Source organism: Humulus lupulus, chromosome 2, assembly GCF_963169125.1.
Source record: "Humulus lupulus chromosome 2, drHumLupu1.1, whole genome shotgun sequence".
NCBI classification, from domain to species: domain Eukaryota; kingdom Viridiplantae; phylum Streptophyta; class Magnoliopsida; order Rosales; family Cannabaceae; genus Humulus; species Humulus lupulus.
In genome coordinates this window covers 3,761,526-3,905,704 of record NC_084794.1, presented here as the reverse complement: position 1 = coordinate 3,905,704, position 144,179 = coordinate 3,761,526, and the positions used below count along the sequence as shown (strand labels likewise).

Here is a 144,179-nt window from a genome sequence, read left to right as displayed (position 1 = left end):
TAAACTAATTAATTATGTGCATTACATGAGACATTGATTCTAGTTAATTAGTTAGTTTATTAAAGTATGATGATGTATAGTTTGATGTTAATACAATTTAGAAAGTTAGTAACTCAATTTGGTAAACAAAATAAGAAATTTAGTTGATTAGAAAATATACTCTATTTAAACTATAACAGGCTATTCTAAGTTAATTGAGCACTCTATATATTATGTATGGTTTTATTTGTTTTGGGAATTTTCTTCATCTAAGAGATTTAGTTCAATATATAGAGAAAATTCTGTCGAAATTTAGTTAGAAACGACAATTTATTTATACTATCTATTAGTTTTAGTATTAGATTATTCAATTACTTAATGTATATCTAATTAATACTTATACCGAAATTAACTTTAAGTTCTAACTTTTGAAATTGAATTTGTGTAGTTTTATAGGAGGATGACATATATCATTGAGGAGATCAATGAGACAAGGAATGAATGGTCATAGAAGCTTACTAAGTGAATGTGTTAGCTATAGGGTAACTTTAATCATCTATGTACGCCCTGGATTTCCCACGAGCTGTTTAGCAGGACGATCCTCGGACTAAACATGATTTAGCCCGAGGCTCCCACAGGCCAGAGGCTTTATCTTCAGGACGGGCCCTTTCTAGCTCGAGGGGATGGAGTTTCCTGCTCATCATGCTGTTCCAGGAGCTGGGAACAACATCCGACGACCACTGAAGGATCAGCTCGGGTTATGGATTGCTCCGGTAGCGAGCTTCTCAGGAAGCTCTGACCCTATGGGAAGTCAACACGCAAGATAAACGTGCATAATCCTGCCATCACGTGTCCGATATCCCCCTGACTTCTCGGACACGCCGCAGGAACGTGCGTATTCAGACACCCACGGATGGGTTGGGCCGTGCGGCCCATTATCTCCTTCCATACTGATTAGACCACACTTGTGTGTCAGGTTTAGGAAGTAATCATGAATATCACAGACTTGATATGACAAATGGTAAGGTCACGGGATGACCTCCCTACCAATTTCCAGGTGCCTTCTCCTATAAATATGGAGACCCTGGGAATTGATAGGGGTTGGAAAAAATAGTCTTGTAAGAACTATATATTTTGTAAACCAATTACCCAGAAAAGATCAATAATATTGACTAGTGGAGTAGAAGGATTTTAACCTTCGAACCACTTAAAAAACGTGTTTAGGGTCACCTAGTTCTTCTCACAAAGATTTCATATCTGCGGCGGTTCTACTTTTAAGTACTAATCTCTTTCTCTTCTTCTCTTAATTACCTGTTGCCGAAGAACCGCGTCAACAGTTTGGTGCTTTCATTGAGAGAGAATCCAATTAGTACTACCACAAACATACAACTATGGTGACCACTCGATCCAAACATGGCAACGAGACAGAACAGCATGATGGGCAGGAGGCCCGCCATGCTGCCCTCCCCGAGGAGCAAGTTCCTGAAGTCCAGCAAAGGCCAGGAAAGCAGCCGGCCGGCCAAGACGACACTGGTAGTTCGACGCCCCGGCCACCTAATCCGAATCCAGGTTATTATACTGCGGTGGAGATGGAGAATGCTCAACTGAGGAGCCAGCTAGCAGCAGCTGGACAGCAAATCCAGGATATTCTGAGTCGACTACCCCCTCTCACAACCAACGGTAACGTTGGAAAGAGGCAAGGCGAGGCTCCTAAGTCTCGCCGGAGTAATCGATCCAGGCATAGCCGTTCGGGTAGACTCCCTGCAGCCAACTCCACCCCTTCATCACGCCATCAAGAGGCGAACTTCAGGGAAATGCCTCAGACCGAACTGCAGCAGTACAGCCGTTCGGTTAGGACATCAACCCCTAGCTCTCAGCCTTCCTCGAGGACACCCAGAAGAGATAGGGGAAATTCCCAAAGGAGGGCCGAGGAGATCCGGAGACGTCAGTCCGTCCCCGAAGAGCGTCCAGTTCCTCATCCAGATCGCCCAGCGCGAAACCATCAAGCTGGCAGGGCCGAGAGGCCCCCACCAAATTTAGTCCGTCCAGACGGCACTAGGATCGCCTCTCCGGTCAGACATCCTCCTTCTCCCATCAGATATCCGTCTCCTCAAACCATCCGAGACATCCCGGCCTACATAAATAGTAGGAGAGACCCGCCATCGGCCGGGCCTTCCCGGCGCAGCAGGGTGCCGGGGGAAGGATCAGGTCGGAACCGCCAAAGACGCACATCGAGCCTGTCCAGCAGGAGTCACTGGACCGGTAGTGCACGGAGTGATCTTTCGGGAGGAGACCTGCGACAGCGACTAAGTTCAGCACAAAGTCACCATAATACCCAGGGAGGCGACCTTCGAGATCGCCTCAACTCTCACAGAGAGGATCGAGTTAGGGATGGTAGCCAGGCCCGCTCAGTTGGGGTCCGATCCGAAGTACGTAATGGCGGGAATGTCCCAAATGACCTATCTCCAGATAGGAGGGGCAATAACCCGCCTAATATGTACAACGGGTCCGGAGCTGTTGAACAGCCCCGGAATAACCCAGGATCTCAGGACAAAACCTTAGAGCGCTTAACTCAAATGGAGGAGCTGATGAAGAAGCTCCTGTCAGAGAAAGAAAAAGACGAATATGATTCAGGGGATGAGATGGAGCTCTTCGCCCCCAACATAGCAGCAACGGCATACCCTTCTGGCTTTCGTATGCCTCACTTGTCAAAGTTCAACGGGGATGGAGACCCATCTGACCACTTAGGGATGTTCAACACCCTAATGATGGCTCATAACATCGGGCCAGAGCTTCGTTGCTTGATCTTTCCTTCCACCCTAACTGGACCTGCCAGGCAGTGGTTCAAACAAAGTAAAAGGCAGTCAATCAGCTCCTGGAAGACCTTTTCGGCTGACTTCAAGAGGGCATTCCGCGCCTCTCAGGCCGCCAGGGTCCAGGCCGACTCCCTAGCTAACGTGAGACAGCAACCTGGAGAAACGCTAAAAGCCTACTTGAGCAGATTTGCAAATGTCGCTGCTCGAGCCAGAGATGCCGACGACAGCTCCAAACTCATGGCTATGAGGACTGGGATCCTAGTAGGCGGAGATCTGTGGAAGGATATTCAAAGGAGGGGGGTCAGCTCAGTTAGTGAATTCCTTAACAGAGCCCAAGAATGGATAAACTTGGAGGAAGCTGAAGCTTCAGCCGCGGGGACCAGCCAGGTCCTCGAGAAGCCCGCTGGGGCGGGAACAGAGATCGTAGTAGCGACTCCCGACGTCACGCAGAGCAACCAGCCCGGTGGCGGCAAAAGAAAAGGAAATGGTGAAAACGTCCAGCACGGTCAAAAGAAGAATAAGTCCGTGGATAAATTCAAGCCCGTGTTCACAGCGTATACCGAGCTCACCCAAACCAGAGAGAATATTTTCCTGGCCAACGCTACGCGAGTCCCCTGGAAAAGACCGGAGCCAATAAAGCACCCTAAGGGAAAGAGAGACGCTTCCAAATTCTGCCGTTTTCATAACGACGTCAGGCACAATACCGACGACTGCAGGCACCTCAAAGATGAAATCGAGACTCTCATCCGAGCAGGTCCGTTGGCGCAATACTCGCGGAACAGGGTCCCCACAGGTCGACCCGCTCCGGAGATCCCAGCCAGTCAACCTGGACCTCGAGTAGATCAGGACGTCCCTCCCCCCGTGGTCGAGGGAGAGATTTCCACCATCTCTGGAGGGCCACACATGGCTGGCACGAGCAGAGGCACCCAGAAGAGGTACATAAATGAGTTGAAGGCCCACAATGGAGGGGAGTTCGTCCCGGAACAGCGTCAATCAAAACAACAAAGATTAGAGAAACAACCAGTCACTTTCACGGAGGAGGACGCGGGCCATGTCCAATTCCCTCATAACGATCCCTTGGTCGTAGCAGTCCAGCTCGCCAACCGGAGAGTAAGGAGGGTGTTAGTGGACAATGGGAGCTCGGTGAATCTCCTATTCCGTTCAACCTTAGAAAAAATGGGTCTGACCGTCTCCGAGCTAAAGGCAACCTCGATGATGCTATATGGTTTTTCAGGCGAAGGGTCAGCAGCGATAGGAACGATCGAGCTGGTGATCACCCTGGGCGACGAGTCCCGAACAGTGTCCAAACTGCTCGAATTCGTAGTCATTGACTGCTCCGCTGCCTACAATGCAATTTTGGGCCGACCAACGCTCGTTGCTTTCGAAGCCATCACATCCGTCCGGCACCTCGCCATGAAGTTCCCTACTTCGACAGGGGTCTGCACTATCAAGGGCGATCAGCTCGCTGCCAGGGAATGCTACAGCATTTCCATGAAGGGAAAATCTAAACCCGGGCAGGTGGCGATGGCCATTCAGGATGAAGAGGAATCGCAGGGACCCAAGGCGGCCCCTGAGATTGAAAAACCTCGGGTTTCCGAAGACGAAAAGCTCGCCTTAAGCGAGGACATTGACCCCCGAGTAGGCGAGGACAGGTCCGAGCTCCAAGCTATTGAAGATCTCGAGGAGGTAGGCATCGATGAACAAAACCCTTCACGGACGGTGAAGCTCGGAAAGAACCTCTGCGATAGAAGAAAGGCGGATCTGACCGCGTTTCTGAAAAAGAACCTAGACGTATTCGCATGGTCGCACGAGGACATGATAGGGATCAGTCCGAGCGTAATCATGCACACGCTCCACCTAGACAAAAGCGTCCCTGCAAAGTCTCAAAAGCAGAGGCGTTTAGGGACAACCCGAGCCGAGGCCCTTGAAGAAGAAGTGGCCCGGCTCAAAAAATGTGGCTTTATCCGCGAAGCCAGATTTCCCATTTGGGTTGCCAATCCCGTGTTAGTTCCAAAGCCCAATGGCAAGTGGCGGACCTGTATTGATTTTTCCGACCTGAATAAAGCCTGCCCCAAGGATTGCTTTCCGTTGCCGAGGATCGATCAACTGGTGGATGCCACGGCGGGGCACGAGCTCATGTCCTTCATGGACGCGTACTCGGGCTACAATCAGATCGCGATGAATCCAGCAGACCAGGATCACACCAGCTTCATGACCCCGACTAATGTCTATTGCTATAAGGTCATGCCGTTCGGTCTAAAGAACGCCGGAGCTACCTACCAAAGGCTGGTAAATAGAATGTTCGCGGATCAGATCGGGAAGAACATGGAAGTGTACGTCGATGATATGCTTGTCAAGTCAAAGACTGCCACCAACCACGTTGCCGACCTGGAAGAATGTTTTAACATACTGCGAGAATATGGCATGAGGTTGAATCCTCAGAAATGCACTTTCGGTGTCGCATCGGGGAAGTTCTTGGGTTTCATAGTCAATACCCGAGGAATCGAGGCAAATCCCGACAAGATCAGGTCACTGCTCGAGCTTCCATCCCCCAGGTCGCGGAAAGATGTCCAAGGACTCACAGGAAGGGTGGCGGCACTGAACCGGTTCATTTCCAAATCGACCGACAAGTGCCTGCCTTTCTACAACCTGCTCCGCGGAAACAAGAAGTTCGAATGGACAGTAGAGTGCGAGGGCGCATTCCTCGACCTAAAAACGCACCTGGCTGAGCCACCTGTGCTATCAAAGCCCAGGGTAGGAGAACCTCTTTTCCTCTACATGGCCGTGACTGAGGACGCAGCTAGTGCCGTTTTAGTGCGAGAAGAGGACCGGGCTCAGAAACCGGTTTATTACATCAGCAAGAGACTCCTCGGAGCTGAGTCAAGGTACCCGTTGATGGAAAAGCTGGCGTTCTGCCTAATCACGGCCTCGCGAAAACTCAGGCCATACTTCCAGTCCCACTCTGTACACGTCATGACCGATCAGCCTCTAAGGCAGGTTTTGCAAAAGCCTGAAGCCTCGGGACGCTTGCTAAAGTGGGCGGTCGAACTCAGTCAGTTCGAGATTTTCTATACTCCCCGAACTACCATAAAAAGTCAAGCCTTGGCCGACTTCGTGGCAGAATGCGCAGGATTCCGTGAGATCCCATCGGAAGATTCACAGTAGCTCACATCCTCAGGCTCATCGTGGAGGATCTTCGTTGATGGCTCATCTAACGAGAACGGCTCCGGGGCCGGAATCATTCTGATATCCCCAGAAGGACATAGATTCCATTCGGCGCTGAGGTTCGGGTTCAAGGCGTCCAACAACGAGGCAGAGTACGAGGCCTTGTTAGCCGGACTTAGGATAGCTAGCGAGCTAAAGGCAAGCTCTGTCCAGTGCTTCAGCGACTCCCAGCTCGTGGTGAATCAGGTCTTAGGCGAGTATCAGGCGCGGGGTCCCAAGATGGCCTCTTATTTGGCTAAGGTAAAATCCGAATTGTCTACGTTTGGGCAAGGGTCGATCGAGCAGATACCTCGGGAGCAGAACGCCAATGCAGATGCTCTCGCCAAGCTCGCCACCTCGGGGGAGGCAGAAACCCTGGGGTTGGTGCCAATTGAGTTCTTGGACAAACCAAGCATAGACGGAGATCGAGCGGATATCGAGATGATTGACATCAGGCCGACCTGGATGACTCCCATTGTTGAGTACCTCGTCGAGGGCAAGTTACCCGAAGGGCGCAACGACGTACGGCGAGTCCTTTATCAAGCTCCGAGATATACGCTAGTCGAGGGGGTGTTGTACTGACGTGGGCATTCATTACCTCTCCTCCGGTGTGTTCTTCCAAGTGAGGCGAAGGCCATCCTGCAGGAAGTTCATGACGGATTCTGCGGAGATCACACTGGGAGGCAAAGCCTGGCCTTGAAGATCCTTCGGCAGGGTTTTTACTGGCCGACTCTGTCCAAAGACTCGATCTCATACGTAAAAAAGTGCGACAAATGTCAGCGGTTCGCCGCGGTTGCACGAGCACCCCCGACCGAGCTAAAAATGATATCGTCTCCCTGGCCCTTCGCCATTTGGGGCATAGATCTAATAGGCGCCCTGCCCACCGGAAAGGGCGGGGTCCGTTACGCCGTGGTAGCCATTGACTACTTCACAAAGTGGGCCGAAGCAGAGCCGTTGGCGACAATAACATCGAAAAAGGTGCTAGACTTCGTGGTTAAAAGCATCGTTTGTCGATTCGGCCTACCCAAAAAGATCGTTTCCGACAATGGCACTCAATTTGACAGCGACCTGTTCACCGAATTTTGCGAAAAGAACGGAATTGTGAAAAGTTTCTCATCCGTGGCCTATCCCCAGGCGAACGGCCAGGTCGAAGCTGTCAATAAAACTCTGAAGGCAAGCCTCAAGAAGAGGCTAGATGAGGCAAAGGGGATCTAGCCAGAACAGCTCCCCCAAGTTCTGTGGGCCTATAGGACCTCACATCGGACTCCCACGGGTCACACTCCTTTCTCCCTAACCTTTGGAAGTGAAGCGGTCCTCCCCGTGGAGGTAAAGGTCCTATCGCACAGGGTCCGGTCCTACGAACAGAACAAGAACCACGAGCTCCTATGCCACTCCTTAGACTTGATGGATGAGAGGCGAGAGGATTCACAACTCCAGCTCGCCCATTATCAACAGAAAATCACTCGCTACTTCAACGCTAAGGTCAAAAGACGTGCCTTTAGCGTCGGCGATTTGGTCTTGAGGAGAGTTTTCCTGGCCGGGAAAGATCCCAAAGATGGGGTTCTGGGACCAAGCTGGGAAGGACCATACCAGGTCATCGAAGTCATCAAAGAAGGGACGTATAAATTAGCTCGACTTGGTGGAGGGGCGGTCCCGCGGACTTGGAATGCAATCCACCTAAAGAAATATTATCAATAAACATGTGTAAGACCTAGAAGGTCACCTCCCATGTATAAATAAAATATCCAGGTCTCCTTAACGACTTAGGTGTTAATTTTTATCTATGGATAAGAGTTATCACAAACTAAGTCCTATCCTGGTCTTAACCAGGTCATAAAACTTAGAAGTTAGCTAAAATTTGTTGACCGAGGTTCTTCTGTAAAGAGCCCGGGATACGGATAAAAGTTGACACGAACTAAGTTTTTTGAAAATAAGCTCCTGGTCTTAACCAGGTCATAAAACTTAGAAGTTAGCTAAAATTTGTTGACCGAGGTTCTTCTGTAAAGAGCCCGGGATACGGATAAAAGTTGACACGAACTAAGTTTTTTCAAAATAAGCTCCTGGTCTTAACCAGGTCATAAAACTTAGAAGTTAGCTAAAATTTGTTGACCGAGGTTCTTCTTTAAAGAGCCCGGGATACGGATAAAAGTTGACACGAACTAAGTTTTTTCAAAATAAGCTCCTGGTCTTAACCAGGTCATAAAACTTAGAAGTTAGCTAAAATTTGTTGACCGAGGTTCTTCTTTAAAGAGCCCGGGATACGGATAAAAGTTGACACGAACTAAGTTTTTTCAAAATAAGCTCCTGGTCTTAACCAGGTCATAAAACTTAGAAGTTAGCTAAAATTTGTTGACCGAGGTTCTTCTTTAAAGAGCCCGGGATACGGATAAAAGTTGACACGAACTAAGTTTTTTCAAAATAAGCTCCTGGTCTTAACCAGGTCATAAAACTTAGAAGTTAGCTAAAATTTGTTGACCGAGGTTCTTCTTTAAAGAGCCCGGGATACGGATAAAAGTTGACGCGATCTGAGTTTTTTCAAAATAAGCTCCTGGTCTTAACCAGGTTAGAAAACTTAGGAGTGAACTAGAAAATTGTTGAACGCGGATCTTATTTAAAGAGCCCGGGATACGGATAAAGTTAACTCGAACTACGTTCATAAAAATAAAGAGATAAATTATGACCAAATACATGAAAATATATATGTAAAACTGGTTGAGCAAATTGTCTCGAGGCGGAAACGCCTCACATAAAAAAGAGAATTACAATAAAAAAAAAAAAGAGTTCAAAATACGAAAACAAGAAGCATCCTAAGCCCCATCAGCTGGCCCTTTGGAGGTCGCGGTCTCACCCTGCTCCGCCGCGGCAGAGGCCTCTCCAGTCTCCGATGGAGGAGCCTCCTTATTCAGGCGGGCTTGAAGCCGCGGCAACAGGAATGCCCAGAGGTCCGGCGGCATGAAGGAGAAGTCCGCGTCCGGATTGTGGGACCAGCAGTGATAGAATAGGTCCTGTAAGGACTGCTCCGACACGACCCGCTCGTCTTTCAGGGCGGTCTGGGAGGTCTGGACTTCGGCCTTCGCCACCTCAAGGTCTGCCCGCGATGCGGCCAGGGAGTTTTTAAGCTCTAGGTTCTCGGAGCGAAGCTTCTCTAGCTCGGATGCGGCCAGGGAGCGTTTAAGCTCTTGGTTCTCCGAGCGGACCTTCTCTAGCTCGGCTTTTGAGGCCGCCAAGGCGTCTCTCGCCTCCTGAGACTCCTGGAGGGCAGTCTGGCGATCTGCTTCCAAGCCCTCGAGCTGGGCCTTGGTCCTGACGATGCCTCTATAGGCGGCAGCCATGCCCTGCAAGAAAAGAGTGACAAATTAGCAAGCTGGAAGGAGAAAAGCGGCGTGTGAGTGTCAAAGCCTTAGAAGAAGGGGGCACTTTACCGTTAAAGTCATGTCCATAGCGGACTCTATAACTCGGACCGGGCTCGTTGTTTCGATGGCCCGGAGCTCCTTCTCCCTGATATTGTAATAGTGGCTGACGGCGTAGCTGGCCGACTCGTACACCGTACCCCGGAATGCTTCGGGCATCTTCTCCAGAGCCCGGGGGTCGACCGGGATACGCACGTCCGGGGCTGCCGCGGCCAGATTCCCGACCTCTATTACCCCGTCCTGGGCGGCCAGTGGAGATCGTTGGGGTGGCGGATGCATGAGTCCTGTCCTGGCGACAGGGAGGTTCGCCCCCGCGACCTGGGATGACGGGTCTCTCCCCTTCTCCGTAGCTGGGGATTTGGTGGAGACCCCGGTCGAGCTCTTGGACTCGCGAAGCCTCTTTAACCTCGGCCCCGCTGGGGGATTCCCACCAAACACAACGCCCCGCAGACTATTCCCGGGCTGAGACATCTCTTCTGCCAAAGAGCAAAAAACACGGTTATCAGCAATCATACAGAAATAAAGGCAATAAGAAAGCAAATACTAAGGGAGCCCTACCCCCCGAGCTGGAAGAGCCTAGGACGATTATCTCACGAACTGGCGAAGGTTCTAGGTCCAGTTCTGAATCGGGGCTGGACTCTTCTACGTACTGCCTAATCCCCGGAGCGTAGACGCCCCTCTGGAGCGCAGGCCACGTGCGTAAATTGGTCCCATACTCCTCAAAAATGGCCGACCTAAAGGCTAGGGTATTATCTACTACTACGGTACCCTTGGGCCGACTCTCTTGGTTGTCCAGCACGAGCTGGTCAACGCAGTGGAGCAGAAGCGTGTCCAGGTCCGGATTCCTTGGGTGACGATGGACGAGCTGCCTAGGGTTGAACCTAACCAGCCGGGGGTCTGCAGTGGCCCTATCTACGTTCTTAAATAAGTAAAAGTTACCTTGACCGGAAGGACCCGCGGCTGCTCCGGATTGGGCCCTCTCCTCGATCATCCCCTGGGCGACCTCCAAGCTCCTCTTCCTGTTCCTCACCAGAGGAACTTCCTCACCTTCTTCCTCGCCTTCGTCATCTGCGACCTCCTCCGCGACGATCGGCCTGTTGTCGCGGGCTGGGGGAGGCCCCCGGGGCCTTTTCAAATTCAAAGTCTGATTTGGGAAAATCAGCTTGCAGAATACCATCGTCTCGTCCGTCACGAGCACGCGGTAGTCTTTCTCACTGGGAGGCAGGTTCGTCAGTGTGTCGTATTGACCCCCGAGGGTCACGGACTTTTCGGTCCTCGAGTAGATGGCTGCAAGGTTGGTTGAAATCAGAATTGGAATAAGGGACGAGCTAAAATAAGATAACCGTTAAAAGGCGAGCTAAATGGAGGATTACTTACGAGGGCGGTTGAAATAATGATGATCGCAGTTTCGGAACCCAGTAGACATAAAAAACTGGTCTTTGAAGTCGTTTGGATGGCTCGGCAGCTCGATCACTGCTGCTGTGTTAGGGAAGCGGGTTAAGTAATAGAACTCGTCGCCTCGCCCCCGCTGGTCCGGGCTGGCTTTGAGGCAGAAGAAATACAAGATATCAGCAGGAGTGGGGACCTCCCACTCATGCTTTTGGAACAAATACCTCAGTCCCGCCAGCAGACGGTAGGAATTGGGGGGGAGCTGAAATGGGGCCAACCCCACGTAGTTCAGAAAATCAGCAAAATACTGATCCAGGGGGAGGAAGGCCCCTGCCTTGAAGTGTTCCCCGCTCCAGGCCGCGAACGACTCGTCGAGCGGCGTGCAACTCCTCTCCCCATCCGCAGCAGGTCGGGCGATCACGGAGGTCTTCCCCAGAGGAATGTTGTGGTTAAGGAAGATTTTGGTGATCTTTGCCTGGCTGGTTATCTTCGAGACGATTCTCTCCGCCTCGAAAAACGCGTCAGGAGCCACCTCGGCCTGCTTCTCCACCGCCGGTCCAAAGTGAGGAATTGGTGAGCTGGTCACCACCGCCTTTCCTTTATCCTTCTGGGAGGCCGAACTTCCCACATTCTTCTGTGGCAGATTTCTCTTTGGAGCCATCTGGTCGCCTATCGAACAAAAGAAAACACTTTAGAAAAGGCGACCCAAGCAGGAGAGTGAGGCAAGCATTAAGTACACGAGCTGGGGTAAGCCCAGCCCGTGGAGAGTGGTGCCACGCGTTCCAAGGAACACGCGCCTATGCCCTCAACAGATCCCAGATTACTCGGAATTCGTGTGTCAGATGGCTCAGAGTAAGAAAAAAAAATTTTTGCCTTGGGGGGAAAGTTTCAACAGGCAAGGCGTGGCAAAACCGCTTTTAAGGCGTATTCCCTAAGCTACCCGGTTTTTGCACCCAAAGTTCCTACGGATCCTACCAGAAATTGTTCCTAAGAAAGAATCATGGAACCCATGTTCTAAGGCGATGTCCCATGGCAAATGTGCCCTAATCAAAGAAGGGCCATCACCCTCCATATCCACGCGACCCAGAAAACCTCTGCATGTGGCTACAGTAAAAAAATTTACCTAGGCTACAGTGGCATGCGTTCAAAAATAAACAGGGACAGAAGACTTACAGTATAGGGTTGGATGGTGAGCGGGTTTGCTGCGCTGGTAGGAGCTTCGTTGGCACAGTAGTCTCCAAGGCCTTGAAGGAACTCGCACGCTTAAGCTTCGTGAACGGAGAAGATGAGAGCAATGGAAATGAGGGTTTTGCTCTTCGGAAGGTCAGAGAGAAAAGAAGGAAATTTGAGAGGTTCTGAATGGTAAGGTGGTCCGTGCGTGGGATGACCACCCCCTTTTTATACAAGGGGGGATCACGTGTAAAAGGCTCCTGGGAGACCCTCCACTCGAAATGTGAAACGACGGCTGGACAGTAGGCTAGGCCATTTAATGCGGTTCTCGTAGAATGTACCGTCGCCACCCACGGCGTTCCACGTATCAGACGCATGCGAAAAGCATGGAATGCGAAGGGTTGTGGGAGAAGTCTAAAAGCTCCAACTGTGGTCTCCCATGTCTGACGTCATGGACCACGAGCAGGAGCTTGGGGGGCAGATGTACGCCCTGGATTTCCCACGGGCTGTTTAGCAGGACGATCCTCGGACTAAACATGATTTAGCCCGAGGCTCCCACAGGCCAGAGGCTTTATCTTCAGGACGGGCCCTTTCTAGCTCGAGGGGATGGAGTTTCCTGCTCATCATGCTGTTCCAGGAGCTGGGAACAACATTCGACGACCACTGAAGGATCAGCTCGGGTTATGGATTGCTCCGGTAGCGAGCTTCTCAGGAAGCTCTGACCCTATGGGAAGTCAACACGCAAGATAAACGTGCATAATCCTGCCATCACGTGTCCGATATCCCCCTGACTTCTCGGACACGCCGCAGGAACGTGCGTATTCAGACACCCACGGATGGGTTGGGCCGTGCGGCCCATTATCTCCTTCCATACTGATTAGACCACACTTGTGTGTCAGGTTTAGGAAGTAATCATGAATATCACAGACTTGATATGACAAATGGTAAGGTCACGGGATGACCTCCCTACCAATTTCCAGGTGCCTTCTCCTATAAATATGGAGACCCTGGGAATTGATAGGGGTTGGAAAAAATAGTCTTGTAAGAACTATATATTTTGTAAACCAATTACCCAGAAAAGATCAATAATATTGACTAGTGGAGTAGAAGGATTTTAACCTTCGAACCACTTAAAAAACGTGTTTAGGGTCACCTAGTTCTTCTCACAAAGATTTCATATCTGCGGCGGTTCTACTTTTAAGTACTAATCTCTTTCTCTTCTTCTCTTAATTACCTGTTGCCGAAGAACCGCGTCAACAATCTATATATTTTGAAATTCTCTTATTTGGATTAAATTAATTGATTAATTCAAATAATTAATCCAAGGATGTATGTAAAACCACGTTTTAACAGATTGCGGAAATGCTTAAACAGATGTATGATATGTGTCAACAGAATTACTTAATCAGAAACGTAAAAATAAAGGACACACGAATTTTTACGTTGTATCAACAACCTTAATAAATAAATAGTATAGTTAATTAAAATAAATAAATAGTATCATGTAAATAAATTAATATTCAATAATTATAGTAAATTTTTTTATAAATGATTGTATAAATTTTTAATTTTTAGATATTTATTTATTGATTATGATTAGTTTAGTATTCAAAAATATTAAATAAGTCATGATAATTTAATATTTTTTTTAATATAACTATCAAGAAGATGTAAACATTTAAAAGAGTTCGTATATACTATATAAAATTTTTTTTCAATAATATGTGATTATTTTCAAACCATTTTCATTTCATGATATGTCAATATTTTTATACTAAATATATATTAATAGTAGGAAGAAAAAATTTAAGGTAAAAATAACATGTATTTAATAATATTAAGTCTATGGGGCCTTTGGTTGGAACTCATAAATTATAACAAACACCCCTTCATGCTCTACCAAGTTATATTTTGGATATTGCTTTTTACAATAGTAAATCTCGTCTTAAATATATATGATTGGTTTAAAGGAAATTACATGTCAGTTGCTGTAATATTTTGGTACATAATTTTGATGCACGTATATGTAAAGATCGTCGGACATCATATATTCCCCCATTGGTATGATATTGTCCGCTTTGGGCCTAAGCCCTCACGGATTTGTTTTTGGGCACCTTCCCAAAAGGCCTTATTCCAATGGCTAGTCCATCCTTATATACCCAAGATCCTTCCCATTTCTAGCCAATGTGGGACTTTGGTTGAACACCCAACAATCCTCCCCTCAAACAAATGACCACCTTGCCTCCCCTCAGACGATTACAATCCCTCGATTCCAACACTCAAGATCCCTTTGAGTAAGCTAGATGAATCCCTTCACCAGTTAGATTCGAAATCCCTTCAAATCAGATCTGAACCTTCGATGGCTCTAGCAGCAAGCTTCACCTCCTTTGTTTGGCAATCCGAGGATACATTCACATGGCTAATTTTTGGGAACCTGGTTTTGATACCACTTGTAAAGACCATCGGACACCATCTATTTCCCCATTGGTATGATATTGTCCGCTTTGGGCCTAAGCCCTCATGGATTTTTTTTTTTGGGCACCTTCCCAAAAGGCCTCATTCCAATGGAGATAGTGTCCATCCTTATATACCCAAGATCCTTCCCATTTCTAGCCAATGTGGGACTTTGGTTGAACACCCAACAGTATATATCATTACTTTTTTCGCAAATGCTTCCATTCCTTTTCTTTCAAGTTGTCGGTTGTCAGCTCGTTCAGCTGATTCCTTTGAATTCCAGCTTCCCCAACCTTATTCCAGCTAAATATTGAATAGCCTTTGCTGCATCGTCACTTTCAAGTCCCGAAGAAGCTTAAACCTTTAGTAATAATAATAAATTGTGTATCACACTTCTCTTTATTTTTCTGCCTACTTCATGTACACTAGTGCACCATTTTCTGGTTCGAGTAATGATATATGCACCCAAAATATATACTCGAACATTATACATATTGACGTGACACTGATTTTTAAACCAGTAAGTCACAATTTAAATAAATGTGATTAGTTAGAAAAAACGATCACGTCACTATATGTAATATTCAAATATATATTTTGGCTGCAAATATCATTACTCTTTCTCGTGCATAACAACTTCTTTTATTGTGAAATTCTCCCTTTTATATTTCATTATCCCTAGCAATTATTGCTTCTTTTAATTAATTATATTATTAACATGATGATTATATAATTTAATCTTATGAAAATTTTGAAATATTGTGGGGACCCGTTCATTAATCTATGGAAATAATTACTAAATTATTTTCCATGACATATGGACCACAATATATTTACCAAATATTGGGCCTATTTGGTATTGTTTTCTGTTTTTTGTTTTCAAAATTGTGTTATCAGAAATGAGAACAGAAAATTGTTTTTGTAGTTTTAAAAAAACAAGAGGTGTTTGGTTAATGTTTTCTAAAAACAATTTTTTTGTTTTATTTTTTTTAAATCTTAAATAAAAATTTAACAAATATATTTACAAAGAGAAAAATATTTTAAAAGTTTATAATAAATAATGAGATAAAATAATTTGAAAAAAAAAATGAAAAATAAGACGTGAGAAAGTAAGGAAAGAAAATTTGAAAACAACAGAAAACAACTTTTTGTTGTTCTCAAAATTTTCTATTTTTTGTAACTTTGTTTTTAAAAATTATTTTTTGAAAACAATGCCAAATACCAAAATTTGTTTTCAAAAAACAGTTTTTAGCTTTTAAAAATAAAAAACCGTTTTTTAGTTAAGGTGTCAAACACCTTCATTGCTTTTATAAAGACATGTTATTATTTTTAGAACAGAAATACTAAGTTAACAACGACTTGGCTCTGAAAAGTCAATTTTAGAAATAAATTATCCAACCTTAATTTAATGCAACAATATTTTAAGAAATATAAATAAAGTAACATTAAATTATGAGTAATGATATGCGCACCCAAAATATGCACCCAAATATTACACATAATAACGTGTTTTTTAAAATAGTGAGTCTCAATTTTAATAAATGTGATTGGCTAGACCAAATTGCCACATCAGTGTATATAATGTTTAGGTGTATATTTTGGATGCACATATCATTCCTCTTAAAATATTCACATAAAATCTCCTCACCTAACATGTAGAATAATAATAATAATAATAATCCTTCTACCTAATTAATAATTAATCAGAAAGTCTTAAACTAATGTCTATTTGAAAGCCATCAGTTAAAAGTTTACTTCGTGATAAAATCTATATGCCAAGTAGTACTATAAGTAACATAAAAGAAATAGACAAAAACAAATAGATCATTTGGCATAATTAAATTGAACTTTAACAAGATGATTATTAAAAAAAAAAAAGATTTACAAAAAGTAATTTTGGATAGGATAGTATGGCTATGGCTATAAAAATATAAATAAATAATTAAAAGAAGATTTGGACGGGAGTAAACAACTTTGAGAAATTATAGGAAATTGCTCAAAATAAAGCCATCAAGAAGCTAGTGTCCTCATTTTTAAAATTGTAGATAAATGACCATTTCACATTGTTGATTACCTAAATTACCATTTTTTATAATTTATTTATTTATTTAAGACTGTATGACTTTAATATAGTGGTATATGTATATTAGTTTTGTTTAATTAGTTTTTATTTTAAAGTTATATTGATTTTTTAAGTTTTTTATAGGTTATTGGTATATTATTTTCCAATTAGTGTATATGTTTTTTGTGGTATGGTATATAATTTTTTTTTGTGATATTTAATTTTTATTTTATTATACATAGTTGTAGTATATAATTTTGTATCATGGTATATACATTTTAATGGTAGTATATAATTTTGTTAGCATAGTATATACATTTTTTAGTAATAATTTTGTAAGTTTTGATGGTATATTATTTTTCAACTCAGGATATATATTTTGTGGTATGGTATATCATTCAACAACTCATAAAAAACGAAAAAAATCAAAATAACTTTAAAATAAAAACTAATTAAACAAAACTAATATACATATACCATAATATTAAAATATTTAGAATAACATAGTAATTTGTTAAATGGTATATTTGGTAATATATGATATTAAATAGATAATTAGGTTATTTTACTACAAAATTAAAAACATTGACATTTACTTACTTTCACACAACGTTAAGAGTCATTTTGCTTCATGCTCCAACAACTTTAACTCTCTTTCGGTTTGTTTTAATTCCACTTTTAATACTCTTTTTCCTAAAAATACTCAAATATCACTTTTCTTTTTCAGAATTGTCAGGCCCTTAGTCAATCCTTTTTATTTTTATTTTTATAAATGTATTTTTTTTATTATTTTAAACAAATTCATTTTATTTTTAAATAAATTATAAAATTCAGTAAGGCATAAAGAAGGCCTAGATAAAATATTGAGAGTTTAAATAATGTGAAATTAATGTGGTCCAATCTCCAATTCTAAATATTAATAAAGTTTTTAATATCCAAAGCTTGTGGGAAGCTTTAATTTTTTAACAATAGCAAAAACAAATTTGGAAAGGGAAATCATAGCAATGTTGGGTTTGTATATATAATTAGAGCTTTGTTTTAATGAGGAACATTTAATACAAATAATTTAAGAGCTTTAATTTGAGTTATTATATAAATTAGAGTAATTAGCACAAAACTCTCTTAAGTTTGCTTTTTTATGCACTTAACTCCCTGTTTTTTTTTTGTGGCAATAGTCCCTAAATTGTTAGTCTGTTTGCAAATCTAAGGTGACATCCATTCAAGTTTACTAACTGCCACTGTGAACAGTCCACTTGTACACAAGGGTACATGTGGCTTGCGTACACGTGATTTATTTATTTAAATATTATAAAAATTATAAAAAAGAATTTAAAAATTAATAAAAAATTTAAAATTAAAAAATTTAAAATTTTGTTTTCTTTCTTTTTCTTTTTCTTCTTCTTTTCTTCTTTCTTGATCTCAATCGATCTCCTCTGCCCAGATCTCTCTATCTCTTTTTTTCTTTCTTTTTTCTTTTTCTTCTTCTTCTTCTTATTTTCTTCTCTCTCGATCGATCTCCCCCTCTCACTCTGCCCAGATCTCTCTCTCTCTCTCTCTCTCTCTCTCTCTCTCTCTCTCTCTCTCGATCTCCCTCCTCCCCTCTCTCTCTCTCTCGATCTCCCTCCCTCTTTCTCTCTCGACCTCGGGGCCGGAGGGGTTCATGTTTGTGTTTCTCGAGGCCGGAGGGGAGCGTGATTTGAGTGGGCCGGAGCTGTGTTCGCCGTAGCCGGAGGAGATAGGGAGTTGGACGGGAATAAGAAGAAAAAGAAAAGAAAAAAAAATTATTAATCTTTTAAAAAAATTTAAAAAAATTAGAAGTTTTTATAATTTTAATTTTTATAATATTTAAATAAATAACATGGACCAATAGAAATGTGCCACATGTACCCTTGTGTACACGTGGATTGTCCATGGTGGTAGTTAATGGACTGGAATGGACGACACCTTAGATTTACCAACAAATTGGTACTCTGGGAACTATTGTCACAAAAAAACGGGAGGTTAAGTGTATAAAAATGCAAACTTAAGGGGATTTTGCCGCCAGTTACTCTATAAGCTATAGTCATTTCATACTCATTCTTTTGCCACCATAATTCTTCTTCATTCTCATGCAAGTATGCTTGTTAGCAACACTAAAATAAAAAGGATTTATAAGGTCATAATTCTAGTATTAGCACTGACGGATAGGAATGCATATTTTCTCCATGGGGACGGGCCCCGTGGAGACCTGCCCCTAATAGGGTGGGGAATCCCCATCTAAATGGGGAACGGGGCGAGGATGGAGATAATTTTCAATCCCTAAATGTTAAATGAGGAAAGGGCAGTGATAGCACTCCCCGCTTCGATAGGGTCATGTTTAATTTTTATATATGTTTGTAATATTTTATATGTATTTATATATTTATGTATGTGTTATTGTAGTATAGTAATAATTATTTTAATATTTGAAATTTTATTTGGGATGTTTAGTATTTTAAATCATAAATATTGTATAATATTTTAATTTACATATAAATTACGAATTTTATTTTAAATTTTATTTTTTTAAATAAATGGGCGGGGATTCCCCACCCCACCCCCAATGGGGAATAAGCAGCAACTGGGCTGGAACGGGGATTAAAATTATAAATGGGGACAGAGACGGGAGGAGCACTCTCTGCCAATTTTTTGTCCTGTGTAGGACAGAGCTAAAATTAATATGTAGGAAGGATAAAAAAGATTATACTAATGTATATATAATATGTATAAGAGTAATGATATATGCACCAAAATATTACACCAACTCACGTGACAATTTATTTTAACCAATTACATTCATTTTAGAGGAGATCTATTTTTTAAAAAATAGTGTCACATCAGTTGATTTAATATTTTTGTGCAAATATTATTATTGTATGTATAAAATTATATAAATGCATAAAAAAAATTCAATTTTAAAGGGACTACTATAAATGTATACACATTTTTATTAATAAATAATGTTTTTAAGAAAATATATAGTACACAAATATAGAGAAAAAACAATAGGAGTCATGTCCACTCCTATTCCCCTAGCTCCACCATTCAGCTCCCCTAGCTCCACCATTCAGCATTAGTTACTCACAACAATTAAGACAAAAATAGCTAAAAAATGACTTGTTTTCTTTTTATTATTACTTCAAATAGACTAATGTAGGTATGTCTAGCTCAATATTATTTTATTAACAGCCACATGAATTAAAACGATAAAATTCATTAAATATTTAATGTAGAAAATATAAAAATAAATTATGTTTAACTAAATTACAAAGGTGGTTTAGAGTGAGCCCTACACAAACATTACTAGCTAGTAATAAAGTATATTTTTGGGGATGCTCTAACAATTTTTTGTTTATGTTATATAAATAATATAATTTCATAGAGGTTACAAGTAAGAGTTCTAAGAAGAGAAAACATACATTTTCTTCTATATAGCATTATTTTTTTAAAAGTATATTTAATAGCTTAACACAATTTAAAAAAATAATATAAACATATTGGTAGCGTTAGGTAACAATTAATAAAACAATTTTCTATTTATTTGATTAAAAATATGAAAACAAAATCCAAAATCATGTTTGGTAATATTAATTATATTTTTTATTTTTTTAAATTTTAATTAAAATTTATTAAATTTTGAAAATAGATTTTTTTCACTTTCAAATTTTTTTAAATAGTTTTCAATTTTTCATTTTTTTTTCTTCTCTTCTTCAAATCAACACCTCGTATTGTTAAACAAAAAATAAAAATAAAAGTTATCAAACGAGTTTATTATTTTTTGTTTTTAAAAACAAAAAAACAAAAATGGTTACCAAACATATTTTTATTTTTTTTAAATAAAAAAACAAAAATAAAATAATATTTTCATTTTTATATTTAAAAAATTCAAAAACAAAAATTTTACCAAACAAACCCATTACAAATATCAATCTTTGGAATTGACTAGCCTTCTATAACTTAATACCTAATTACTCTATTATAAATGTCTCACAATGGGAGAGCTTCATCATTAATACCTTAATTACCTTATTTGGAAATTCTTGAAAACTTGATTACCTTACTACAAATTTCATTATCTTGCTAATTCATAACATTAAATTCATTGATTTAATATTCTTCCCATAATTTCTTCCATCACTAACAAAGCTTAACCACAAAATAAGACCAAAAACATAAAAAAAAAAATAGTGTTGTTATTAGACATTTTAAGGTGTCCAACATCACATGAGGTGACTCTTTACAATTGGTTAGCGATGCTCCATATTTATTATTGAACTAAATTGTGTAAGTCTTGATATTGAATTACTCCAATAATAGTGTGCTAATTTCGTATGGTATTGGACACCACTAGTACTCCTTAGCATTTGTACGAAAGAAATAGTCATTGATAGACTTAGCTTAGAAAGCCTACCTTTACCTAACAATTATGATGTATGAAATGACCTATAACCGATATATTTGAAATTTAACCTTGATGCAACTAAATGATCGTTTACTATAATCATTGTATTATAGAAGAAAAAAAATGGGCATTAAAGAACTAAGTCCAAAGCCTAACAAAGTAGGCTCAGCCAAAATTCAATTATAGCTCCAAAAGGCAACCCAAACACAAATTATAATTCCCATACAATAACAACTATGCTTTACAAAATTGAATCTTTATTTTCTCTTCAAAAAAAAAAAAACCATCTTTATTCCATATAAAGATTCAAACTCCAAACCTCTCTTTTGACTAATTTTTGTCAGAAAAATGCAAGCTTCTATCTAGAGTTGGGTGAAGTACAATGATAAAGGTTGTGGTACAAGTCATGCCTTCCTATACTGTGACAGGCTTTAGATTTCCAATATTTGTGTGTATAGAGATGAATAAAGTATAAGAAGATCATTTTCTTGCCCTTAAGTTGTGAGAAGAGTTGTGTGACACCCTAATCAATTGTGATGGAAATGGGCTTAAGAGATTTAAGGGCATGATGAACCAAGCTTTCTTGGTGAAACTTGCTTGGTTTATGATTTGTGACATAAACAGATTAGCATAGGGGTGTCTCTTTTGTTAGGATAGGTAGTTAGAAGTCGGTACTGAAAAATTGCACTTAGACATCGAACACGAGACATCAGTTCTTGTCTCGTGTTAAAAATGAACATCTAACATCAGTTGTCCCATGTAATAAGAGATCGCAGCGATTCTTGTGGCACTAATCTCTCGTTCATCTTTTTATATATATATATATTATTAATACTCTATTAAAATGCCCTATTAACAAATATTTTTATTATTTAAAATTTTATGATGTCTTTATATATTTAATATTTTAAACTAATTAATTATGTGCATTACATGAGACATTGATTCTAGTTAATTAGTTAGTTTATTAAAGTATGATGATGTATAGTTTGATGTTAATAAAATTTAGAAAGTTAGTAACTCAATTTGATAAACAAAATGAGAAATTTAGTTGATTAGAAAATATACTCTATTTAAACTATAACAGGCTATTCTAAGTTAATTGAGCACTCTATATATTATGTATGGTTTTATTTGTTTTGGGAATTTTCTTCATGTAAGAGATTTAGTTCAATATATAGAGAAAATTCTGTCGAAATTTAGTTAGAAACGACAATTTATTTATACTATCTATTAGTTTTAGTATTGGATTATTCAATTACTTAATGTATATCTAATTAATACTTATACCGAAATTAACTTTAAGTTCTAACTTTTGAAATTGAATTTGTGTAGTTTTATAGGAGGATGACATATATCATTGAGGAGATCAATGAGACAAGGAATGAATGGTCATAGAAGCTTACTAAGTGAATGTGTTAGCTATAGGGTAACTTTAATCATCTATATATTTCAAATCAAACTTAGTTTTTAAGTATATATTTTAGTTGTTGCAGGCTATATTTATGTAGTAATAGGTAGATTTATCATCATTGACTTATAAATTAGTTTGAAATTTAGTAACATATTATGATTTAGCTTGATTCCGTATGATTTTGCTGGTTGTCGGTATAATTGTAATTAAACATGAAATTTTTGCAAAAAATACTAATTTAAAAAGAAAAAGGGAAAAAAAATCAGTATTCTATACATGGACATCGGTTTCATAACCAATGCCCTTTCTTAGAAAACCAATGTCCTATGACATGGGACATTGGTTCCCTCACGAGATATCGATTCTATAACTTATGTCTGAGTCACGAGACATCAGCTATAGTATGTTAAACAATTAAATTGTAAATAGCCTCCTCCAAACTAATTTTCTTCTTTCGGCCCTAGGAAGATAGTTCAATAATATTTTTGTAAGGATGGTTGAGATTTTCATTAAATAGTCTAGAACAAAGTCCATTATATGTCTAAATTCCTCATGGAACAAATACAATTCTCTTATCATTAATTACCAATAACGACAAACCAAGACGTTAAGAGGTCAAAAACTCTTTAAAAAAACCAATAATTTTGACAATGTATCATAAATAATGGCAAAGAGCCAAGAACCCTCTAAATGATTTAGGGTAAAACACCATTACTATAACCTAAAACAGGACTAACACTAAAGAAAAACATGGCAACACATTACTTTAGACTCATAAGACAACATCATGAGAGATCCATTCACAAACAAATATCGCCAAAGTCCTCAAAGAACAAAATACAAATCTCTCAGAAGAAATTACTAATTTCGACAAACCAAGACGTTAAAAGGTCAAAATTTCCATAGTTTTTTTCGGCAATGCATCACACACAAATAATGACAAAAAACCAGGAATCCTCCAAATGATTAAGGGTAAAACACCATTATTGTAACGCCCCACGTCACTATGGCTGCTTCCTGGAATGACGACTGACCCTGCAAACCAACGCAAATCTTTCCAGCATTCTCTGTCCTCACTCGCACGCTTCCTAGGAAAACTTCTCATGAGGTTACCTATCATGAGACTACTCCAGGTCAAGCACACTTAACTTTGGAGTTCTCAAGTGATGGGCTACTAAAAATAAGATGCATCTTGTTGGCATAGGTAGTAACCATTAATCCATTTAAACATTCTTCAACTGTGTAGTCACATACCTATACAATCTTAGAGTCATCACACTTGACCTTCCCTAGGCGATGTGGGATTGCACAACTTTTACCCAGTCTTTCCCCATGCAGATCACGGGATTCTGACTGTCACAATCACCCCCCCTTTAGGGGTCCGAAGTCCCCGTCGGCCACACTTCCGGCTGGATCAATGATCTGATACCATTTGTAACGCCCCACGTCACTATGACACCTTCCTAGAATGACGACTAGCCCTGCAAACCAACACAAATATTTCCAGCATTCTTTGTCCTCACTCGTACGCTTCCTAGGAAAACTTCTCAAGAGTTCATCCATCATGAGACTACTCTAGGTCAAGCACGCCTAACTTTGGAGTTCTCAAGGGATGGGCTACCGAAAAGTTAAGCGTGCTTGACCTGGAGTAGTCTCATGATGGGTGACCTCCTGGAAGTTTTTCCAGGAAGCGTGCGAGTGAGGACAAAACACGCTGGAAATACTCATGTTGGTTTATAGGACCAGTCGTCATTCCAGAAAGCAACCATAGTGACGTGGGACGTTACAATTACTATAACCTAAAGAGTGACTAACACTAAAGAAAAACATAGCAATATATAAAAACACACTTGAAACATTATTTCAGACTCATAAGACAACAACACGAGAAACATCCATTCACAAAACATTACCAAAAGTGGATAAACTCAGGAGACGCGACTAAATCAGCCATCGCCAACATCAGCTAATGACAAATCTCCGTCTAGTCGTCTACACCCTGCGACATTGCCACCACTACCATCCCATGGCCAACCAAACAACAACACAAAAACCAATTTCAAAAAAACTCTGGCCACACATCACTATATCATAAGCAACCCCAACACGACGAGACGATTAAAAAATTATGACCAACACTTAGGTTGGCGACGAAAAACTAGAAAAAATAAAGACTTTAAGTTCCTAGTAAAAATGAAAGAGAAAGCGAACGCAGGACATCGTATTAGTTATTTAATTAAAATTTAGCATAAATTATTTGAAATCGAAATTCTCTTCATCTAACAAATTAAATCATGCATTCGATCAAACACAAAAATTATGCATTCATTTAAAAAAAAAATAACCAAATAAAATATTGATTAAGACTTTTTAATTTTTTTTTACATTAATATTATTATACATATTTTAGTACATACTATTATTATTATTATTATCATAATATTTGTTTAAAGTGAAGAATTTTGGCGGGCAGTTGGTATGGTGAAAGAGCTCCCGCCAATTTCCATTTTCCCTCCAAATTAAATTATTTGTCCTCATAATCCACTAATGCACTTGATACGATTCACTGAAAAATTTATATTATCTGACCTGTCCCTCTGCTTGAATCGACCGAGTCTCTGAGTTGACTCGCTGAGTCCATACATATGCATACTTTTATTTCTTTTTTATTTATTTAATTCTTTTTACAAAAGAAAGCATATTGCGTGTGACAATAATAGCCTAGGCCTCGTGATGGGTTATGATTGCATGTGAACGGTGTTATAGTTATTTTGTGTACACATGTTTTTGACTTTTACTTTTTGTTAATGGGTATTTATGTACATTTTTAGATCATGTATTTTGCCTCATTAGTTGTTTAGATCGTGTGTTTTGTAAAATAGTTCAAATAGACCCCTAAACCTGATTTTGATGAACAAAAAATTAAATATAACAATACAGTTATTAGGCAAAATGACTATATTTTTGTTTTGAGTTGTTAGTTTTATGAATTATTTGTAATTTTAGTTAAAAAAAACTTTGATCAATATCGGGTTTAGGGGCCTATTTGAACAATTTTAGAAAACACATGGTCCAAAAAGTGATTTATCAAAACACATGGTCTAAACAGATAATGAGGCAAAACACAAAGTCTAAAAATGTATAAACCCTTATGTATAAAATCATTTTTTAAATGATTAAATGCTCAAATTTGATATACATGATAAATTAAGTTATTTAATTGGTGGTCCTTATTTTTATTATTTATTACATTTAGATTTTAAAAATTATTTTTATAGTCAGGTCTTAACCATGTATATCATGATGATTTGGAGGCTTTAGTTTTTAAGAAGTTTATAGTATTTCACTTAACATAATTACGCATTTCTTTAACTATTTTTATTTTAATCAAAAGTTTTACTATTTGAGATTTTTTTCACTAAATTTTTTATTATTAACATATGTTTTCTTTCAAAATTTATGCTATTTTTTATGATTTAATATTTTTGTTCTTCAAATTTGCAGGCCTCATTATTTGACATAATTTTTTCTTTAATAAGTGGATTTATTTACCATCTTTACTTTTGTAAGATCACATATGAAAATTGTGACTCGTTACATGAAGAAGTTGTGTAGAGTTCATGTAAATATAATTAAAGATAAAGAATGAAACCTAAAATTAAAATAGTCATAATAAATTACCAACAAAAACATGCTTTAAAAAAGTACATCTTTTTAACAATGTCCCCGATATTCAAAGTTCTTTTAGTATAAAATTATAGAAAAAATAAGCAAATTTCATAATTCTATAATTTTGAAAGGGATATTTGCGGTGAAAATATCAAATTTATTATGTTTGTAGTACTTAAGCATCAAAGTTATTTTTTTAGCAGTGAAAGTACATTCTGTCCATGTTTTGGTGCAGTTTAGTACAACCGTTAATGTCGATTGTGACACGTAGGCGAAAGTACCAAATTAAATGGATATTTGCGCAAAAGTAAAAAATTAAAAAGATATTTGTGGCGAAAGTACCAAATTTAAGAGATATATGCGGCAAAAATACAAATGTTATACGTAAATTTCACGCCATGGTGGCATACTTAACAATGAAACAAACAGATGCACTACCAAAATATGGACGGAATGCACTTTCGTTGTAAAAAAAAATTACTTAGGTACTTAAGTGCTACAAATACAACGGAGAAGACTATTTAAAATTTTAATTTTTACCTGTGTATATATAATTTCTAAATATTTATAACACACTATAGTAAAAAAAAATTCATAGTGGATATTTAAATATAGATTCTTGAGCAATTCAACCATTTAAATTATTATAGATTTAAAAAAAATAATTCAAAATTTAGACGGTAAAAACTTATTGGAGGAGAGCATAGAGGACACAGATACTCTATGTGGGTGCGCACATCTTATAAAAAATAAAAATATTTTTTTAATGGGGAAATTTCGTATTAGGAAAGCGAGTGAGATTTGAACTCGACCGAGTTGGACCCGGAAACTCGGACGAGTCGTGGGATGACAACTACGCAAGGCCTTACAATTTTTAACCCGCGTAGAAGAGTGTGGAGAGGCCATTGTTCTCTCTACCTTTAGGGCTTTATCTTTCTTTCTTGTCTTTATTGTTGCCCTAGAAGCTTCGTATGCGTTCTCCAATGGCGGTTCTCCAGTTCTAACAAGGTACGGATTCCTCTTTTCATCATCTTATTATTCCTCAATTTGATTTTTCTGGAAGTGAAAGCATTTTTTCGGATTCCAATCTGGTACTTCTGTGAGTTATTGGATTTCATTATTGCGAATGCGAAAACGGTCAATGCTCGTGGATTTTCTCAGTAATATTGGCGATTTTCTTGCTGATTTTTTAGGATCCATCTCGAACCCTAGATTTTTGCTGCAATTTCAATGAAGCGTTGGATTGTTTTCATTTAGCTATTAACGACTGGAGCTTTGATTTTTTTTTGAATCTTGGGGATTGTTTGGAAGTCGTTTGGGCTAGGATTCAATTCGATTTGGTGAATGGAGCCTCCGGTTGTGAAAAAGAGGGGACGACCGAGGAAACGGAAGAGAGAGGAGGATGAAAACTCGGGTGCGGACGCTAAGAGGCTGGCCGTCGAAACGAAACCAATTGCATTGTTGGGTCGATATATGATGAAAGAGTTTGAGGACAATGGAATTTTTCTTGGGAAAGTTGTGTATTATGCTGATGGTTTGTATAGGGTTCATTACGAAGATGGGGACTGTGAAGATTTAGAAAGCCGTGAGATTCGTGGGAGAATTTTGAATGACAACGATTTTAACAGTAAATTGAACACCAGAAGGAAGAAACTAGATGAGTTGATATTGAGAAGTAGAGTAAAACATGGTGTGGATGTGGAATCAAAAAAAGAGGAGGATAAGGTTGAAGCATCCACAACAATTGATTTGCCTGGTGGAACAGTTACTGAAAACGACGAGGGAGAAGTTGATGGTGATGATGATTCATCAAATGATTCTTCTGAGTACGCCAAAGATAGAGACTTGAGTATTGAAGATGAGGTACCAGCTGTTCCTCCGCCTGAATTGCCACCTTCTTCCGGAACCATAGGTGTGCCGGAGCAGTATGTATCACATCTTTTCTCAGTTTATGGTTTCTTGCGATCGTTTAGCATCTGTCTGTTCCTGAGCCCGTTTACTTTGGATGATTTTGTGGGATCACTTAAATGTCGTGTTCCAAACACTTTGTTGGATGCAATCCATGTTTCTCTAATGCGTGCTTTGAGGCGTCATCTTGATAGACTCTCTGAAGATGGTTCAGAGCTTGCATCAAAATGCTTGAGGTACTTGTGCATAAAACTTATAACTATTTGTGTGCTCTGTTGATTAGGCCATTTAAATAGCATTTCAAAAGAATAATTAAAGAGGCACAGTAAGAATCATTGTTCATGTTAATTATGTAGCTACCAAAGCAATGTCTCGAAAGAATGTTTCCAATTCAATTGAAAAGCTTGTAAGTCCAAATGCAAGTACCCTTTAATATATAGTCACCATATTGACACCATTAGCCTACTCTCTCTCTCTCTCTCTCTCTCTCTCACTTTATTCCTATTATTTTTTTTAAAATTCTGTTATTTAAATGAGATGTTTTTCATCTCATAGGTTATTAATGTCAATATTTGTACAGTGGGTTTGCTGTTGGGGATTGATGCTTAGATGTGAATTAATGATTCCAGTAATTGGATTGCCAACATGTTTTTGGTTAAGTGATTATTTGTAAACTTCACCTTCATAGGTTCCTTAACTTTCTTGTATTAGTGGCTTCTTTTATTGAACTTTAAGATTATTTTACATTTGATCTTCAGGTGCATTGACTGGAGCTTGCTTGATACATTGACTTGGCCTGTTTTCCTGGTCCAGTATTTAACTATTATGGGATACACAAAAGGACCAGAGTGGAAGGGATTTTACGATGAGGTTTTGGGAAGGGAGTATTATTCTTTATCAGTGGGTAGGAAGCTGCTTATTCTGCAAGTGCTTTGTGATGATGTCCTTGATTCAGCAGAACTAAGAGCTGAAATTGACTTACGTGAGGAGTCAGAAGTTGGAATAGATTATGATGCAGAAGCAGTGAATCCTCCTGAAAATAAACCAAAAAGGGTTCATCCCAGGTATTCAAAAACTTCTGCCTATAAGAACAGAGAATCTATTGGGATTTTTGGAGCAACCCAAATGAGTAGCACTCCTAGTAAATTAAATTGTCGGGGTCCCAAAGGTAAAAATGGTGATTTGGATGCTGTTGATATGGATGTGGATCGAAATAGTGATGAATGCCGGCTTTGTGGTATGGATGGAACCTTGCTTTGCTGTGATGGGTGCCCATCTGCATATCACACCAGGTGTATAGGTGTTATGAAATTGTCTATACCAGAAGGGTCATGGTATTGTCCTGAGTGTACAATTAACAAGTTGGGACCGACTATAACATTCGGAACGTCCCTTAGAGGAGCAGAAACTTTTGGCATTGATTCTTATGGGCAAATCTTCTTGGGTACTTGCAACTACTTATTGGTGTATGTTTTCTACAACTTTGTTTTATACTCCTCTGTTTCATTAGTTGCATTATTATTGAATCTATGCTGAAAATTCTTATATGTGCTGGATTGTTTTTGTGATACATCATTTTTTAACTGGTCTTGCAAAAGTATATCTTTTATCATTCATTTAGATTCTTGGACTTTGACCCTTTCTTGCATTTTGTTTTTTTGTGTTGCTTAGCCTGTTTTTTATCATTGCACAATCTACTGACATAGTTTTTTCAGGCTCAAGGCTTCTGTCATTGAAGAACCATGTCTTCGATATTACAATAGGGAGGACATTCCAAAAGTCCTGCAGGTGCTTTGTACCTCTACCCAGCATGAATCTTTGTACTTGGGGGTTTGCCAAGCAGTTCTGCAGTATTGGGATATCCCCTCAAGTATCTTATCTCTTTCAGAGAGGACCATCAGGGATGCAAATTTATCAAATCTAAAAGAAGATTCCAACTGTCCTACTTTATCACTTCCTCCTCCCCACAAGGATATCCGTAGTGATACTGCTAGCTTAGATCAAAGTTGGGTAGATAATGAGACATCTATTATTTACCCAGTGCAAGTTGGCTTTTCTGGAACTCAGATTAGTGGTGACACCAAACAATTGGAGTATCCTCTCATGAATATGAAGCTACCTGAGGGGAATGGGTTGACAAGTTTAGTTAGACAGCGTGCCGATCCATCTGATACTACCAGTCAAAATTTGGTTGAGAGATCACTTTATGCATATTCTTCAGAAAACAGCAATTGCAGTTACACTGAGCATGCAAAAGGAAGTAATTGCCCATTGAATCTATCTTCTCAAAGAAAAGATGGCAGAACTGTAGCTTTAGGAAAGGATTTACACAATTCAAATAACGATTGTGTTTTTATGGGGCACCTTTATAAACCCCAGTCATACTTAAATCACTATATGCATGGGGACTTTGCTGCATCAGCTGCTGCTAAATTGGCTACTCTTTTGCCCGAGGATCCTCGGCATTCTGAAGCTCATGCTTCAGATAATTCCAAAAAAGCTTCATCTGAAAACTATTTGCAAGCTAAAGCATTCTCACTAACAGCCTCACGTTTCTTCTGGCCAACTTCTGAAAAGAAGCTTGTAGAGGTTCCAAGAGAGAGATGTGGTTGGTGCCTTTCCTGTAAGGCTTCTGTTTCAAGCAAGAGAGGGTGCATGTTAAATCATGCAGCCTTGTCTGCCACTAAAGGTGCTATGAAGACCCTAGCCAGCCTCCGTTCCATAAAGAGTGGAGAAGGGATTCTTGCAAGCATTGCAACATACATATTGTATATGGAAGAAAGTTTGTGTGGTCTATTACTTGGCCCCTACTTGAACACAAATTATAGGAGAGAATGGCGGAAACAGGTTGAACAGGCATCAACTTGCAGTGAATTAAAAACCTTATTGCTTCAAGTAAGCTTTATTCTTTGGTGTATTAGTTTTGCTGTACGATTTTCTTTACTTGGTATTATGTGGCCAGTTAAGTTGCATCCTTATCCCTTATAGGTTCAAACTTAAGTTTGATATTTAAAAAAAATATATAAATTCTTTATTATTTTTGAAGGTCTTGTAAAGGCATGTTTTGCTGAAGCAAATATCTGGGCTTTGCTTATAAGAGTCGGTGGATACTTTTATTGCTTTGATGTTTATCATCTGCCATAACTTTTAACATGTACCAACATTTTATTGATTGATAGGATGGAAACTGTAGTAAAGGATTCATCTTAGTGGAACTCTATTCATTTTAGGTTGGAAACTTAGTAAAGGATTTTGTCCAAAGGCACGAGTCATAAATTTTTATATACTTGCATATCATGGTTAAGATTTGCATCGTGCTTGCATGTAGTTTTGAACTCCTGTACTTTTTTGGATTTTTTTTCTCCTCTCTCTCTCTCTTAGTGTAGAAATGTCTACAATACAGATAATATTAAAGTATATCTACAATTTGACTTGAAACGTAGCATGCTTTTGTACTTAGTTGATCATTTACTCTTTGCTATCAAAAAGTTTCCCACCTTTTATGCTAATGCATGTTGGATGCATTACGGATATTTTTCAATTTGGTGGATGCCTGTTTTTTTTTATTATATATATGAAACATAAGTTAATAAAAGAAGACAGTTTATCATCTAAATTACAACCTGGTGGGTGCCTGTTTTATCTGCAGCTTGAGGAAAATATCCGGATCATTGCGCTTTCTAGTGATTGGGATAAGCTTGTTGATGATTGGTTAGTTGAGTATTCTGCAGTACAAAATGCTATGCCCACTGCTGGAGCAACACAAAAACGTGGTCCTGTTGGAAAGCGTAACAAGAAGCAAGCTGCTATGTCTGAATTGACAACCGATGGTAGCCGTGAAAAAAGTTTTGTCTGGTGGCAAGGGGGAAAGCAATCAAAGCTTGTATTCCAGAAAGCAATTTTACCCCTTTCGATGGTTAGAAGAGCAGCTCGTCAAGGTAACTGCTGTACCTTAGTCTTACCCTTCCCACAAAACAAGTCATTAAACCATTCACTGCCTGACATAACCATGATTTAGGTGAAGACATGCATTTTCTTTCTCATCAGTGATACACAATCAATGGGGAAGTTCTGATGAAAAAAAAAATGTGCTTTGTGGTTTTCTAATTATAGGAGGTTCGAGGAAGATCTCTGGAATATGTTATACTGATGGTCCAGAGATTCCTAAAAGAAACAGACAGTTAGTTTGGAGGGCTGCTGTGGAAATGAGTACAAATGCTTCCCAGCTTGCACTTCAGGTTTGTTATATTGTTGCATTGCATTTATACTGTGTTCTTTGCCCCCTTTATCTTTTTGTAATATTCTCTCATATTTGGAAGCATGAAGAATTATGAAGGTCAGTTATTTGAAATAAAAGTTTGATTAAAATTTTGATCAGGTCAGATACCTGGATCTGCATGTAAGATGGAATGATCTCGTTCATCCTGAGCTAAATATCTTGGATGGGAAAAATGTTGAGACCGAAGCTTCTGCTTTTAGAAATGCAGTTATTTGTAGCAAAAAAGTTGTAGAAAGCAAGGTTACTTATGGAGTTGCTTTTGGCCACCAAAAGCATCTTCCTTCTCGTGTAATGAAGAGCATCATTGAAATAGAGAAAAGTCAGGATGGAGAGGACAAGTATTGGTTTTCTGAAATTCGTGTTCCTTTATACTTGATTAAACAGTATGAAGTGAGTGTAAATGAAAGGTCATTGCCATCAGTTCAGGAGCCTTTTAATTTGCTTACCAAGTTAAAGAGACAACAGTTGAAGCGTACTCACAGAGACATATTTTTCTATCTTACATGCAAGAGAGATAATCTGGAGATATACTCTTGTATTTCATGCCATCGAGATGTTGTAGCCCAGTAATGATCATCTCCTTTTTCTCTTGTTTTCATTCTTCTCTTCCCCAGATTTACGTAAGCTCATGAATTGCTTTTTTGCCATTTTCAGGACTGCGGTCAAGTGTAGCATATGCAAAGGTACATTATATTCTTACCAGGATATCAATTTGTCCTTGTAGATGTTTGTGAGGGACTTGGGATATTGGTTATTGTCATATTAGAAATATAACCCCAAACATTCTCAGAAATTTAAACAATACTTGTTTCTGCTTTGTCAAAGCATTCCAAGTTGCATACTTATAAAATAGAATTCCTTATCAAGTGCAAGTTTTCAGATTAAAACAACTTTTTACCTCCAACATAGAGATGCTTGACAATAGAGCCTGGAAAAATGAAAGTAAAGTAACTTAATGAACATAATCATATGACTCTCCCATTGCCCTCAGGTTACTGTTCTAACTTATCCCTTGGCCATTTATGTTTTCAATTTACTAGAAGAGTAAACTAGCCTCTAACTTAGATGATCTTGACCTTAAATGCAAGGGAAGCATAGTTTTTGTGCATTTGTAATTGAACTCAAGCTTAGCTGGATTTATTTTTTCCCTTGAAAAAGGTTAGTTCTAGAAAGGGTCAAATTGGTGTAAAAATACATACAATTGGAAGCTGGGATTGTGAATTTATTTTTATATATATAACTATATCCAAACACATGCAATGAAGACAGAATTGGTTTTTTAAGTAGGGTTATTTTTATTTTATTTTGCTTTATAGTAAACCATTCAATTCTGAATGAGCTAAGGTTGTCATATTTTTTTCCTTTGGCTTTATGGCTACCTTTCTTTTAATATTGCTTGTTTAAAAACTGTATAAATGATGGTTTCTGAAAATATCAAGATGTCACCATGAATATATGCTTTGTTTTTCCGTGGTTATGCAAGCTTTTAAAGTTTTGTATTCTACTCTAATGACTAATTTGTGCCATATTTCTCAGGTTCTTGTCATAGTGACTGTACAATTACTTCATCATTTCATATGAACGAGGACGTTACCTTCTCCACAATGTGCAAGCAGTGCCATGGAAAGAATGCAACTTGCAATGAATCTCCAACTAGTCCTTTTCATTTGGAAGTGGCAGTGTATCAAAAGTTGATGGCTGCCAATAAGGGCTCCAGGGCTCGCGACACACGTACCGAACTTAAACAAGTGGCCTCTGAATCTACTTCAACAGCAAAAAAAGCTTCGAAACTATCATCTGTAGCAAAAAAACCTCCTTCCAAATCCACTTCTGCAGCAAAAAAAACTTCTTCTAAATCTACTTCAGTGGCAAAAAGTCGGCCGAAGTTGGGTTCTTGGGGTATTATATGGAAGAAGGCGAATTCAGATGCATGTGTTGATACCAGTGTTAGTTTCAGGCAAAATAACATTCTTTTAAAGAATGGTTCGGTTTCGCATAGAAAGGAACCTGTGTGCAGTATTTGTCGTAAGCCATATAGGCCAGATCTAACGTATGTTTGTTGTGAAACTTGCCAAAGTAAGTATATATATACACAGTATTACTGCCTTATTCTTTTCCCTTTTATCTTATGTAGTGAAAGTGCCTCCATTTTCTGATTTCATATTTTAACATGGAGAATGTTTGTGTTCTTTTTCAGAATGGTATCATGCCGAAGCTCTTCAATTTGACGAGTCAAGGCTCTTTGATGTGGCGGGCTTCAAATGTTGCAAGTGTAGGAGGATAAAATCGCCAAAATGTCCTTATACTCCTCCTAAAGAAGGAGCTAATTCTGATCCAAGTGAAGCTGCTACACCTACACCTATGACCAGGCCTCGAGTCCCAAAAATACGCTTCACATTGAAGCGAGAAAGTTCTGGAGTGGACTCCGACTCTGGAGCCATTCTTAATTTTAATCAAAGCGAACCTTCTACTCCATTGTTTCCAGTAGAAGAAGTGTCTCAACACAATGATCCCCTTCTTCGTCCTCTCACGACTGATGCTCAGTTAATCACGGAGCCTAAGTTAAAAGTGGATACTGAATGGGATTCGACGGGTAAGGCAGTGCCACATAAATTACCAGTAAGGAGGCAGGTGAAGCATGAAGGGGATTCGGAGGTTTATTCAGACGGTAATTTTTCTGATGCTGAAGCCTTCACACATTATCAAATGGAAAACCCCACGGAAGCCACAGATGGCACGTTATTCCCTTCTACAGAATGGAATGCTTCTGTACAAAGTATTGAGGAGGAAATGATGTTTGATGATGTTTTAGATTATGGGAATCTAGACTTCGAACCCCAAACGTTATTCACTTTCTCAGAGTTGCTGGGAGTTGATGCTTCTGGGGATGATCCAGAAGGTCAGGGAAAAGTTGTTGGCACAAATCCTCCTGATAAGGTCCCTGAACAGTACACAACAACAAACACTTCAAAAGAAGGATCAGAGCCCACACTCCCTCCTGGAAAATGTAATTTTTGTATGCAATCAGAACCATACCCTGATCTTTCTTGTCAGAGTTGTGGGCTTTCGATACACAGGCATTGTTTAACTTCAACCGAGCCATCATCTTGGGATGGCGACTGGAAATTATGCTACTGTCAAGAGTGGCGTTAGTTACTCTTCTTTTTTTTTCATTAATGATTCCCAAATTCCCTCAAAGGTGTTAATCTTGTGTCAAAGAATCTCCAAACGACGACGACGACGGGTTAATGTGAACTCGAGGAAGCATAAGAAAGCTAATTCTGTAGAGCTAAAGCCAACAGAAACTCAAAGGCAAGCTTTTTCTGCATCATTTTGATATCTTGTTGATAGGAATTCCTTCTTGGCAAGCTCATTTTCCAGTACATTCAGATTTATCCTTCCTCCCGGACAGTTTAGGAAATCAAAAAAAGGCCACTGGTAGATCGTTTTGTTGATGCATAAATTGCTTTATATCTAGTTAAGAAGGCCATTATTGTTTTAAAGCTACAAATCAGATATTATGTGATGTTGGAAGATAAGCAAATTTTTTTAATATTGTGCTTATCCGACTAAAACTGCTTGCTTGCAAATGAGAAGATGCTCCACATTTTTTCTCCTCCTTGACTGAAGTTTCAGTCTGGAGTGAGACCATTCCATAGAGCAAGCTTGCTTTTTTTCTCTCTGGGTAGGATTCAATGGAACTGTTTTTTCTTATTTTAAAGGAAAAATGGTCTTTTTTTATTATATTGTTATTTATTGTATATGATGGTTGATTATCACAAAGCGATTGTTGTATAGGGTTTAATGGACTCAAGCACTTTTGGCTGTCTTTGGATATTTTTAAAACGCATATGTATGTATATTTTGGTAATTTCCCTTGCCGATTTAATTTAAATTTCTAGAGAGCTACCCCATTAATTTTTCAAGAGTATCAAAAAGAAAATATCATAGAAAACTAAATTAAAGTTGGATTAAATAAAAAAAAAATGGACAGCCAAGGGCAAATGTCATATTACTACTACCAAAACTGAAATGAAGGGCCATATGAAACATTAATAACAATCAAATGTTCATTCATTTATACGACTCAGAAAAAATACATACAGCTACATATTAGTACAGAGCAGTATAAGAATCTTGAGTTTCTAGCTGGACAACCAATAAGAAAGAAATGTGCTATAATTGCTATATCCCAGCCCAACCATATAATAAAGTCCTCTAATATGTACATCAGAATCTTATGCAAAATCACTAGATCTGATATTTGCATACTGAGCAGAATTTCACTAAAGGTGTGTGTATGCATTCAAAGCCAATGATCCTATGATCAGCTACTCAACTCCACCAAAAAATTCAAGTGTCTTCACTGAATTTATAAATAACCTCGAGGCAACTACTTTGTACCTGGTAGCTCAAGCGAAGGATCTTGTCCAAATTTTTCTGGGCTAGACACTTCAAAAAGCAAGAGCTCTCGGAGAAAAAAAGCACAGCTGATTCCAAAAGGCTAAGAAAAAAGCATCTTTAGTTCCTCTAGTCGAGCACTACGAACTTCTTGATCGGTCAACGCACCAGAAATCATTCTCTGTTTACGTGCTTGAACTGCTTCCATTCTTTCCTCTACCGTACCCTGCCATCAGAGAATATCAACGCAAGCGTGCAAAAAAGAATGGTTGGATCAAAAACTAGGAACAATGACATTTCCATCTCCATGCAGTAAATCAAAGACCAATCAAAATTAACACTTCTGAAGGGTTAGATTTAAAATTTAGTGAAAATGATAATTAGATCTCTTGAGCCAAAAATATTCCTACCCCGCTTTAGATATGCTTAGTTGAAGCCTAAAGATGATAAGAATTCTACTGCTACTCTATCATACCCTTGAGCCTAAACACTAAATCTTTGTTTAGTTTATTCACTTGGAGGGAAAAAATCCAGCAGTAAAATATTTAAAACTCTTTCTAGTAAGAGAAGAAAATATACCTTCACAATGAACCTTTTGATCGTCACCTTTTTTGTTTGGCCGATTCGATGAATACGCATGACTGCTTGCTCCTCCACGGCTGGATTCCACCATGGATCCTATGAACATGCACATAAAATTGGCAATGGCCAAACAAAATCAACAAACTACCCCCTTTACCTCCAGCAAAAAAGCAAAGAATACATAAATAAATCAATGTTATAGATGAAAATAGAGCCATATATATGCAAATACAATAGCTTAAACCACCCCCACACAAACAAGACATCCACGAAATGAAAGTTACAATTCCATCATACTTAAAAGCGGCAGCTCAGCACACGATTTTCATCACTAAGCACAGAAAATCAGAAAGAGAAGACTTTCCAAACTGATCATCTAGTCACAGTAATACCAAATTACAAGGCATAGTAAACTCTTTGTTCGTGAGGAAAGACATATCAGCTATGCTTTTTACAATTGTGAATGGAGCAAGAAAAGCTATATCTCAGTTAAAAGTTAATTAATATGTACACATACCAAGACAAATGCACTAGAAGCTGCTGTTAGATTTATTCCAACTCCCCCAGCCTTAAGCGACATCAGCAACACCTGAGGTAGCAGTAATTAAAGCTTTAAAGAGTACATTCAAATAGCCTAGTTATTACCAACTGTACAGAGCTAAACGTTACAAACCACGATGTTGCTATCTTCCGAAAACTGCTTTAGAACTTTTTCACGTTGCTGTTGATTCAGAGTCCCATCCAGTCGAAGAAATGGAATGTTACTCCTGGAAAGAAAATGATAATTCTTGGAAGTGACATCAGAAATTTTAAAAATGCAATTGATCTCAAAAAAGGCCAATAGAATGTGATGTGTGCAGTATATTTACATATTTAACTATATCAGATCAGTGGACATAACATTAACATGGATATAAAAACAGGGCCAAAACAATCATGCAAGGCACATATTACTTTATAGAAAACAAATACAGCATACTGAAATGCTTTTTCCCTGATTTCCTTGACTACAGATCAAAAGCTACATGGTAGTATTACATACAAAGGGATTTTTTTTTTTAAATATACCATTAATGCATGTCATAATTGGGAAAAAAATAAAAGCATTAAAGTTTATAAAATAATTTTGGTCTCTGAATAATCAGCCTATGCAAATACTGCATGACAGTATTTCTTTCATGGAAAATAAAATAAATTTTAAAGGAAGCAGTTCGATAGGAATTGTTGACAAATTTGAGCAGGACGTACTAAACAATTCATCCATTTATAAAAAAATATTAAGCAGTTAAAAAATTCTCACCGAGATAGAGGAATCTGTAACAAATCCAGAAAAGCAGTCCATTGGCTAAAAACAATGCTCTTGGAGCCTGACAAACGAAGAGCCTCAAGCTCACGCAACAGAACAGCAACTTTTGTTGATTCCACCCAGTTTTTATCAATATCAACCTTGAACCGATTTTCAGTTGGGGCGGTAATAAGATCTTGTCTACTAACAGTCTTCCTATGAAAGGAGCAATGGGTTAAATCATGGAATTTGTAAAATAGTAGATTTCAACATAAAGGCAGAACAAGAATTACATAAATAAATTTGGGAGTTGGGAACATAAAATAAATTGACTTTAAAATCCATATTGAAAGAAGAACATCACTTGAAGATACCTACAAACAGGACATAACCCAGAAGCAGCATTTCGCCAACTTGCCAACAAACATTCACGACATAGGCGATGAGCACAAGGTGTCAAAACTGCATCTTCAAATGCTTCAAGACAAATTGGACACTCTCCCTGTTCCCCGTTACGCAACTCTTCCAAAACCTCTTGTACATAAGCCTTGGAAGGCACATCTTTGTCTTCTCCTTCCACAGAATTCTTACTTCCTTTAAGAAACCGTTTGGCCAGCTTGCTCAAATCAGAAAATTCTTGTGTATCACCTCGACTGGATAAATTAAAGTCCGTCAAAAAAAAAATTACTTTAAAAACAAAATCATCTAAGATGTAAGTAAACAAAATGATTATAAAAGATAAAAGCAAAATCAAATCAATTACAGATTTATGAGCAAAGGGGTTAAGAATATGAATTTTTAAAACTTTACTGAGATTTGACTGAAAACGTAACTTGAAGAGATCTATAACTCAATCTACGCATTTCCTCTACATATGTTAATCAGCTATGAGACAAATCTCTAGTCTTCAGATAGATTTTGAAACAAATTTAACTAGAAAAGGTGTCATCAATTTAATAAATCGCATGATAACTAAAAAATCTGGAACCTGTGAAAAAAGAGAGAAAAGAATAGAACCTCATCACAAGAAAGGGATGATCACAACATTGGCGAAGACGTAAAAGTAACTCCAATATGGAAGCATAGTTATGAAGTACACGTCCTTGCTCAACAAACTGATCAAACTTCACCTAATACATCAAAAAACATAAGTTGTCAAGCATTGAACAATATGCATAATATCCAAAAATGATAATACGTCCAAGGACACATCATTTTTTGATAATTGCAATCTTATAAATAAAGATATACCTTGGATCTTTTAAAAAGGGCCTCGTAGAAATCTTTTTCAGCTTCTGTGAGTTCACAGTAAATCACCTGAATATCAGCTGGAGGTAGGACTAAAATCAGTCTGCAACAAGCAAAAAATCCTTAGTAACACGCACTACACTAAAAGGAAAAATTTGCAAAACATGATCTTCAGCGACTTACCTGCCATTGCGATCTGTGCTAAACTTTGTTCTCCGTAACATGATTCGCTTTAAAATTGATTGAACCAATTTCAACCCTCTTTCATCCCCTTCTTCAAAAGGTTTTTGAATGAGTTTATTCCACCTATATTATAAAAGAATTTGTCAAGAAAAGGTTATTTCTAGTAATTGGGTTTGACTACCAAGACTTAAACACCTGACTCACCATGCCCAGTTACCCCATGGTTCCACCCTCAAGAACCGAAGAAGACTGTACAGATCCTCTAGTTTGTTCTGTGACAACAATAAGTGTCAGTTAGAATAAAAATAGAAAACAAAGAAGCGCCAGATGGATCACAATTTGGTATCCAATAAGTAACACATGACACGCACATTTATAACAATATTAAAAAATATTTGTTATGCACAGAGGCACAAACTTCAAGGACAGGGTAAAAGATGCCACAAGCATACTAAATAATAACTTGACCAACGCATTGGATGCAAAAAGTGTTAAAAAAATTATATTCACACCAATTCATATTTAAGCAAACCCAAACTTTACTTTAAGCAAAAGTAACCACTTTTATCAATTTAAAAGAAATTATGTTCATCACTTCCCACAACTCACCTGGATAGGGGTGCCAGTAAGACACCAGCGACAATCAGCAACTAAAGCAGCAGTAGCGATAGAAATTTGACTCTTGGAGGATTTTATTGTATGCGCCTCATCAAGAACCACTCTAAACCACCGAATTGAATAAAGCCCCCCACTTTCCTCAGTATTCTACCAAAAAAAAAAATGCAGTCATTCATCTTCTGTGCAAGGTATCATATGTGTGTTCAGACAAGAAAAACATCTAAATGATAGAATTACCTCTGTGGAAAATTCTGATGCTAAAACTCCATATGTTGTGATCACGACATCACTTTGAGTTAAGAATGTTGCATCCTTTGGTCTACTTTGTCCATAATGAACATAAACGGTTAAAGATCCAGGTTTTACGTGACTTTCTATCTCTGCCTGACAATAAACGAAAATGGTTAGAATATAGAAAATAGATAACTGCAATTGATGTTTTTCATACTAATAAATGGTTGCACCTACATAATACAATTTGTTACAATCAGAATGAAAAAAGTACCTTCCACTGCCCTAACAGAGTCATAGGACATACAATCAAACTCCCACCATCCATAAGTGTGCCCTTTTGCTTCATCAACTTATCAAAACCTGGAAATTTTGCTGCCCTCTTCGGGAGGTTTGGTGAGTTCGAAATATTGCACGCCTCACTACCTTCACCAGAAGGTTGGCTAACAAATGGTCTGTTTCTTTCTGAGTGAGAAAGGAGGAGACTTATGGTCATAATAGTCTTTCCCAAGCCCATAGCATCTGCCAAAATCTTCAAAATGCAATTTAAATCAGTACACATGAAAGTGATAAAAAAAAAAATCCAATTAGAGTTTTTAGAGTTTCTGTCTGGGTTTTCTTTAAAGACATACTCCTCCTCTAGCCATTTGTAGAGTGCTTGGAAATTGTGTAGTAGCATCACCAGAAAATGCATTCAAATAAAGAACATGTCCTCTCCTGTATTCATAACACCAAGCTAAATATGAAATTTGAAAGGGTTTAAAATATATATATATACGCATATACATATATAATATATAAAAAACTAACTTACTTGTCTGCAAGATGATATGCTTCCCAACAAGGATGAAGAGTTGTTCCTGCTCCATCCGTACATCGTCCCTTTTCTAACCTTTCTAATTGGGTCATCCAATAAAGAGCCTGTTTTTGGTAAGGCCGAAGCTCACACTGAAGTGTACCAGGGGGATCCATTTCCTAAAACCACCAGTTCCTTTAGAAATTTAGAAGCCATAGGTGGAGCAAGCTCCACTAATGTAAAAGATAATTGCCAAATGCCAATACCTCTAACTCCGAACTGTTTCCAACACCAACAATATTCTCCAGATCAGCATCTGAAATAGGTTCCTCATCTTCGCCTTCATTTTCATTTGCAGAAGGATTCCTTAACTTGCGTGTAAGTAAAGTTGAGGCCTGAAGTCAAGAAATTTCCCATTCAAGAAATATTTCTAATCATCTTCCACGTTAATGTTATTAGAGAGATGTATATAATTATTTATGTGTCATTGTACCTTCAAATCTAATGGGCGCTTCCTTGAGTATAAGTCATCAGGGGTGAATTTTGCCTGTTAAAGAGTCATGAAAAAGTTGAACCTATCATTAGAACCTCATAAAAGAAACAACTCAAAGGTATGGCTGCCAACTCAGATGTCTAGGCATTGCAATATAACTAATTCTCATATACAAAGCAAACAACTTTTAAAGAATGACACCATCACCTTCTTAAATGGAGCTAGACCTAGCAAATGAAATAATGTAGGAAGAGGATGAACCACTGATTCCTCAGTGGAACTGCTGACTGCCTTAAGTGAAGTATCGTGTTGCTTATGGAACATGGAACTATTGATGTACACGCTAATCAAACACAAAACATAGATTAGTCAACTAGTAACAAACTTTATGTGAAATACACCATATCAGGAACATTCAACTAAGTAACTTTTGGAGTAAAAGAGAATACCTTATTGACAAATTTATGGTGTCCATAATACTTAACACTTCAGGTGTGTATTTACAAGAACCCTGAACTCTAACCTTCTTATCCCTCACAAGTGGGAAAAGACACCGAGCCCATTCATTAGGTATTCTACCAATCTACAAAAATGAAGACGAAACAAACCCCATAGATTAATATATGTTTATAATCATATAAAGCTAAAACATTAAAAATATCACAATTTCTTTCCAATTACCTCTCCTGAATCCTTAGTTGAAAACCTCACAATCTCTGAACAAGCCCCGGCTGCATTCCGACCCCTACCAAAAGCCTTGCCCGGCGACGGCGTACTAGAGAAGCCCTTCAACGGAAATGTGAAATCCACTTCATCACCAGGCTTTATTCTCCTTCCTTTGCAGGTAGACAACCCCGCCACTTCGCCACAACCCACGAGCCACCATTTGTCATCAACCGAACTCTCAGGCGGGCATACACCTTGGGCTGGTTCCTCCACGTCGGACTCAGTCGGACAGTCCGCACCATTGCCGTCAGTCCTCAAAGAGCAATTCTCGTTCCCGCCACCATTTTCCTTCGAATTCACACTACTAACAGCAACAGGTGGAATTTCTGATCTCGAATTTTGATTGGAAACTTCAGGGATCCTCTGAAGCCCTAAATTTCCTTTGGATTTAAAATTTGGGGTGTCGAAGATAATGTTGATGGCCGCCGTGAGGTCGTTGTTGCCCATGTGGAGGGCTCTGATTACGTCCATGTCGGAGTAATCGGAGCCCACGATTGATCGGACGGTGGATACGAGCTCATCGGTAACCTTGTTGCCCATCAAGATTATATTTTTCTTCCAAAATTAATAAAAAAAAAATTGGAAGTGAAATTGAGAATCTGAAACCCTAAAAATGGCGGGGGACGATGAAGAAAATTTAAAGTGATAATTAAATTATTGGTTCGTGACTTTTTGTGAAAAAGCATGCACGTGACCAGTTTCCCGCCATTTTTATTAGGCACGTGACGTGCATTTCTATTTATTTATAAAATTTAAAACAAATAACTCTCGGACAATAATGCCATTATTTTTTTCTTAGTACAATTTAATTGAATTTAGATTATTAGGAGAATTCTCCGGTAGGAGTTTCATTTTAAGTCTTACTGGTAGGGTTTTCAGTGTTCTCAATTCGTGAACAGTTTTTTGCGTGATTTTTTTTTATAACTGTGTATATTGTAGCTGTTTAGAGCATCCTGCAAATTTTCAGAAAATATGACCTTGTATATTGTTACTTTCCACGCGCATAAAAAAAATTAGTCACGCGTGTAACAACATGTTTGAATCTAATTTTCGGTACTATAAATTATTCGGAAAGAAAATTTACAGGATGCTCTAAACAACTACAATATACACAGTCATAAAAAAAAATCACGCCGAAAACTGTTCACAGATCGAGAATACTGAGAACCCCACCGATAAGCTTTAGAGTGAAGCCCGTATAAGAGAATTCTCCAAAATATATATATAAATTTTGAAACATAGTCGAAAAATATAGGAATATTGCGAATTAAATTATAAAATATATATTTGTTTTTAATTAGTTCGTACCATAGGCTTCAATTACTTTAAGAGTATTCACTTGTTAAAGCGTGTTGTGCTTTATCTTTTTTTTAAAAGGTTTGTCCTATAGTTGCTTTAGATTTGAATCAGATCACATTATGATTCTTTATCAGTGCGAGATTTATTCATTGGATTGGTTAGAAGAACCTTGGCCCCTCCAAAAATTTGTCAAAAAAATTACATAGTAAAAATTTATATAAAAATAAATAAGTGAAAATTATATTTTATATGGGTTTTTTAATAATATGACTTTTTGTTTATAAGTATTATTTTATAGCTTTTTAAAACTTGTATTCCTTTTTATGTGATTTTTTTTCTTATATTTTTGTAAAAAAATCATTAATATGCTATATTTTTGTAAAATATTATTATTATACCATATTTTTTTTTTCATAATTTGATTTTTTTTTATTAAATTTGTCTATACAAACTAAAAAAAGTTTAATTACCATATTTTTGCATATTAAGAGCTAAAAAACCATATTTATGAAAAAATAATGTATGTAGCAATTTTTATGACATAACTAATCTTATTCTCCTCTCAAAAAGAGTCTGCCATTATTTAATTTCTTTTTAGTTAACACCTAATAAAGATAGTTCAAATTGTCAAGCTTGTAGTTTGCCCCAATAAAGTATAGATTCGAAGTCTCTCTGGAACACATATATAACAATGGTTTATATATTTTTAGACTCTGTATTTTGTCTCATTACTTGTTTGAATTCTGTATTTTGACAAATTACTTTTTGGACCTTGTGTTTTATAAAATAGTTCAAATAGACCTCTAAACTAGATTTTGATAAAAGTTTTTTGAACTAAAATCACAAATAATTCATTAAACTAACAACTCAGAACAAAAATACAGTTATTATGCCTAAGAACTGTATTGTTATACTCAATTTTTTATTCATGAAAATCAGATTTAAGGGTCTATTTGAACCATTTTACAAAACACAGGGTCCAAAAAATAATTTGTCAAAATACAGGGTCCAAACAAATAATGAAGCAAAACACAGAGTCTAAAAATGTATAAACCCATATAATAATTGCTATAGTTTTTCGGTTCCCAAAAATATTATTAGGTTAGGCAAGGAATCTAGTTTTATAAAAAAAGGGAGGTAATCATTTGGTAACCTATATTTTTGCAAAATATCGTCTTGGTACCATGTGTTTACAAATAATGCTTATTTGGTACCCTGCATTTTGAAATAGTACATATTTTGTACACTGCATTTTAAAATCGCACATATTTGGTATCCTGTATTTTAAAATTGTACACATTTAGTACCATAAACTCAAATTTAATTAATAAAATTTTACCAATTTAATCAAATTACTCTCAATCATACAAGCTACAAATTATATATAATTGTTGATATTTTGGTCATATTGACAAAATTTTATCAATTAGTATACCAAATATCTATATTTTCAAAATTCGGGATACCGTATGAGTATTATTGAAAACAGAAGATACTATAACGATATTTTGCAAAAATAAAAGGTACCGAATAAATAAATTCCCTATAAAAAAAAATATGTAATCATAGAAACTTGCATAGCATTAATTTATAGTTTATCATTGTGTAAGGATGCTATATATATATATAAAGTGATGATCTTTTATTGGTTTTAGTGGTGTAGATTTCTTCTTGTAACTGAAAAGTAGATGTTAATTATTTTTGTTGTAAATTACTTGGGTAGTTATGTTTTTTAATATATTTGTTAGGTTGAGCATGAAGTATTGCTTGATAAATGAGCAAAAGACAGAAAAAAAGACCTCACAACTACAGATAACAGAATTTCGAATTTTCCATAGTTGGATAAGATTGATTAAAATATATATATATATTAAATAGATTAAAACGCGGTTAAAATACTTAATATTTTATAATTATTGTTATTTACTCCATTAAATAATGGTTTCATTTTTTTAACATACATTGTTTATATCGTTTTGGACTCTTGTTCATTACTCGTTTAGAGTTTATAATTTTTAGAATTTTTTTTGGACCTCGTGTTTTGTAAAATGTTACATTAGGTTAGGACCCTAAAGTCAAAATATTTTTAAATACAAGCAAAATACTCTTACTTATTATAAGAGTTATACTATTTTGGATATTGTACTTTTTGTTTGTTATTCGTTTGGAACTTTTTAGAAATTCTATTCTATTTTAGACTCTAAAACCGACTTTGGTCAAAATATTTTCAAATATGATAAAAATACTCTAAAAATGTAGAGTCCAAACAAATAATAGACAAAAGCACATGGTCCAAAATAGGGTAAGTAACCATTTGGTACCATGTGTTTTTGCAAAGTATCATTTTGGTACCCTTTGTTTTCAATAATGCTCATATGATAACCTGTATTTTAAAATCGTACATATTTGGTACCCTAAACTCAAATTTAATTAATAAAAATTTTCCAATTTAATCAAACTACTGTCAATTATATAAGTTATAAATTTAAATTTAATTACTTAATTACATATAATTGATGACAGTTTGATCATATTGACAAACTTTTATCTATCAAATCTGAGTCTAGGGTATCAAATATATATAATTTTAAAATACAGAGTACCATATGAGTATTATTGAAAACAGAGGTACCAAAATAATACTTTGTAAAAATATAAGATACTAAATAAGTAAATTCCCTCCAAAATAACACTAATTAGTCTTGTCATAGGTGCACGGCTGGAAACTTGTGCTGAATCACTTCACAGAGCCAATGAAAAGGAAAATCATGACAGCAAAGATTGCCATGAAGACATTGATAGTCCCAATAGCCACAAACCATGATTACTTTATCTTATAAAGCCAATACTTAATAAAGCAAGAAAAACATGTCTTTGAACTTCTAAGTATAGGTAAGAGCCATTAGTAACTTTACTAAAAAATGTGAAATTACAACACAAGATATTTGCAACTTTACTAGCATCTAGCAAACTGGAACATATATTACACAAAAGAAATCTAACCATCAAATTATTTATAATTTGAACATGGGGCTGATTTCTTTTTAACAACGGAGAAATTCTCCCATTAGGGGGGAAAATATCAAATCCCGGTTCTACATGTCATGTTCTTTTGTGAAAAGATCATTTGATAGAGTACAAAAGTATTATAGCAGGCCCATGTGTGCTACAGTGTAGGGAATGTTAAAAGTACGAAAACTTTGAACTTCTTCGATTTCACCCATTGAGTGCTTGGAGAGAAGCTTCGAGCTGGGGATGAGTAAGATCCATGGCGGTCATGAGGAAGGTGAGGAGAGGGAATGGAACGTCGGTGGTGGTTTTGGCACCGAGAGGGAGGCCGTCCACGTGAGGCACGTGGATGGGGATGAAGGAGATGATGAGGTCTAGGTGGCTATTTAATTATTTTTAAAATTTTAAAATTAATTAAAATGATTTTTTTTAATAATATATTTATGAGTTGGACCAATCACAGAGTGACATGTGTTGGTCCAGTCACCATATAATGGAGCTCAACTGACGGGAACAGACAGAATTACAATATTAAGATGTTTGTGTACTTTACCCACTAAAAAAAGATTAGGTCCATGCCAGATATTTTCCTCAAATATTGGGTACTTTTGTCGCAAATATCTCTAATATTAATTAATAAAAAAATAAAAGAATGATAAAATAGAAAATAATTGAGCTAAAACTTATAAAAGTATTAAAAGGGACCTAGTTAGAATTAACTTAAAACATTGGCTCTTAGTATATTAGTATACTATATAACCAACAAAATATATATACAAAGTACGACTAAATAATAAATAATATATAATGAAAATATATTTGTACAACACAAATTAATGGGCACAACCTGAAATTGGTTACCAAGTATGAAAAACAAAAGCAGCTTGATGAAGCAATAAAAACTATTAAGTACAAAGTGTAATTAGCCATCGTTTAAACTTTTAAAAACTTGTAACCAGTTATTGTGCTATGTTGTTCACCTGGTTATTATCCTAAAATCTGTAACCAATTACAGTGTCATATTTGTAACTCGTTATGAGTGTGTCATGTTTCTAACTGTCTACTACTCTAAAATTTAGAATCAATTAGTAAAAATTCTAACCAGTTATAGCGTCGTTTGTAACCAGTTACATGTCTAAGTTTGTAGCCAATTATTGTGTCATATTTGTAACTAGCTACTACTCTTAAAATTGGAACTAGTTAATAAAAACTACAACCAATTACAATCTTATGTTTGTAACCAGTTACCACTCTAAAGATTGTAGCCAAGAATTGTCTCATGTTTGTATTATGTTACTAATCTAAAAATTGGAGCCAGTAAATAAAAACTGTATAAACCCTTAAAAAAAATCATAAATAGTGTTTTGGTTTAATTTTTCATTTAATATGTTTATGTCATTCTTTTATATATAATATTATTTATCTATTTGAAATTTATATGACAATGATACAAATTTAATAGATACATTGTAAGTTACTTGTATATGGTATTATTTAAAATTAAGTGATATTGGATTATATCTATTTCAACTTTTTTTAAAAGAATTTAAAATGAAGTATAAAAGAAACAAATGGACAACATTCTTCAAACTATTATTTTTTGTAATGGTAAACGATGATTATATTTTCTTCCTCTTATTTTTTTCTTCTTTCCAATGATTTAACTTCATTAATTACAAGAGAATTTATAACAAATGGCCCAAATTAAGTGCATTTGAAGCCCAATGTCCCCATTCTAAAAATGGTAGAAAAGTGGCCTTTTAGATCATTAATTTACTAAATTACCCCTACTGTATCATTTCTATCATATTTCTCAGTAAAACAACATGAATGAGAGTGATATTACCAAAAAATTTCTCAAAAAAAACAACGAGAACAAGAGGGAGAAGTTGACTGTTTCCTTCTGTGGTCGCCAGCAATTGAATCTCAATTTACTTTCCTCCATTTTTTCCTTTAAAAAGGGAAGGGCACATATGGAATTTCACTATATTAATTTGTTAGAATGTGCCATTTATTGATTATTTTTTAAAGAGAGACATTTATCTAAATAATGTCTAATTTGGTGGCTAATTTGCTTGTTAGCCCTAATTACAATCAATATCAAGCAAAACATTCAAATACAAAAGATCAAATGAATGACTATATTTTCACCCTATGGACTTGGTGGCTCAACATTAAGGTCAATTGGGAAAAAGCTTAAAGCCTACAATTTTTTTATGGAGAAATATGGCCCAAAATAAAAAAAAAGGCCTAAAATTGTATGGTAATAAGATCCAAAGAACAAAAACTCTTCTAAAACTAGGGCCCAAAAAACATTTTCTTTTAAAAATAGGGCTTCAAATTTTTTATAAGCCTAAGGTCACCATCTGTATGGATAAAATTATTAAAAAATCATTTATGTTAAGTTTGAAGCAGATTAATTATGGTCATAGTGTTCACTTAAATTTAAGCTAAAGAGTGAAAACTAATCTAACCATTCTGTTTATTATCAAATTTGGAGGAATGGGTCAAAGTCAATCATCACATATCTCAATTAAATATGTATATAGTCATGAATTGATAATTTTACACAAAATACTTGGTTCGCTAAAAATTACATTTTTACGGTCTAATAAAGTTGTTATTTTTTTATGTTGTTTTCAAGCTATTTTTAAGTTTATCTTGTATTGATGTTTAGTTGTTCATATGCATATTATTTTTTAGTTTATTTTAAGTCAATAAGTAGTTTTCGAGTTGCTTTTGAAATATTTTTGAATTATTTTTTCTGAGACTGTATTTTCGTAATAATAAAAATATAATATTTTGATTTACTAATTAGTTTTACATATATACATGGTAAATATGCTAACAAATTTTCATCATTTCCTTCTTTTTTTTTATTAATTTTATTTTTATGAAATAATTAAAAAAAAATGACTCCTCTCCAATTTATTAACACTCAATTCATGAGAGTAGTAAGAAGTTGATAATATCAATTTACCAAAAAGTCAAACAAAGAGACAATTTGTCAGCATGTTTAGTTGTTTTCTTTGGAAAATTTGTCTTCCACAAACTCAATGTCTTTGTCTCTTAGAAAAGGATTGGATTGAAATATTTTCAACATTTTTTTTCTTCTAAAGAGAACTTAATAATGTGAATTAATTATAATGTATTTGTATAAAACTTTATAATATAATCTCTTATTACAATAAAATTTGAAACATGATAAAAATTACAACCTAATTTATCATTATTCTAATCCAATCCAAAATATATTAATTTTTTTTCCTTTCCTCCAAGAGTAAGCAATCTGTTATAAATTGTGGTCAAGTTGTGATTAATTTTCTTGATGGCAATCTATGAACATGTTTTTAGGGTTAAAATTGAAAATATATATTTTTAATATATATACAAATAGTGGAGCCTACAAATAATAATAGAAGCAGCATATAATTGTGAAAGTATTGAAATTATTATTTATTTGTCACTATAATAATAATAATTATTATTATTATAATAATAATGTCAATATTGTCAATACCTTCTAGAAAGAAGAAAAGGAAAATAAGGCAAAGGACATCACTGCCCCCCCAAAATCTCTATATGTACTCCCCAAAAGAAACAAACAATGGACAAAGCTTATTATTCTATTATTTTTTGCAATGGTAAACGATCATTGTGTCTTTTTTTTTAATAATTTAATTTCATTCATTACAATCAATATTAAGCAAGACTATATATAAAATACAAATATTTATAGATAGGGAGTATTATATGGTAGGCTCTTCAAAAATAGCTTTATTGGTTGGATTCTTTTATATTTTCGATTGATGAACAATTTTTGGTGTAATTTTTTTATGATTGTGTATATTGTAGTTATTTAGAGCATGCTACAAATTTTCAAAAAACTCCGAATAATTTACAGTGACGAAAATTAGGTCCAAATATGCTATTTTCCACTCGCATAAAAAAATTAGTCACGTATGCAACAACCTGTTTTTAAACTTGTTTTCGGCACTGTAAATTATTTAAAATTTTCTGAAAATTTGCAGGATGTTCTAAATAACTACACTATATACGATCACAGAAAAAAATTGCGCCAAAAACTGTTGACGGGTTTATAATACAAAAAAACTCCATAGGTAAAGCTCTTTTTGAAACCCCTACCGTAGAAATTTACGTTAGTTATAAATAATATTTTCACCATATAAATAAAATTATTAAAAAATTCATTCCTGATAAATTTGAAACAAATTAATTTTCATCAAAGGGTTCACTTAATTTTAACTTGCTAATAAAATAGTGACAAACTAACTCAAATAGTGTCTAATAATTGTGTTGTCTTATTCAATTTTTTCTTCATCAAAATTGTGTTTAAGAATCTATTTTAATCATTTTATATTATACAGAGCACAAACAAATAACGAGACAATAAAATAACGAGTCTAAAAAAATATAAACCTAATTTTTTTATAGCTAATATACAAGGAAAGTATGACAAAAATAAAACAATTTTTTTTTTTAAATGTCAATTTTGTTTAGTTGAAGCAATATATGACAGGTTTGTTTTCTAGTCTGCAATAGCTCAGAATCAGATTATATAATAGTGTGTAGTAGAATGTGAATAATATATAGTAATAACGATACAACCGCAGAACCACAGTGTTCTTCTTCATTCAAAATCAAAACACTACAATACAAAATCACTCTCAAACTATACATATTTTTTTTTAGGTAAAATCACTACCGATACATATTTTCAATATTTTAGGTATATGAATAAGTTGTAACTCAATTTTTTTTTTATACGGTAGTGTATAATGTAGTACTGAGTTTTATGCCTTTAATAAAACTATATTTTTTATGTAACACGTTATTGTTATCAATAAAAGAAGTATAAATCATTTTGTTTATTCAATCACATTGTTCGCTTATTTTATTACATAATTATTCAATTAATACAAACATTCATAAAATCCCGAACATATGGATTCTTACAATTATAGTGACTAGATCACAGTGGATTATAGTTATAATCATATGTTCAAAATAACGAGCCCTAAGATTAGATCAGTGCATTGGATTTTCACTAATTAGAAAATCTACGATATGATTTATTTACACATTCGGTGTGTGATGTCTTGTCCAAGGCATTGACCAAGTAGATATGATCAGATGTATTTGGTTACATCGGACTAGGACCGATATTGATTATTGATTGATAGATAAGTATCATTGTTATCGAATCTAATCAATGTCACAACGTTGACCATATGTTAAGTCGATCATAATTCTTAGTGATAATATTCTGCTAATTATATTATTTAAATCTTTTGACTTGTTCGTTACCAGCTGACCCTACGATCTAGCCCATACTTACATCTTGGAGATTTAATAGTATAATTGAGTGGGAATATTATTCATAGATATGAAATCTATAACTTCTGTATGAGAAGTGAAAAGATGATTTCCTTAATTGTTTTGTTTAAAAGGTTAAATGATTGAGATCTCATTTTGGTGATTAAGTTCACGGAAATATCATTTATAATGAATTTAGTGGGAGTAAAGATAAAATACTGATGAGGGGTAAAATGGTAATTTACACACAGCTCGTTAGTAAGTCATCGATAAAAGATTGAGTAACTGTAATGGTTATAACAATGGATAACGCATTTATGGTCTGGAAAATACGTTCTATGAATTCAATTGTTCAATTCCAAGTCTATAGTGGAGTCACGGGGAATTAATGATGTAATGAAATAATTCATAAATAAATTCACGGTAACTTATTGGAGCTTGATTTCATAGATCCGCGGTCCCCGAATCACCTTTGAGTAAATCATCTAAAATGTCTCAAATAATTGATTTAATTATTAATTATGAATTTTTTAAGTTGACTGGGTCAATTTTTGAAAATTTAAGGAGATATGAGAATTGTAGAATAAAAGAACATATTTGAGTAAATTTATTAATATTGATAAATTAGTGTCAATATAAATAAATGAAATTAAATCAAGTTTCAAATTATAATTAATTAATTTGAATAAGGATTTAATTAATTAATTACAATAAATAAATAAAATATTTTGAATTTAGGCCCAATTGAGTTTTAAATTCAAAATAAAGAGATTGAGCCTAATGTCATTTGTGGAATCACAAGACTTTTATATTTTTGTTTATTATTTTAAATAATTTAAATTGAAATTGAAATAAAACCCATTAAGTTGTCTATATAAGAAATATGATATCTAAGATTTTCATAAGTCAGTCTCAATTGATTCATTGGGTAAGTGAAAACCTAGACACTCTAATCCCTTCTTAGCTACTGTCTCTTCTTCTCTCCTAGATCTTTATCTCATGTGTTGAGAACCAACACACACTAATTATAAGTTAATCAAAGGCTTGGTGAGGAAAACTGTGTTGCCAATCTCTTGATAATACTTTGCTACAGAAATGAATCAAGGGTTAGAGAGATTGAAGTAAAGAGTTGTTCGAGTTCTGCTGCGTATTTGTAAGTTTCTACATCTTTGTGTTTATGTTAATTTATGAATCTGATTTTCATATATATGTCATGCTATTCCATGTTTCTATTATGTGTTTGGAAAAATAATAGGAAGTATGCATCAAGATTTAAATTCCAAGATCCTACGTGTAGTTACAGGAGATCTTTCATAAATTTTCAAGAAATTTCAAATAATTTAAGATGTCGAAATCATGATTTAAATAGTCTATTGTACACATGTATATATATATATATATTGAAACAAGCACGCGTGCGCAAGCTGTTTGAATCTTGATTTCGGCATCCTAAATTATTAAGAATTTATTGAAAATTTGTGGGAGGTCTCGTGTAACTACATTATGTAGCGTCATATAAAAAAATTAGAGTTATAACTTATTTATGTACAAAATATATGCATAGGCAGAGATTAAAAATAATCACTACTATTTGTGTCATTACTACTATTTCTATATAAGAGTCACTTGACTCATTTCTAAATTGTGTCATTTTTCCAAAGGTTATTTATATTTTCTCTTTTAGTAAAAATCCCTTTAATTTAGTTATTAGAATTTTAATACACATTTTAAAAAAATGGTGAATTTACTTATTTTGTAATCTTTATTTTTGCAAAGTAACATTTTGTATATTTTTTTTCCTTTTAAATAATGTTCATATGGTACCATGCATTTTAAAATCATACATATTTGGTATCCTAGACTCATATTTGATAAATGAAATTTTGTCAATATGACCAAACTGTCATCAATTATATATAATTAAGTAATTAAATTTAAATTTGGAACTCATATAATTGATAGCAGTTTGATTAAATTAGTAAAATTTTATTAATTAAATTTGAATTTAGAATATAAAATATGTATGATTTTAAAATATAAAGTATCAAATATGTACAATTTAAAATACAAAATACCAAATAAGGATTATGGTAAACCCGATATTTACACCAAATGGTTATCTTTTACTATATATATTATGGACAATTCTTCTATAGGGGTTTCACTTTAAGCCCTACCGGTAGGGCTCTCAGTGTTTCTCGACCCGTGAACAGTTTTCGGCGCGACTTTTTTTTATGACCATGTATATTGTAGCTATTCAGAACATCTGCAAATTTTTAGAAAATTTCGAATAGTTTACAGTACCGAAAACTAGGTTCAAACATATTAATTTGCAGATGCTCTAAATAGCTACAATATACACGGTTATAAAAAAAAGTTGCGCCGAAAACTGTTTACGGGTTGTAAACACTAAGAGCCCTACCGGTAGGACTTGTAGCTATTCAGAGCATCTGCAAATTTTTAGAAAATTTTGAATAGTTTACAGTACCGAAAACTAGGTTCAAACATATTAATTTGCAGATGCTCTAAATAGCTACAATATACACGGTCATAAAAAAAAATTGCGCCGAAAACTGTTTACGGGTTGTAAATACTAGAACCCTACTGGTAGGACTTAAATGAAGCGCCTAGAGAAGAATTCTCCATATATTATATGTAGACTGTGGAGACGTACCTATCTAAATAAACTAATAATAACACCAACAACTCACTGTTATTATTATTTATTTTTAATAAAAAAGATGAAGAAATCGATGCATGGGATGACTTTCTACAGTAATAATTAAAGGCAATTTTTTCGAAAAATGGCAGAACTAGAAGATGAAGAAATGATGATGAGTAGTAATAGCAGAAGAAGAAGTGTTCCAGTGATTGATCTGAGAGAGTTTGAAGATGAAAAAGCTTACACAAAACTGAGAGAAGCTTGTGAAGAATGGGGTTGTTTTAGGATCATCAACCATTCTATACCGTTGGATCTCATGTCGCAGATGAAGACCGTCGTCCGATCACTACTCGATCTTCCGCCGGAGATCAAGGCCAGGAACACCGACGCCATCGCCGGAAGTGGCTACGTGGCTCCTTCTCCGGCCAACCCTCTCTACGAGGCCTTGGGACTCTATGATTTTGGCTCGCCGGAGGCTCTTCGTTGCTTTTGTGATCAATTGGATGTCTCTCCCCACCAAAGGTTAGATTTTTTATTATATTTTACCAAAAAAATTACATACAAAAGAAGCATTTTTGCAATTTTTAGTCCAATAATTCTTAGATAATTTTTTAAAGATTTTTGTTGATTATTATTGCTATTAGTTTATATTTTTACTGTTTTGGAGATTGAATATTGTATTTTTATAATAAAAAAATCTAAAATATGTATTTTTCAATTTCAATCAAGTAATTTTATGTAGAGTGCATATGAGTCCGGTTTTCGGGTGGATCAGGTTCGAGTTTTGCGGGTTTAGAATGGAGGAAAGTGGTAACGAATCCGGTCCAAAATTTTTGAGTTTTGGGTGGGATTGGTAAAAAAAAATAGGCGTTGAACTGAAAATGGGTTTTGGTAAATTTTTTTTTTAAATATCATTTTTATTTTATACTTTTTAATTTTTTTTTTACTTTTCATATATTTTTTTTTAACTTTTGTTGTTAGTTTGGTAACATTGATTTTTTACCAATTGAGTCTTAGTAATTTAAAAAAAAAACATTAACTTTTTCGATTTTTTTTAATTATGTTCGGGTTCGGGTCATGTATCCTTATTTTCAAAACCCGAACTATATCGGATTCGGACTGGATTTCACCCAAATTCGACAGATTTTGAAAAAAATTTGGATTTTTGGGTTGCGGGTTGGACGGTTTGCTGATTTTCAGGTCAAATGTACACTTCTAATTTTATGAACTTTTTACACAAAATTTGTACATAATAACAAATCATTGTATTTTTACAAATAGTGTGTAAAATAAATATGTCTCAATCAAAATACTCTTTTCTCAAATTAACTTTCATAAATTGTAAAAGAAATTTTTATTTTATTTTTAATTTGACTTCAAATTGATGAATGACTAATATATAGTTTATAAGCAGAGAGATAATAGAAAGGTATGGTAGAGCAGTGTATGGATTGGGATTGGAGATTGGGAGAAAAATGGGCAAGAGTTTGGGTTTGGAGAGAGATGTGTTCAAAGGGTGGCCCTCACAGTTCAGAATAAACAAGTATAATTTCAGTGATCTCACATTGGGTTCTTCTGGGGTCCAAATTCATACTGATAATAGCTTCTTGACCATTCTTCAAGAAGATGAAGATGTTGGAGGACTTGAACTCATCACCAAAAATGGTGAGTTTGTGGCTGTGGATCCTTGTCCTGGCACCCTCTTGCTCAATCTTGGTGACATTGCAACGGTAACTAATTTATATATATAAGAAAATTATTAGAAGTCATTGTTTGTTTATAGGTAATTTTAGTATTTTCGGTATAGATATAAGTTGTAATCTTTTTTCTTCAAATAGTTTGTTGTGTGTATAAATATCAAAGCAAACATGTGTCTTTCGGCTTTTATAAATTATTTAAATTTTTTAAATTTTTTTTGAGAAGTCTTTTAAACCTAAATTATAATATAAAAAAAAAAGTATATTGCTGTGGTGAATTCGATTATATTGCACTTGAATAAGTGAAATTTTAGTAGTAAGTTTTCACCTACTAATGATATATATTGTATGTATAAACCCAACTGATAAATTTATATATAACTTAAAAACTATATATTAAACTGATAGTTATATTGATGACGAGTTGGTTGTATAATATATCATATTTATAAGGAAAGTTAGTGAAAATATAAATGTTTAAAATATCACCTAGTAAAGTGACTTATTATTATTATTATTTTATTTGAAAAATAATTTGCCGACACACACTGGACATTTTGTCATGAAATAGTGTGTCGACAGTTGTAGTGTATCGAAAAATCTATTTTGTAAAGAATAATTAATGTGGCTCATTTTGTAAAAAGGATAATTTACAAAACAACCCAATTTATAACATACTTGTCTTGTGTGCCATATATGAAAAATACCAAAATGTATCAAATAAAGTATAAAACAAAACTTTCCAAAGCTTTTATATGTGTTTACACAACTTTTCTCACTTTCCTATTTTATCTTTTATATATTTATAATCTAATAAAATAGGTATGGAGCAATGGGAGGTTCTACAATGTGAAGCATAGAGTAGTTTGCAAAGAAGCTACCATTAGGGTTTCGATAGCTTCATTTATGTTGGGACCAAAGGAGGAAGCTGTGGAAGCACCGGAAGAGTTGGTAGACAGCGAACATCCTCGCCTGTATCTTCCTTTCCATTACGAACATTACAGAAAACTCAGACTTTCCACCAAATTGAGAGCCGGGGAAGCCCTTCAACTTCTACGACCATCACCGCATAATAATACTAATTAATAAGAGTAATTGGTGAAAACAGATTTTTAAAAATTTCAACAATCATTTTAATTTGTCTTTGTTGAGTAATAATTTAATTTTATACATAATGTTACTTTGCAAAATGACTTTCTTTTGACAATTTTTTATAATATAATTTATGATTGAAATTCAAATTCAAGTAAAGTGTTAAGAATTTCTAACAGAGTATCTAGAATTTTTTATTGGGTATCTATGGAATGGTATATGGAAGATTGTTTTTTCCAAAAGTTATGAAAAAAAATTTTATACAAAAAAATTATTTTTCCAAACATCCATGATAAAAACTACACAACTTATTCAATTTAGTAGTTTTGTTTAATTAGACAAAACCACATGTTAGTGTTTAGTTTGTTCATTTAATATTTTTGTAATCTAAAATACTGTATTTTTATTGTATTTTATTTAATATATTGGATAAGATGTAGACATTATTTTAGAGAAAATATCCTCATAGAAAGTATGTGAGTATATTCAACAATTTATAAGAATATGAGTTACTTCACCCATGACCAATTGGTTTTGAGATGGAACCTCATGCTTCTTATTGTTAAGAAAATGAATACTATATTTAGATATTCCTATATTAAGAGTTATTAATATAGCTTTACTAAAATAAGGAAAGGCTTATATTAATTAGTATATATAGGATGACTAAAAAAAATGTGTAGTTTATATGGTTTAGAAAAACCTATAAATTAGTTTTATGTATTCATTCTCATATATCCCAAAACAAAAAGAAGAAAAGCTTAGAGAGAGAAAAGCTTTTGAGAGAATTTTTGTGAGAAAAATTCTTAGGTATAATTGGGGTGTGGGTTGTGAGAAGTGTTGTAAACACTTTGTGTATTTTTTGTTTCTCAATTTCAGTAAAAGAATTGCAGCAGATTTAGACATTTTTGCGTGTGTGTTATTTCCGCTATTATTTTTATTCTCACTAATCTGATTCATAAGAAAATTCGCGTAATTTTTCTCAACAACTGGTATCAGAGCTTTGGTTAGAAATTCTACCAGAAAGTCAGATTTGAGTGGGAGCAATGGCTGCAGACGAAGGAAAGGTGAAACTCGAGAAGTTCGATGGCGCAGATTTTGGATTTTGGAAGATGCAAATCGAAGACTACCTATACCAGAAAAAGCTTTATCAACCTCTCTCAGAAAAGAAGCCAGAGGGTATGAAAGATGAAGATTGGAATCTTCTTGATAGACAAGCCCTCGGAGTTATTCGATTGACGTTGTCTCGCAATGTTGCTTTCAATATAGCAAAGGAAAAGACCACGGCGGGTCTTATGGCAGCACTCTCTAATATGTATGAGAAGCCATCAGCCTCAAACAAAGTTCATTTGATGAGGCGATTATTCAATTTGCGGATGACGGAAGGCTCATCGGTAGCTCAACATCTAAATGAACTCAACACCGTCATAACCCAATTGAGTTCAGTTGGAATTGAGTTTGACGAAGAAGTACGAGCATTAATACTTTTGTCTTCTTTACCAGATAGCTGGAATGCTACAGTCACAGCTGTGAGTAGCTCATCGGGAAGCAATAAGTTAAAATTTGACGATGTTCGTGATCTAGTTCTCAGTGAAGAGATCCGACGGAGAGAGTCGGGTGAATCATCAACCTCTTCAGTATTACATACAGAGTCAAGAGGGAGAAATTCAACTAGAGGGAATGGCCATGGAAGATCGAACTATCGAGGTAAATCCAGAGATAGGAGGTCCAAATCTAGGAATCCCAATAATTCCCAGAGCTCAAAGACCATCGAGTGTTGGAATTGCGGTAAGATTGGACACTACAAAAATCAGTGCAAGAATGCACCGAAAAGCCAAGATGGGAAGGCAGAAGCAAATGTTACTTCTACCTCAGAGGGTGATGATGCGTTGATATGCTCTCTAGAGAGCAAGGAAGAATCTTGGGTGTTAGATTCTGGAGCATCATTCCACGCTACTTCAAAGAAAGAATTCTTTGAGAGGTATGTCCCTGGAAACCTTGGAAAGGTATACCTTGGTGATGACCAACCTTGTGATATTGTTGGTAAAGGTGTGGTGAAGATTAAGTTAAATGGGTCTATTTGGGAGCTGAAGGATGTCAGACATATTCCCGAACTAAGAAAAAACTTGATCTCAGTAGGGCAGTTGGCTAGTGAAGGCTACACTACAAACTTCCAAGGTGATAATTGGAAGATTTCAAAGGGTGCAATGACGGTTGCTCATGGCAAGAAGAGCGGCACACTTTACATGACAGCAGGTGGGTGCTATTCAATTTCAGTTGCAATAGGGAATGAAAATTCTAATATGTGGCACCAGAGACTTGGCCACATGAGTGAGAAAGGGATGAAACTCATGCATTCGAAGGGAAAACTCCCAGGTCTACGATCAATTGAGTTAGATATGTGCGAAGATTGCATACTTGGAAAGCAAAAGAGGGTCAGCTTTCAAACAAGTGGCAGAACCCCAAAGAAGGAAAGGTTAGAGCTGGTTCACTCTGATGTTTGGGGACCAACGACCACTTCATCCATTGGTGGGAAACACTACTTCGTGACTTTTATCGATGATCACTCTCGGAAGGTATGGGTTTACTTTCTGAAGCATAAGTCTGAAGTGTTTGAGGCTTTCAAGAGATGGAAAGCTATGGTTGAAAATGAGACAGGTCTGAAGATTAAAATGCTCAGAACTGACAATGGTGGTGAATATGAAGACAACATATTCAAGAAGTTTTGTTATGAGCACGGAATCAGAATGGAGAGAACCGTGCCAGGCACACCTCAACATAATGGTGTAGCTGAGCGTATGAACCGAACATTGACAGAAAGAGCGAGAAGCATGCGTATACAGTCAGGTTTACCAAAGCAGTTCTGGGCAGAAGCAGTCAACACGGCAGCTTACTTGATTAATCAAGGCCCATCAAGTCCACTAGAGCACAGAATACCAGAGGAGGTATGGAGTGGAAAAGAGATAAACCTATCACATCTAAAAGTTTTCGGTTGTGTAGCTTATGTGCATATTAGTGATCAAGGGAGGAATAAGCTTGATCCCAAATCTAAGAAATGCATATTCATTGGCTATGGCGGGGATGAGTTTGGCTACCGTATTTGGGATGATGAAAACAAAAAGGTCATTCGTAGTAGAGATGTGATTTTCAACGAAAGAGTGATGTACAAGGACAAACACAAAATTGACGCTATTGACTCAGAGCATAGTGGGCCAATATTTGTAGATGGAGATTATGACCCAGATAGTTATGTGACAGAGTCGATTGAGACAAGTCCTCAGCAAAAGGAACTTGTTGGACAAAGCGGTACGCAACAGTCTGACGCAACATTACCTCCTACTCCAGCTCCTGTATTGAGAAGGTCTTCTCGACCTCATGTGCCTAATAGGAGATATATGAACTATTTGTTGTTGACTGATGAAGGAGAGCCTGAATGCTATGATGAAGCATGTCAGACTAGTGATGCAAGCAAGTGGGAGCTTGCCATGAAAGACGAGATGCAGTCTTTGATTTCCAACCAGACATGGGAACTAGTTGAGTTACCCGTGGGTAAGAAGGCACTTCACAACAAATGGGTGTATCGGGTGAAAAAAGAGCATGATGGCTCTAAGAGATATAAAGCCCGATTAGTAGTCAAAGGATTTCAGCAGAAGGAAGGAGTTGACTATACTGAGATTTTTGCTCCTGTTGTAAAGCTCAATACTATTAGATCAGTGTTGAGTATTGTTGCCATTGAAGATCTTCATCTTGAACAGTTAGACGTGAAGACCGCATTTCTTCATGGAGACTTGGATGAGGAGATATACATGCATCAACCAGAAGGTTTTTCAGAGAATGGGAAGAAGAATATGGTATGCAAACTTAAGAAGAGTTTGTATGGCCTAAAACAAGCCCCAAGGCAGTGGTACAAAAAGTTTGACAGTTTTATGCACAAGGAAGGCTTCCAGAAGTGCAACGCTGACCACTGCTGCTATTTCAAAAGATATAGAACTAGCTATATCATTTTGCTACTTTATGTTGATGATATGTTAGTAGCAGATCCAGATATGGATGACATCAGAAGGTTGAAGCAGCAATTGTCAAAAGAGTTTGACATGAAGGACTTAGGTCCAGCAAAGAAGATTCTTGGAATGCAAATCACAAGAGATAAGCATAGAGGGATTTTGCAGTTGTCTCAGTCAGAGTACATCAAACGTGTTTTGCAGAGGTTCAACATAGGCAATGCCAAGCCAGTTAGTACACCGTTGGCAAGTCATTTTCGCCTATCCAAGGGTCAGTCCCCTGAGACAGAGGAAGCCAGAGATTTCATGGCTAAGATTCCTTATGCCTCAGCTATTGGGAGTTTGATGTATGCGATGGTTTGTACAAGACCAGATATTGGACATACAGTGGGAGTTGTTAGCAGGTTTATGTCAAATCTAGGAAAAGCTCACTGGGAAGCAGTGAAGTGGATTTTGAGGTATCTACGAGGCACCACAGATAAGTATTTGTACTTTGGAAAAGGTGAATTAAAAGTACATGGCTATGTAGATACAGACTTCGGAGGTGAAGTCGATCACCGAAAAAGCACCACGGGTTATATATTCACTGTTGGAAATACAGCTGTTAGTTGGATGTCTCAAATGCAAAAGATTGTAGCTTTATCCACTACAGAGGCTGAGTATGTAGCAGTGACTGAAGCCAGTAAAGAGATGATATGGCTTCAAGGTTTGTTGACTGAGCTAGGATTCAAGCAAGAGAATAATGTTTTGCATAGTGATAGTCAGAGTGCGATCCACCTGGCAAAGAATTCAGCATTTCATTCTAGAACCAAGCATATTGGACTTCGTTATCATTTCATCAGATCTTTATTGGAAGATGAAGTGTTAATACTGGAGAAGATCCAAGGAAGTAAGAATTCAGCAGATATGTTGACAAAGACGGTGACGATTGAGAAACTGAAGTTGTGTTCAACTTTAGTTGGCCTGCAAGAGTAATAAGAACGAAAAGCTCTGCTGCATAGAGTAAAGTGTGAAGACAGATTGGAATCAGTCTTCAAGTGGGAGATTGTTAAGAAAATGAATACTATATTTAGATATTCCTATATTAAGAGTTATTAATATAGCTTTACTAAAATAAGGAAATGCTTATATTAATTAGTATATATAGGATGACTAAAAAAAATGTGTGGTTTATATGGTTTAGAAAAACCTATAAATTAGTTTTATGTATTCATTCTCATATATCCCAAAACAAAAAGAAGAAAAGCTTAGAGAGAGAAAAGCTTTTGAGAGAATTTTTGTGAGAAAAATTCTTAGGTATAATTGGGGTGTGGGTTGTGAGAAGTGTTGTAAACACTTTGTGTATTTTTTGTTTCTCAATTTCAGTAAAAGAATTGCAGCAGATTTAGACATTTTTGCGTGTGTGTTATTTCCGCTATTATTTTTATTCTCACTAATCTGATTCATAAGAAAATTCGCGTAATTTTTCCCAACACTTATCATGCACTCCATTCTACTTCTAGACCACTTTCCACATTCTAAATGCTTCTCTATGTGTTTTTTTCAAATGTGTGATTGATTCTTGTGTTTTATTAGATGATAATTCAGACTATATGTTTTATAAAATAGATCAAAATAGTATCATAGACCCAATTTTTATTAAAATATTTTTAATTATAAGATCAATTATTGAGTCATTGGAGATGTGATGAGTTCACAGAAACGGAGAAAGATATCGATGCTAAGAAAAAAATATTATATTTAAAAATATTTTGATCAAAATTAAATTAATGACACTATTTTGATTTATTTTGAAAAATAAAAAATATAAATTATCATTTAATAAAATATAAACATCAATCGAGTATAAAACAAACCTTACAAATTTGTATTTTCCCACTCAATAACAAATTAGTTAGCTCTTTATTAAAGAAGACAATAAGCTATACGTAAAGAAATTTCAATTTTAGTGACATTCATCGAATCGAGAATAAAAAACATTAATATCAACTTTATTTGGTGACACGACAACCTTTGATTGTCGTTTTGCAGATAGTGCAGATAGTACAGATAGAGTGAATTTTATTCTTTTAAGAAATGAAAATTATGTTTTTTTTTTAAAAAGAAAAACATATATGCTGGTGCTATTGCTATACCATCTTGTCAGATAATGTCCATTTTCTCTATTATATTTCTACTTTTTGTTGTGATTTACGTTTGTACGTAATTGCTTTTATGGGTTTGCCTTTTTCAATCTCAAATATTAATATATCACAACATAATGACCTAACTAACACTGCATATTAACTATTAACATGTATGATAAGCTAACCAAAAAGTTGAGTTTTTTTTTGGCAAAAGATTTGGAGGGTCTTAATAATACTTGATATATATATACACGAGAATTCAGGCTTCACTTTAAGTGCTACTGATGGAACTTTCAGTGTTCTTGACCTATGAATAGTTTTCGGCGCGATTTTTTTTTTATGATCGTGTATATTGCAGCTATTTAGAGCATACTACAAATTTTCAGAAAATTTAGAATAATTTACATTACCAAAAACTAAGTTCAAACATGTTGTTGCACACGTAACTAATTTTTTTTATGTACGTGGAAAGCAACATGTTTGAATCTAGTTTTCGGTACTGTAAACTATTCAAAATTTTCTGAAAATTTACAGAATGCTCTAAAAAGCGACAATATACACGGTCATAAAAAAAATCGCGTCGAAAAATGTTCACATGTCGAGAAACATTGAGAGCCCCACCGATAGGGCTTAAAGTGAAGTCCTTATAGAAAAATTGTATTATATATATATGGATAAATAACATTTTGGACATTGTTTTTGAATAGTTTGTTTTGTTAAATGACAATTAAGATCTTGATGTTTTACAAAATATAATAAAATAGTACCTCATATCCAATTTTGGTTAAAAAAAATTCAAATATAATATTTCATTCTTAGCTCCTCGACCATTTTTATTATTTATCTGAACTCATCGCATCACTAGTGACCTGACAATTGATCTTATAATTGAATTTTTTTACTAAAATTAGATATAAGGTACTTTTTTGTTCAATTTTACAAAATGCAAAATCCGAATTATTATTTAACAAAATACATATCAAACAGTAATTTTTACAAAAAACAGTGTCCAAGATAGTAACATGAGTAGTTCCATGCAGACAAGTAGTTGATATATATACAAGTTTTCTTAATTCTAAACAAAGTAAGAAAGACAAGTTGTATTGCAATGTAATGTAGTGTTTTCTTATTCGACGACAACCCTTGTCACTTTGTTGACACAAAATACAGAAATAAATTCTGAAAAATAATAATTAATGGGCATGAATATTGTACAACAGTACAAAAAAATTAATCAAAAGTTTCAAGAATTGGATTTTGATTTTGTACGGTGGAGGCGTGTAATTTCATCGAACAGATGGAAAAGATATGCGTGGTGACACGTGTCATCACCCTTATCTTGTCATGAAAATAACCATAATAAGGTCAGTCAATGTTCTTGAAAAAATAAAAAAAAATCACTATGTATAAATAGTTTAATGGTTAAATTAGCTTTGCTTATTTATTTTATACAGAATAATAATTAGAGTTCGAAATTTTTGTTGAAGTGATTAATTATTCATACATACTTTTTCTTGTTTGATCCTTTTTTTCTAAGAAGTCCAGATTTAAAAATTAAAGAGAAAAATGAATCTTAAATTTTTGGACAATAAATAAACATATAGAGAAAAAAATCATTTTAATTTTTTTGTTTTTTCATATTTCTTTATTTTTTAATACATATTTATATAATAAATAATATATATATAGAATTTATAATATAGATGTTTCACTTTACGCTCTACAAGTGGCACTTTTCACTAGTCTCAACCTCTGAGGCTCAATCCGTGAATAATTTTCAGTAATATTTTTTTATGACCGTGTATATTGTAGTTATTTAGAGCATCATATAATTTTTAGAAAATTCCAAATAATTTATAATACCGAAAACTAGTGTCAAACATATTATTTTCTACGTGCATTAAAAAAAATTAATTACGCATGCAATAACATATTTAAACCTAATCTTAAGTAGTATAAACTATTCAGAATTTTCTGAAAATCGCATCGATGCTCTAAATAACTATAATATACACAATTATAAAAAAAATCACACCAGTATAAATGTCAAAAAGTCTCACCAATAAGAAGAATTAAAGTGGAGCTTCAGTACAAAAATTGTCCAATATATTTTTAATAAACTTTCTATTTTAGTACCTATAAATAGAATTTAAAATAATAATTGTTCATATGAAAGTATATAAATATGTATGTGTGTGTTCAAAGGAAATTAATAAAAGAAAAATGGAGAACGGTGACGATGAAAATGAAGTGATTAATAATATTGATACGAATAGTCATAGTGATAGTGATAGTAAGAGTACTGTTCCGGTGATTGATATGAGAGAGTTTGGAGACTTATCAGATTCAGAAAAAGCTTACGAGAAACTGAGAGAAGCTTGTGAGGAATGGGGTTGTTTCAGGATCATCAACCATGGAATCTCTCCAGCTTTGATGTCGGAGATGAAGACCGTCGTCCGGTCTCTGCTTGATCTTCCGGCGGAGATCAAGCAGAGAAATACTGACGTCATCGCCGGAAGTGGGTACATGGCGCCGTCGCCGGTGAACCCTCTATACGAAGCCTTAGGCCTCTACGATTTGGGCTCGCCGGAGGCCCTTCGCTCCTTTTTTGATCAGTTGGATGCCTCTCCTTACCAAAGGTTTTCTTTTTTCTTCACTATATCTCTATATATATATATCCATATATTATCATATAATAATTAGTGCCTTGTTATATTATCTTATCTTGACTACAAATAACATTATGATCCAAATAATTTGATCAGAGATGTAATTGAAAAGTATGCTAAAGGAGTACATGAGATGGCCATGGACATGGGAAGAAAGTTAGCAAAGAGCCTTGGTGTAAAAAGTGATCTATTCAAGGGATGGACTTGCCAATTCAGAATAAACAAGTACAATTTCAACCCACAATCAGTGGGATCTTCTGGGGTACAACTACACACAGATTCTGGTTTCTTGACTGTTCTTCAAGAAGATGAAAATGTTGGAGGACTTGAGGTCATGAACAAGAATGGTGAGTTTGTGGCTGTTGAGCCTTGCCCGGGAACTCTACTACTCAATCTTGGGGATGTTGCTAGGGCATGGAGCAATGGCAGGTTCTGCAATGTGAAGCACAGAGTACAATGCAAAGAAGCAGCAGTTAGAGTATCAATAGCTTCATTTCTTTTGGGACCAAAAGATGAAACGGTGGAAGCCCCTCAGGAGCTGGTGGATAGTGAACACCCTCGTCTCTATCTCCCTTTCAGTTATGAAGATTACAGGAGTCTCAGACTGTCCAAGAAATTGCATGCTGGTGAAGCCCTTCAACTCATACAAGCACATATTGCCTAGTGAAACCGATGAGTTTTACATGGCTTATCTCTTAATTTGCAATTTGTCAAGAATAAGAGCCTCTTTCTCCTTTCTTTAAATGGGTGTTTAGCAGAACCAACATGGTTAATAATAGTCAAAGATGTTGAGTCAATTGAATGTATCTAAAACAATCCTATCTTTGCATTTATAAAAGAAAACAGTTTTTAGGTCCCAAAATGTAGCTTAACGGGTTTGTGAACATATTGTTGGATTGTAACTTGTTCTTCTTCAGAACAAGGAGAGAGAATATGAAGAGGAAAGGTATGAGAATGAGAGAGTAATTTTTTTCTTCCTCAAATAATTCTTTTTACCTTATTTAATAGGGGTCATACCATTAATAACAAAAACAAAGATCAATACTTTTACAACTAGGCTACTTGATGCGGTATCTTACACGCTGTCAAATATCGTATTACAGAAACCAATTCACTAACTGGGGACGATTGATTAAAAATAGAATAAGAAAAGTAAACAAAACCCTCACTCACCCTTGGAAAAGAAAAAGAAAAAGAACAAGAAAACTATCTTACTTAGGCACAACTGCAATGTGCAGAAAAAGAATCTCAAAACCCCGACCAACCCCTCAAAAATCCCTTACAACACAAAGCCGACCACAATTCAATTAGCTCACCCTCGATTTCCCGACAGCCCTTGCATCAGCATCGTCTTTTTACTCGACCTCTTGACTCGAGGGGGGGATATAATGGCTGGGAAGTTCGTATAAATCAGGTTTTTTTTTTCTTTTTTTCTTTTTTCAAGTGTATAATGAACAGATTCTCACACATGTTGCATTCTTCTTCATCACAGCAAGCCAGCCAGCATAGCGCCAGGGTCTGATAATGCTGCAGCTGGCCTGGTCGGTTGAGCCGCTGGAGGTGCTGGTGGCACCTGTGGAGATGGTGCACGCTGAGCTATTGGTATGCTTACTAATTGTTCCTTGATGAACTCCTTCAACCTGCGTATCAGAAGTCAGAAAAATTTGCCCACATTGCGAAACAGAAAGTTTAGCAAGTAATCAACCCTTGTACGTACTCAAATGTCAGTGCAGGGTCTCCCGAGGCAAGTGTCATACGCAACTGAGTCCTATCAGCTGGATCTGTTTCAATTCTAACCTGGGTTGGCATAAAAAGGAGACATCAAAGACAATTACCTTTTATGTATTAAAGAAGCCAAAAATTATTGTCAGAATTATCATCAAAAGAATAGCCAGCACAAGAATTCAGAATTTGGAATTCAACTTAAAATGTCCGGTGGAAAAAAAATGTGCAGTGCAGATAGCCAGGATATTTTCTTCTAACTATACAATTTTGTTTTTGTTTGTTTGTTGTAGATTTGTTGCAGCTTAGGGATAGTTTATGATGACTTTAGTATACCACAACCAAAAACACATGACCGCAAAGATAATAATTCGTTTCAGTCACAATTTATCGACACAAACCGCTTTATTATACAGATGATTTGTATCAACCCATCATGGAAGCACTAAAAAGAAACAAGCCACCCTTACCAAACACAGCATGGCCTGCGTACTTTCTGAATAATATGTTGTGCTTGCAACGAGATTGTTTGGATTTGGATCCTAAAAACAGAAAATGTAACAGTGAGTAACTCTAATTGACTGAAATTCCTCCAAGAAGAATAAAAAAAAGAAGAAGAGAATGATATACTTACAAGCCCTGGACAAACCATTAGCCGGAAACTATTAAATAAGTTGGTCATTTCCAGAAGAGATAGTGGTCTTACGCCTCTAACCTGGATAAATAAACCGGGATATATGGTAAAAAATATCATAGCCTACTTCTCGAGCATAATATGATGGAACCAGCAGAACAGAATTTCATTTGAACAACTTTTCTAGTGGAACCTAAAAAGCAGATGTCATTATATGCTGAAAACATACCACTTCTTGTAGCTTCAAAGGTGGTCCTGAAAGTGATCTCCATTGAGGGAAAAACTCTTCTGCAGACACCATTATAGGCTGAAGGAATTTATTTAATACGGCTGGGAGACGAAGCTTGACATTGGCCTATAAAAGGAAAATTATAAGATAATCACAAATAACCTAGCTTCTGGGTAGGCAACAAAAAAGATGCAGAAGGTCAGGATGTAAGTACCATATTGTTACCAAACTTGTAGGAGAAGTCAAGAACCGCTACATCCCTGCTAGGGCGGAGATTCACAACTTCAAGAGGGCATTGTACCTATACAGCCAAATTAAAATACATGAAGAGAGAGTGACCTGCATGTCTATCAAGAACCAGATTATAATCGTAAAACATACCTGTGCCCTGGGAGGAATAGTGTCTGGTACCAATGAGAGCTCTATCTTTAAATGGGATGGAGGTAATATTACAGCCTGAACTGAAACAAGCGGAGTAGTATTCTTGTTGCCCAAGAAAAGAACGAGACGACCTTGATATAATCGCCAATCTGCTTTTATGCCAATCTAGAATACCATAACAACAATTTATGAAAAATAGGCCTTGTAAAATTATGCTAGCATGAATTATGAGGATGATCTTATCCCCCAAAATAAAAATAAAAAAGAACATTGATATATACATCATGTAGACAGTATGAAAACACTTGTAACCAAAACCTGAATATGAGGATCTTCGTAGAGAACACCACTATCTTTCAAGCACAAAGCCATAAATCTTTCAGCAGTATTTCCTATAGGCTGCAACAATGAGAAAGAAATAATCTTAAATGTTGGAGTAACACTGAAAAGGAGAAATTATCTTAAATGTTGGAGTAACCCTGAAAAGCCAGAATTCTTCTAAACAAGTATATGATGCCACAGAAGAATTATTTCTGACCAACTCTTTTAATATTAATGAAAAGATATAAAGAGCAATAGAAATAATATGTTAGTCTGATTAAGCACAAACGACATAGTATAAATGTTGTTAGTTATGGGTTGCGATCAAGAAAATGAGCCACCGGGGCATTGTCATATAAAAGCATGCAAAGAAAGAGATAGAGAGATACAAAAAAAATACACGCTGAAATCTCTACAGCAACCAAAAAATAAGTGCAAACAGAAGACTGATTAGTTGGAATTAAGGCATAGCTCAGTAATACAGTTAAAACACCAGTCCTATCAACACCATTATTCACTGCACAGGAAACAATTATGTCCACCTTATCTTTGAAAGGAAAAAATTGCCTATTAGTAGTTAAACACAGTAACCATATACCTCTACGGAACTCTGGGGATCATCAACAGGCACTATGGCCGAGGCATCCCCTGCATTATCACCTTCCAACCCAGAGACTATGTTTTGTCGAGATTCGACATTATCTGATGGAGGAGGACCTTCAATAGCCAGAGGACCCAAGAGATCACCAAGGAGATCAGCTGAAGGTGGTTCAGGGTCAACTGTAGTCAAGACCCCATTTGTCTGAGACAATCCTTGATCAGCAGAACTGACATCCTGTCATCAACTCAAATCTAAAAATCATAATCTAATTATTTATTACATATATGTGTATTATATTCTGAACTTTTAACAGAAAGAATGTGTTCACAAAAATTCCATTCAAATTCTACAGGAGAGGGAATGCCACCTATTCACATCCGTACTATGCATAAGAAACATATAATCATAAAAATTAGCTAAAAGGACAGAATAACAGGGAAAAAAGTAAAAACTGACCGTATTACTGCTCATACTAGGAACTTTTACAAGAGTAAGCTGACCGGCAAATGGAGTCCCATTTGCAGGACGTTGGTCAGTTACAACCAAAGCAGTTGACACTTGCTGCTGGGCCCGCAACTTGAGAGCACTTTGTTCAGCAGTATCAACTTCAGTATCCTCAGCCTTCCTTATCAAAGATGACTAAATACAAGAACAAAATTACATTTAGTGAAAATAATCTCCAAGAGGACTAATTAATATTGAATGGTCAGCACCAAAAAAAGCCACAAGCTTTTTCTGGAAAATTAAAACTACCTGTCTCTCAGGGAACTTGGGCATTTCAGACAATATATCCATCAGAGCTGCACCTTTTCTACTCAAGGATAGATACTCAGCAGCTCTCTGTTGTATCTCAACATCAATGCAGCTCTCGTATCTAAAAGAAACCAGGGTGTCAACAAAGCCCCTTTTACCCTACTTATTCATAATGAAAAGAAGGTTAAAGGTAAATTCTCACTTGCTCAATATTGCCCAAATCTGACTCTGTAGTTCTGGATCTGGAGGTTGAGTATGCATCAAGATCTTAGCATATGTGGAAAGAAGAATAGGTATTGTAGAAGTTCTGAAATAAAAAAAAAAAGTAATTAAGATAGCCAGAAACTAATAATTCAACTCAAAATATGAAGAAAATGGTTAAGTATCCTTACGATACAGCAGGAAGCTTCTCATGTATAATGCTAAACAATTCCTTTGGACTACACCCAGGCCGCCTGGACAAAAGGTGGCCAAATTCTCCAAGAAGATATGCACTTACCTGTTACATATTTATCAATGCCTGTTAAACTTGAGACAATTATCCTTGAAAAATTATTCTCCCCAATATTATGAAACTAAATTACATAATAGCAAATACTTGAAAAAATTTAATCATTGGAAAGAATGAATAGGACATTCAATTTTAAGTTTTGTGCACAAGCATGCATGTAATGACATTTGCCAATTTGGCCACAAGGACAAAAATGTGTAACATTGGACATCGGTCGGACTGCACAGTCTACTGACTGCAAAAGTCAGTCCCTATACCTAGAGCATTACATGAGTTGAGAATCATAACCATAAGCCTCCATATAAAAGATAATTAGTAGCAGTAAAACATTTCAGGTAATATGATCTTAGCACTGATTGCGTCTGGTTGTGTTGTAATACATCTACACTGCTTGCACAAAACTGATGGGTAATAAAATCTAACGCAAAATAAAGTAGGTGCTCTTAACTCAAACATGCTGAACAAAATCAAGGTGAATACTGTTAAAATAATGATAATAATATAGTAATACTGTATAGTTAGCTGCCATATTGAAGCTTAATGACAATTGGACATGGAAACTAAACACGCTCGAATTACATGCACATGGTATAACATATTTATGTCAATTAATTAACACCAACAAATGCAGCAAATACAAACCTTAACCATCGTCTCATGTATTGCTGGCTTGTCAAGATACTCTCTGGCTTTTATTGCTGCATATGACTGATCAAATGAACTAAAGTCAATAGCACTGAAATCAACATATATACTATCAAAAGAAGGAATGTCTGAATCACCTGTAGGTCTTCATTGTTTGTAACAAATTGCACAACTCGAAACCAAATATCATCACTCACAAAATCTCCAGCCTTGTCAATCAATTGAAGAATCACATCAACGTACCTAGGTCATATATAAAGGGAATAATGTCAATGGTGCACAATCTTAAAAAATACAAGTTGAAGCTTTCCATCTTCACAGCAAGTTTTGCAAAGACATCATGCTCACCATGAAAGATCAGGGGCAAACTTTTCTGCAAGAATAGCAGCTTTAAGGGACAATTCTTCACGCATTGCAAATTCTGCCGTGCTAAGATACTAGAAACAAACAAATGTCATTGGCATCTTATTGTTTGACTCAAGTATATATTATCTTGGAGCACTACTGTTCCATGGAAACAAAGGCCAAGTCCTAATACAATAATTGCTGAACAATTGTGTACCTGCAATAATTCTTCCACTATGTCCTTTGCATTTGAAACATCACACATACCATAAAGCAAGTCAAGGGCTCGCCTACGAATACTGAGGATAGAATATGATACCAGTATAAACTTGTTTGGCACATACATGTAAAATAATATTATTTGGGAAACACAATGTCCATAAGCAGACATTGAGCTACCCAATAAACTAAAACCACTTAAAGAGATTGATAATCTGTGATCACTCTGATTGTCAAATACATTGCCCAACATATAGTAGTAGTTCCAAGGCATACACGACTAAGATGTAGAAATCTTTTCAGTTAAAAAAAATTACTAGCTCAGTAAGTAGATCAACAAGAACTCTGCCATATTTGGTAGGAGGGATCTTGTACAGATTAACAAGATACAGGGGACCAGGAATATCGAGGATTAGAAAGATCATACGCTTTCTCAGAATTCGCACCAAAAAAATATGTTATAGTTTTAAAAAAACGGATGATAACTGTTTTTTGTAATAGGAAAGAGGACGTAAGGATTAAATATGTTTTCAAATGAACACAAACCCATTATTTTGAATTGGTATTAGGATTTCAAAGGGTACAATAAAGATTGCCCGTTTTAAGTAAATGATTTTATCATTTAAATCATCTTGATAAAAAAAAAATTGATGAACAAGTCGTTTACTTCAATAGAAATCTAATAAACTAGGTGTTTTGCTAGATCAAGAACCTGAAGTAATCATAGCCCCGTTAAGATTTCTCACTTCTTTTATAATTTGGCCTCCTAGCCCAATTGGTTATATGTTGGACATAATGTTTCTGGTGGGTCCATCCTTTCCTACATAGCTCACTACCTTAAACTCTCTGCCCTATCAAACAACATAATATTTCATTCTCGAGAGCTTAAACCCTCATCCCTCCTATTCTTTCACACTCAATCCATACTAGTTAACAAAGTTTAGGAAAAATATAAAATAAATCAGTAATAAGTAGGTACTTATATCTAATATGTAGCAGAACAATGAAATAACCTGATGTCAGGATCCTTCAATGAGGTGATAATCTGAGCTTGATGTCTTTTAATTATTTCTTGCACGTCTGTCACCATCAACATACGTGTCATATTCTCCTACATTAGAGCATTGAAAACCAAGTTATCACGCCATCAAGCAACACAGAAGCAGCCACTTGTATGTTCAAAGTCTACAGTCTAGATGATATAACTTTCAGCTCGCATCATTCAAGTACCTTGACCAAACAAAATATTAAGGCAATAACAAAAGAAAGTAAAGGGGAGGAGAAAGAGGAGGATGGATGGAAGAGGGGGGGAGGGGGGGATCACAACGGTTCAAACAACTTACCAACCCAAGATATCGAATGTTTGGTTCTCGTACAGCTATAAACTTTCCAAGCAATGCAACACACTGAGACATCATCTCTTTTTCAGCATCTAGATGCATAACCTGAAACAAGGGAATAAGCACAAAAAATGATGCACATGCTAGCTCTGAATTATAAAATTAAAAACTATAAAAAAGGAAGCAAATAACACTTGGAGGCTGCCCTAGTAGAAAACAAAGACTGAATGAATGGCAGCCTCTCAGTCTTAATCCCACATGCCTAATTAACACAAGCGATAAACTGTAGACAGAAGCTCTGCTTGTTTAAAAACTTCAGAACTTTTTTTAAAAAATCATAAGCATGAGAAAAATGTAGAGAGAGAGAGAGAGAGAGAGAGAGAGAGAGAAACATTATACCAGAGGACAATACTTCAGGTATACCATTATTTAATTATTATTCATATGTTAACGGTGTATGCATAAATAAAATGTCACTTAAAATTGTTATTTCAATTTAATTTCCAAGAAAAATGATGAAAACTATTAGTTTAGAACTTTTCAAGTTTCATCCTAATTTGAATAGCTATGAACGCAGCCTATACATATAAGGCAAAAATACATGTCCATAGCCGAAAAATAAATTCTAACAATCCATTAGAAATAAATTCAAAACAAAACAAAGTTAGAACAGCAACACAACTGCAAGAAAAAGAAAACTATGGTTTGAAACTTACAAGAGCAAGGGCTTCAAAGAGAACGGCATGCGATGCATTATTCTTGTTCACATTTTTCACAACATCAGTCCCCATCAATATCCGTTGTAAGACCTGAAAACACAAAGTTCAAATAGAATATAAAATGTCTTACAAAAAAGTCGAAATGATTTATTAAGAACCCTAGAATAACAAGAACTATGGCAAGCTCCTTGAGAAACAAACCTCAAATAATGATCTTCTCGTATTTGGATCTTCAATTGTAGGAAAATACTGAAGAGCCCTCATTGCCTTAACCTGTGATGAAGATATGCCAATGAGAATTAGAGTCAATTTGTTGTATTCATATTTTTTCATCATGGTCAATTAAAAGAATATTTATTACAAAGTAAAAACATTAACACTGCCCATCTATTTCTCAGTCACCCAAAATTAACCCCCATCATAACTCCAGGCAACAAGGGTAAGAAATGGGAAACAACCGTCAGGTTGATCAACTGTAGTGAACAATGAGCAATGAACCTGTAGAGAATAAAATAATTTACAAACCTGAAGCCAGGGAGATGGGATACCGTAGTATGTGTACTCTTGTGGAACATCCTGATTTCTAGCAAGTCGCTCAAGTATTTTAACACATTTTGGAAGACAGCTCCAGTACGCTTCATGGTTATTTGCAACAAGGGCAACAAGAAGGCTTGTTGAGGATGTCAAAACACCAAGATCACGCTCATCCAAAAGCTGAGCCATACGATCCGCCCTAAAATTAAATATTAAAGGTCCTCAAAAATGTTAGATAGGTGAAAACACAAGAAAAATATTTCGGAAATTTTCCTAGCAATAAAGTAACATAAAAAAATAAAAACATACCATCCATCTACATTGACTACATCAGGATTTTTCCTGTACAAACGCAGCAGACACAAAGCAGCTTTCTTTCTTACAAGAGGTCTGGCACTGCTAGATAGCTAAATCAAGAGTCATAGTCAATAGCCATTACTTTGTACTAAAGCTAGTCTAAACTATAGATAAATTTATATCTTACAAGTAACTTCTGCACATCAGGTGCTAATGACTCAGCAAATTCTCTTCCACCAATATTCCCAACCTACAAATATGGTACCACATGTTCAAACTTTAGGTTAATCCACAACAAATGACACAACATGAAGAAAATGGTACTAGTAAACAGTGGAAAATTGTTACCAAATTAGATATTTAAATGAAAGGTTTAAGAATCAAAACAGAAGTCATTTCAGAATAAGAACAGATTTCCTACTGACATACCATTGTCAATGCTAGACATTGGAAAGTTTCATTGCGGCCAATAATATCATTGCGCACTGTATTTATGGCTAACCTCAGAAAGTCATGGTTCTCATTTAGTAAACATGATGTCACAATGTACCCAACCTGCAGTCAGTATAGCACAGTAGAAAGTCAATAACCCAGAGATATATGGACTTAAAATAAAGGTAACATATTTAAAGTGCAAAATTAAATTTACTTAACTTAAATGTAAAAAAAAGTCCTTCTATGTACTACAAACCACTAAACATAAATTAGAAGAGAGGTAAATTCACTGTTATGGACATGAAACACAAGCACAATACTAGCACTTCTTTCTAGGCATCCATAAATCCTTATATAATTAGAAATGTTGATATCACAAGTCTAAACACTACACCAATTCAACAACCTAATCTCTCTGAGAACTGTTTAGTATCATGTGGAACATCTTAAGCTATACTCCAGACCTTGCTTGGAGCTATATTTTAATAAAGGCAACTAGCCACAAACCTACTGTAAATAAAAGATCCTACACAACAAATAATACGAACTGAAGAAATTGGAGCAAATCCAATAAATTGACATGAAAAAAAAATATATATCTTACCTGCTTCTCTGGATACTTTGGTGCAGATATTAGAGAAACAGCTTCCATGTGACCAAAATCCACATCATAACCCAACATGTAAATGTAAAGCATTTTCCAAACATACTTCTTCTTTTCATAAGGTGACAAACCCTGCTTTAATAGACAATAGATTTAACAAGATATGGTCATATGTTCATTGGTAAGCATAATGTATCCCTAAGAAGACAACTCTCCCTATGTGGCAATAATATAAAGGATGATAATTCACTCTAAACTGAATTGCAAGCACACACACCAAATGATAATATTGCGAATAAAAAATCGCATAGTATTGCTACCAAGCAAAAGATTATATGAGCAAACAAACGTTTCATTTTATTATTGTGGGAGTGCAATCTGAGTTTCAAAATTTAATACGTATATTTTTTTGATACATATACAGAAATATATAGTTTTAGATAAACAATCAGTTCAGGTACAAACATGTCTTGTTCATTTACCAAATCGAATAAAAACCAAAAGATATAATGTATCCAACATATATAGGGTGACTAATGAGGTCACAATCCAGCAGAAATTGCAAAGAAACAAAAATAAATAAATATATAAGGAAGCATAATAGAGTCATGATTGATTAACAAAACACAGCATCTATACTTACAAAGATTAACAAACCCACATACTGCTATACTATTTCCAAGAAATTCTGCAGTTTGACTATTATAATTATGTGTCTAAATTATCATGAAAATACTAGGTGTGTAACTAAATTCCTCAAGATTCAAGAAGCAATTACATAGACTACTTTGGAAAACTAAAATTGATGGTCTTGTAAAATTACCTTATTGTTACATACTCGCATAGTCCTAAACATCATATCCAGTCTTAAGAAAAAATAGGCACATTTTAAACTAAACAAGGATTTATAAATTATAACGAAACTAAAGCTAATGTGAAAAGCTTAAGCAAACAAGGATTTATAACAAAACTAAGCTTATGCGGAAAACCTAAGGAAACAAGGATTTATAACTAAAATAGGATTATGTGAAAAGCTGAAGTAAGAGAATAATAAAGAAATACATTGATCCAAAATCTCCAAGAAGAATCCTGATTTCTTTATGCTACAAGTAGATGATTGAATATATGAGCATTTAGGATGGATGAAAGGATATCTCCATCATTAATTAGATGATTACGTATCCAAGGAAGTATCAATTTGAAACCTGTTCATATTCAAACTTGATAAAGCTCTAACAAGATGGATGGATGTAGCAAGAAAAATTAGGAGCACAGATACCAACTTATCTAAGGAACAGCATGCTACAATTATAGTCGTAAGCTTGAGCCAATACTAGTGCCTTATGTGCTTCAAACTATTAAATTTTATGACAAGCCAATAAGCAACTCCTACATCTCATATGCTCTTCTAAGGAGTATTCAGTCAAATTTGCATAAACAATAATAACTAATGTCAAATTTCCCATTATCTTAAATAATATTTACTTCAAAGTTAGTGAAACAAAATGTCCCCCAACACATATATCTCTAAAGTTACCCAAAAATCGTAGCAACAAACATAGATTGTTGTCTAGACTGAGCTTGCAACTGAACAAACAGTTAAACTATGATATTTCAGTATCCATTTAGCATTGAGTTCTTATTCTCTACCTCTAATTGCAAAGTTCCCAACAAAAAATAAAAAAAGAAAACTTGAAATTAGCTTTGAATTTCCTAAGCTCGCAATCAGAATCCATAAAACTTGGCACTCATATTCATCCAACTACATATTACTATTTGGGTACCCAATCAGACATTCACTATCACTAAGTACGGCATTTATATAATCATATCCCTCCAACAAAATTGAAAATTGAAATTCAAATCCAAAAGTCACAGAATACCCAATTGAAGCTATAGATCAAAACCTCATTCACGAAAAAGCAAGAATCAACGTTCCAACACGAAAGAAAAATCGAAAAGCTAAAACCCTAACTAGTTCGTATTGCAAACCTTTTCGTTCTTGAAGCGGGTGCGGACATTGCCAAGCTCCTTATCGACCCTTAACCTCTCCTGCTCTTTGTTCTGGCAATTGCGAATGTCGCTGATGAAGACCGACAGGCCTCGCATACCGGACAAAGCCATCTCCGGTCAGATCCAGTCCCGAGACCAAGCGCTTGGATTGCCCCTTCTCCCTCTCCCGAATTCCAGATCCTCAGGCTCTCGATCTGAGACCACGGCTCAAAAGAAGGCTTAGGTATCTCGACAAAGATCAGCTTCAATTTCTTCGAACCCACGAAAATGGCAGAAGAGAATTTGAACTAGTAACAGAGAGAGAAGAGAGAGAAAGAGAAGTGTTTGTGATCTAGAGCGAGAGAGAAATGGTTTTTTTGGTGTTATTTTTCTAGAGAGAGAAAGAGAACGAAGGTAGACTGAGAACAAGAAAATTCAGAAAAATTAAATTAAAAAATAAATAAAAATAAAAATTAATTGGAAAAACGACACAAAACCAAATCCAGAGCCATCGTCCACTAGGCAAAGAGAGAGAACATTTATTTACAATTTTCTCTATTTTCCACCTAATCTTTTTTTTTTAAATAAAAATAATACATTGTCTTATTTGTTTAATTTGTAATCTAGTTTATCCAATTAAATTTTAACACAAATTTTTGTCAAAAATAAAATAAAAATTAACACACGTTATGGTGTTATTTAGTAACAATTACAAAAAAATAATTTTTTTATTTAATTAATTAAAAAATTGACAGTTAAACATAAAATAATATTTAATAACTTTATTTTTATTTATTATTTAAAAAATTTTAATTAAAATTTATTAAATTATGAAAATAAAATTTTACTTTTAAAATTTTTTTAAACCGTTTTTGACTTTTTGTTTCTTCTCTTCTTCAAATCAACATCTCATTTTATATATTGTTAAACAAAAAATAAAAATAAAAGTTATCAAATAAATTTATTATTTTTTGTTTTTAAAATCTAAAAACAAAAATAGTTATCAAATACATTTTGATTTTTTAAAAATAAAGAAACAAAAATAAAAATAATATTTTCATTTTTGTTTTTAAAAATTTAAAAAACAAAAATTTTACTAAACACAACCTTGTATTAAAGTTATTTTACTCAAATATTTCTAATAATTCTCCCTTTTAAAAAAATATTCTTAATAATTAAGTTATATTTCATTTTTTAAAAATTAAGTTATATTTGAATTTTTTATTTATTTATAATTGTGGGTTAAATTAAATGGTTATGAATGTGAAAAGCTTATTAATGAATTAATTTTGAAAGGTATATTAATATCAAGTGCATTGATATTAATTATTTACAAACATTCAACTTAATGATAATTAAGTATACTTTAAATTTGTATGATTATTAGTTATTATTATTATAAAGTTTTCTTGAGAGAAATTTTACAATTTTCAAAATTATATTTTTGATATTTTATGTATCTAACGTCATTTAAAAATTGTTGCAAGAGTATTTTTAAGAGAAAATGAAATTATTTACATATAATAAAAATTATTATCAATTGGAATTAAAGACAATATATCCACACCAAGTAGAGTAATATTTTTCAAAACCACATATTCTTCTTATTATTTTTTTAAATAAGGATTTTTGACTAATTGAGTTTTTATAGCTAAATGGTTGAGATTTAAAATCATAACAAATATAATTATGGAGTATAAGTAGTATAAATTTAATAATATTTAGGGAAGTTTTTTAAAATATGGAATTTTAATAGCAAATATATAAAAATATAGCTTTATCACATGTCTAAGTTTAAAAAAAGTTAACTTTTCAAAAAGTCACAATTAATGTGGTTTTTTAAACCTATTAACTTTTTTTAAAATACAACATTGGTAAAAAAAAACTATGACTTATTTGTTAAGTTATATATTATATCCATTCAAAAAAAAAAAGTTATATATTATATGAGAATCTATATATGAAAACTTAAAAATAAATAAAAAATTATAAAAACATTAAGAAATGAAATTTCCACTAATTATTTGGTTTAACAGCTACTCATTTGTAGATTTTCTTAAATTTGATGTTTAATGGGATTTAACTTATGAAACATAATAATGATGAGAATTACTATAAAGTGCTTTTTTGTTTTCAGAATAATTATGACAGTAATTTTTTTTATTGCTTTATCTTCTAATGCAATTCTTACACTATACGTGCATACGTTAAATTTTTGTTTTTTTAATAACTAATTTTAAGTTTTATTTATTTTTATATTTATCATTTTTTAAAATATATATAATTTTTTATTTTTTTGATTTAAAAAATATGATCTATATCAAACATTAAATATATATATTAAAGTTATAAAAATATATGTATTTTATAAAAATCATAAGAAAAAATTCTACAAGACACTTACCACATTAAACAAAGGGTGCCTATCATAAAAAAAATGTCAATTTTATTTTGATCTTGGTAATTTAAATTTGAAAACTATTGCAACTTTCTACATTAAGAAATAAATTGATGACTTGAGGATGATGATTAAAGACTTAAGAAGATATGTAGATGAATTTAAGTAATACAAGAGAAGAGAGTAGCGGTTGTTCATTTATTGTTAATATCCTTATTATTAATCAAATATTTAATAAATACACATACATAAATTAATCAATTACTCAAATATTTTAGAGAAATTCTAGTCCCATTTTGTATTCCATACCATTTAAAACAGTAAAAAAAATATATTATCATTCAGTACAATTGACCAGATAATGATCAAGCAGTAAAATTATCATTTTAACTGTCTTTTTTACTTTTTACAAAAATAATTACACTTTGAGTATTAGTGTATTAGTATTCTAATAACAATGCTCTAATTTTTAGTAATTTTATATGGGGTAATGTAATTGAGGTTGACTTGGGTATTGATAATAATCACCCTAAAGACAATTTGATCAAAGTTTATAATGGATTTTGAATTTTTAAGCTATATTTAACTTTTGCATCTTAAAAAAAAATCACTTTTTTTTTCTTTTTCAAATACCAATATGCTTGGGAATTTGAGAAAATAGTCACCAAATGTAACATAGAATCAAATTTGGAAATTTGGCTTACACATTCTCATATAGGAGATAATTAATATTATTTTTAAATTGCAAAAACATCTCCTCATATTTTAGTGTATAAAAAAAATCCAACAAATATTCTCATTGGTCAAAATGTTCTGAAAATTTAATATATATATATATATAATATTAATAAAAGCTTATATCATATAAAATAAAACTTAATAAATAAATAAATAAACACATTGTTTTAATGGAAGAATTTATAATTTTTAAAAAAACTCAGATTCTCTACTATAGTCAAAATAAATTACAATTAATAGCAATTATTATTATAATAAAATTCCCCAAGCTGACATGTCATCTCTACATGAAGAAGTTGTAGCCAATAAATATAATAGCTTTTCATGAAATAAAAAAATTAAAAAGGAAAGATTTTATTTTTGTCATAAATCCACTGGATTTAAATTTTATATATTTATTCCTTTTGCATACCAAATATTTAAATTATGAGTGATGCAATAGACAAATCTAAAAAGAAATAGAATAATGTCACTTTCTATATGAAAATAGCAAAAAATCATGTTCCACTTTAATGGTCAAGCAAGCAAAAGTCAAAACAAATTGTCTCATCCCAATTCATATTTAGATTAAAAAAAGAAAAAGAAAGAGTATTTCTTCATATTCACTTTTAATAAGATTTTAATTACAATAAAGATAAGGTTAGTAATGAAGACATGTATTTAATACAGTAGCTAGCTTTGATAATAATGAAAAATTATTAATGTCAACAGTAATGATTTTTTTTTGGCTACAAGTACAAGTAATATTAAAAAAAAGAGAGAAATAAAAGAGATATTGACGACATAAATGCCGTTTATGTGTTGCACTTAAATACCTAATTTATTTTTTTGACAGCATAAATACCTAATTTTTATTTTTTGTTGTAATTATTACTTTTTCCCGTTTGTGACATATACCAAACTATTTAAATATGGATATTGATGACATAAATACTTAAATTTATGTAATTATTGCACTTAAATACTTAACTTTTAATTTTTATAGCATGTAATAAAAATAAAGTTTTAATTTTTTTTAAAAAAATATTTTTTATTTATGATACAAATATTAAAAGTTACGTATTTAAGTACAACAATTACACAAACTTATGTATTTATGCCACTAATATCCCTAATTAAAAAGTTTAGTTAACGAAAAAAAAATAACAATTGCAACAAAAAATAAACGTTAGGATTTATACCGTCAAAATAATAAATTAAGTATTTAAGTGTAACAAAAGCCTTAACTTTAAGGATTTTTATTCTGGTCAAGGGGTTGTTATCAATAATAAGCCTAATGCAAACACTAAAAGAAGGCAGGGTCATTCCTCCAATAGGTGGGTTTTTAAGAGATTACTCATTTTGTGTAAATAACTCTTTTGGTGGGTAAAGATTTAAATGATTATATAAAGAGAATGTGAAAGTGGTATGGAGGGGATGTGACTATTCCTCATAATGGATAATGAATATCCTCAAAAAAAAATAAAGTTGATGTGAAATTTCCTAGAGTGAAAAAACCATATCTAAATTTTATTAAATGTTCTAAGGGCACCTCCAACCGAACTGCAAAAAACAAATATAGTGATAAAATGACATTAAATCAAATTTAACCCAACTCCATTTATTCCGTCATTATGTTGTCAAGCTACAGTACCTCACCAAATCTACTAGGGTACTATAGCAACGACAAAAACAAATATATATGTATATTATTTTATATATAAAATAAAATAATAAAATAATAAAAAATATACTTTTTGGTGTAATTTTTGATGTTGTGATTGAAATAAAAAAAAAATATATAATGCTAAGATTCCTTAATTTTGGTATTGATGCACACACTACTAGTAATGAATTAAATGTGGGCCTATATTCTAGAACTATAGATATTCAAATCTGCCCAACACTAGACATTAAACACAACAGAGTAGACTAAAAGCAATTCCTGTGCCCCACACATTCTGAGGCTCAGCAGCATCATCATGGCAAAGTAGTCAAAAAATCAGCATATAACATTCATAAGAGAGTCAATTCACATGAAAATTATTTAAAATGGGCATTGTCTTGGTGAAAAATGATCTACCTTATAGTTTAAAGTGATATCTTTACCTTAGAGACTGTAAAATGAGAATGCAGTGTCCAAGCCCAGCAAATGAATTGACTTCCAACTCAAAAACTAAAGAATTATAAGTCTTATTGCTCACAAAGAAAACATATAATCTATATAGCTTATTTGATATTGAAAAAGTGAAACATGTTCACATGTATTGCAGTTATTGCACTCCGCTTAGTTTAGCCCAATCTACAAACTGCATACCGCCGTATATGTTGTTGGCGAACCGTACACCTACTGTGAATGCCATTGCAACTGGTGGCACCTGTTTTGCCAAAGGTGATGCTTCGACAAGCTGTTCGAGTCCATTTATGATTTGGTAACGAGTGTTGGATGACACAGCAAGAAAAACACCTGATTAAAGAGAAACAAATTGATGGATAGGATCAATTGAGAGGTTTTTCTTTTCCTCCATCTCTTTAAGGAGGGGAGTGGGGACATGTATTTTCATGTCACGAGTTGTATAGCATAAAAAAGAAAGGAAAACCTTTGGCTTGATATTCCATTAAAAATTAATACAATGAGCAAAGCAACCAAAAGGAAGTGGGCTAGCATAGAACATAGGGTTTATACTTTTTTGGATCCTGTGTTTTGTCTCATTACCTGTTTGGACCCTGTATTTTGATAAATTACTTTTTGAACCCTATGTTTTGTAAAATAGTTAAAATAGAACCTTAAACTCAATTTTGATGAAGAAAAAATTGAATATAACAATACAGTTTTTAAGCAGAATGATTTTATTTTTGTTCTGAATTGTTAGTTTGATAAATTATTTGTGATTTTAGTTGAGAAAATATTGACCAAAATCGGGTTTAGGGTTCTATTTTAATCATTTTACAAAACATAGGGTCTAAAAAGTAATTTGTCAAAACACAATGTGCAAAAAAATATAAACCTAGAACATATTTGTACCAACACTGTTGAGGAGAGAACCATTCAAAAGAAAACACAGAGCAGAGAAAGAAGTTTTCAATTGTTGCAGTGATGAAAACATCTGAAGGCCAGAGCAATACTTACCCCAAAGCGCGGCACTTCCAAGGAGAGGCGGCACAGGTATATCCTCTTCTGATTTCTTTATGCTCCTGATAGTACATGAGAAATCCATCAGTGATATGGGATACAGTGCAAATGCTTCTTAGCTCAAAATAAGAAATCCAAGTATTTATGTGTGTGTGTGTGAGAGAGAGAGAGAGATTGAGAGAGCATAATATACCCAAATTATCACTGGAAAAAATGCAATAGCACAATTCTGTTCACCATTTCTAAACGATTTCTGAGTTCTAAGTTCAAACAATTACATTTACAGAAGAAAATGCATGCGAACCAATAGAAGCAGATATGGAACACATGACAAAAATGTACCTTTTAGCATTCATGATCATGTTTGCAATGCCTTGGCCAATAAGACCACATCCAAACCCAACTGATCCATACAACACACCCTGGTTTCAAAAGGTGCCAATGAATAAAAATGCACTAAAATAAATAAGGTGCGAAATGAAAAATATTAAATTCTATTTTAGACAGCTTCACAGATCAGGAAAACACTAAGACAAAGGGAAAACAACAATACAAGATGATTATTAGTTCTTCCTATTAAAAATATTGATAAATTGTTAAACATGGTACCTTATAAAAGTATGTGGCAACTCGTTGCTTCGCTGTAAATCTACATCCTGGTCTTTCAGCTTCAAAGACACTACATAAGAGGAAATATTTTTTCCATAAATAAATTATTCAAGGATAATTGAACTTTCACATATGAAGAATACAGAAGTCTTGACCCAGGGTTTTCTACAAGAGATAATGGTACAAAATCTAAGGTACTTATGAGAACTATTTTAATTTAACTTTTTCTCTTAGTGATCTTTCTCATATAAATATATATTTTAATAAATATGTATTTTGGTAATGATTGAGTCATTCATTTAGCCCAACATGGTAGCCTAAAATGCCGCACAAGAGACCAAAAAAGACAAAAACATAGAAGAATTTAGGGAACATCTGTAGAGTGAGAACAGTAGAAAAAATATTCAGTGAGCTTCACTTAACAAGAGTGAATATTAATCTTTTGATAAGAACAAAATAACATAATAAGATCCTTGAAATTTCTTTGAGCTCTTCCTACATAAGAAAAACATGTAAAGGCAAACTTCTTAAAGTGATTCAGTTCAGCATTCTACAAGTCTCAAAATTCTACCATGGGCGGCTAACCTGCTAGGAAGGGCCCTGGTAGCCTGTTGTATTTGTCCAAATAAACCTTTTGACACGGATGGCGGCTTCCCTATTCGAGCATAGGGTGCTAACATACCTACCAAAGCAATATCAACAACCACACCAACCAAAACATCCGCAGCATACAATTCAAATTCTGCCCAGAAATCCTTTCCCCTCTTCTGAACTTCCGCAAACGTTGCACAACAAGAATCTATGACTACCTACATTGCCTCAAACCAATAAGAACTTCTCAAACATCAATGACATAAAAAGCCAAACAAGCAGTTGTACTAACCATACTTTATATTCAGGTGATTAAAGGTTCCTCAGCTCAATGAATTGAATTTGTGGACAATACTTTAATTACCCAAAACAAACCTCTGTCCCAACTTTAAACAGGAAGGAAGGATCTGCCAGCATTCGATTTCGTAACATAGAGCAGTGCTTCATGAGAAAACCCAATGGCCAAGCTGATCCCTGCCAAACAGATTAAGCAAAAACATATGCTTAAAAAAAAAACTTCTAAAAAATGAAAATTTACAAACAAAGCTTTCATTTTGAGCTTCTTTTACAAAAAAATTAAGCTCGAATTGGCTCCTAAATCCTAAAAAGTCAATTTTTTTGCAAGATAAAGGTAGCTCAACTTCTCTACTTGGCTAGCTAAACTCAGTGAACGATTACTAATCAAGCAACTAAAACGAAATTGTGAAATGGAAATGAGTGCAAACAGTGAAAAATTTTCACCTGCAGATCCAAGTACCGGGAAAGAAAAGCTTTCCGTATTCCAATAGATTTAGCAGCCTCAACCATGTCGGAAGGAAGCTTCACTCCCCGACTTTCGGCCTCCTTCATCACCTCCTCAAACTTCATTATCTGTCCAAACTCCTTCTCTTCACCATCACCATCACCTTCGCCGCCGCCACCTCCATTTCCTCCGCCACCGGACATATTCCCATCACCGCCACCGGTACCACCATCGCCGCGATCAGTTTTCGGCTCAGAAAACTCGGTTTCCTCGACGATCGTCTTAGCAACGGATCCTGATTCAGTGCACTTCAGACCAAACCCACGGTTCTCAATCGAGAATAACTGGCGCGAAGAAATCAGATTCAAAGGCTCCTTGGAACAATGAAAAACCCTAAGATCGACGGCGACGTTGTGGTGGTGGGGATGACCGCATTGCCTGGTCGAAGCGTCGGCGTAGAAGAGGTTCGACGATGAAGAAGAGAATCCAGGCGAACACAAAGACATGTCGTTTTCGTAAAGAGAAGATTTTTACAAGCGCCGGACGTTGAGAGGAGCGCGACGGCGACGGCGGTTGTTAATACGGACTACAGAGGGAGAAAAATGGAGTTTTTGAGTGTCAAAAGGAAGAGGGAAGAGAGGCCTGATTAAATGCGGCGAGGTCCAGAGTTAGTAGCTTACGTGTTAAAATTTGATTGGTCAACAAATGTTCTAAATAAAAAAATTGACACGTCGCCTGAGAGATTCGAACTCTCGCGGGGAAACCCCATGTACTTAGCAGGCACACGCCTTAACCACTCGGCCAAAGCGACTCTGTTTGTTCAATGTAATGAAACATTAATATATAAAGTATATTAAATTGTGGTAGAAAATATCAAATATTGTGAATGATAAGAGCCCAATGATTAATGTTTTCTTAATTAGGATTAGAAAATGTGTTATTACTATATATATGATTGTAAGAGTTAGAATCTTGTCGTAAAAATAATGAATGTTGCATATATATATATTTAAATATGAAGTTTCTCACATTATTTTTTTTCTTTTCTGCAGGTAAGTTTTTTATTTTTGGTATTTAGAAAAATTATAAATTAATTTGTTTTGTATGATAACATAAATGATAGTTATAATAGGCATTTTGATCATTTTTGAAATTTTTTGAATAATTTATAAAATAAAAATTAGAATTTAAATAGTATGAACTCTATAAAAAAATCATGTACCTGTAAAACTAGCTTATTGTTTGAATTGTAATTTCAGGATTCTAAATTATTTGATATATAATGTATGCCATGTGTACCAATTTATATTAGGATGAGAAGATAACATAAATTAAAGCTCAAATTATATTATTTATATTAAAGACAAATTATACAATATTATTGCAAATCAATAACACAAATATTCAAATCGGAAACCTCCTTAAATATATAAAATATATATATATATATATATCTAGCTATTTATAATTAAGAAAGCAGATTTAGAATGACACATCATAAATTTATTACAAGCCCCTTTATTTGACATATATTATTACTTATTATGTGTAGTTTCTAATCGAAATAAGCTGAAGCCGCCAAGTTTGAATTCCGACACTTGCTTTTGTACTGGTCTTGATCCAGAGCTAGCTTCTTTCTTCGACGACGACGATGGTGAGTTATTGGGTTCACGTTGTCCGGAGCTTGAACCAGTCATCTTCTGCTGCTGTAATTGTTGACGACGGTGTGAGCCAGTACTGTTCGAGGGTTTGTCTTTTACAGCTTTTTCACGAGTTGCACTGCTTTGATTCTGCTGCGACGAGGATGACGACGAGGCTGTAGATTTACCACTAACATGCTTTGATAATGATGACGATGAAGAGACTGTAGATTTACCACTAACATGCTTTGATAATGATGATGATGATGATGATGAAGAGACTGTAGATTTACCACTAGCTCTTCTGGAATGGTTTTGATCTACAGGTTTTTGTGCATGGTGATGATCACTACTAGATGATGATGAAGAAGAATGACGACGACGACGATCGTGATGTGCTAGCATTGCTTCTTCTTCTACAACAGTAGTAGTAGTGGTGGTGGTGGTTCGACGTTGAAGCACTGCTATGTCTTTTTGCTCTGATGATGATTTGTGATGATGCTCAGTGCTGCTGTTGCTGCTCTGCCTTCTTGAAGCAAGTCTTCTATCCGCCATTGATGATATATGATCTTGTTGTTCTTTTAAGCTCAATATATGTATCTATACATATATAGGCAAACACCACAAATATATATATATATTGTTTAATTAATATTGCATCAGCACTTTCAACCACCACCACCACCAGATGACCGCGTAGAAGTGGAATTTTTTCATTCCTTAATTAATAAGGTATGCTTCGGAGAGTGGTTGTGGAAGTTTCAATGTTGTTAGCTCTTTAGTCAACAATAACATAGTATTTGAGTTGCTATATTTGACGAATCAATAATACTGTCACGTCACTTCATTTTTCTTTTATTAAAAAACTGTTAACTAGTAACATGAGTTGTAAAAATTAAATAATCTCTCTTGACACATTATGGGATACATGTAATTTGACAAGAGATATTGATTCTTATTTGACACTTCCATAATTGATTAACGATACTTTATAGTACTTATTAAATTTATATAAGTGAGACTCGATATTGAATTGCATCAATAAAAGTATGCCAACTTCTTATATTGTTGGGCACCAATAATACTCGTTAGCAATTCTCACTATTTTAAAGTAATCTAGTACTATATAAGCCAATAATTTTCATATGTGACAAAATATATAGAAGAAAAACGAAGGTTTGTATTAAAAAGTAAGGAAATTAGTTTAAATACATTCAATCCATAAAAAATAAAAATAATAAAAAACTCAAAGAACTTGTTTAAATAATTAAATCAAACTAGGATGATGGATCACCTATATATGGCATCTCAATTTAGGGTCTCTATTTCACATTATTTTGTCCACATCAACAACAACATCTTTATTAATTTATATAAATATAATTTTTTTTAAGGAGAAATAATCACAGTCGGCCATTACAAGGATGAATCCATAAAAGAAGATGTTGACCAAATTAAAAGTTAATTAGGAACTAACCTGCTAAAATCTTCCGATCAGCATTTACTTAGCAAAAACATCCCCATTATTATAATTAATTATTTATAATAATAGCAAGATCTATAAAAAAATTAATAATAATATTAATAATTTGAGAAAGTGTAGCCTTTGTATAATCATTCTTGTGTAAATTAAAATGGTATACACTTGGCTGGATTATAGTAAGAGACTCGCCTATGTATACTTGCACATAATTAGGATGACTTAAAATTGTATTTACTCCTAATCAGATTAACGAATTGGAATCAAAATTAAGAGAATTGCTAGAGGGTACCAGTGATGTCATAACGCTATTGGTGCAATTCATTATTGGGTCTCGCATATTTTAAGTTAGTAAGCAATATGGAAAATTGCGTGTGATTGGTAGAGTATCCAAATCCAATTTTATCATTTTAAAAACTTGAAAACAGTGAGACTTACAAGAATAAGTGATTGGTAAGATGTTTTTGAAAATAAAATTCACATCATTATTCTAATTTTTTATTATAAAATCAAAACAAAAAAATCACGTTTTCTCTGATTCTAAATCATTGTATCCTAAAATCCTACAAATCTATCACTTTTTTTATATTTTTAGATTCCACACCAATCACATATTCAGTTTTATTTTAAAACCCAAAAACAGTTTTCAGATACTGAACCAATCACATTTTCAAAAACATATTTTCAAACTATAAATTCAGATTTTAATTTAGAAACACACTTTTTGAAAATGCAATTTTCCAATCACAAACTAATCAGGCCCTAAACCACTTACAAGGCATCACCTCATGTTATGCCGGACACTTTATGGTGCCTAATAGCACTGCTCCAATATTAATTGTTTACTTGTATTCCCATTAATGTGTTTACTTTACTTTGAGATCGAAATAAATAAATTACAACTTATAAAATTACTCATAAATAAAATTAATATAAAAGATACATTCAAATTTTATTTTTTTAAAATAAGGATAAATTTGTCAATGCATTAATGAGAATAACTATCCCCAAGGTCATGTGGGAACCACATAATTCATTTGCATTCATTTATTAAGTAAGTTAAAAAGGATAATAATACTTATTTGTAAAGTTTGAAAGACACATGAATAGGACAATATTTTTCAATATTATATATTCGGACAAGGACATTACACCCAACCAACAAATTAATGTTTGATTAACAAAAAAACCCCCTTCATATAATTGTATGTTTAATATTACAAGAGCATATTATAGTACATATATTTTCCTAATAATAATAAACTCAATATAATCGGCAAAACAATTTCTTCGATCAATATTAGTCCACTTAATTTGCTTCTGTGTAAGAACTTGTCATGATGAAAACATTGAAGCTCACTCAAGTTTTTATTTTAATATACGAAATATTGCAAATCAACAACAAAATACACCTTAATTCAAATTGAAGACCACACAATCAAATTGCTTGAAATACATATCTCTAATAATAAGAGACACAATAAACCAATCTAGCTGGTCATGAAAAGCAAATTTACAACACATTAATTTTATTTTGTGGTGCTAATAATAATATAGCACTAACTTAACTCTTTATATATAATATTAATTATCACTTGGATGTTTCGAAACGAAATAAGCTGAAGCCAACAACTTTCAATTCCGACACTTGTTTTTTATTATGTGCCGAAGCCGAATTAGTACCGGCGGCGATCATGGCTTGTTGATTGTGTACTCGTCTCGTTCCAGAGCTACCTCCAATCTTCGATGATGATGAGGTGTGGTGTTCATGGTGTTTGTGATGATGATGATGATGCTTTGATGAGCTTGAATAATCAATCATCTGTTGTTGTTGATGATGGTGATGATGATGATGATGGTGACCACTGTTGCTAGTACTACTTTTGGAGTAGTGATTTTGTGAACTCACCATAGCTTTTTGTTTAGCAATTTGTTGTTGTTCTTGATGATGATGATGATGATACTGTTTCAGTGTAGTAGCCTTAGTTGCACCAGTAGTAGTTTGTTGTGATGAAGATGATGAATCACGATGATGATGATGATGTGATGAAGATGAAGATGATGATGATGATGATAGCTTATACCTCTCTTCAACTACGGTTTGATGAACTTGTATGGTTCGACGATGAACCACTTCCACGACTTTTCGTTCTGATGATGATTTTTGATCACGATCATGATGATGACGATGATGATGATCAGTAACACTGTTACTACTAATCCTTCTCGAAGAAAGTTCTCTTCTGTCCGCCATGGAAAACTAGACAATATTAATGAGATTCTGATCAAAGAAACTGATGTATTTGTATAAGATTTCTTTGCTCAGTGAGAAATAATACACACAACTACTCTGATCGATCACATATATTTTTCTATGGTGCTTAATTATTAAAGATGAGTTTCATGAGCACCTTCCACACCTAATTGACTTGTATAATAGTGGTTGTTTGTTGGGAAATTTCGATGTTGGTTCCTTAAAGTCTTTAGTCAACAATATATTATTAATTGATATATATATATATATATATATATATATATATATATAACATAAATGGAAAGCATGGATGATGACATATTCTATATAGATCCATTCTCTATCACCCATTTTTTCTTTTCTTTTCTTTATATATCTTATTTTTCATTTAAAAAAAAAACAGACATTGACATAGCAATAATGATGGGTGAGAATAGTTTTTCTCTATAATTTTTATTTTGTAACTTTTTGGTATAAAATATTTAAGTTTCAAGTATAACTTATTCTAATTCTGTCCACAAAAATTAATTATATATTTATTTAAGTTTTCTAAGAAAATGATTTCCTATAATTAAATTCTTTATAGATTGATTTCATAAACAGACTTAATTTGAAATTTGGAATGGAATCAAATCATAATTAAAAATCTAAGAGAAAAAAATTATCAATTATTTTCAAGAAAATCAACTAGATGATGAGACACTAAAACATAGTTAATTTTCTAAAAAATTTGAATAGAAATTTTTTAGAATATCATTATTATTCAAATAATAAAAAAACATTTTTTTTAACTTTATGTTTCTAATTGATCAAACTTATTTATATATTTTTTTATTTTAACTTTAATTTTAAAATTTTGAAATTGATATTAAAAAATTTGTATTTTTATTTTATCTTACATATATGATTATGACATCTAGCACGAGATTTACATATTTGAGAATGATAAATGTTTGAAACTTAATTTATTTGGGAAATTTTGAAGAATATGCTTAATAAGTACCTAAATCGAAAAATATGCTTCAAAGCTATATTAGGACAAATATACCCTTAACAAAATATTTAAGGCAGATTTTTTTTTGTTTAATTAAAATTCACCAGATATTTAGATATGGACAAAGTGTTTTTTTTCCCGAACTAACACTTGTAGACTTTTGCCCTCTCTTCAAACTATAATATTTGTAGACTTTTGATCATTCCGTCTAAAATAGTAATGATTTGTTCACGTAGCAGTTAATTTTTTATTTATTAATAAATTGATTTTAAGTTAATAAATAATCATTTCAAAAATAAAAAGTTAATAAAAACTAATTTTTAAATTTATTAAATTATATAAAATTTAATAAATAAAAAATCAATAAACATAAATAATTTTTAATCCAAATATAATTTTAAAAAAACTAAACTCAATATTTCTAAACTAAATTATACTTTGAACAAAATTAAATTAAAATATTTAATTTTTTGCTTGATTATTTTCTAAATGTGTGTAACTATCTACATTTGAAGTATAGATTTGGTTGAGTTTTTCATTTAATTTACTTTATAGATTTTAACTTTTAAAAATTAAGTATTGATTTTATTTTTATTTTAAAATTATATTTGGACTAAAAAAAATTAAAAATAAAATTTTCTTTTTTAAAATAATTTTTATTGTTTCTAATTTAAAATTAAGTAATTAATAAAAATATTTCAAAATATATATTTTTTAATTACCACATCAGCAAATTTTTACTATTTTGGACCAAAATGACAAAAATCTACCAGTACTATAGTTCAGGGGATATTTTTGCCGAATAAAAAAATCCAAAGACAAAAATCTTAAGTGCTATACATATTAATGCCTCTTTTTATTCATGAGCACTAGAATATGGCATTGTGAATTATTTTATTCCTTAATCATGAGCTTCTTCATTAAGTAATCGCTGGGAAGTTTCTATGTTGGCTACTAAAGTCTTTATATATGGTCAACAATAATACATATTATATTAACTGACATGATATATTTATATATACTACTTTACATCTATTAATTCTTATATACACCAAGCTCGTAGTTGTTGCATCCTTTTCTACTACTTACTATAAAGCATCTCAATTTATTTCTAGCTATACCCTTTGTTTTGAATCTTTAATTTTGGACTTTATAGAAAAGAAATATGAATTTGACAATTGTGATGCCATTTTTCGTCAATGTAAATTAGAAGAGCACTAAACAATTATTTAAGAAATAATGAAAGAACAGTAGAGTTTTTACGTGATTCAACAATTAAAATCTGCCTAGTCTACGAGTCAATGATATTGATTCGTGATACTCTTTCAAAGCTTTATCAAAGCAATTCAGCAGAGTATTCTCAGTACAATTTTGTGCGTGTCTACAAATGAAATTCCTCGGGTTATTTATAGGCCTGGTTGAAAGAATATATTCCTCTTATTTCAGAAAGTTACAATTCAAATTTGAAATAATACAAATAAATACATTAATTACATAATATCCCATAATAATAGAGATTTAATATCAAATAACAACAAATCCCTGAGGAATAGAGATTTCCTAACAGTTGTGTGCAAAACGCGTTATTGATCTCGAACGGAAGGTTTACATGCTTTCGAGATTGACCAATACTTCGAGCTCGTTATTCTGGTCAGCCTCCTCCTTAGCCAGTGATTCCATCGAGCTCAACCTTCAGAGACCAACATCTTCGAGCTTGCCACGAAGGTTCGAATTACACCCATATGCATCGGAGAAGGTTCATCCTTCCTAGCTTGACACATAAGCTCGAGCCTTCTAAACTTGTGCTCGATCGCCAACATGAACAAATCAAGAATCATGCAAATTTATATAAGTGTCCAGCCACTACTTGTTATTTTCGAGTTTACACTTTACGAGTCTACATCTCGAAGCTCATTTATGACTGTGTCGAAATTTGGGTGTAACAAAAATATTTTATTTTCTCATGTTTGGATTCAAAGAAGTAATTTGAGAATTCTTTTTATTTATATTTTAGTGTAAAATTCTTCCTATATATTTATATAAACCTAAAAAACAATGTAAAAGTTTACTATGACAAGTAATAGTCACATATCTTAAGTTTTTCGTAAGGGAAATTTGCGGCATAAATACCAATTTTGTTGCTAATAAGTACCCAATTTTTAAAAATTGCGGCATAAATACCCATTTTGTTCATTTTTTTGCTAATAAGTACCCAATTTTTAAAAATTGCGGCATAAATACCCATTTTGTTCATTTTGTTGCTAATAAGTACCCAATTTTTAAAAATTGCTGCATTAATACTCAAAATTCCACTTTTTAGACTCTGCCGTTGGTACCCACTTAACAGAGTTACTATTAAGGATACGTGTACTGGCCTGATAATTCTTCTTTTTTTTCACCTAATTAATTAAGAAAATACATAAAACTAATTAAAATAAAAATTAGTACTCTAAAGTCTTACAGACAGATGACATCTGATAGTAAGTACTCTAAAGTTTCCTCTTGGACTTTTTATCGGGCTAAAAATAAAGCTAGACACATTATTGATGGTACTTATTGTATTTTCTTAATTAATTAGGTGAAAAAAAAGAAGAATTATCAGGACAGTACACGTGTCCTTATTAGTAACTCTGTTAAGTGGGTACCAACGGCAGAGTCTAAAAAGTAGAATTTTGAGTATTAATGCAGTAATTTTTAAAAATTGGGTACTTATTAGCAACAAAATGAGTATTTATGCCGCAATTTTTAAAAATTGGGTACTTATTAGCAACAAAATGAACAAAATGGGTATTTATGCCGCAAATTTCCCTTTTCGTAATGACAAAAAAAAAAGCGTATATATATAAATCAATATAAATTCGTACTGTGACGTTGTCCACCCTATGTGAGCAAAGTTGAAAATATAGGTCGGACTTTCTAACACGGTACAAAATCGGCATGAGCCCGGAAGGTACGAACACGACAGCATGAAAAAATATGGGCTTGAGCTAGGCACGACACGAATTAAAAGTTGACATGGTATGGCACGACACGATATGGGCTTGAGCACTGCACGATATGACAAGCCCGATATTTTGGCATTAATAATGATAATAAATTTTTATTTGTCAATTATATATAAATTAAAATGATAATAAAAATATATTATTTTTATCAATATTTATATTTTTATAATTATATTAATTTATTTTAAGATTTGTAAGTTAAAATTTTTAGTATTTATTAGTAGGTATTCAAATTATAATAATTATTATTGATATAATTTTGTGTAAAGTATTATTGAAAAATATATAAAAATATTTAAAATTATAATTCAAATAAAGAAATGTATTTGGATTGGTGGTGAATCTATTGATTGTGAAAGAGGAGTTGGATGGTTCAATTTCTCATCCTCACATTTTTTACAATAATAAAATGGGCCTAAAAGTGGGCCCAAATAAGGAAAGTGGGCTGGCCCGATTTAGGCTCGACACGACATGGACCAAGCTTATAGGCTGTGCTGGGCTTACTCTTTCAAATATGGGCCAATCTGGCCCATCACGAATTGAAATACAGGCATGGCCTGGTCCGCGAATTATTCAAAAACACAAATGTGTCGGGATTATTCAAAGGCACAAATGTGTCGGGCCGGCGGCCCATATTTACAGTTTTATATGTGAATGAGTTTCATTGAATATTCCTGACCAAAAACTTGAGGAACTAACCTAAAAGCTTCGGAACATTTACTTAGCAACAACATGCCCATACACTTTTATTATTAATTCTTATTAAAGCCAAAGAAAAATGAAATAAAAAATATTATATATATGTTGCAGATTTCAACCTAGCTCTCCCATTAATAATAATTAATTTGACCAAATATTGAAGTTTTTCTACAAAAATAATATTATTTTGACTGATGTTTACTATGCAACTATCACAACGATTTATTCCTTTCCTATATGTACGTGTTTATCACGAAATTGTTTAGCAACTTAACTAAAGTTTAGTTGACTTAGCTAGCTATTATGCAACGTACTTTGTTCAATTAAATGAGATTTAATGTGTGTTTATATATCTATATATAGGATAATTTTGTTTATAGGAGCTTCACTTTAAGTTTTATTGGTGGGACTCTCAGTATTTCTCTACCCGTAAATAGTTTTTGGCGCGATTTTTTTTATAACCGTGTATATTGTAGCTATTTAGAGCATCCTGTAAATTTTCAGAAAATTCCGAATAGTTTACAGTACCGAAACTTAAGTTCAAATAGATTGATTTCCACGCGCAACAACATGTTTGAACTTAAGTTTTTGTATTGTAAACTATTCAGAATTTTTTGAAAATTTGCAGAATACTCTAAATAACTACAATATACACAATTATAAAAAAATCGTGCCGAAAACTGTTTACGGGTTGGTAACACTAAGAGCCCCACCAATAAAACTTAAGGTGAACCCTTAAAAGAATTCCCATATATATAAATATATATATATGACTATGTCTTACCCTTAGTTGATCAAAATATATATTCTCAATGGCGAGTGGAGACTCATCGGTTCGGCCAACCATGAGGCGAGTTGCGGCCGGTGAAAGCCTTCGAAAAACAAATCTCATGAATTCAGTTCCATCAGAGTCGCGTCTTACTGCTTCAATGATAATCTGCACAGTAGATGATAGTATTCGAAGGACAACGGCCAACACATCAATTCGGCCAACTATAAGGAAAGTTTCGGCTGTTCAAAGCAATCGAAAGTATAATCTTCCGAAATCATCACCATCGTCACCGTCACGCCCTACTGCTTCATCCATCTCCCAAGTATATGGTACTACTCTTAGAAGGACACACCATCCTCCTCCTTCCGATGAGCCCAACTCGTCAATCCGCCGGCCAATGTTAGAGACAGTTTTCGTTGAAACCCTTCGAAAGAAAAACCTCGAAAAACCACCACCACCACCATCATCATCATCATCGTTATCACCATCGTTATCGTCTCATCCTCCTCTTCCATCCGAACTAGGTGGTGGGAAAACAAGGCACACAAAAGAGAAACTAGTAGAGCTAAAAATAGCCGGCATCACCCTTTTTTCTATACGTAAACATAAGTAATATCTTGCACTATATACATATACATATATATATATATATCTATGTATGTATAGATGTATGACTTTTTAAATTTCTCTAAGTAATTAGCTAGCTAGACTCTTGGCTTTGGCCACTTAGAGTTGTATTCTATTCTGGGCAAGTGTTGATCATGTTTGATCAATGTATAATTATAATAATGAGCCAGCTTCAAATAATTAATAATCTTTAAATCGGTAGATTTTTTTTTTCATCATCTTGTCTAATTCCCCCTATTTCATATATTAATAAACAAAGGATCTAAAAAGAACCAAAATTTGGGATTTTTTTTTAATGTTTAGCAAATTAAGTTAATGTTTTTTTTATTAATTTAGTAGTTAAGATAATTTTTAAAGGGATAAGTTCAATGAACATTGTTCTTGGTATAGACTGAGGCGAGATTTTCTTTTATATGTGCAATGTTTATTCACTTATATATTTATTTATTGATTTAATTTGAATTAAATATAAAACAATAGAATAAAATTAAAACACTTATATTAAACATATAAATAAAAACATAAGAGTACGTTTGCTCAATCAAAATAAAGAGTTGTCCTAAACATGAAAATGTAATAGTCCATAGTAATAAAACTCATACATAAATCCTACTGACTCGGTGCTCCAACATCGGGATCATTAGGTGGTGGCGGGGCACATTGAGATCCTGGGGCGATACAATGAGTCCGGATGTGCTCCTCTAATTGTTGAACAAGCTCTCTCATCTCAGTCATCTCTTCATCTCTAGTTTGTGGATGATCAATAGTAAATGGAGTTCGGTCCCTTATGTTAAGGATACATCCATATCCTTTCTGGTGGCCACGTCGTTTTCCGAAGACAGTTTGTACCAAAGATAAGTCGTCATCTTCAGGCGCACTCGAAACTAGTATGAAACTGTAATGCCCCGAAATCCCTAATGCGGATTAATGACTGGATTAGTAGGCCGGGAGGGCCATAACTGTTTAATTATGTCATTAAATGAATATATGCATGTTTATGTGAATTATATTATAATATGATGTTAAATGCATGCATGTGGGTCTACATTTCATTACAGGGGTGTTTTGGTAATTTGGCCCGTTGAGGGTGTGATTGTATATTTGTATGCATGTCGGTGATATATTGTTGAGACCACATTATAATGTGGGTTTATTCGAGCTATTCGGCATGAGACGATCTTGGAATATTAATTAGCGGTCTAGTCATAATAGGTTTAAGCTCGGGGCTCGGGATGAGTCTCGGGGTGATTTTAATGATTAGAGCGTTGCCGGGAATTAAAGGGTAACGGGAATTAGAGCGTTAATTATGATTAACGAGATAGGTGAGAAATACCAATACTGCCCTTGGGAGCCTTTAGAAACCCTTATTAGACCTAGGGGTATTTTGGTCTTTTCACCCCTAGGATAGATATAAACCATTTATGGCTGTAGAAAGGTAGTGAAAATTGAGTTCAGTCCCTTATGTTAAGGATATGCCCATATCCTTTCTGGTGGCCACGTCGTTTTCCGAAGACAATTTGTACCAAAGATAAGTCGTCGTCTTCAGCCGCACTCGAAACTAGTGTGAAACTCTCAGTATCAGTTGTCTGTATCTGCTGTGTGTCGCAATATGCCCGCAATTCCTCCTATAATACAATATATAATGTCATCATACATAATCCTAGCTAGAATGACTTACTAATAGAATATATCACCTTAAATTAATATATACACACACACACACATATATATATATACTAGATACAAGCAACGTGCAATATGCACGTTTGCTTAATTTTATTTATAGAATTTATTAATTATTTTTATTAAAATTATATTAATGTCATATAAATTTTGAAATAAATATCCTATTTTAATTAAATAATTTATTTATTTTTATTTAAGTTTATGTTTGTTCTAGTTTTTGAATTTGTGAGTGACAACAAAAGATTATATATTATATGTTTAATGTAATATTAAATATTATAAGTTGATTTTAAATTTAAGTTTCTTGCTAGTTTTTTTTTAAATATTTTTTTGTTAATTCACAGTAGATTATATTATATGTTTAATATGATATTACTCTAATAAGTGAGTTTAAGTTTAATTAAATTTTATTTAAATTATAAAACATATGATTCTATTATTTTTAAATAATTATCATTATAAAATATCTCAAAAATATCATATTTAATTTGTATAATTATTTATTATTTAAAAATAATTATCATTGTAAAATAGCTGAAAAATATCCTATTGTAATTTTTTTAATTATTTATTATTGTAAAATATCTCAAAAATATCATATTTTAATTTTTTTAATTATATATTTTATTTTATTTAAGTTTAAGAGATGTTTATAAACTACCGTTAAATATAAAAATATTCTGTTAGATATAAGAATATTCCGTTAAAGTTAACATTAAAAAAATAAAACACCGTTAACATCAAGAATTTCCGTTATCTATACACTTATTATATAGAATAGATATATTATATATAAAAAGTGTGTAGATAACGGAAATTCTTGGTTTTAACGGTTTTTTATTTTTTTAATGTTAACTTTAACGGAATATTCTTATATCTAACAGAATATTCTTATATTTAACGGTAGTTTGTAAACACTTAAACTTAAATAAAATAAAATAAATAATTAAAAAAATTAAGATAGGATATTTTTTTAGATATTTTACAATGATAATTATTTAAAAATAATAAATAATTAAACAAATTAAAATATGATATTTTTGAGATATTTTACACTAATAATTATTTAAAAATAATAAATGATTAAACAAATTAAAATAGAATATTTTTTAGATATTCTTGTTTAACGCCCAAAATGTGACAACCACTAAGCGGTGGTTGTAGTATAATCGGGCGGTCGATCCACAAGGAGGTAACCTAAAATCAAAAGGTTAGTAGGAAATAGCACAAAAAGTTAGTAACAAGAAGTAAATAAAATTGTAAATGGAAAAATGTTTGAGATTTTGGTATTGTATTTTGATAAAGTGATGAAATGAGATAAGTGAAATAAAGGTAAGATGTAATCAAGAGTTTGAGAAAATGAAAGGTTTCAATAATCATCCATATGCTTGTTTAGTTACTTGGTTACTTGATTTACAAAAATACACAAGTAAATAGTTCACATCCCAACATTTACTTGGAAAATCTAACATTAAAGTCCATAGTTTTTCTAACAAAAATTCATTTGAGTTATAAAGTTCTTTACTTTAAAAGCACAATGTTAATCTTATGAAAAATCTAAAAATGACAAAATACCCAAGGGCAATAATGCAATAGAAGATTAGACATAAAATTATGTATCAATGTTACTTTTACTAATTAGAAGCACATAGAAAGAGCATGACTAATCCTATATACTATTAGCATAAGTAAATAAAGATAACAAAATAAAGATAGAGATGAAAGAACATAAATAACTCAAATATATTACATTAAGAACATAGTAAATCAAAGTAGCAAAATAACATCACTTGCATATGGAATCATCCCTAACATTCCTAGGAAGATTAGACCATTATGCTCATGATTCTCACAAAATTCTAAGAGGAAAATATGAGAAGAAAGTGAGAGGAAATTTTGCTATAGTTTCTCTATTCTAAAAATTACATATCAAATGTGAAGAGAGTGTCCCTATTTATAGATGGAGAAAATGACTAAAAAGAAATTAAACAACAAAATGAGGTTTACAAAATAAATCTCAAAATCATATCTTATTATTAATATTACCCTAGCTATTTTTGTGTATAGTCAAAATGCTCATTTTCTAAAATACTATAAAAACATGAGCTTTAAAGCTCAAAATGGCAATTTTACAAACCCAATACCCACAACATATGGCTGGTGACACAAGAGGGTTTTGACCCACTTTCAGCCAATGAGGGGGTGCCACGTAGGCAGGCTATTGGAAGATGTCATTGGGTCACGGGCCTGTGTTGTGGCTAGGAGAGTTGGGCTTGCACGTGACTGGGATGGCTGAAAAGAGGAGCTAGGATCTTTGGGCCTAAGGGTCTCTTTGGGCCTGCTGGAGCCGTGGAGCTTGAAGGCAATGCTGAAGCTTGGGCGGATTGGGCCATTGGGCCTGGAGGGAAACAAGGTCGCATGCTTGCATTGCTTGCTGAGAATTTCTAATTGATGAAGGCTGCTGAAGGAGGCGTTAGAGTGAAGCTGTGTTGGAGCTTCGGATGGCTGCTGGCGGCGACATGGCGGCCTCGGGTTGGCTGGCAGGCGGACACGTGGTGGGCAGGAGATGCATGTGGCTGGCTTTGGGCTGCTGGAACCATGGGCATGCATTGGGCCTGAAATGAAAAAAAGAAGAAGTTAACTACAATAATATCATTTTTCAGCTCTCATTTTTCAAGTTTAATTCTTTTCTTTTGTATATATTTTTTTCTTTTAATTAGGCTCAAATGCATTATAATTCATATAAAATATTTTTAAATTAAATTAAAACTAATATTTTCCATTTAAAGAATATATCATAATAAATTCAAGAAAATATTATTCAAAACTTAATTTAATTTGGACTTAAACTTGATAAAATGACATCTTTTGAGCACTAATCAATTCTACAACAATAATTATTTAAAATAAAAAAATCATACATTTTATAACTTAAATAAAATTTAATTAAACTTAAACTCACTTATTAGAATAATATCATATTAAATATATAATATAATCTAATGTGAATTAGTAATAAATTGTTTTTTAAAAAAAAAAACTAGCCAGAAACTTAAATTTAAAATACACGTATAATATTTAATATAACATTAAACATATAATATATAATCTCTTGTTGTCACTTCCAAATTCAAAAACTAGAACAAACATAAACTTAAACAAAAATAAATAAATAAATTATTTAATTAAAATATCCATGCCCAGAGGATCTGAGTGGGGAAATCAGACATGTTGTGCGTCCGGCTCGGAGAAAGTTAGTAATTCTTCCTCTGTTCGAGATTTTTTGGGAATTCGCTCCTCGATGTTTAGCATTTCGATGATCGTGACGTAAGGTTCAGGCATATCTCTCCATCGCCTTACCATTGTCACATGATATATGTAGTCCTCCGCAGATGGTCAACAATGTATTAGCGACAGGAGCTGGCTGTAGAGGAGGAGAGCGTTGGCGTACAAGTGCCTGCTCGTTGCCTCTGTGAGCCTCATGTTGAGAACTTCCCCTTGCTTGTACATATCTCCTTAGATGTCCTTGTTGGATAAGGAACTCGATCTCGTTCTTGAGCTGGTTACACTCGTTGATATCATGGCCATAGTCATTATGAAAACGACAAAACTTGGTCGTATCCCTTTTGGATACGTCTTTCCTGATCGGGGCTGGTCGCCTAAAAGGAACGGTGGTATGACTGGCCTGATACACCTCAGCTCGGCTATCGACCAGGGCAGTGTAATTGGTGAACCTTGGTTCATATCTGTTTTGTTTGGGGCGCTTGCTATCAGATGTCGTTGGCTCGGTGTTCGCCCTTTCCCCCCATTCTTATAGTTACCTTTGTTATTTCTGTTGGGTTTACCAGACTCATTGGCGGCTTTGGTTGGGAACCCTTTCTTACTCTGGTCGTCCTTTGGGGACTTTCTTTCATTGGAAATGGCCTCCTCGAGTTTGATATATTTGTCTACTTGATCCAGAAATTCTTGAGTGCTCTTGACTCCATTCTTCCGCAGACTACTCCAGAGGGGAGAATAGCGTCACACTCTAGCTGTGAGTGCCATCATCTTTCCCTCGTCTCCAACAATTTTGGCCCGAGCAGCCGCTCGCATAAACCACTGGATATACTCCTTGAGAATTTCTCCTTCCTTCTGTCGAATGTCGACCAACTGATTAGCCTCTGTTGGATGTATTTGACTAGCATAAAACTATTCGTAAAACTCCTTCACAAACATCTCCTAGTAAATTATACTGGTCGGAGGGAACTTGAAATACCATTCCTGAGCAGATTCAGACAAAGTGGCAGGAAAAATCCTGCATCGAGCATCTTCTGACACCTTTTGGATGTCCATTTGTTTCTCAAACTTGTTCACATGAGATATTGGATCTTTTCCTCTCATGAAGTTGGGTAGAACTGGCATTTTGAATTTGCTAGGAACTTCTGCCACATCAATTATATTAACAAATAGGGCGCCCTTCCTTCGATCAAACTCCACGTGGGACATTTTATTCCCAACTAGCTGCTGCACAACCTAATTCAAGGCATCTATTTGAGCCTGTACAACATCTGGTATTGCTGGAGCGGCTGAGGTCGGGGGGAAGTGCTTGTCATGTCTTTCTCTTTAGTTATTGAGCATATCTCTCAGATCTTCATCCCTACGTCTCTGCTCGCTTGCACCTAGTCGGTCAAAGACATTGGGATGTTTAGGCTATCCCCAGCATTTTGGCTCGTCGGTCGGTTTTCCATTGGCGGAGGATTTTGCTGTCTGCCTCTCTCCTCCTACTGTCGACTATTGTTCCTCCTGCCATAGTCTGCCTCATTATAATCATGGCCATCTCTGAATTGCGACCTATGAGTGTGTGACCTACTGTACGCACTGTTCCCCACTCTTCCTCCTGGTCTGTCTTGATAAATAGGTGGAGGTCTCCGTTGGTCATTAGGTCCTCTGACATTACTATGTCGCGGATAATCTCGAACCACAGAGTCTGAGTCCACTTGCCTTCTGTTTCCCAAGGGACGTTGTTGTAGAGTCCAAGAACTTTACTTAGCTAGTTAGATAGTAGTATTATAGTAATTATAGTATTATCTTTATGACTGTGGATTTTTGGTTCAGACCGGGAATTATTTGGACACTCATAGTAGTACTTGTAGACTTTCTAAGTTTAACCTATAGTTTAAGAATATTAATGTTAACCTAAGGTTTGATTAATATGGCTGATATCAATGATAATATTTATTATACTATAAGGTTTAGATAAGAACCAATAGGATTTTAAGCACATGTTATGTATGGGTGATTAAGGATTAAGTATTTTGAGGATTAAATTTAATAAGGGTAAAGTTTGAATGCTCTAAGGTCAGTCAACAACTTTGAATACGTTTAAGGGCTTAGTCAAGGCTGTTTACTCAATTTGAATTAAGCTAAAAATGTGTAATTTCGTGTTTAAATAATCAGCGTATGCCGATATATCGCAGCACGTAGATACGGAAAACACGAAACGATGCACGTTTGCCTCGGGCATAATGGTCCAGGCGATATATCGCCTATATCGCCTCCTTCAGCATATTTCGAATGCTTTTGAATTCGTCTTCCATTCAACCATTCAACCTTTTGATAAGTCCAGCACCTTTTTGAACGAGTCTTCAGTCTCTGCTGAACGATTATTCAAATTATTTTCACCTAAAAAGCCATTATTTTTATTCAAGTAAAATTAAGATCCTTTCACTCCTAAACTCTATAAATAGGACCTAGTACCCATCCATTATTCATCTTTTGCTCTAAGTTCAGAAGCTGCAAGTTGCTAGGTGAGTGTGAGAGTGTAAACACTTGGGTGGGAAATCATAAGCTTGATCATCATAAGCTTATCAAACACTTGGGAAAGTAAGAATTTATAGTATTTTGGTTCGAGGTTTAGATTGGTCTTACAAGTCTTCAAGGTAACCCAAACTCTAGTTCGTTTCTGTACTTTTTCTTTAAAAGTTCTCATAGTCTTCTACTTATTCTAACATTATTCTTATTTTGGTTAGGAAATCTAAGAACTCGCACATAAGTTTTTGGTAAGTATTTTCTCAATGGTTTAGTCCTTCCATTCCTTTCAATTCACTTCTTCTCTATACTCACTCTTTTTCAAATGGTTCTTAGGAGTGTTCCAAAGTCCCACCTCTGTCCTCTTATCCCGGTATTTTGGTAATGAAAATAGGATAGAATTCATATGTTATATGTTTTATATGTGTTATCTTATGTTTTTATGATATGAAATGTGTTATGATATGTATGTATGTAGGCTTGGGCATATGACCCATATGACTAACAAGACCCCAAATAGATTATGGGCATATGACCTATTTAGCTAGTAGGACCCCACTAATCTAATGGGCATATGACTTGTTTGGTCTATGGGACCCCAAGTAATAATGACCATTATAGTATGTGTATGATATAAGTGTTATGTTATGTTCTTATGTTTCTTATGAAATTATGTATATGAACTATGTGGTAGATTTTCCTTGCTGGGCATTAGGCTCATTCCTTTTTGTTTATATGTGCAGGAAAATAGCTATAGTGGCGGGAAAGATTCGTGGATGCTTGGGAGAATGTGTTTCGGTGATGAATGGATTCAAGGAGTCGAGAGTTCGATTTCGAGGATGTAGTCTTTTATTTATGGTTTATGTGTATTTTCCGCATCTATTAATGTAATCTCTTTTCATTTCAATTAAGATATGTTTTCTTTTTAAAACAATGGGATCCCATATCCTGCTTTGAGTTATGTAAGTTTTAACATTAGTTTTTACAAGTTTTATTAAGGATTAGTATGTATAGTTTTCGTTAATGGTCCAAAAGTCTAGAGTAGTTGGGTCATTACAGTTGTCCCCTACCAAGAGGGTTCTGTTCCCCAGCTGTCTGATGTCTAAGGCTTCTAGGATGCTGCTTGGACCTATTTTTCCTGTGCTGCAGAACGTTATCTCGACCAGATCGAGAGGGTGGTTACTGTTCGTTGATTCTGTCAGGATTTTGGGTTGGTCTTTCCTGCTGAGCAGCGGGAGGTTGCTCTGGTCTTTGAGGACTCCTTGGGTATGGTGGATTGTGATGATACTGAGGATGCTTGAACTGCGGATTTTGGTGAGGATGAGAGCTTGGTGGCTGATCTAGTTGAGAGGCTGGTGCAGGATGTTCTCGAGCCAACTGAATGGCTGCTTCTAAAGCTGCTGTGGCGTCTCTCTGTTGACGATCCATATTCTCTTGATTAGCTTTCAAAGTAGCTAATTCCTCTTACAATAAGATCAAAGTCGTTCGCAAGGTTTCAACATCCATCTCCTCTTCTTCCAGTTCCACTTATGGCTCGTCCTCCGCTACATCTTGTGGATGAGGTTGATTTGGCATACTTGCAGATGTCTACTCTGTCTGACTCGCTTTCCTGGAGGTTTTCACCATTGTTTATCCTGTTCTTGAGTTCAACTCTCAATGAAAGCACCAAAATGTTGACTGATGATTTAGCCAACGACACAAAGTCACTAAAAACGATACGAATGTATAAACTGAATGCAAGAACTAAATGACACAAATGTTTTATAGTGGTTCGGCCCCAAAGATTGATAATAACCTACGTCCACTTAGTGATTTTATTGATGTAAACCTTGAAACCTGTGATCAGTAAACTATGGTTCACTAAGTTTCACAAGCTCCAAAGGAGGGTACAAAAGTCGTGTATAAAAATATTTGTTCTCTCTGAATACAAATTATTGTCCTTTTTTCCTCTTCCTAAATGAATCCCATCAGTCCTATTTATACGCTCAAGGATGTACATATGGGTCGATGACCGTGTTAAAACTTTGTTACAAGCATATTTGAATAATAACAAAAATCATAATAGTTACACATAAAGAGGGTCAAATATCTTAGAAATATTTGACTTATAACTGTATTTGAACTTTGACTTCGTTACTACGATCAGACTTGGTCGCATATATCAACACATCTTCTTTCGTACATGTTCAACATATTTCTTGAATCCGCCGAATAGCTACTATCCTGATCGTTGGTCGACTAGACTGTCATCACTAAACAATCACATGCTATCCACATGCACCACGATCGTGCCCGTCAACAAGTAAATATTTTTTTTTGGGTAAACATATATATATATATATAGACATCAATATAGTAAACAATTAAAATAAAATTAACTATTTTAGAGCACTTACAATAAATTATGTAAAAAAATAATAAAAAAAGAAATCAAATTCTTTATTTTATATATATATATACATATATTTTACTTAATTATTGCTACATTGTCTTTTCTAAAACTTTTTTAATAATATATATATTTTTTAACTTATCTCCCATCATCCCTTCATATTTAAAATGAATAAAAAAATAAAAAATTATATCATAATGATATAAAAAAATAGAGAAACTAATATGTATGATACATTGTAAAATATAAATTTTTGAAGATTTATTTTCCAAATATTAGAGTTAGTTATATTTTGAAAAAAAATAGAATAAAGAAACCATTTAGAGTACGTCTTAAGTGTGGTGTACATCAAACACTACTGTATTGAACTTGAACTTATTCTCTAGGCGTGTAAACATGTTCATATTTTTAATTGTTTTTTTAATATTTTCTCAAATTTTTTATAATAAAATTATATTATAAAAATTATCCATTCCAATTCAATCGCATTCTGAAAATGTAAATTAACCCCTCAGAAGTAGTCAAATACCATTTGAACTTGTATCCTTCGTTTTCTGTTTTATTTTTTATATATATTTTGTAACGTAGATATACTTTATTATTATCTTAATAATTCTGTGTTCTCCTGCCTTGAGTGAGGTGGTACGTGTCACTTATCTTCCAAGAACAGAAAGTCTAATACCATTTGAACTTTGAGCTTATTTTAATAATTAATCAAGGAGTGATGTTATTCAACACTTTAATTAAGGTACGCAAGATCATATTAGGTGATATTGATTGGTTGGTTAATGATACCCTATAATACTTATAAAATTAAAATGTGTGGGGCTCGATATTAGATTGTACTAATAATAACCTGGTGTGTCTCTTAACAATTTTCTTAAGTAAGTAATTAAATAAAGCAAACTAAGATGATATCATCGCTAACACTATAAAGAAGAGCATTTTATTATTATTATTGGTACAATTCAATATTTTAATCTATTATATAAATATAATTTTCTTAAGGAAACCGAGGCTGACCAAAATCTTAGGAACTAACCTAAGAAATTTCCGAACAATTACTTAACATCAACCTCTCTCTCAAATAATGATAATAATAATTTGACAAAATATTGTATTTGTTTTATTATACAAAACAAAGATTATTTTGGCCGACAATATATGAAACTAACCGCTATATATTCCTTTCATACCTAAATTAAATAAAGTTCATTTGACTCTTAATTATTAGTCCTCTACCGATCATGCGACTCAGTTCAATTGAGATTTATATGTATATATATACATCAGAATTCTCCAATAGTGTCTTTACTTTAAACTTTACTGGTAGGACTTTTAGTGTTCTCAACCCGTGAATAATTTTCAACCCGTAAATAATTTTCAGTGCGACTTTTTTTTATGACCGTGTATATTGTAGCTATTTAGAGCATCATGCAAATTTTCAGAAAATTCCGAATAGTTTACAGTACCGAAAACTAGGTTCAAACATGTTGTTGTACGCGTGACTAATTTTTTTTATGCGCGTAGAAAACAATATATTTGAACCTAGTTTTCGATACTGTAAACTATTCGGAATTTTTTGAAAGTTTGCAGGATATTCTAAATAGCTACAATATACACGATCATAACAAAAAGTCGTGCCGAAAACTGTTCATGAGTTAAGGGCTCTCTATAAAAGAATTCTCCTTTATATATATATACATATAATCCTATATTGGCTCACAAAGAATCATCATATCTTATTATTCTTAATATCATATATAGTTATATCAATAACAAGATTTTCAAATGGCTAGTGGCGCAGAACGTTGTCCGAGCAAGCCATCACTACTTCGGCCGAGCATAAGGGCATTTAACCTTGAAAGCGTTCAAATTAAAGTCGAGAAACCATTATTATCTTCTTCATCATCACGTAGTCGTCCAAGTAGTTTACTGTTCTCCCAAGGAACCAGTACAACTCCTTTGATTCAACATCGTCCACCTCAGTACTCATCATCATCATTACAACGAACTCCTTCCATATCATCAATGCTTACAGGAAGTGAATCGATTGCTCATGATCTTGCTCATGATCTTGCTCCGCGTTCTGGTCTATCATCTCAATTGATACCAGCAAGTAGTACATTACTTAAGTATAGAACAAATGCTGATTATCCCCAGAATAGTGGTCCACAACGCCAAGATATGTTTTCATATAATGATGAACTACAAGCTAATAATCTTCATCACCATCACCATCATCATCTTCATCCAGGAATAGGTCATTATACTCAAAATTCACCATCATCACGTGGTGGTAAAGCAGAGGAAGAAGCAAGGCACACAAAAAAGAAACTGGTAGAACTTAAAATATCTGGGTTCACTCTTCTTTCTATACGTAAACATAAGTAATATCTTGTACTGTACATACGTATATATACATACATGTATGTATAGATATGTATGACTTTTAAAATTTCTCTAATTAACTAGCTAGCTATAGATCTGGGCAAGTGTTGATCATGTTTGCAATCAAGAAAAAAAAGACAGTAAAAAAAATATGTGATCGATCGATATATGTAAAATGAGCGAGCTTTAAATAATTATCTTTTAATCAACAGATCGAGTTTTTTAATCAACTTGTCTAATTCCCTCTATTTCATATATATATAAATATATATATTTTTTAATAAACAAAGGATCTAAAAGGAACCAAAATTTGGGAAAATAGAAAACTTTAATGAATGTTAATGTTTAGCAAATTAAGTTAGTGATGTATATATATATATATATGTTGGGTGTACAACCAAAGTCCCACATTGGCTAGATATGGGAATGATCTTGGGTATATAAGGTTGGACACTATCTCCATTGGAATGAGGCCTTTTGGGAAGATGCCCAAAAACAAATCCGTGAGGGCTTAGGCCCAAAGCGGACAATATCATACCAATGGGGAAATAGATGGTGTCCGACGGTCCTTACAAGTGGTATCAGAGCCGGATCCCAAAATTAGCCATGTGAATGTATCCTCGGATTACCAAACAAAGGAGGTGAAGCTTGCTGCTAGAGCCTTCAAAGGTTCAGATCTGATTCGAAGGGATTTCAAATCTAGCTTACTCAAGGGGATCTTGAGTGTTGGACCTGAGAGATTCAGGTTTAGATCTGTAATCGTCTGAGGGGAGGCAAGGTGGTCCTTTGTTTGAGGGGAGGATTGTTGGGTGTACAACCAAAGTCCCATTGGCTAGATATGGGAAGGATCTTGGGTATATAAGGTTGGACACTATCTCCATTGGAATGATGCCTTTTGGGAAGGTGCCCAAAAACAAATCCGTGAGGGCTTAGGCCCAAAGCGGACAATATCATACCAATGGGGGAAATAGATGGTGTCCGACGGTCCTTACAATATATATATATATATATATATATATATGACAATTCTCGTATGGAGCCCTACCGGTGGGATTTTTCAGTGTTCTCGATCCGTAAATAGTTTTGGGACGATTTTTTTTATGACCGTGTATATTGTAGTTGTTTAGAGCATTTTGTAAATTTTCAGAAAATTCCAAATAGTTTAAAGTACCGAAAACTAAGTTCAAACATGTTGCTTTTCACGTGCATAAAAAAAATTAGTCACGCGTGCAACAACATATTTGAACTTAGTTTTCGGTACGGTAAACTATTCGGAACTTTTTGAAAATTTGCAGGATGTTCTAAATAACTACAATATACACAGTCATAAAAAAATCGCACCGAAAACTGTTCATGAGTCAAGAACACAGAGAGACTGACCAATAAAGCTTAAAGTGAGTCCGAAAAGAATAATCCTATATATATGAAATACTTTTGAATAGTTACGGATGAAATCTTAATCAATTAGGCTACGTTGGTACTATTTCGAGATAATATTAGGAATAAAATTGCAAATTTTAAAATTCATTGGACTAGTTTACAAAACCTCGATGAGTTCAGGGGCTACTATGGGATAAAGAAAGAACCCTAAAATAATAAATTCCATTAAATTATATATTTTAGTAGGTATTACATTCGTTGTTATTTGGCCCTTTGTTCTTCCAATTCATATTCTCAACCTTTTTGTCGAAAACGTGTGGAAGACGAGTAAAAGTGATGACTCATCAATATAATAAGTATAAATATATAGTGGTTTAACTAATGCTAAATTGTTGACCACATAGACTTGGAAAAAGCAAAGAAACTTCACAATAATGTTGAGTATATTATATATATTACACATATATGTAGGTGTTGTCATACTTAATATAATCAATAATCAGCTGAAATTAATAATCAATGGGGGGCGGAAGAGGTTTCGGCAGATCAAGATCAAGGCAGACTGTGAGCTTTCATTTTCCTAATTTTTTGATTAGTTGAGTAAAGAAATCACAATCTTCACACTATATATATATATATATATATATGTAATTACTTATATATGGGTTGCTAATATAGGAGATTGTTGCGTGAGCTGAGAACCATATTTATCCGCCATTGATGATTCTTTTGAGCTAGCTAATAATGATGATCAATAGTAGTTAAGTCTATATATGTGTCATTGATGAATATATATATATATATATATATATATTTATAGGGTTTTGGGAGATCATTATCCCAACTTGTTGTTTATAGTCACTACAAAAAAAAGTAATTTTTAGTGATAATTTTTTAGTCACAACATATATTTTGTATGATTAATAATATCACTTTTAGTAACAACAAAAAATTACTTGTGATTAAAAAGTCATACTTAATAACAAATTGTCACTAATGTAGTTTTAGTAACAACTTATTATTTTCAGTGATAAAACTTGTTGTGACTAAAAATACATTTAGTGAATTGTGATTTTTGTGACTAATAGTTTTAACCACGGACTTTTTAATGATGACATAAGTAAGATGATTTTTTTTTAGTCACAAATTTTTTATTTTCACTCACAAAATTTATTGTGACTAAAACTAAGATTTTTTATAGGGAGTAATTTATATATCATTATATATTTGCGGCGAAAATACCTAAGTTTTATAGATTGTCACACTTAAATACCTAAGTCTTTTTTTTTGCGGCTAAAATACCTTCCGTCAACATTTTTTGGCACCCGTAGGTACCTGGTTGTTAAGTGCCAGGTAAACGTCTATGTGGCGGCTTCTGATTGGTCCAAGTGGATTTTTTTTATTTTAAAAAAATTCATTTAAATATTTAAAAATTAAATAAAAATCTAATTAAAAATAAAACTGATTAACAACTATCTAAAAATTAAAACATCTTAAAAAACAAATCTGATTTTTGAAAATCACGTTAACCAACATATGAAAATTGATGATTACTATTTTGTTTTTTCTCAAAATTATATTTGATGATTTCAAACCAATTTAATTTATGCAAAGACCACCATCATCAATCTTTGCTGTCAACTGAAATGAATAGAGTGTGGACACTCTCAACTGAAATGGACAGAGCTCAACCTCACCCAACGGACACCGTCATGTCCGACGCGGCGCATCCCGAACCTCAGCCCCAACCACAACCCCAACCCCACCCACCCATGGGTATGGACAACATCCCAGCCACCCTCAGCAATGGCGGCAGATTCATCCAGAACAACATCTTCGACAACACCTTTGAGGTAACCGCCAAGTACATCGTCGTCTCTAGCTCCGTTGTAGATCTGTCGTCCCAAGACCTATGAACCAAGATCCCATCCCGAGCATCGATTCAGGTCTCGTCGCAAGCTTTGTCGGTGGCTGGGTGCCATTGAAGTCGGCGGCGGCTTTGACGTCCCAACCGTTGCCTGAGAAGAAAAAGAAGAAGAAGAAGAAGAACGGGGAAGAAGGAACAGGAGAAAGGGAGAGCTTTTAGGGATTTTGTTTTTTTATTTTGAGTTTGTCTATTTTTTAATCACTGTAATTTTTATATAGTTTAAGTCTTAAATGAAGTTTTAATTTTATTTAATTATTAAATTAATTTTAAAAATTTTAATTATATAAAAATGAATTTTTAAATATTTAAATGATTTTTTTTTAAAATAAAAAATAAAAAATATCCACTTGGACCAATCAGAAGCCGCCACATAGACGTTTACTTGACACTTAACGGCCAGGTACCTACGTGTGCCAAGAAATGTTGACGGAAGGTATTTTAGCCGCAAAAAAAAAGACTTAGGTATTTAAGTGTGACAATCTATAAAACTTAGGTATTTTCGCCGCAAATATCCTTTATATATTATATATTGATACTTTTCCAAGGCTAGATATATACAATGTTTCTATATATATAGGCGCATACACATTTAAGATAGGGAAATTCACATAATTTTTTACATAAAATTATTTAATACCATAATCAATATTTACATATATTGATATATATATATATATATTATAACCATTTTGTAAAATAATGTATACCGGTTACCTTATTTAGCTTTCTTTATCATTGATGTTTTCAACGGAGTTTTGAATATTATTTACTCATTTAAATGTAATATTCCTTATTTATTGTATATTCCTTAATTGATTGGTCAATTTAGTATAGTAAATATATTAGAGAATTGCTAAGGGGCACCACATGCACCTGGTATATTGTTATTGGTGTAATCCAATATCTGAGTCCTACTTATTTGAATTTAATAAGTATTATTGGACATCGATAACCAATCATGAGATGCTCCCTCATGTGGTGTTGGGCACCTTAAGGTGCCAAATAGTAACACTCAAATATAATATTATAATATTGTAAGTGCATTTTTACTCCTTTATATGCAATATTCCAAAGTGCACTTTCAGCATGGAGAAATAACAAGAACAGAATATAATGTTGTCTAATGTGGGAAGAAGAAGACTAGAAAAAATGATTGGCCGGAGGAATGACAAAGGACGCCCAAGAAGAAGAAGGTGATCGCTGAAAATGTTGGCCGGTGGTGAGGATGATGATGAGAGATTTGTTTGCCAAAATTAAAGGTTTGATTTTTTCTTAGGGATAAGGTTAGTTTTCAGATTTTATTTACATTAAATATTTTGATAATTACCTTTTGACTAATATTATTAATTTGTGTATTGAAATTTGAGGTTGAGCATTTAAAAACATATTTAGGTACTCTAGTTTCCATCTTTTTTCTCTCTCTCTTTCTATAGTTCCGCCAATGCTATTCTTCAAAGCTTCATTTTGGCCCCTAATGGCTAGAGTACCATCAATCCCTCTTTGGGCTTGGTGGTGCTTTAGCCTAAAGAACATTCTTGTCATACGAGGTGCTTCCTTGCAGTACTGCGACATTTTTCAGCTTTATACCAAACTCCGCTAGCGGTGGCTCAACATTCTTGAAGGTGTGGAGGCTTGTATAGTGGCTTCAATTGTGGTTTATAGTCACTGGCTTTGTCTTATACTTCAAGAAGGGGTGACCGCTATGGGAGTTGCTGTGGCTTCGTTTCAGTTGGTTTTAGTGAAGAGGTGTCGCTAATGCATAGATCTAGTACCATTGTGTGTGGGTTTTGCTAGTTTAGTGTTGATGTTGTTTTCTATAGTTTTGTTTTTTTGATGGTTTTCTTTCTATCGTTTGTGCCAGTTTTGGCCTTCCTTTTGTTAGGGATTTGAGGGCAAGTCTCTATGACTACGAATGACTTGTATGCCTTGGTTTGTCGATCCTTTGGCCATGATGCTGCTTGCTCACCCTTTTAAGGAATGATTTGCCATTTTGACTTATCCACGAGTTATTGTAATTAATGGACACTATCATTGTTCTTCTTGAATGAAACTTTTTCTTACCCAAATTTCAGGTTGAGCAAAGTTGTTGATGTAGTTAAGCAAAACCACAATGACAATATTAAAAAAAGGCTTTTCTCTGCGGTTTTTTTACTCAATACATTGCGGTTTTCGAGAGTATTGAAAAGCGCAGTGTATTCAACCGCAAAGAAAAGTAGTATGCCAACCGCAGAGAAAAGTGTCACTTTTCTCTGCGGTTGTAGTAAGCCAACCGCAGAGAAAGATGTACTTTTCTCCGCGATTTTATTGAAAAAACCGCAGAGAAAAGTAGTGTAATTTTTCAAAACTTTGACGAAGCATAACTTTGTGCTCAGTTCTCCGTTTTTGGTGTTTTTTTTTAACTTTGGTATTTTTTCGAGATCTATCTAGCTGCATACAAAAGAAACCTCAAAACCTGAAAAAAAAAACAAAATTTTCAGATTTTGTCACCGAAAAATCTGAAGAAAAAAAATTCAGCAACCAAATTAATGATTTATGAAAAACCTCTCAAAATTTTGATTTCTATTTGTCTATTTCACACAAAATAAACTCTAAAAATAATGATGAAAAAAAAATAAAAAACTATACAAACAAAGATATATAGATCATTACCTATTTTGAAGCTCAAGAACACAATGTATGCCCAAAAATACAGTAAAAATGGACAATTTTTCGACCAAATCCTAACCATTTTTACTACTAAAAACCTGAAAATAGATAAATATTAAGCATCAACTTCAGTTTTTAACTAAGATTTAGCTAAAAAATATGGAAAAAAAAATAGTAAGATTAAGGTTGAAAGACATACCGCCGCTGTTGAAGAAGTTTTTCGCGAAATGAAGTAGGTTTACGAACGTGAAGAATGAGTTTATATATAGGTCTGGAACCTTTTCTCCGCGGTTTTATTGAAAAAACCGCAGAGAAAAGTAGTGTAATTTTTCAAAACTTTTACCAAGCATAACTTTGTGCTCGGTTGTCCGTTTTGATTGTTTTTTTTTTTTAACTTTGATATTTTTTCGAGATCCATCCAAAATTAATATGTGATCATGAGAGACAACTTTGATCGTTACCTGCATTGGATATCTCTAAGTCATACTTCGACTACACATTTACCCATAACACTTTGACACTTTCTTAGTACTTATTTTTTTTAGTCTGCCATGTAACCATTATTATTGATTTATATTTTAATTATAATAATTTGTTATTTAAGGAAAATTTATAAATTTTTAATTGGTGATTTTATTTTATTCAAAAAGATTTTACTAGCAAACTTAATTTTGAAACAAACCAAAATACTTTTTAATAATATATGTCAAATATATCATCACTAAACTCACCAATTTAGGTAATTAAACATTCAATTATTTCTCGAGAAAAAAAAACAAAATAGTTAAAGTTTGAAAATAATTTATTTTTATACTTTTCATTTTTTAATATATAACCTCACCAGTATATTCTAAGGGACAGAATGCTAACAGAAAATCCAAAATAAATAGTATAGCAAAATGCAAAAATAAAACAAATTATTAAAACAATATATATTAAGGATAAAAACTACACAGAGTTGTTTTTATAACAGAGTAATAAAACAATAATACCATCCATAATAATAATAATAAATAAATAAATAAAGTAAATTAAATATTCAAACCCAATCTCCAATCACCAAGCTCCGAATTCAAAGCCGGAACCTTATTACCGGCCACGGCGGAAACCTTACTCCGAAGATCAACCAACATACCCAAGTGATTCTCCAACTCTTGAAACCCCATTTCATTGATGGGTTCCGCCCACCACGCGCCGCCGCTGCCTCCTTCTCCACCACCATTATTCTTCTCCAAAAGCGATGCCAGTCGCGCTTGCCTGACTGCGAGCTTCTTCTTCTTCTCAGCCTCTTCCAACTCCGTCATGGCTTTCACGTAAGAAGCAGCAGTAGAACTGGTAGCAATAGTATGATCATTATGGGGTAGTGCTACGGTTCCATTAAGATATGAGTGAACGACGTCGTCTACGGATGGGTGGCCGAAGCAGAAGAGCTTGCCGTTGGGAGAGAAGACGATGACGGCGACGTTGGAGCCACAGAGGACGCTGAGCTCGCCGGCTTTGTTGAAGAGACCGGAGCGTCGTTTGGAGAAGGTGACTTGCTTGTTGCTCTTCTTTTCAATATTCTTTATTTCGATCTTTTGTCTTCCTTGGGTTGTCTTTTTCTTAGTAATCTCAAAGGAGGCCATGGTTGGTTGAATATAGAAGAAGAGAATGAGTGAGTTTTATTTTTTATTTATTTATATATATATATAAACATGTATATATAAGGCAAATATCAATTTACTTTACAATTATTATTATTATTATTTTGACTAATATTATTGATTGATTATGATTCCTTTTCTGATGTGTAATAATATACTTGATTTGAGATTGTGTATTTTTTTTTAATTACCCAAAATTGAGTCGCCAATTAAGGTAACATTTAGAGTCTAAATGTGCTGCATTTTATCAATTTTTTTCTTTTAAAATAGGGTTTATATGTTTTTTTTCTTCTTTTCAAATTGGGTTTATATGTTTTTTGATCATTTGTTTTGCTTCATTACCTGTTTGGACCCTGTGTTTTGACAAATTATTTTTTGAACCATGTGTTTTGTAAAATGGTTCAAATAAGCCCCTAAACCTGATTTTGATGAACAAAAAATTGAGTATAACAACACAGTTCTTAGGCAGAATGACTATATTTTTGTTCTGAGATTTGATGAATTATTTGTGATTTTAGTTCAAATTTTTTTGATCAAAATCAAGTTTAGAAGTCTATTTGAACTATTTTAGAAAACACAATGTCCAAAAAGTAATTTATCAAAACACAAAGTCTAAACATGTAATGAGACAAAACACATGATCTAAAAAAGTATAAACCCTTTCAAATATGATTTTGACTGAATTATTGCTCACTCATTATGGTAGTCAAAAAAGACTTGGAAAAATTTAATTAGTAGTTTCATATTTGTCAAATATCCTTTATGTATATTATGTTAGGGAAGGTTAATATAGAATATATATATTTTTTGAAAGTGAAGGGAAGCTTAATATTCAAATGGTTAAATTATTCTCAACGAAGAATAAATAACTTTGAGCACAAAAACAAGGAATTAAATAACAATTTTCACCATGCTGATATGTCTGATTGCTTGGAACTAATTTGAGAATCCATAATGTTTTAAAGCCTTATTGACTGATTTTCCTTTTTAATTTAAAAAAAAATACGATTTTATGTACTAATATATATATATATATATATATATATATATAGAATATGAAAAATGAAAACATGTTCTTTTTATAAAAATCATAACCAAAAAAGGTAATCGACAATTGGAAAACAAATGACCACTTGTGTTTTGTTGTCCACAACTGGAAAAATAGAAAAGAAAAAAAAAACATACTTTAATCCAATCAGCAGTGATTGATTTTTGTTTTATGAATTATTATTATTAAAGAAAATGAATATTTGTGGTGAAAGTATCTAAATTATTAAATTTGTAGCACTTAAATACTCAAATTATTTTTTGGCGGTGAAAAAAATACACTCTATCTATATTTTGGTGCAGTTTAATACAATTGCTTGTTTCCTAACATTAATTGCTTATAAATATCTATTAAATTAAGGCAATTTCAACACAAATATTTCACCTAATTATTCATAATATAATAATTTTTTTATAAAAGGAAAATTTGAACTTTTATAATCAATGTGGGGTATTAAGTCAAAAATACACTAGACTCTTTTATCATTTCAAAATAATCCAAAAAGTTTTGACAGTACCCAAAATGCCCCTGCCACAATTCCCCTACCCTCTTCTCTTCACTCTTCTCGTTTCCTCCCCCCTCTCTCTCTTGGTTCACTCTCTCTCACTCACCTCACCTCACAACACCACTAAGAGCACCACGGGTAGAGATCCGAGCACTACCAATAGCCGAGCTCCTCCCTAAGAGGAAGCCATTTGTAGAGATCAAGACCGAAGTAAATTTTAAGGAATCTTGGAGTAAAAATTTATGGGTAAGCAATTTTTTCCTTAAATATTTGGATTAGTGATATTTCATTTAAAATTTTTGGGCATTTCGAATAGATCTGAGAAATATTTGCACATATTTTTAGTTTTATTTTTTATTTTTTGTTGATTTGCGTTTTCTGCAATTTTTATGGGTTTGAGTTGTGCTCGATGGTTGCTCGATGCCTGCTCGATGTAGGCTCAATGACACATTATTTTTAACGATTACCTGCTTGCTCGATGGTTACTTGATACCTGCTCAATGCAAGCTCGATGGTTACTCGATACCTACTCAATGCAAGCTCGATGGTAATGTGCATCCTCACGATTTCATGCATGCTCGATGGTCATGTGCATTCTCACGATTCATACATTCTCGATTGTTACTCGATGACTGCTCGATATAAGCTCGATGGTAGTGTGATTTTGCATGTTTTCATACATGCTCGGTTGTTACTCGATGCCTGTTCGATATAAGCTTGATGGTAGTGTGCATTTTCATTCTGTTTTTTGGTGTGCTCGATGGGCATTGTTTCTTGCTTGATGGCCGTCTAGGCATACTCGATGGCATTCTCGACGCATGCTTGTTGATTTTTTTTTTCTAGTTTTTCAGCTAATTGTATTTGTGTTTTTTATTTATTTCAGGTTCTACCGTTTACATATTTTTTTTCTTACAACAATGTTTGGGGAACAGATGGTAGGAAATTGTATTTTAAGGATGCTGAAGGTGAAGTGATACCAATAGAGAATGATGTCACTTACTTGCAACTACTTGACATATTGTACGAGACATTTTAGGTGGATAGAGAGGTGTATAAATTGAAACTTGAGGTGTCGTACGTATGCGGCGACCAACCATTTGCACCGGTTTAATTGAGGAATGATCGTCAAGTTCGTGTATTCTTAAGAATAAGCTTGAAAGAACGGATAACCTTATGTGTGACTCCAATTAAGAAGAATATCATATCAGGTCCGTCCGTCTCCTAGTGTGAACAAAAAAGGCACGATTAGTGTCGATCCATCTCCTGCAGGTAGCAGTTACAAGCATCTTAGCGAGGTGGGCACTTTTGTTCCAGTTACTAATCCGATGGCTACTGTTCAGCTTGATATACCACATGGAGGTCCCACAGGTGTGCTTGAGGCATATGAGTACGATCCCTATGTGAATGATGATCCAGTTGGTAATTGCTTTGAAGATAATGATGATGGTTCCGAGGATGACTCATATTATAGTGCAGATGTTCAAATGAGGAGTTAGGCCCAACAAGTAGAAGAAGAGCGTGGACTTCCTCTTGCACAGGCACACCTCCCAACTCAAGGACGCTGAACACCTGCCAGAAGCAGTAATCGTCTTGCTAGGATAGAAGATAACACTAGGTGGAGGGAGACAATTGTATCAAGAGAAGATCACACCAGATGGAGTGCCTCAATGTTTACAAAAGAAGATATTGAGGCATCTGTTAAAACCCATTCCTCATCATCTGGTGCACCAATGGAAGAAATATATGTTGGGAAGACTTTTGAGGACAAGATTGATTTAAAAACCAAAGCATCTCTATTTGCAATCACTACTACAAAAAGGGCAATTGTGTTAGTCAAACGCGTCAGTCAACGCAGTTGACTGACGTTGTTGACCAAAAATTAGCATTTGTGACAGTTAGGCACTGCCATAAATGATGGGGCAATTGCGTCATAACATACACTGACGCAAACGGGCCGTTAACAGTGTCAGTGGGGCACTGACGGTAACGGCCCGTTTGCATCAGTGGGGCACTGACGCAAACGCCTAAGTGAAACACGCGTTTCACTATGGAGCGTTTGCGTCAGTGCCCCACTGACGTAAATAGACCGTTACTGTAACGCCATAGCTACCCCAGAACAGTTACGGTGGACCGGAAATTTGACTCGTTACCCGAGTCCTTTGGTCAGAAACGTGCTCTAAGTGTAATTAACAGGTTAAGGTATAAAACCAATAAAAAGGAAATTGAGATTTTCATTACAAACTGCTCTGCAGAGCTAAACAAAACGTTTACAAGTTGTTCTCAGTACAAGATGGTCACTACTGTTTCAAATTTACAATCCCGCCGACCTAAGCGGCAAAAATAGGGTAAACCCCCTAGTTCCTCTGAGAACTCCTTGGCCGTGGTGGTCAAGCGGCCGCATATGTACACATCACCACCTAAGCTCTCCACTCAAGGCTAGGTGAGCTTTTCATTTCCTTTACCTGCACCACATAGCACCCATGAGCCAAAGCCCAGCAAGAAAACATAATACTATTCAATAACATTATCAAATGATTATCATTATAATCACACTGAGCATAAAACTTTCAAACAAATGAGTGAACATCACATGAGGTCCTGATAAACCATACTGAGTGACTGACAAGCAAGTCACTAATTTAAAGGGAAGAGTGGCTGCTAGGTAAGCCACTAGCCTTCAATAGGTTTTGCTAAACCATACTGAGTGACTGTCAAGCATGTCACTGTTTCAAGTGGGAGAGTGGCTGCTAGGTAAGCCATTAGCCTCCAAGCGCTTATTTCATTCATCAACCCTCGGGGTCGGTCTGGCATTAATGCTCTTTGAGTCATTCAATGCTGATAGTCGACTAGATCTAATCTTTGTTGGCTTGCGTTAAAATGCTAAAGCCGTCCTGACTAATGAGTCAGCTTAACGTGACCAGTGCCCAGTACCACTGCCGAACCTGACTAATAAGTCACAGCTTCACAGTTGATACTAGCACCTTTGCCAAACTTGACTAATGAGTCAGTACCATGCACAAGTGAGCAATATATGCTAATCATTCTATATTCAATCCAAATCCATATTTACACAACCAACATGCTTCATGAATATCCATGCATGTCACACTTGGGGTGCAGTTTTCTTACCTCTGGTTCGAGCTAGAATGAATAAAAGAACAATGTAACGCCCCAACTCCTGGGACCGTTACGGTGTGCCTTGTAAACAGTGCTAAACTCGCTAATCGAGTCGTTTGGCCAAAATTGTGAACTAAGTATGATTAGCGGTTTAGGGATTAAACATTTTGGTTAAGATGTAACGTTTCACTAGAACGTTTAATATATACATTGGGATCCCGAAAATAAAGTTTCAGAGTCTATTACAGAAAATATTTACAATAGGCCGTTCTAAGCGGCAAAACAGGGTTTAACCCTAGTTCCTCTTTAAACCTCGGCCGTGGTGGACGAGTAGCCGCATATGTACACGTCATCACCTAAGCTCTCCAACTCAAGGATGGTCTACCTTCCTCTTGCCTTTACCTGCACCACGTAGCACCCGTGAGCCGAAGCCCAGCAAGAAAACACAATAAAGCATGATATAATATCAACAACGATCCTAATAACCGTTCAGGACTATCAGTCCAAACAAATAGGTGACAATAGCCAAAAGTCACAGTAATGAGCATCGCTCCTTCTAGCCATGTGACGATAGGGTCACCAGGGCTTAACTGATAGGTGATCCTTTCATAAGTTTGATTAGGACAGGTGCATGGTGAATGGTCACCAACATAACCTTCCTCCCGACTCTAGAGTCATGCTATGGACAGCGTCCCTTAGCCATGTGACAAACAGTCACCGGGGTCATATACCTTGTCTATAAACATCTGGTCATAGACCAGGCAAGCGCTTGTAAGTTCTTCGACCTTAGGGTCGGTCCAACACTAATGCCATGGAGCTATTCAATGCGTGATCATCGACCTTAGGGTCGGTCTGGAGTTAGTGCCTTAGAGCCACTCAATGCACGATTCTCGACTTTAGAGTCGGTCCAACATTAATGCCATGGAGCCATTCAATGAATGATTCATCGACCTTAGGGTCGGTCTAGCATTAATGCCATAGAGCCATTCAATGCGTGATTCTCGACTTTAGAGTCGGTCCCTGACTAGTCAGTGTCATACACAAGTAAGTCATGCCACCAATCATATATCACATGTTCCATATCCATAACAAGGCATTCAACATGCTTACTAAACATGTATTCGTACTATTAGGACCATGCATAAACACAGAGGCTCAAGCTCTGAACAATATCATACTTGGTATATAAAGCATGTCCTAATCACATGTTTCTCATGCATCATATGCAATATCCAGCAATCCAGCATGCACCAATAACAGCCATGCATGTCACGTTTAATAGTCAACCAACATGCAACAAGAATAACCATGCATGTCATACATAATAAACAACCGACATGCATCAATAATAACCACGCATGTCATACTCATTAATCAACCAACATGCATCATAATAACCATGCATGTCATACATAATAATCAACCGACATGCATCAATAATAACCATGCATGTCTCATATACACAGGGTGCAGTTTTCTTACCTCAAAGTCGAGTTAGAACGATTTAAAGAACGACCCTTGAGAACGATCAACTTCTAGTCCATTAGCGGTCACCTAGTCATAACCAAATATAAAACCTCATCAAAATGAGTAATTAAATACTTCCAAACCCAACCCAAGCCTCCAGAACATCAAATCCCACTCAACTAGGTAGTAGGATCGATCCTAGGCCCTTAGAGTTAAGTTTCCATCACAAAAACACACTTTTGGGCAATTTTTCCCTTAACGGCCGTGGCCCTACATGGACCATGCCGCGACGCCCAAGAACAGGGCCGCGGCCCAACTTCGCACCAGCCATTTTTCTTCGTTTTCCCACTTTTAAAACCTTCCAAAAACCCATCTAAACATCTCCAAATCATCAAATCAATATTACCAAACTTCTCAATGGTCCAGAACCACCAAAACCTGAAGCTCAAACCAACCAAAAACTCAACAATTCACAAAGTCCAATCCTAAGTTTAAAAACTTAAGAAACTCAAAACTTAACTAAAAAAAACAGAGCACACCTTAAATTCATAACTGGAACTCACCTCAAACACGGTTTTGAATCCCCTTTAATGGCTGTGACAAGTTCCCTAGCTTCCCCCTTTGATCTCCAAGCTTAACTCCTCAATGTGGCTCTCAAAATTCAAAGAAAAGGATGAAGGAAAGTTTGTACGGGAGAGAAAGGAAGAAAGGATGAGGTTAGACTCTGTTTTGCTCTGTTTCTACAGCCTTCCAAACCCCCAAAAACTGATATAAATCCTTAAGGTCAAAAGACCATAATGCCCCTAGACTAATTGAAAAGCTTCTAAACACTCCCAAGGGTAAATTCGTCATTTCCAACCTATACCGTTAATTATAATTAACGCTTTCCAATTCCCGCTAATCTCAACATTCCCAAATACCAATAAATCATATCCCATTACCCTTTAATTCCCGGTAATGCTCTAATCATTAAATTCATCCTGAGACTCACCCCGAGCCCCGAACTTAAACCCGTTATGACTAGACCGAACACTTACATCTCATGATCGTCTCATGTCGATAGCTCGAACCAATCCACCTTATAGTGTGGCTATATTAATTAATCACAATCATGCACCCAAAATATACAATTACGCCCACAGTGGCCAAATTACCAAGATACCCTCACAATAATAAATTCTCCCATATGCATGCATCCACCATCATATAATAATATAATTCACGTAGACATGCATATAATCATTAAATACTATAATAAATCAATTATGGCCCTCCTGGCCTCCTAATCAAGGTCCTAAACCTTATTAGGAAATTTGGGGCATTATAAACAACCCTGAGAACGATCAACCTTTTGGGTCCTTTAGTGGTTACCTGGTCATAACCAATTATGGGATTCCATCAATAAAATGAATAATAAAATGCTCCCAAACCAAAACCTAACATCCGGGACATCAAACACTACTCAACCGGGTAGTAGGTTCAACCTCGAGGCCTTAGGCTTGAATCCCCATGCTAGAAACACTATTTTGGCCTAAAAGCCACTAAGGGCCGCGACCCGCCCGAGCCGCGGCGCGGCGCGCTGATTGACCCAAAACGGGTATGTTTAAAAATTTATACTCGCAAGCGCACGAATCGTATTTATAGAATAGTTTTCGTGTAAGCACGAGGTCGAACCCAAAGGAGTTGTCTAAAATAAAAAAGAAAACTATTTTAAATCAAAAGTAAAAAATTCTAACCTAGCTCCAAAGATTGATGAGTTTTAATATTATGAACATAAAATAAAATATTGAAAAATAATGCTATTTAAGAGAATAAAAATAAAGCAATAATGAGTTGACAATAAGTGTTAAAAGAAAAGATTATTAAGATACTAGAATCCACAAAATGTAAGTTTAATAATATTTATTAGTATATTGATTCCCAAGTTTTAGTGATAGTTAAATTAATTTAAACTATCATTTTCCAAAAAGATTTATAATTTTAAGCACAAATTTCTTATAAAAAGATAGGATTTTTCTTCACTTTTCAAAATTATAATTTCAAAGCATTTAGTGTAAATAAATATAATGAAATAAGAAATAAATCAATGAACATTATTTATAAGGCAAAACATAATATTTTTGTTCTAAGCATGGATGTGTACAATTTAATGACACATCTTACACAAAGAATATTATGTTTATGCACTAATGAAGAACAAAGTGTAAATATGTTCTAACAATCTAAAATACAAGATATTTAAGATGAAAGAAATTTATGAAGAAGAAAAATCCATAGACTTTGTTGCATTACAAGGGAAATCAACATACAACATAAATATTACCTAGTTACAAGTTGCTTCATCATGATCTTAATAATCTTATGAAAAAGATTAGAAGCACATAACTAGAATAGAAATTACAAAATAAATGACATACATACTTGCAAAATGCTCTTGAAAAACCCAAATGGAAGAGAGAATGGTAGAGAGAAAATGAGAGAAAAAGATGGTAACCAAAACATTAAGCACCCAAAAAATGGTCTTCAAAACTCTTATTTATAGCCAAAATGACATTATTAAAATAATCAATTTAAATTAAGTAAATTGATTAAATTAATAATAATATGGTAAATAGGGGTAAATTATAGGAGTGATGATGATTTTGGGGTAAAAGTGTGTAGACAAAAGGGTAAAAAGGTTGGCATTTTTGTCATAGGGGACAAAGGAGTATGTTGATGGGCTCAAGAGGATTTTGGTGAATGCAGTGTACGGCTGGGCAGTTGGAGGCTGCTGGGGACTTGGGCCGGTTGGGCTGGCAGCTTGGTGAAGCTAATGGGCCTGGAAGGAAATGGGCCTTGGACTTGGCTTCAAGCATGCGTGGTTGAAGCTGGCCGAATGAAAGAGCTGGGAATTATGCTAGGTGTGGCTGGGAGGAAGAGAGCTGAGTGATGAGGAGATGGACAGGTGGCGGCAAGGAGGAAATGCTGATGGCTGAGTGCTCTTGTTGATGCTGCTGGGAGTGCAAAGGAAGGCTTCTGGGCCGTACGGTCGGCAGGCGTGGGCTTTGGTGTGGGCCTGCTGAAGGAGATGGGTTTTGCCAATTTTTTCTATTTCTTTTTCACAAATGTCACTCTTCTTTCTTACTTTTTCCCAAAACTACAATATAATACCTACAAGATAAAAATAAATTAAATAACAATCAAATATAAATAAATCATATTAATTATTTGAAAATATTGATTATAACTTAATTTAATATAGCATTTAAGTTCACAAGAATTACACTATTAACTTCTAACTTCTAACTTAACAATACAAATTTCAAATGATTACAATATATTATAATAAAATATCTATAAAAACATATAAAAATCTAGAGAACTACAATAAGACTAATAAATTAAAACTTACATAAAAAACTTAATAAGTTAATTAAAAACTCAAGAACTAAGCAACAATTAGCATATAAAATATGGTAAAATAACTCTATTTTGTAGAGTTATCACGCGCCTCCAAGCAGAGGCGGCCTAACCCTGACAGGCACCTTGGGCTGCGGCGCACCTATGCCATGCTGCGGCTCAATACCCCTTTCAGCCAAAAACCAACAACGCACCAGAGATCCTCCCCTGCGTTTTCCTCTGAAACCAGCCCCTCAAACCAATCCAAAACACCAACCTAACACCCAATTTAACCCCTAAACCTCACCTATAACTTACCCTCATCAAAACCAAAGTAAAACATCCATCCAACTCCCTTTGATTCCAACTATCCACTAGACAATTACAAGAAGAAAACTCAAGCTTAAAACAGAGTATAACCAGAAAATTGATGGATAAAACTCACCTCAAACCTCCTTTGAACCTTCCTCAATAGCTAAACCAGGTCCACTAACTCAGCCCTTTGATCTCCTAGCTTAATTCCACACTTTGAGCTCAAGAACACCAAAGAAGAAAATGGAGGAAATGAACGTACGGGAAGGAAGAAGACAACTCTGTTTTTGCTTTGTTTCTGTACGGTTTCTACAGCCATCCAAACTTCACATATATCCAAACCCTAAATGACCAAAATACCCTTTAGTCACTAAAAGCCTCTAAAACCATTTCAAGGGTAAAATTGGTATTTTCCACCTACACCGTTAATCATAATTAACGCTTCCCGATTCCCGCTAATCTCAATATTCTCAAACACCAATATTTCACATCCCGTTACCCCTTAATGCCCGGTAACACTATAATCATTAAAACACCCCGAGACTCACTCCGAGCCCCGAGCTTAAGCCCGTTATGACCAAACCGATAATTAACATTCCATGATCGTCTCTCGCCAAATGGCTCGAACAAACCCACATCATAATGTGGTCCCAAAATATATCACCAACATGCATCTAGATAAACAATTTACCCTCAACGGGCCAAATTACCATCACACCCCGGTAATTAAAAATATGGTCTCACATGCATGCATTTCACATCATATTATAATATAATCAACATATACATGCATTTTATCAATTAATAACACAATTAAGCAAGCATGGCCCTCCCGGCCTACTATTCACGCCGTTAAACACATCGGAGAATTCAGGGCATTACAGTTATCGTCAGTGGGGCACTGGCGCAAACGGCCCGAATAACCTAAATAAACCCTCATCGTCCCGTGTACAGACCCATTTACCTAATGTTCAGAAACGAAAAATGCTTGAAAAACCAGAGAAGCCAGCGGCGCCTCCTTCCACATTTGCTCACCTAGGTCGTTTTTATCAATTTTTTTTTCAATTTTAATGTAAAAATAGTGATTTATATATATGTTTATGTAACTTATATATAGTTTTTTTTGAATTTTTTGTATAGATTTTGTATTTTTGAAGATGGTAGTTTGAAAACCCATAAACTTTCTTGGTTTTTTGGGGTTTTCTACATCAAGAACCCACATTGCTCAATTACCACAAGCAAGTGCAATTTTATTAATTTTTGTGATTTTTTTTTATAAATTGACATAATTTCGGATTTTTTAATTTTTGGATAGTTTTATATTAATGATTATGTAATTGTTTTAGGTTTAAACTTTGCATTTTAATATTTGATTTTTTTAGAATTTTTTTATTATAATTTATTTTATTTTTATTAACTTTTTTTTAAAATTTAATTTAATTTCGAATTTACTTATATAAATGAGTGTATATATATATTAACGGATATATTTTGTATAACTTTCATTTTATTAATTGTTTAGTTTGATTATTATTAGTAAATTTTTGTTTATATTTTGTTAACTTTTTAAATTTATTTTTAAATTTTGGGTTTAATTGGTTAAATATGTATATATTAAAATTGTTTATTTTTTTAAGTTATATTTTATTATTGATTTAGTTAGGATATTTATAGTCAATTTTTCTTTATGTGATTTGTTAACTTTTTTTAAAAAAAAAAACTTTATTTCGGGTTTAAGTATGTAAATGAGTACATATAACAAATTATTTGTTTTCTTTAAGCACGTTATTGTTTATTTAGTTACAATATAGCTTTAATATATTTTTCTTTATATTTTGTTAACTTTTTTATTTTTTTTTGTTTATTGTTATATTTGAGTAGGTATTTTGTTGACAACTTTGTTGGTGAGATCAAATTTTTGGAGGATTTTATATTAGAGGTAATATTTTAAACCTTAATGTATAATTAAGATATTGAACTTAGTAGAATGTACGAATTATAAAATAGTGGAGATAGGATTTGGGACTGTGTGCTGCGGTGATATAAGGTTGTAATTGTGCATGTTTGATTGATTACTTGATTTGTTGTATTTATGTGATGAATATAGGTTTATTTAAATTTTGGGAAATATGATAGAAATAAGAAAAATGCTGCCCAATTTTTTGTAAGATTTAGTAATTTGAGCAAGTTGGTGAGGAAATTTTAGTTTAAGTAGGTTTAATACTTAGAAATTTAGAACATACAAGAGTACATATATTAACTTTGATATCTGAATTACTTTTATAGTTTTGATCACAAATGTTAACTCTAGATAAATGTTTAAAAAAAATTATACTGTTGTTTTTCTGTTTCTGCTGCTGTTTTTTTGTTTCTGGTGCTGATTTTTTTTTATCAAAATAGGCCAGGGAAATTGGCATAAACATTTGCAATTTCCCTGGTTAATACTTTATGTGACAGTGCCCAACTGACGCAAAAAATACTCATTTTTAACATTTGTGGCAGCGCCCCACTGACGCAAACCAGAGTGTCATTTGCGTCAGTGGGGCACTGCCACAAATGCCAGATTTGTGACAGTGCCCCACTAACGCAAATGCCAGTTTGTGACAGTGCCCCACTGACGCAAATGACACTCTGGTTTGCGTCATGGGCAATTGCGTCACATATCAAACTGACGCAAAAAATCAATTGTGGCAGTTATAAACTGACGCAAATGGCCTTTTTTGTTGTAGTGAATGATGAATAACTTTGATTATATAGTGAACAAGTCTAATACTGACGTGTGGTATATCACATGCAAAGATCCTGACTGTTGTTGGAGACTGAGAGGGAAAAAACTACCAATGTCCCCCATGTTTAAGATCACGGTGTACAAGAGCGTACACATATGCTCATTAGAAGTGCGATAAAAAGGTCATCGTCAAGCTGCACCGTGGGTCATTGGGCACCTTATAAAGAACAAATATGCTGTTGATGGGACCAACTACACGACAAACAACATAAATGAGGATCTGAAGAAAAATTTCGGTATTGATATAAGTTATGAAAATGCATGGAGATGTAAAGAAAATGCACTTACGTATGTTAAGGGGACATGTGCAGATTCATATTGTAAGTTGCCATCCTACTTGCACATGTTGCAGTAAAAGAATCAAGGTATAATTACTGATTTTGCCACCGAAGATGGTCGTTTCCTATATTGCTTCTTTTCCCTTGGAGTTTGTAGGAAGGGATTCAGATTTTGTTGTCCCGTGATATGTGTGGATGGCACGTTCTTGAAGAACAAGTACGGTGGCCATATGCTATGTGTCGTTGCTTTGGATGCGAATAGTCATTTATATCCAATCACATTCGAAATGGTGGATAGTGAGAACCACAACTCGTGGAAATATTTCATGATGAAGTTGAAGGAAGCCATTGGGGTGTTGATGACCTGGCTTTCGTGTCAGATAAGCACACTAGCATTATTCATGCTCTAGAGGTTGTCTTTCCTGATGCCTACCGCGACGCATGCTACCATCACATCAATATGAATGTGAAAGCTAAGTTCAAGAATGATCACTGTCACAATGAGATGTGGGCAGCAACCTATGCATGGAAGAATACCGAATGTCTAAAGCATTTTGAAAATATTAAGCGAATGGATCCTCCCATAGCTGCCTATCTGGAGGGAATTGGTTTCGATAAGTGGTCTCATCCTTTCTTTCCTGGAAAACATTACAATATAATGACAAGCAACTACGCTGAAAGCTTCAACAACAAGACCAAGGATGCAAGAACCTTTACAATTACAATTTTTTTGGAATTCATTTGGTTCACACTACAGTCTTGGTTTTCTGAACGACGTAGTGTGACAGAGAAGACTACCACCAAATTATCCACCATGATGGAGGCAGATGTATCGAACAATGCTGACAAAGGAAGGTTCATGAATGTCTATGCCCTTGGCCAATTTGAGTCTCATGTAACTGGTGCAGACGGTGATGTTGATGTGAAGTTGATGATAAAATCATGCTCATGTGGGGTATTCCATCTCAAAGGCATACCTTGTCCCCATGCAGCTGCAGTAGCTATAGAGCGTGGGGTGAACCTTTACTCTTTGTGTTCACCGTTTTACACCATTAAGTCATGGATGAATTCATACAAAGAAACCATTTACCCAACTGGGAACGAGGATGATTGGATACTTCCAAATGACATTAAGAATATGTTAGTTGGTGTACCCGTAGAGAAACAACAAGTTGGTCATCTAAAGAAGCCAAAGCTAGGAAGACTAATGACAAATCGCTGGCCATTTGGCAAGGAAAAAGATGTGAAAATATGTTAGTGCAGCAAATGCGGTGGTAGTGGCCACAACAAGTCCTCATGCAAAGCTTAGCTCTAAGTATAATTTTTGTTGTATTTTATTTAAACTGGAATGCTCGGGTAATTTTTTCTGTATTTTATTGCCGTTAATGATTTTTGTCGCTTGAATTTTTAGAGCTAATTGTCGTTAATGAATAAAAATTGATGCATGCTCAATGCATGCTCGACGGTTACTCGACGCTTGGATTTTTACTACTAATTGTCGTTAATGATTTGCATGCTCAATGGCAGCCAATACATGCTTGATGCATGTTCGATGTATGCTCGATGATAGTCCATGTTCCTAAGCTAAATGTAAGCTCGATGCACTCGCTACACAATTTTTTCAATAACTTAAATTTTATGTAAAGACATATAATAAGAAGAGAATGTTCAACGCCTAACATTCTGATACCATAAGTTGTTGGGGTTTTATGCCCTAATTAAAACCTAAATTCTTTGTAATCTGATTTTATTATCAATAAAAGAATAAAAATAATTTTTTGAATTGGTCAATCACTTTGCTCACATGTTTTATTTTCATGATTATTTATTTAATATAAACTTCTATTAAATCCCGAGCACATAGCTAATCTTATTTATAGTTACGTTATCACAGTGGAATATAAATATGATTATATGTTCAAAATAAGGTAGTCCTAAGATTAGTCAGTGCACAAGATTTACCCTGACTTGTCAATTTACGATATGAACTACTTACACATTACAGTGTTATGTTCTTTCCAGAACATTAGAAAAGTAGATAAGATACGAAGAGGGTACAAAAAGATACATATATAAAGTTGCACGAAATTCTAATTCATACATATAATATTATTACATTATTCAAATCGAAGACCACACAATCAAAGCTTGAAATACATATAAAAAATATTATTCTAAGTGACATAAACCAAATCTAGCTATAGCTAATTAAAGAAAGCAAATATTAAAAGACATTTATTTTATTCTTTTGTGGTTCAAATAAAAATCATAATTACTTCAATTTTTCAAAACGAAATACGCTGAAACTGCCTACTTTAAATTCAGACACTTTTTTTTCCTTCTTATTATTTGCCGAAGTAGCAGTGGTAGCCATGGCTTGTTGCTTCTCCTTTTGTCTCCTTGATGTGTGGTCATGATCATGATGACGATCATGATTGGGGCATGAATAATCAACTATCTGTTGTGTATCAACATTAGTACTAGTAGTGCTACTTGGACTAAGTTGTGAGGAAGATTCATCGTCATTTTCCTCCTTATCATCATAATAAGATGAATCACGATGAGAACTAGTTCTTTGATTATTATGTGATGATGATTGTGATGATATCTGATACGTATCTTCAACAACAACTTGTATGGTTCTACGATGAACCACTTCTATGACATGTGATGAGTTGTGGTCATGATGATTGTGATGAGAAATAAGTCTTCTATCCGCCATTGTGTTTTTTTTTTTCGACAATTTATGAATCTGAAACTGATAAGTAGTAGTAGTATATATGTTTTCTTGTCTATAAGAAATAAGTCTTATATCTCATGTGTATTTATAATATATAGAGATGAGTATATAATGAGTACTCTTAACCGCGTTAATTTATTAGCTTTTGTTGAGTAATTGTTGGGAACTTACTATGTTGTTTCTTAATAATAAAGTCTTTGCTGGTCAATGCATTAGGTCTCGGATTCACACTCAGATATAATTAAAATAATATATGTAAAAAGACCGTTTATATATTAGTTGATGAACAAGTACAATTAAATTGAAAAGATATATATAGCTTAAACAAAAAGTGATTAGTTGAGCTTAAGCACAAAAAATAATAGAGCTTAAACAAAAAGTAGAGGAAAATTGTTGGTGGTTTTTGAGAAATATTGATGGTAAAAATATCATAAGGTTTAAAAAATTACTTATATCCTTAGCTTATTTATTTGAGTTTTAATGTTAGATTAAAATAAAATGTATGCATATGAACAATCCTATACACATGTAAGCGGAATTAATATATAAAATGAACATATACAAATAGAGGATCGAATATTGTATACCTCTAGCCATTGCAATTGATAACCTCGATCTAACTTTAGATCTACAAAAGAAAAAGAATTATAATGAGTACTCGGGCTTCCAAGTTCTCACTAACTCTTTTTATATGGAGTTGCTGAAAGTCAGAATGAGCATTGAGCTTGGGGACCAATACTCTATATTTATAGAGTGAGACCTACCATCTGCCACAGATTGAGATATTTTCTCAATCAGTTAGGATATGCAAAATCGGATAACAACAAAATCAAGTAATAAATAATGTTGACCTTTAATTAGAATATTTTGTCAATAAATAAAATATTGACTCTGATATATTAAATCAATTAGTTGTAACAAATTGATTTTATATTCCAAATAAATAAATATTCTAACATTTAATTCACACATGTCACACAATTAAACTTTTGAAAAACATATATATAGTAATAAAATGTACTTAGTAATAAAAATTCTTACCTTAAGATCATAAAAAATAATCTTAAGGAAAATCTACTATCATTCTGGAGACCAGGAAACGCGAAGTGGAAGAAGATCATAATAGCACCGGATCATATACATCAAGCTGAAGGAACTAAATTGTTGGCATATATGACATGATATACAACAAAAATTATAGATCACAAAAAAACAATTAGTCGAACTAAGATTATGATATATATATATATCTAATGTTATATCACTTATTCACTTTTATTGATATTTAAGTTTAGAGAACCATAGTTTCTGGCGAATTTACGTTGCTGATCGTTCTACAGTCCTTCACTTTTACATTACATAATGATTGTTTATACAAGAATGAAGTTTTAGCATTATGAATAATCTCTTCTATTTCTATCTTATCTCCTTTTATTTATAGTGAGAAGTTTAATGTTACATTTAAATCATGGGCTTAAGCTATTGGGCTTGGCATGTGTAAATAATACATTACAACATTATAATAACACATATATAGTTGTATTTTGATAAATGACAACTTTGTTATCTGTTGCTAATTCTGTTAGCGTAGATAATCTATCTTGAACGAACATGCATATTCAAGATACACGAAGACATGTCTCCGAATCATAATCCTCTTGAGTGAATAGAAGTTGAAAAATAGGGCTAGACGACCAAATCTCTTTTGGTAGCGCTTGATAGTTTGCTTTGTATTTTGTGAAAACAAGAATGTTCTATTCATCTTCCCTTTAAAAGATTTGGATTTGGCTAGCAAGTTCAAGAGTTATTCTTTCACATGTCTTTCTGCCAAAAAAAATGGGTATAATAATAATATTTAGGAGAATTTGCAGGAAACTATAAATATACATCTAATATATTTCATGTTTATGTATATTTATGTTGTATTTTTTTTTTTAATTTACGGCAAAGCTCCAATGATCCATACTCATTGCTCTCGGTCATTGGATATATATATATATATAAATAAGTGCAACAAACACAATATATTAGGTAGTTTCGCGGAAAATACCTTTACATTTACTTAGAAAGACTATACTTTTTGTTGTGTTGTGTCTCACCAAATTGAGGAATAATTGAGTATAAGAATAAGAATAGGGGTCATGTACAACGTGTCAAAGTCTTTTTTAATTGAGTCATTGTTTACTTTAATTTTATTTATAATAATTCCAAAGACCATATATATATATATAATTTCTTCTAGAGGACAAGAGAGAAACCTTGCACAAATATAATTGGGAGAATGTGGATTTGTTATGTATAATACGCAGAGATGCACAAATATCATTATGATATTGATCAATAATTACACCCAAGACAAAATGTGTCTATTAATTGAATAATTTGTCATACACACATACATATATATATATATATAGGTATCGACTATAACTTATCTTATTTTTTTCAATATCGATGCATCTTTTTTTTGTTTAGGCACTTGAATAGTTATAATTATAATTTTTTTTTATATGATGGTATACATTATAGCTATTTAGAACATCCTACAAATTTTTAAGAAATTCCAAATAAATTATAGTACCGAAACAGAGTCTAAACTGTATGTTGCACGCTGTATACGCGTGTAAAATTTGACAGTTTGAACTCTATTTTTGGCTTCGTAAACTATTAAAAATTTCTTGAAAATTTGCAGGATATTCTAAATACTTACAAAGTACACCGTCATATGAAAAATTTGGAATTATATCTATCCAGGTGCCCAAAATAAAAAAAGATGCACCAATATTGCAAAAAAGAAGATACGTTGTAGTCATTCCCTATATATATATTTAGGAAAGAATTGAACAAGTGTGAAGCTTGTACTCACTATCTATCACTTTTATATATACAGGCTTTATTTTGTTTTAGAAAAATTAATATTACAGATCTTGTTGGAGTTATGAGGAATAAGAATGAATTTTATGATCGCTTAGTATAAAATGAAATAACGCACAATATTATTAAAAAAAATGAGAAAAATAAGAAAAAAGTGAATATATATTTGGTACTACCTTTATATAAATGTCTTTACTTTGTTTTCTTTTATTAAATTAAATCATTGTTTATGAAAAATCAACATATTAATCTTACAACTAAGACAAAAGTCTTTCTGGCAGAGGCGCATATTTTGAGAGAAACAAATATATAATGCTACTTAATTAAAGTTCTATCTACACACTACACTACACTAATTAATTATTAGTTTCTTATTTTGTCTTATATATATATATATATAAACCTGCTGAAAAGCCTTAGCTGTAGCTAGTAATAACGATTCTAACGATCGAAGCCCTTTGCTGCGGCTCTTCTTCTATCATCTCTAAGGTACGTTTAACTCTCTATTTTGGAAAATCTGTTTAGTAGATCTTTTTAATTTTCTTCTGTTCATATAATGGATTTTTTAAATATATATATTTATATTTATATTTATCGTTTTTTTTAGTTAAGAAATGAATGATTTTTGGCAAAATATAGCTTATAATATATCTTGTATTGATATATAGAATAATAATGGCGGAAGCAAGTTCTAGTACCAATAATATTAATAATAATCCAAATCAAGTTGTTGAGGCTCGTATCGACGTTGCAACATCATCATCAACACCTCAACTTAGGCATCCTTCCCCTCATTTTGTACAAGGTAACTCTTATATATATATATAAACATGCATGTAAATATACATATGTTTTAAGCTATTCTAATTTCCCTTTGTTGTGAACTAATCTCCTGCAAAATCAGATTAGGAATACACAAAAAAAATATACAGATCTTTAAGAGGAAATAAAACAAACACCACATGAACACAAGATTACTTGGTTCGGAATTAGCCAAAAAATTAGCTAACCCTACATCCAAGGCAAGGCAACACAGACCTTAGTCAAATCCACTATTGAATAGATGATTACAGCCACAAGAGACACTCAGAAAGTCTCTTTTTCAACCTCTTTTACAATCACAGTTGCTTACAAGAAAGCAAAGTTTTTTCTCTGGTTCTCTGTTTTTCTCTCGTACAATATCTCACTCTCTCAAATGTAATCTCAAGTGCACAGAGCAATAATTCAAATAAAATATATAGCCCCAAAGCTAACAAAAGAAAGAATGACTGACTAGAAAGTAATTACACCCAAGTTACAGTATTGACCAAGGCTTTAATCATAGTTGGTTGACCAATAACTATTCGACTTTTTTTTACTTTTGTTGTGGCAAAACAGAACAATAGGTGGCAATTAGAGTCATTATCAACAATTCTCCACCCTTGACTCTATATTGATCCCTGGATTTAGACTTGGTTGCCCTGCAACAACACTTTGGAATTACTCCTTGATACCAAGCAAGTTCAAAGCTTCTTTGAACTTGTTTACAGGTATCACTTTAGAGAACATATCTGCTGTGTTGATATCAGTGGGAATTTTGACAATATTGATCAGCCCTTTTGAAACAATATCTATGAGGAAATGGAGTTTAACATCTATGTGTTTTGTCCTTTCATGAAATATAGTGTTCTTGGTTAAGAGAATTGCACTTTGAGAATCATAGTGCACAATTACTTTGTCTTGAATATATCCCAATTCAGTCATAATTCCCTTCAACCAAAGTGCTTCATTTACAGCTTCTGTAAGAGCAATATATTCTGCTTCAGTCGTAGATAAACACAACAATATATTGCAAATTTGATTTCCAACTCACTACGTTTCCACCAACTTTAAACACATATCCAGAAAGTGATCTTCTTTTATCTTAGTCCCAAACAAAGTCTGAGTCACAGTACCCCACAACTTCAATTTTATTCCAGCTTTGTCTTGTGTAGCAAAGTTTCAAACCTGATGTCCCTTTCGTATATCTTAACAACCATTTGACAGCATGCCAATGCTCTTGACCGGGCTTACTCATAAACCTACTAACCAAACCAATACCATAAGCAATGTTGGGCCTAGTAGAGACCATAGAATACATGATGCTACCTATTGCGTTAGCATATGGCACACCTTTCATCTTTTCTTCTTCAAAACTGACATCCTCTTCTGAAAGAGATTATTTGAGTTTAAAATGAGAACCGATTGGAGTGTTGACAATTTGAGAATCCTTTAGGCCAAATATCTCTTCAATTTTCTTCACATAACCTTCTTGGGAAAGTGTTAAAAGACCATTAATCCGACCTCTAAAGATTTCAATACACAGAATTCTTGTAGCAGGACTTCAATGTTTCATGTCGAACTCCAAACTCAGCAAAATTTTCAGATTATCAATTTCAGCTTTATGCTTACATGCTATAAGTATGTCATCGACATATATCAGAAGATATATATATATATAGCTCTTGTCACCAAAAACCTTGTAATACACACAACTATCATGTTTAGATATGAAAAACTTCTGTTTTTGCATGAATTCATTGAACCTGAAATACCACTGTCTTGGGGATTGCTTCAAACCATATAAGGATCTCTTGAGCAAGCACAGTTTATCTTCAAAACCAGCCTTGATGAAACTTTCAGGCTGCTGCATGTATATTTCCTCATCAAGGTATTCATGCAAAAAAGCTGTCTTCACATCCAGTTGTTCTAATTCAAGATTGTCCATGACTGTAATGGCCAAAATGACTTGTATTGAGGTGGGTTTAATCACTGGTGAAAAAACTTCTTGATAATCTATCCCTTCTATTTTAGAGAAGCCCTTTGCTACCAATCTAGCCTTGAACCGAAGTTCTTCAACTCCCTGTATTCCCTGCTTTTTTTTAAACACCCACTTGCAGCCAATAATTCTCTTATTTTCAGGTTTATCAACTAAAATCTAGGTGTCATTTTGGTCAAAGGATTCTGCACTCTTCTTTGCTTCCCAAAATGTGCGAGGTTCTTGAAGCTCAAGCATATCAGCTACATTTAGAGCAAAAACTGTAAAATCAACCTCGACAAATCTCGATGGAGGTCTGATTTCTCTTCTTGTACGATCCCTAGCTAACAAGTAATTATGATGTTGATTGTTAGCCACTACATCATTTGTTTTATCCAAAACTTCATTGTCATCAAGTTGAGCATCTTGTTCTTGCTGTATAACTCCACCTTGATCACGATCTTGTGGTAAGTTATGAACTTCAACCTGAAATTTTGGATCCTGCTCAGCTTGTTCCTCATGAGATTTGTTAGTTTTATAGAAAGCAGCATGTTCATTAAAAGTTACATCACGACTAATAGTGAATTTTTAATCATCTACTAACCAAATCTTATACCTTTTACACCAGCATGATACCCAATGAAAACACCCAATTTAGATCTTGGATTTAACTTTCCTTCATTCACATGAACATATGCTAAACATCCAAAAGGTTTTAAGTTACTATATGATGGTTTAGATCAATAGCAGGCTGTGGCAGCCGCTTCAGCCCGAAAACCTTTTGACAAACCAGAGTCGGCAAGCATGCATCTAACCTTGTTCATAATTGTCCTCTTCATTCTTTCAGCAAGGCCATTTTGCGGGGGTGTGTTTGTGCAAGTGTGGTGTCTAACAATACCATTTTCAGCACAATAATCATCAAATTCTTTGTTACAAAATTCAAGGCCATTATCTGTCCTAAGTTTCTTTAGCTTTCTCATTGTTTGATTTTCAATCATTATTTTCAATTCTCTAAATTTTTGAAAAGCTTCGTATATATTAGTGATACTTATGTCTAAATATTGTTTTTTAGTTGAGACTAAAAATAACATTTAGTCACTAGTAATGTTAAAAAGTTAATCATCATATTAAAGGGCAACTTTTTATTAGTGTTAAATGTGATAAGTATAACATTTTTACACTAAAATAAACTAGTTTTTTTAAGTCACTAATCACTATAACTCGAAATGAATACAACTTATTGATGAGAAGAAAAAAAGTGTGCTTAAATTACTAATTATCTTGCATGCTAAATAACCATCTAGTTCTATTGGTTGATGATGCCTTTGAAATTAATTAATTACTTAAATTTGTTTGGCAATGTCAATTATTCTGATTAAGGTTATTTGGTAGAAATTTTAAAAAATTACTCCAACTAAGATTCATCGATGTGATTAGAGTTCAATATAGTATAGATTTTAGTCATTATTATATAAGTATAAACATTTATATTCGTGAACTATTTAAGGGCCAAGAATTGAATACTTTCAAGTATGCGTCCGGCTGTATTATGCTGCACTAAGTGGAGATTGGAGCGTAGTGAAAGACATCTTAAGGGAGCACCCGCTGGCTCTGAATGCTGCGATTAGTAACAGACAAGACACTATTCTCCACGTTGCAGCCAGAGCCAACCAAGCTCACCTCGTCAAAATGATAGTGACTGAAATGCAAGACACCGTTGATTTGACTTTACAAGACCGAGAAGGGAACACACCCTTCTCCTTGGCTGTCGCAGCTGGAGCTTCACAGGTCATTGAGATTCTCATGCACCAAAGTCCTGATTTGGCTACCACTCGAGGTGGTCACGACCTCACACCACTTTACTTGGCTTGTTTGTTTGGTCACGATGCCATAGCACTTACCCTCTACCCCTTAACTGATGGACTTCTTAAAGAAAGAGAACGAAGGTGGACATTTTTCACTTGTATCCACTCTGGTTTGTATGGTAAGCTACCTTGTCATAAAATGTATATGATTATATATTTTACAACTGGGATCTATATATGTTGTTAATCTGTCTTTTTTGTTGAATTCATTATTTCATATAATGTAGAATTAGCACTGCTAATGTTGAAGGATTGTCCTAAGCTATCTGTGGCACGGGACAATGGTCAGACAGCCTTGCATGTGTTAGCCCGAAAGCCATTAGATTTCATCTCAGAGACTAGAGGACTATTACACAAATTTCTCACTTATTGTAAGTATCGATCTCTATCACAAATTTCTCATAATTATATACAAGACTAATAATTAATTCCAATATATATATATACTTCTATACTACCAGTCCCTGGAATGAGATTCTTAGTTCGAAAAACTCACCAGCAAAGCAAAGCACTGATTCTGGTAAAAGAACTTTGGAAGCAAATTTTGAAGGACAACAATGACGCAGAGATCAAAGATCTAATAAGATCGCCAACTCGCATACTTCTTGATGCAGCAGAGGTTGGGAACCATGATTTCTTGGTTGCCCTTATTTGTTCCTACCATGATTTACTCTGGGAGAGCGACAAAGAAAGAAGAACCATTTTTCACATTGCTGTTGAGAACCGCCATGCCCACATCTTTAGGTTAATACATGAGATTGGTTCAATGAGAGATATTATATTCTCCTTTAAAGACAGCGAAGGAAACAACATATTTCATCTTGCTGCCAAGTTACCCACAATGGAAAGATTAAATGTTGTGTCTGGTGCAGCTCTACAAATGCAACGTGAACTCATTTGGTTCAAGGTATAAACTCTCTCTCTCTCTCCCTCTCTTTGTATATATAAGATACTTCTATGGTGCATACCTTTTCTGTTCTCGGGTCGTGAATAGTTTTCGGTGCGATTTTTGTTTTGATCGTGTCTATTGTAATTATTTAAAGCATTTTGTAAATTTTCAGGAAATTTTGAATAATTTATAATGCCGAAATCTAGGTTTAACAGACTGTTGCACGCGTGATTAATTTATTTTATAAGCATGGAAAACAGTCTGCTTGAACATAGTTTTCGGCACTGTAAATTATTCAGAATTTCTTAAAAATTTAGAAGATGTTCTAAATAACTATAATATACATTGTCATAAAAAAAAATTGCGCTGAAAACTGTTCACGAACCGGGAAACACAACCCGTGCATACCTTTTTAGATATTCAACATAAAATTACCCTCTATATATAAATATATATAGATTTTTATTTATATACGTAATTTGTTTTATGTAAATAAGTTATAGTATATGTACTCATATATTAAGAATACAAATGAATAACATACAATGCAAGAGATTAACACTTTTTCACTAAACATGTTTGATTAATAATCTCTTCACTTCTATCATATTTAAATTTTCAAAATTATCACAGGTCAAGCAAAAGAGTCCTAATTAAGAGTCCAATTGTTTCTTACTCTGTCATACTTATACTGCCCTCTTCGAATTTTTTTATAACACGAGTTCATATTCACCATGTTATAGGAGATAGAAAATATGATGGAGCCATCGCTGAGAGAGAAACAGAATAAGCAAAACGAGACAGCTCGTGTAATCTTTAGCAAGACACACAAAAATCTATTGAAAGAAGGAGAATCATGGATGAAGAAAACAGCCGAGTCTTGCACAATAGTAGCAGCACTAATAGCCACAGTAGTTTTCACCGTAGCTTTCAGTGTTCCCGGTGGCAACAACAGCGATACTGGATTCCCCATTCACATCAAACACACCTCGTACACCTTTTTCTCATTATCAAATGGAGTAGCCATGTTCTCATCTTCAACTTCCATACTAATGTTCTTGTCCATTCTCACATCGCGTTATGCCGAAAGTGATTTTCTTAGGTCCTTGCCGAAGAGGTTGATCATTGGACTTACTTCACTTTTCGTCTCCATGGCAACCATGACAGTCGCTTTCTGTACGGCAGTGTTCATTGCCTACCGTCAGGGATCGATGTGGATACCTATTCTTATCACGGCTCTTCAACTGGTTCCAATCACTTTGTTTTTGTATCTTTTGTATCCTCTTCAACTTGATATATTCTATTCCACGTTCTACTCTCATTCTTTGTTTAAACCATGTAAGCGCAAGCTTCAATGGGCAGGTGATATTTGAAACTTTTGGTACAAAGAAAATAAGTTTGTGTGTTGTTTTGATAAGTGTTACTTTAGAAGTAGAATGGAGTGCATAGTAAGAAGCACAATGTTCTATCTTAAAATCAATCGATGATGAGTGAAGTTTTGTTGAATTTATGTACACTTTTCACATTGCAATATTTTTCTCTAACATGTATTAATAATATGATATTACTATATTTAACTTACTCTATAAGAAAATTAAGCTCTTATTTAAAGTAGGGATTTAAATACCTAGTAAAATTATTAGGTGTTGAAATAATATTTTAACATTTTTTTCTTGGAAATGTCTAATTAATAAATAAAGCCATGGACCATAATTTAA

At 34.2% G+C, this 144,179-nt stretch overlaps 11 protein-coding genes and 1 non-coding gene across 17 annotated transcripts; 5 read left to right on the top strand and 7 right to left on the bottom strand.

Moving 5' to 3' along the window:
* Positions 1 to 26,841: 26,841 nt before the first annotated feature.
* Positions 26,842 to 35,915, top strand: LOC133816927 (DDT domain-containing protein PTM-like). 2 transcript variants are annotated; one of them, XM_062249271.1, is made up of 10 exons: positions 26,842 to 26,995; positions 27,181 to 28,131; positions 28,654 to 29,361; positions 29,611 to 30,790; positions 31,545 to 31,833; positions 32,009 to 32,133; positions 32,274 to 32,740; positions 32,829 to 32,857; positions 33,711 to 34,250; positions 34,372 to 35,915. In XM_062249271.1, the coding sequence occupies exons 2-10, from the start codon at positions 27,332 to 27,334 to the stop codon at positions 35,325 to 35,327; spliced, it is 5,094 nt and encodes a 1,697-aa protein (XP_062105255.1). In that variant the 5' UTR covers positions 26,842 to 26,995; positions 27,181 to 27,331; the 3' UTR covers positions 35,328 to 35,915. The 2 variants fall into 2 exon arrangements, with proteins under 2 accessions (XP_062105255.1, XP_062105256.1); XM_062249272.1 differs by lacking the exon at positions 26,842 to 26,995 and having other exon boundaries at positions 27,011 to 28,131.
* A 287-nt stretch (positions 35,916 to 36,202) lies between these two features.
* On the bottom strand, positions 36,203 to 43,356 carry LOC133816926 (DNA repair protein RAD5A). Of its 3 annotated transcripts, XM_062249268.1 has the most exons (20): positions 42,693 to 43,356; positions 42,461 to 42,594; positions 42,219 to 42,354; positions 42,012 to 42,065; positions 41,785 to 41,913; positions 41,537 to 41,697; positions 41,355 to 41,439; positions 40,997 to 41,254; positions 40,729 to 40,875; positions 40,483 to 40,638; positions 40,078 to 40,145; positions 39,874 to 39,996; positions 39,694 to 39,793; positions 39,460 to 39,572; positions 38,817 to 39,095; positions 38,458 to 38,658; positions 37,831 to 37,924; positions 37,675 to 37,746; positions 37,155 to 37,253; positions 36,203 to 36,801 (listed from the first exon to the last, which is right to left on the bottom strand). In XM_062249268.1, the coding sequence occupies exons 1-20, from the start codon at positions 43,275 to 43,277 to the stop codon at positions 36,679 to 36,681; spliced, it is 3,117 nt and encodes a 1,038-aa protein (XP_062105252.1). In that variant the 5' UTR covers positions 43,278 to 43,356; the 3' UTR covers positions 36,203 to 36,678. The 3 variants fall into 3 exon arrangements, with proteins under 3 accessions (XP_062105252.1, XP_062105254.1, XP_062105253.1); XM_062249270.1 differs by lacking the exons at positions 36,203 to 36,801; positions 37,155 to 37,253; positions 37,675 to 37,746; positions 37,831 to 37,924 and having other exon boundaries at positions 38,482 to 38,658; positions 38,821 to 39,095; XM_062249269.1 differs by lacking the exons at positions 36,203 to 36,801; positions 37,155 to 37,253; positions 37,675 to 37,746; positions 37,831 to 37,924 and having other exon boundaries at positions 38,482 to 38,654; positions 38,821 to 39,095.
* An 11,710-nt stretch (positions 43,357 to 55,066) lies between these two features.
* Positions 55,067 to 57,976, top strand: LOC133816925 (2-oxoglutarate-dependent dioxygenase DAO-like). The gene is made up of 3 exons (XM_062249267.1): positions 55,067 to 55,566; positions 56,459 to 56,774; positions 57,564 to 57,976. Exons 1-3 carry the CDS (start codon positions 55,187 to 55,189, stop codon positions 57,825 to 57,827), a joined length of 960 nt encoding a protein of 319 aa, XP_062105251.1. The 5' UTR covers positions 55,067 to 55,186; the 3' UTR covers positions 57,828 to 57,976.
* An 8,191-nt stretch (positions 57,977 to 66,167) lies between these two features.
* LOC133816924 (2-oxoglutarate-dependent dioxygenase DAO-like) lies at positions 66,168 to 67,491 on the top strand. Its single transcript, XM_062249266.1, has 2 exons — positions 66,168 to 66,599; positions 66,726 to 67,491. Exons 1-2 carry the CDS (start codon positions 66,184 to 66,186, stop codon positions 67,291 to 67,293), a joined length of 984 nt encoding a protein of 327 aa, XP_062105250.1. The 5' UTR covers positions 66,168 to 66,183; the 3' UTR covers positions 67,294 to 67,491.
* Positions 67,492 to 67,652: 161 nt separating this feature from the next.
* On the bottom strand, positions 67,653 to 79,323 carry LOC133816923 (AP-2 complex subunit alpha-1-like). 2 transcript variants are annotated; one of them, XM_062249264.1, is made up of 27 exons: positions 78,912 to 79,323; positions 76,920 to 77,054; positions 76,310 to 76,435; positions 76,068 to 76,130; positions 75,893 to 75,990; positions 75,575 to 75,782; positions 75,251 to 75,322; positions 75,047 to 75,139; positions 74,334 to 74,435; positions 74,004 to 74,101; positions 72,989 to 73,070; positions 72,775 to 72,863; positions 72,564 to 72,669; positions 72,424 to 72,489; positions 71,663 to 71,769; positions 71,473 to 71,577; positions 71,271 to 71,391; positions 70,974 to 71,156; positions 70,515 to 70,751; positions 69,914 to 69,994; positions 69,596 to 69,760; positions 69,429 to 69,515; positions 69,215 to 69,340; positions 68,986 to 69,066; positions 68,822 to 68,893; positions 68,347 to 68,426; positions 67,653 to 68,269 (listed from the first exon to the last, which is right to left on the bottom strand). In XM_062249264.1, exons 1-27 carry the CDS (start codon positions 79,041 to 79,043, stop codon positions 68,116 to 68,118), a joined length of 3,069 nt encoding a protein of 1,022 aa, XP_062105248.1. In that variant the 5' UTR covers positions 79,044 to 79,323; the 3' UTR covers positions 67,653 to 68,115. The 2 variants fall into 2 exon arrangements, with proteins under 2 accessions (XP_062105248.1, XP_062105249.1); XM_062249265.1 differs by having other exon boundaries at positions 76,920 to 77,051.
* A 4,694-nt stretch (positions 79,324 to 84,017) lies between these two features.
* Positions 84,018 to 87,722, bottom strand: LOC133816922 (protein RETICULATA-RELATED 1, chloroplastic). Its single transcript, XM_062249263.1, has 7 exons — positions 87,101 to 87,722; positions 86,735 to 86,833; positions 86,354 to 86,577; positions 85,769 to 85,838; positions 85,502 to 85,581; positions 85,157 to 85,221; positions 84,018 to 84,493 (listed from the first exon to the last, which is right to left on the bottom strand). The coding sequence occupies exons 1-7, from the start codon at positions 87,605 to 87,607 to the stop codon at positions 84,300 to 84,302; spliced, it is 1,239 nt and encodes a 412-aa protein (XP_062105247.1). The 5' UTR covers positions 87,608 to 87,722; the 3' UTR covers positions 84,018 to 84,299.
* Positions 87,723 to 87,830: 108 nt separating this feature from the next.
* On the bottom strand, positions 87,831 to 87,912 carry TRNAS-GCU (transfer RNA serine (anticodon GCU)). Its single transcript has one exon. It is a non-coding gene; the product is annotated as a tRNA-Ser (tRNA).
* A 724-nt stretch (positions 87,913 to 88,636) lies between these two features.
* LOC133820013 (uncharacterized) lies at positions 88,637 to 89,296 on the bottom strand. The gene has a single exon (XM_062253411.1). The coding sequence runs from the start codon at positions 89,294 to 89,296 to the stop codon at positions 88,637 to 88,639; it is 660 nt and encodes a 219-aa protein (XP_062109395.1).
* Positions 89,297 to 91,812: 2,516 nt separating this feature from the next.
* LOC133820012 (uncharacterized) lies at positions 91,813 to 92,475 on the bottom strand. The gene is made up of 2 exons (XM_062253410.1): positions 92,320 to 92,475; positions 91,813 to 92,184 (listed from the first exon to the last, which is right to left on the bottom strand). Exons 1-2 carry the CDS (start codon positions 92,473 to 92,475, stop codon positions 91,813 to 91,815), a joined length of 528 nt encoding a protein of 175 aa, XP_062109394.1.
* A 25,291-nt stretch (positions 92,476 to 117,766) lies between these two features.
* Positions 117,767 to 118,406, bottom strand: LOC133820011 (agamous-like MADS-box protein AGL62). Its single transcript, XM_062253409.1, has one exon. The coding sequence runs from the start codon at positions 118,404 to 118,406 to the stop codon at positions 117,813 to 117,815; it is 594 nt and encodes a 197-aa protein (XP_062109393.1). The 3' UTR covers positions 117,767 to 117,812.
* Positions 118,407 to 132,176: 13,770 nt separating this feature from the next.
* LOC133820010 (uncharacterized) lies at positions 132,177 to 132,575 on the top strand. The gene has a single exon (XM_062253408.1). The coding sequence runs from the start codon at positions 132,177 to 132,179 to the stop codon at positions 132,573 to 132,575; it is 399 nt and encodes a 132-aa protein (XP_062109392.1).
* Positions 132,576 to 137,271: 4,696 nt separating this feature from the next.
* LOC133815786 (uncharacterized) lies at positions 137,272 to 143,967 on the top strand. 2 transcript variants are annotated; one of them, XM_062248587.1, is made up of 6 exons: positions 137,272 to 137,420; positions 137,600 to 137,736; positions 141,215 to 141,691; positions 141,800 to 141,943; positions 142,034 to 142,479; positions 143,205 to 143,967. In XM_062248587.1, exons 2-6 carry the CDS (start codon positions 137,607 to 137,609, stop codon positions 143,832 to 143,834), a joined length of 1,827 nt encoding a protein of 608 aa, XP_062104571.1. In that variant the 5' UTR covers positions 137,272 to 137,420; positions 137,600 to 137,606; the 3' UTR covers positions 143,835 to 143,967. The 2 variants fall into 2 exon arrangements, with proteins under 2 accessions (XP_062104571.1, XP_062104572.1); XM_062248588.1 differs by lacking the exon at positions 137,272 to 137,420 and adding an exon at positions 139,872 to 140,021 and having other exon boundaries at positions 137,642 to 137,736.
* The last annotated feature ends 212 nt before the right edge of the window (positions 143,968 to 144,179 follow it).

Coding starts and splice junctions, on each gene's coding strand:
- LOC133816926 (XM_062249268.1), bottom strand. CDS start 43,277: ATGGGCAACAAGGTTACCGATGAGCTCGTATCCACCGTCCGATCAATC. Junction 40,639..40,728: donor CATCAGAATTTTCCACAGAG/GTAATTCTATCA, acceptor TTTTTTTGGTAG/AATACTGAGGAAAGTGGGGG. Junction 39,096..39,459: donor CATCCCTTTCTTGTGATGAG/GTTCTATTCTTT, acceptor TAATTTATCCAG/TCGAGGTGATACACAAGAAT.
- LOC133820010 (XM_062253408.1), top strand. CDS start 132,177: ATGAATGTCTATGCCCTTGGCCAATTTGAGTCTCATGTAACTGGTGCA.
- LOC133820012 (XM_062253410.1), bottom strand. CDS start 92,475: ATGGCGGACAGAAGAGAACTTTCTTCGAGAAGGATTAGTAGTAACAGT. Junction 92,185..92,319: donor CCATACAAGTTCATCAAACC/GTAGTTGAAGAG, acceptor ACACTGAAACAG/TATCATCATCATCATCATCA.
- LOC133815786 (XM_062248587.1), top strand. CDS start 137,607: ATGGCGGAAGCAAGTTCTAGTACCAATAATATTAATAATAATCCAAAT. Junction 141,944..142,033: donor ACACAAATTTCTCACTTATT/GTAAGTATCGAT, acceptor CTATACTACCAG/TCCCTGGAATGAGATTCTTA. Junction 142,480..143,204: donor GTGAACTCATTTGGTTCAAG/GTATAAACTCTC, acceptor ACCATGTTATAG/GAGATAGAAAATATGATGGA.
- LOC133816927 (XM_062249271.1), top strand. CDS start 27,332: ATGGAGCCTCCGGTTGTGAAAAAGAGGGGACGACCGAGGAAACGGAAG. Junction 29,362..29,610: donor ACTTGCAACTACTTATTGGT/GTATGTTTTCTA, acceptor TAGTTTTTTCAG/GCTCAAGGCTTCTGTCATTG. Junction 31,834..32,008: donor TAGAAGAGCAGCTCGTCAAG/GTAACTGCTGTA, acceptor TTCTAATTATAG/GAGGTTCGAGGAAGATCTCT.
- LOC133816924 (XM_062249266.1), top strand. CDS start 66,184: ATGGAGAACGGTGACGATGAAAATGAAGTGATTAATAATATTGATACG. Junction 66,600..66,725: donor GATGCCTCTCCTTACCAAAG/GTTTTCTTTTTT, acceptor TAATTTGATCAG/AGATGTAATTGAAAAGTATG.
- LOC133816925 (XM_062249267.1), top strand. CDS start 55,187: ATGGCAGAACTAGAAGATGAAGAAATGATGATGAGTAGTAATAGCAGA. Junction 55,567..56,458: donor GATGTCTCTCCCCACCAAAG/GTTAGATTTTTT, acceptor GTTTATAAGCAG/AGAGATAATAGAAAGGTATG. Junction 56,775..57,563: donor ATCTTGGTGACATTGCAACG/GTAACTAATTTA, acceptor CTAATAAAATAG/GTATGGAGCAATGGGAGGTT.
- LOC133820013 (XM_062253411.1), bottom strand. CDS start 89,296: ATGGCGGATAGAAGACTTGCTTCAAGAAGGCAGAGCAGCAACAGCAGC.
- LOC133816923 (XM_062249264.1), bottom strand. CDS start 79,043: ATGGCTTTGTCCGGTATGCGAGGCCTGTCGGTCTTCATCAGCGACATT. Junction 72,670..72,774: donor TTTGCCCCTGATCTTTCATG/GTGAGCATGATG, acceptor TATATGACCTAG/GTACGTTGATGTGATTCTTC. Junction 68,427..68,821: donor CGCAGGCCATGCTGTGTTTG/GTAAGGGTGGCT, acceptor ATGCCAACCCAG/GTTAGAATTGAAACAGATCC.
- LOC133820011 (XM_062253409.1), bottom strand. CDS start 118,406: ATGGCCTCCTTTGAGATTACTAAGAAAAAGACAACCCAAGGAAGACAA.
- LOC133816922 (XM_062249263.1), bottom strand. CDS start 87,607: ATGTCTTTGTGTTCGCCTGGATTCTCTTCTTCATCGTCGAACCTCTTC. Junction 85,839..86,353: donor ACCAGGGCCCTTCCTAGCAG/GTTAGCCGCCCA, acceptor CCTCTTATGTAG/TGTCTTTGAAGCTGAAAGAC. Junction 85,582..85,768: donor TTGCCACATACTTTTATAAG/GTACCATGTTTA, acceptor TTTTGAAACCAG/GGTGTGTTGTATGGATCAGT.